Genomic DNA, 144,179 nt, shown 5'->3' with positions numbered 1-144,179 from the left:
ATAGGGGGGGGGGATGTGGGAGGGAGGGGGTGGGCAGGATGGAGTGGAGTGAAGGGTGGGAAATGGGACAACTGTAATAGTATAATCAATAAATATATTTTAAAAAAGAGACATTAAGCCAATAAAAAGAGAAATGTGAAAATGAAGCACATATTTCCATATCATAATTCTGATGGACGAAAGTGTTAATTATACATCAAGAACATTATATGACATGTGAGAAAGCCCAGCACCCTCTCACCATTGTGCCCATTTCCAGAAGCAGGATTGAGAGAGGCTGGGAGTGGGCGTTTACTATAAGGGTTGAAGATCACTTTTCCATGAGCAAATCTATACTAGGAATTCTCCTCATTTCCATCCTTCTAAACCCCAACCTCACTGACGATACTAGACAGAGAAAACAGCTCAGTTAGTCCACATCAATAGTCACTTCTACATAGGAAGAATTCTGAGTTGTGCACACACATAATCACTATTCTCAATTTTAGTCTTTTCTGCATGTAAAAACGTGATTATTTCCGATGTGATTAGTTTCAAGTCTCAAATGTGCCCCAGGCTCCCATAAGGATGGAGGCTGCACAGGGAGATGTAGCCACACTCACAAAACTTCCAACATCCAGAATCAAGAATAGTCAGACTACCTGTGTTTTGGAGGAAGTTTCTCAGATCCAAATAGCGTGAAATATGTTGGAACCATGATATTGAAAACAACTCTGCATTTTTACTTTTCATGTCAAAATAATTCTTAATTGTATTTATAATATAAAAACTTGAAAATTGTGATTATAGTAGAATTTGGGATTCAGAAACTGACTGAAAATGGTAATAAAACTTTTTAAAGGTTTGGTTTCTTTTTTGAATCAACCAAAACAGGATCCATTAAAGAAAATATTTATAAATTTGACTTCACTGAAAGTAAATCCATTCCTCCCACCAAAGTGTCCACTAAGGGGATTAAAAGACAACTGCGGACATGATGGATACTTTTCCAAGTGATAAGTCTGATGGAAGAGAGGGCTTACTCCACATTAAGAAGCTTGTGTGTTGTGTGGGAGACCAGAACACCACCTGACCACAGTGAACATCCCCCAGACAGATCACAGGGAGGCTGGGAGAGAGTGTTTCATGTCAGGGTTGAAGTCCTTTTCCTGTGAGCAAATCTTTGCTGAAATTATCTTCCCTTTCTTCCCTCTGCACCTCAACATCATTGACTACTCTAGACTGAGAAAAAAGGTCAGTTAAGCCACTGCAACAAACATTCTAAAGTATAAAAATTATCTGTGATCCCCATGCATAATTACGATTATTATTTCTAATCATTTTCCATGTAAACACGTGCTTATTTCTCATGTCATTAGTGTAGGGTCTCTGTAATATGCCATGGGCATGCAAGAGGAAACACACTGCAAAGGGAAATGTGGACACAATCAAAATCTTCCAAAAAAAGTCACTTTCTCTTGCCTGTGATTGTGTTGAAGTGTCTCAGGTAAACATAGTGTCAAAGATAAAGAAAACTATTAAAAATTGGTTGCTTTCCTCTAAATTTATACACCAAGGTAGACATTATATGCATTTCAAATTACAAGTATAAAAATTTTGTGTCTTGGCTGGTGTGTCTAAGTGAATTGAGTATCAGATGTGAACCAAAGGATCACTGGTTCAGTTCCAAGACAGGACACACACATGGGGTGCAGGCCAGGACTCAGTGGAGGATGCTTCAGAGGCAATCACACATTGATTTCTCTCCTTTCTTTCTTCCTCACTTCCCCTCTCCAAAAAATAGACAAATAAAACCATGAAAATAAAAAAAGGTCGTTATACACATCTATAAGTGTTGGGTTACAGAAATTATCTGAACAAATGGTAATGCCACTTGAATCTGTTTGAAAAGTGTATCAGAATCTAAAAGTGTCTCCTGCTCAACTAGCCCACCATTTGCTCTTACTCTCAGCAAGGTGAGGCTGGTTTTGATCATATTCCACTATGTCACATGAAAGAGGGATCCCTTGTCCCTGACATACATGATGAGTGAGTTCAGTGGAAGAGCTGTTCCCATACAGATCCCAGAATGACCATGGTACCTGACCTCTGTCTCATCACAGTTATATCTGAAAGGCTGCTCCATATGGACAGTTCTCTTCCAGCACCAGGGTAAATCCCTTGAGCTGGCACCTTCGGCTGTGGGAGCTCCAGGCATCTACTCACACGGGTTTGCAGTCCCTGGGGAAGGGAGAGCTGTGCTCTAGAAGAAGATGTGACTACTGGGTCTTCTGTGCCTGGTGACAGCCACCCAGGTTGAGTGTCTCAGATGACAGACACAGGTCTATGAGATGGTGATGATTGAATGTTACTGACAGAGACTGATGCCCCTTGTCTCCCAATGTCTTGTCCCAGATGCAGCTGCAGATGTTGGGGCAGGAATGGTGAAGTTCTCATTGACACTATCCCTCACCTGAGTTGTCTCCGGATTCTCCTTATTGAGCTATTACACGCACTACCACCACCAAGCTCCAGGAAAGGGGCTGCAGTGGGTCCATGGCAATGGAAGCTTGGAAGCACAGTCAAGAACTCAATGATGAAATTGCAACTCAGCATCACCAGAGATGCCTTGAAAAGCTAAAGTTATTAAACACAGAGCAGCCTGAGAGCCAAGGATGCAGCTGTGTGTTACTGTGTGAGACACACAGTGAGGGGAAGTCACTGTGAGCCCAGACACAGACTGCTGTGCAGTTGGGACTGTGGCCACCATGGGAGCTCAGAGTCCCTCAACATAAGGATAACCCCAGTTCATTACATTGAAAATCATCATGGTGTTGGTGTGTTTCTGTGCATGTGTCAGATATTGAGCAGTGGAGAGGCAGTAGGATGTGCGTCACATGCAGAGATCCGCAGATGGACCTTCAAACACAGGAACCCGAGCACATCTGAGGCCCCTAAACCCCCAGAGAATTTCTGGACTCAGTATTATCTGCTGCATCAGTGCATCTGGCAGCTCCAGTGAAGGGCCCAATGGTGACTCACAGAGCCGTGGTTTGGTGCTTCCTGCAGAGCCATGGGTGTTTAATAAGCCAGTTCTCTGTGCCTAGAGATGTGGAAAGTTACAGTTTCCCTGAGGGACCACCTGGAAGTCAGGGTGGAGCCTTTCAGTGTGAACTGAAAATTGTGAAAAAGTCTTTGCTTTGTGAGTACAGAGAGGACCCCCCACTGCAGGGAGTGGGCTGGGCAGCACTGGCCACGCGGGACTCACATGTAAAGAGGAGACCCAGTCTTTATTATCAGGTTTGCCATGTGGCACAGATGGAGAAGTGGAGGGAATGAGCCAACAGTTGTTAGCAGTATAACAAAATAAAATAGTGCCTGACTACCTGTTCCCCGTACCAGACATAAAAAAAAAGAGGGAAAGTGAAACAAAGAGTTATTATGTGTGGACAAGCACCATGTCTACAGAACATGAGAATGATACAATGATGATGATCATAGTTACAGTTATGGTGATGGTGATGTGATGATGATGATGGTGGTGATGGTAATGATGAAGATGGACTGAAACAGGACACTTGAAACAACGGTGTCTCATACAGAGACACTGTCACCCAGGTTCCTCCATTCAGGGGCATCCTCCCTCCTCTGTAGTGTTCAGAGATTTCATAAATAGAGCCCCAATGAAATGTGAAGCTTCGGTGACTGTGTGTCACCAAATGGACAATAACCTTCAATGTGTCCAAAAACTTATGCCCTGGGCTTGTGACCTTGTTATCAGATATAACAGAGACGCTGTGAAAATGTGAATGTGAATCACAAGGAATCCCCTTCTCACCCACTTGCAATAACCCTTTCTAAATTTATTCGATCTCCACCTATAGTATCTTAAACTTTTCCATAGTAACATCACCTGTCCATAAACACTTGTTTGTATTCCAAGTTGATACAAGCTGTCTCTATCATGCCCTGTAGTTCCTACTGTTTCTTCATTTATAATGTCTTCAAACTCATATTTCTAGTAACCCAATTTCTCTCTTTGAGAAAATCAGGAATATCTCTGTCTTGTGGCTAAAACACCCCAGCACCCTCCTCTAACCCAGTGCCAAAGCAATTCCACAGTTGCGGGTATTTTTCCAGCAGCCCTCCACTACTGGTACCAGAGGCTGTGCTAGGTACCAGCTAGCACAGGCTCTATGGCTGCCTTAACCAGTGAAATTGGACAATGAAGCCTGGTCATTCACTGAGGAGGTTTTATGTAAAAGTACACAATAAGAACACATTACCTCAACCAGTGATGAATTTTAATTTATTAAAATTAATAATATTGGTCTCACCAAACCACCAAAATTCCACTGAGAAAATTAAAAGACAAGCCTAGTCAAAGAATGTATTTCATTTTTTTAAAGATTTTATTTACTTATTTTTAGAGAGAGGGGAAGGATAGGAGAGAGGGAGAGAAATATCAGTGTGTGATTGCCTCTCACATGTCCCCCTCCTGGAGACATGGCCTGAAACCCAGGCATGTGCTATAGAGTGGAAATTGAATGAGCAACCCTTTGGTTCTCAGACCTGCCCTCTATCCACTGAGCTATGCCAGCCAGAATATATTTCAAAATCATACATCTGAAGGAAGAAAGTTTACATTATACACTAAGAATGTTATATGTCCTGTGGAAGAGTCCAGCAGCCTCTGACCATGGTGACCATCCCCAGAAATAGGGTTGATGAGTGAGGCTGGGAGTGAGGGTTTCCCATCAAGGTAGGAGTTCCCTTTTTGTGAGCAAATCTAAGCTGGGGATTACCATTTCCCTCCCTCTCAATCCCAACCTCACTGACAACACTAGACTGCAAAAAAGTCAGTTACAGTGCTTCCGCAATCATTTCAACATATGAAGAATTCTGAGTTGTATGCATACCTAATCAATATGTTTGTGACGGAGTCTCTCAAATAAAAATGATATCATATACCCTTTGCAATGGCATGGATGGAACTGGAGAGCATTATGCTAAGTGAAATAAGCCAGGCAGTGAGGGACAAATACCATATGATCTCACCTTTAACTGGAACAAAAGAAAAAAGCAAACAAAATATAACCAGAGGCATTGAAATTAAGAACATTGTAACAATAGCCAGAGGGGAGTGGGGAGGGGAGTGGGGAGAGGGGTCTATAGGAGCTACTATAAAGGACACAAGGACAAAATCAAGGGGGAGGGTAAAGGAGGGGGAGGGAGGTGGGACTGGCTGGGGTGGGGTGGAGGGATGGGGAGAAAATGCAGACAATTGTAACTGAATAAAAATAAATAAATAAATTTAAAAAAAAGAAAAAATCATGAAAAAATGATATCATAAATTTAAAATACTGAGAATGACTGTCCTTTATTTTGTGATCTTTAGACAAAGATACATATTAAATATAATATTAAACACATTATTAAATATATTAAATTCCATGTTACATATACTAAGTGTGTGTGTATATATATGTAATTTTGGCAGTTGTAGGTTAATAGAAAGCTAGGATTTAGACACCAAGTTAACAAATTCAAATTTCATTTAAATTTATTTGAGGAAACAAGGGAATTTTAAATATAACTCACTCATGAAGTCCATGACTTCTTCTTATGATACGAAAGTGAGGCCATCCATTAACCTGTCTCCAATATGCTCATAAACTAGGTGAACACCCATCCTTGTCACACATGATGGGAAAATTCAGGAAAAGAGATTCCCCCACACAGGTCCAAAAAAACCCAAGGGTCTGACTCAGTCCCTCCCCACTTACTTTATATATAATACACTGTAAGTATATATACACAGATGCCCTCCACAAATACCCTTGGCACATCAAGAGCTCCCAGTCCCTATCCCAGGACATCAGCCTCCAGATCCATGTTCAGCCAGTTCTCAGGTGCACACAGGGATTGCAAGTTCTGAATTGACCCTGTATGAGCAGGAAGCAGGTTCCATAGTCACCCACATCTCAGAACACCTGCTGGCCCAGAGTCAGTGCCCGTGTCTCTCCGGGAGGAGGGGACTCCAGGATTTCAGCATCACATGTTTGTCTAGGAACCTGGTAGGCCTCCTGAGTGCCTCACCTGGAGGAAGGGGCTGCACTGCCCTGGGGGTAGTGAGGTGAAAGGAAGGACGTAGCATATCTAACACCTGTGTCAGCTGCAGTGCAGTGGATGAATTCTGGGTGGCAGGTCCCAGACACTGTGGCCATTCCCTGGAGTGGGACTGAAGCAGAAACGGCACCTGCACTGTCACCTGCAGGACCAGGGGTCTCAGCCAGGTCAATGAAAAGACTGTTCTTTACACATCAAAATTTACATATTGTTTTATATGAAATATGATTATCCAATCTGGCAACCATGAGTCTACATAAAGTGTTCCTTTGTACTTGTGAAGATGTTGTATATAGTGTTAATCCACTTAATTTACAGATTGAATGATGCATGAGATTAAAACAGTCTGAACCACTCACCTAGTCCACCTTCTATATTAAACATAGAAAGAGGGCTGTCCAATGACATGATTGAAAGGTGTCTCAATACCCATGCGGTCTCCTGCTTCAGAACAGCACCACTGAGTCCAAGACAAGAAATGTGCTCAGGACCCAGAAGGACATGGGGCAGTGACTTCAGCCTCTCCCCCCATATAAGAACAGAGGGCACCACATGCAAATTTTCTCCCAGCTCCTGGGTAAATTCTCCCCTGGACTGTGGGGCTCACATAGGACAGAGGTCTCTGGGGAAGGCAGAGCTGTGGTCTAGAACAAGAGACTGCTGGGTCTTCTCCTGTGCCTGGTGACAGCCCCCCCCCCACCAGTGTGAGTGTCTCAATGTCAGAAATAGGTCTATAGACTGGTGCTGACTGCACGTTACTGACAGGGACTGGTTCTCCTTGCCCTCAGGTGGCTTGTCCCAGGTGCAGCTGCAGGAGTCAGGCCCAGGACTGGTGAATCCTTTGCTGACTCTCCCTCATGTGCACATTCTCCAGTTATTCCATCAGCACTGATTACTGATATGATTGGATCCGCCAGCCACCAGGGAAGGGACTGGAGTATATGAGGTACATATGTAATGATGGAAGCACTTACTAGAGCCCATCCCTCAAGAGCCGTGCCTCTATCTTCAGAGACACATCCAAGAACCACTTCCCCCTGCAGTTGTGCCCCATGACCACTGAAGACTCAGCTCTGTATTACTGTGCACCAGAGGCACAGTGAAAGGAAGTCAACATGAGCCCAAACACACACCTCCTGTCAGGAGACAGGAGGGCTGCCTATATGGCGTGCTCAGGACACCAGGGGGCTCTGAAGACAACAGAAGGGACAGTGGGAAACTACACTGAGACTGCTCCACAGACCCTGACAACCCAGGACCACCTTTTCTTTCTACGTTGTTCCTGCATGAGCAGCTGCCTCTGCTCCTGGGGCGACACCCATCCAGTGTCCCCCATGGTACTGCCATTGGTGTTCCCGGCTGTGTGCTGTATGAATGAGGACCTGTGGCTGTAGGTCAGAGAACCCCCACACGGCAAGTCAGTGTTGGCTACACTGACTGGAAAAGGTAACCTGACTCTGACCCTTTCCAAGACAACCTGGACCTTCTCACCAGAGTCTCTGAAGGTTCCAGGTGCTGGGAGAAAACGAAACCACAAGGGTGGGCACTCGGAAGTCTTCATGTCAACTGTGTTTGCTTTTGTTCTGTTCTCACAGTCGCTAAATCGCTTGGTTCCGGACAGTGTGCGGATCCTGCCCATGTGCTAGGAACAGGGGAGAAGGGAGACCTGAGGTCATTACCATGAAAAGCACCACTGTGTGCATGCTGGTGTGTGTGTGATTCATTGAGCAGTAGAAGTACATGTGACATTAGGGCCACATGCAGGGATACGCAAATGGGACCTGCGAATAGAAGAACCTGAGGACATCGGATTTCCCCAAGCCCCTGAGAACGTCTAAGCACAGGGATGTAGGCTGAATTAGGGCATCTGGTAATTCCAGCAAAGGGGCTCCCTGGGAGCTGGCCAATGCCCTGTCCTGGGGCTCCATGCAGAGTCACTTGGGTTCAGTAAGGGTCATTCTCTTTACCCTGAGATGTCTAAAACATGCTGTTCCTGAGGGAGTGTCCTGAAGTCAAGAGTCAGCCTTTAGTTCTGCACTAGAGCCTGTGAGAAGTCCATGCCCTGTGATGACTACTCACCCCTGCAAGGCTTTGGTTGGGCAGCAGGGGGTGTAAGGAACCCATCTTCTCAGGCTGCTGCTTCAGGTGCAGATGGTGAGGGAGCTGGGGAGATATTTCTTCTGAGGAACTGGGTCTTCCTCTTTTCACAAAAACATCTCATATAAGGATTGGAAATGAGATGCCTGTAAACTTCCAATTCCATCACAGCATTTACCAAACACGCTAAGACAAGAGAACTACAGCCAGTGAGGGTATTTCTCAGCTTCTTTATATCTGAATGTTAACGAGCTGGAGAAAGGAATGGTTTCTTTGTTTGTTTGTTTGTTTTATTTTTTACAATATATTCTGTCCTGAAGACACGCTCATCCGAGGAATAAAACCTACAGGTGTTAAAACCCAGACCTGGTCCAGGTGACCTCTGAGTCACACAAAGGTGGGTTTTCAATGAGTAACATGACCTGTGGGGGCTTGTTCCCCAGTGGGAGGAGCTATGTCTACACAGACCTCAGGAACCTGGCAGGGGACTTACACCAGATAACACTGATTAGGACTTGGACCCCAAGTCTCCTTTGAGTATTATCTCTCTGTCTTCTACCCTCTGCCAGGTGGAGTCATATAATCAGTTATCAAGTGATCTGCCTCATGATTATACAAATGAGAAGAGGTAGACTAGTTAAATGTGGGTCTGTCTGTGCCCTGAGAGCACCTCCCACAGCCACACCCTCCCCTGCAGACGTCCTGATGACACAGACCTAACCACAGACTGGGAATGGAAAGCCCTCTTCCTGGTGACAGTGGCTAATGGTAAGAGGCTCCCATGTCCTTGTGTTGATGAGGGGACCAAGGACAGTCGAGGAACATTTCCACAAACTCATGTCTCCTCTCCACAGGTGTCCACTCCCAGGTGCAGCTGGTACAGTCTGGGGCTGAGGTGAGACAGCCTGGGGCCTCAGTGAACGTCTCCTGCAAGGCTTCTGGATACACCTTCCCAGGCTACTGGATGCACTGGGTGCAAAATCCCCAGGACAAGGCCTTGAGTGGCTGCAGTACATTTATCGTAACCCTGGTAACAGAACCTACGCACTGAAATTCCAGGGCAGAGTCAGCATGACTGCATACAAATCTGTGATCACAGTCTACATGGAGCTGAGAAGCCTGAGAGCTGAGAACACGGCCGTGTATTACTGTGTGAGACACAGTGAGGGGAAGTCAGTGTGACCCCAGACACAAACCTCTTTCAGGGAGATAAGGTGCTGGGCTGCAGGGGGCGCTCAAGAAACCATGGGCGCTCCAGAGATATGAGAACAGAGACCAGCCCCTGAGGGGCAGGTGCTGGCCTGTGTGGGGAAGGAAGGGGCTTCCTTTTGGGAGCAGGGCTTTCTTCTCAAAGCCGTCAGCCTCACCCAGGGACACTTCTTCCTTATTTGTGGCTCTGGTTTCCCACATTCTCTCTGCAGACAGCAAGGGAAGAAGTGAAACTGTCTGTTTGGAGATGAGATTCCCCCTGTGCCTGGGCACTTTTCCTTCACCATCCTCTTCTGCCTCCTTGTTCTTCCTTGACAATGAACCATCCTGAACGCTCTTGTCTTCCCCATGATTTGAAACGTTTCCCACAAAGAGGGATCCAGCGTTGTCCAGGCCCCTGTGTGCTGAGCTCAGTCTCTCTGCCCCTCCCCCAACATGTACACAATGTCCTAACACGTCTCCTTCTTTCTGAAAGGCACACCTCACCCACCAGTGGTTGTGATGGTACCCCAGGACCTCCACCCCTCAGGTCTTTGTTCTTCCTTCCACATATTATCCTCTTGCTCCTCCTTTACTGGGTGGATGGGGAAACCCACCCTAACATCAGCTTTCATCGCCATAGTATTTTTACTCTGATCTTCTTAAATTTCTTTCAGAAAAGGACACATGATTCCATTTACATCCCAACCAAAGCATTCAGAATAATCTCCCCATGTCAACACATTTTACTGAGTCATCCCTAACTTAATGACGTCTGCAGAGTCCTGTCACTCAAAAGGACACTCACCAGTCTCAGCAGCAGGAATCTGGATGTTTCTGAGCATCCACGTTCATCCGTCCTGGGGCCCTGAGGATCATGGCCTCAGCTGCACCTCAGGAGCCTGGAAAAGGGTTCCTTCCTGGGGTGCTGGAAGTTATGTGGGAGTGCACACAAGTTAATGTGTGTGCACACTTGTTACCTTGTTTGCACATGAGTTTGTGACTGTGTGTGTTGCGTGCTGTGTGTGCACATGCATGGATTAATCTCTGTTCTGAGTCTCCCACAGGTCACAGAACAAGGTCTTTCACACATGTCAGTGAGAACCGGTCCCCATGGAGAGACTAGGATGCCTGTGTTTCCCTCTCTGTTGGCTGGGTGTGACATTAGGTCAAGAGTGTGTCATGGACAGAACATGCTTGGGGATCTTCTCTGTGATAGAAACTGACTTCTGAGTATCTTAGGAAATGCATGTAAGGCAGTTGAGAGGTGAGCCATTCCTTACCCAAAGTGTCCTCCTTATGTCTGGGTGTCCTATGCCAGATGAGCTGCATGAGTCAAGCTAAGGAGTAGTGAACCTCTGAGAGGGGCTATGGGGATGGAGTGCTTGGGATCCAGAGGTAGTGCACACCCCAACTTTCCTCTCAGAGCAGAATCTTGACCCCAGAGGCATGTCCCAGCTCCAGCTTTTCTGGCAGCTGAGCTCTGCGACCACTGAGGACACAGCTGTGGGTTACTGTACCACACACAGCTGGCAAGGCAGTGCCAGGCCAGACACCAAAGTCCCTCCTGAGGGATTCGGGGTAGGGCTGAACTGTAGGGGGCACTCAGGACACGTGGATGCCAAGGGCTCTTCTGGTGAGCAGGTGAAGACGGAGGCTGGGAACAGGATTCTTGTTAATGTGTGCATCTGTGTGTGGGTGAGTGTCACTCTGTGCTTTCCCTGCATGGGTAATTTTATGTGTTAGTGTGTGTGTACTTTGTACATTCATGTATGCTTGTACATGTAAGTTTATGTGTGTTTCTAAGTGTTTTTATAGTCCTAAAACTGGTAAGAGTGTTTGGAAGGCAGGAGCTTAATGTTTCTTTACAGCATTTCCTAATTTTCAACAAAATGCTCAAATGCTGAAAAATGTGCCTGGTGACACATCTTAGTATACATGCCTTTCTTGGTGGTTCTTTTGTTTGTTTGTTTGTTTTTTCTTTTTTTTATTGTCGTTATTTTTCTTTTTTTTATTTTTTTATTTTTTATTTTTATTGTTATTCAATAACAGTTGTATGCCTTTTCTCCCCATCCCTCCACCCCACCCCAGCTGAACCCACCTCCCTCCCCCACCTCCACCCTCCCCTTGGTTTTGTCCATGTGTCCTTTTTACCTTTTGCCCATGAGTCTAAGCTCTGCAGGCATCTTGGTGCTGATTTTTTGTGTGTCCAGTTCTGTGCCCATCTTTCAGGCTCCACCTTTCCATGGCTGCACCAGTGTCTGACTCTCTGCCCACCCTCCTTGTCCTCATCCCAGATCCTACAGGCCCTCCACCTGCTGACAGGCCTAATCAGGTAAAGGGCTGGTGGACCTCACCAGTCATCTAGGGAACCCTGGAAAGACCTGCCAGCTCAGTGCTCCAAACATGGGCTTCCCTACTTCCATCCTTAGGAGGAGCCCCTCTACCCTTCAGGTGGCAGTCCTAACACCACAGTGGGGGCATGGGACTCTGAGGACTGGGGTGTGCCTCATCGAACTCCTTCAAGATTTCTTCCTGATGCAAGGACTTCAAGCTTCTCTGTACATAGGATTTGCATTGGGAGTGTGCTGGATCCTAGGAGCATACCAAGGGACCCTGACTCACTGGCCCTTATGTCCAGTAGATCCTGTCCATGATCTGGATGGTCATACGGGGGACATGTTTAATCAAAACCTCTTCTAGGGAGGCATGGATGTTTGTGTTACAATTTTAAATAAAGTTAATGTTGACCTCTTCAGTCCATAACAAAATATGCAGAGAGTGAACATATCTGCTAGCATAGGTGGACCAGTGTCCCTCCTCTTCTCTTAGTAGGCACACATAGTCAAAACCGTCACACCACAGTCAGGCACACACAGTCAGTCACCCACAGACACACACAGTAGCATGCACAGCCACAGAGTCACAGAGTCACACACAGTCTCACACAACACATTATCACACAAAGTCGTACACAACCACAGTTGCCCACAGACACACACAGCCACACACATTTACACAGTGCAACACACAGTCACACACACTGTCACACACTTGTTCTTAAAAAAGACATGCATTCACACTTGAGCTGTGAGGCAAAACTGTTCATGTCATTGCACACCATTTTCTGTAAAATGTGTCAGGTTTTTTTTCTGCACGTTAATGCCCTTGCCAAAAAATGTGCAGGGCAGAAAATACCCTGTACAATTGCTCTGATATGTATGTAATAAATGACTTTAACTAGAGTTTGCTTTATATTTACCTCCTACAGTAGCAATCATTACAAATAAAATTACGTGATTGGAATTCATGCAATTCTGAGAATTAATAAGTAAATCTATAACTGCAAAGGTATAATTATGAGCAAATTTACAATTACTGCCCAAATACTTTCAGGAGCCTATTCAAAAAATTTATCCCAACTCACTTTTAATCACCATGTAACTGCAGAGCAAACCCCACCACCAACTCCTGTGTCAAGATACAAAGGTATTATTGCTTTATTTCCATAACCACATTTGAACATGCTAAATTTGCACTTTAATCTGTAACTTTTGTGTTTCCTAATCATCTTTATAATGTCAGAAAAGTGCACCATTAATACATAGTCACATGAATGGGGAGAAAAACTGGGAAGAAATGTCCAGGTTGAGTTTACATGTGGGTAAAGTGTGAGACAACCCCGTGCTCTGCCTGGTGTCCCCATGCACCTCTCCCTCTCTGCTTCATTTTCTCCTTCTCTTAGCAAAGGAGCAAAGGAAAATGAGGACAGAAACAGAAACCTCACCACAGTGCAGAGTAAACGCAGTGTGCTGGTGGTGTCTGAGGTGGGGCTAACCTGTTACAGAGTGTCGTCAGGCCTCACAAATCAGGTGTAGTGGGAACAACATAAAATTGTGACATCTAGTTTTACATATTTTAAAATTGTTCATTGTTGTCAAAAATACAAAAGTGCCATCTTAGCTACCTGAACTATACACTTCAATAATGTCAAGTACTCTCACACATAGAACAGATTACAGAGCACTTTCGTCTTGTAAAATCTGACACTTTATACACACATCACCTTCCCCTCCTCCCAGCTCGGGCACTCACCATTCTGCTTCCTGTTTCCATACACTTGCCTACTCTAGATAGACACCATGCATAAGTGGAATCACACAGGGGTATCTGTTTGTGACTGTCTTATTTCTTTCACCATAAAGTCCTCAAGGTCCATCCATGCTGAATCAGCTGACAAGATTTCCCTTTTTTAACGTTGCCCATTACATCACCAGGACTTGCTTATCCTGCAAGTGGAAGTTTGTCACTTCAGCTCATCATCATCCAATTCCCCCACTGCCCCTCCCCCACCTCAGAAAACCACAAATACGAGCTTCTTAATAATGTTTTAAGATTCCACATACAAGTAAGATCGTGTACTCTTTGTCTTTCTGTTTCTCACTTACTTAATCTGTCATGTTGCCCTCGAGGTCCATTTATCTTGTCACTAATGACAGGCTTTTCTTCTTTTCATAGTGAACAATAGTCCATCATATATACTTACTTTACCCATGGCTTGGCTGTTGTATATAATGCTTAAATCAACATGGAACTATAGACAACTCTTTGATATACTGATTTTGTTGGCTTTGGAAACACCAAGACATAGAATATCTGAGTCATAAGTCAGCTCTGTTTAAATTTTTGGAAGAACTTCAATATTGTTTCCCTTAGCAGCTACACCAATTCACATCACCACTAATAGTGCAGAAGTTTCCATTGCCAGAATATCCTCCAGCCCAGGCTCACCCCTCTGCATCAGCCCAGCCTGCTAGGCCCACACCTCTAGGACAGGATGCACAGGGCAAGGGCCTGGATGAGCACCTAGTAGAGGATGCTGTTTGCTAGATGGGAGCTCACAGCCTCTTCCCCCATAGCACAGAGGTCTTCTGAGGGCTTTGTGCCCTGAGGGCCCTGGTCCTGAATGGCAGTGTCCCCAGGACAAGCAGAGGTGGAGCCCACAGCTCAGGTCTCACTGCTCCTCCAGCACAGACTCGCTCCCCTACTGCAGAGCCCTGAGTCCCTGAGGGGTCAAGACCATGGGATTGAATGCAAATCTCACCCAGCCCCTCCCTCGCTGGGTTGAAAAGCTGGGAACTGGCCCTGTGGCAGTGACTCCTGTGCCCACCATGGACACGCTGTGGTCAACTCTCCTGCTGCTGACCATCCTTTCCTGTGAGTGCTCCAGTCAGGGACATCCTCAGGGATGAAAAGACTCCTGTTCTCCTCCTCAAGTGCCTTCACCTCTTCCTGTCTTTTCTCCACAGGGGTTCTGTCTCAGGTCACCCTGCAGGAGTCTGGCCCTGGGCTGGTGAGACCCTCCCAGACCCTCACTCTGACCTGTTCCTTCTCTGGGTTCTCACTGAGCACTAGTGATATGGGTGTTGGCTGGGTCCGTCAGCCTCCCGGGAAGGCACTAGAGTGGCTCACAAATATTTGGTGGGATGATGATAAGTATTACAACCCAACTCTAAGGAGCAGGCTCACCATCTCCAAGGACACCTCCAAAAACCAGGTGGTTCTCACAATGACCAGCATGGGCCCTGAAGACACAGCCATGTATTACTGTGCACGGAGGACACAGAGACACATCCCAGGGGCCTCCTGTACAAGAACCTGGGTGGGTGTCAGCTGAACCCCACCTCTGCAAAACAGGAAAGCATGGGGAGATGATGTTTCCTGCCAGACTCAGGTGTTTCCTTTTGCCTCCTACAGGCTCAGAGCCCTGCAGTCCTTTCTCTTCCCTCCTTAGAACAGGGGTGTCCAACTCATTTTCACCAGGGACCATGTCAGCCTCGAGGTTGCCTTCAAAGTGCCGAATGTAATGTTAGTGCTATATAATGTAACTACTCTTTAAGTAGGGGTAAGGAGCTCAGCACTGATGCTGGGTAGAAACAAGGTGACAGGCCTGATAAAATAAGGTGGAGGGCCAGACTCAGCTTGGGGGCCTTGTATTTTCCACCTGTGCCTAACAAGACCCACAAGCTTGATTGTTGTGCAGGCAGGCAGATGCAAATTCTGTTTTATGAAAATTTGACACAACAAGGTCAGGTACATATGACAGAAATGTAATCTACTGGATGTCATTGTTTCATAGGTTCTTGTCCTTCCAAGTGGCAGAATACAAATAAATACAACATCTGCCTTTGTTAAAATGTTTGGATTTAATGTTAGAGAAGCATTAACTGACTAGAAAGCTTGAAGCTCCATCACATGCTCACACCAGAGCAATCAACCTGATAAACCAGTTGAAGTGTAGGTGGTCTGAAACTTTATAAACAGGAGCAGGGAAAAGATGGGAGGAGAGAAGGAGAGGGAAAGCCCCCTCCTGCAGGCGCAGTGACAGGGGAGTCCAATGGATGTTGCATCCTGGAGCTCCCTATCCCTGGGAGTGTGGGGCCTCAGCCATTGCAAGAGTCCTCAATCCATAGCAACAGAGATAGGAATGGGAGCCCACATAGCCTCTGCTGTTGGGCATTTGCGAGGATTAGGTCCACTTGGGAGACTCTGAGCACAGCATCCCAGGGAGGGACTGACCCCATTGTTACAAGATCAGGATCTGTGACTGCTGGAGAGTCCTTGAAGCAGTTCCAGACTAGAAGAAGGGTCTGCGTGGTTCACCCAGTAGTGCCCTTCAGGGACCCTTCTGGAAGGCCTTTGGGCAGAGAACCACTGGGAGTTAGGACTGTGTGGCTTGAGGAAGAGGACCCGTGCTGCACACCTTGTGTGGATGGGCAGCACCCCACCCCCACCTGATGAGTTGCTAGGTTCATCCAGTTCTAGTCCTGCAGTGTTCCAAAGCAATGGGGCCTGGGCTGGATATTTGGCCCCACCATCCTGGTTAGGCAGCACAGGTGTGAGGGGATCTTTTGTGCCTTTGGAGCTTGGGGGGCCTGGGGAGATTGGAGTGCCAAATGGCCCTGATTCTTTTGTGATCCCCTTCAGCTTACTTATGGATATGAATGTGCCAGTAATACACAGAGAGTTGGGTTTTGGGATTCTGTCTCATAGGTGGGCTTCTGTCCTGGAGTCAGATGGGCATGTTCTGGGCTCTGGGGCTGCATTACAGGGAAGCATACCTGGAGTCCCCAATGAGTTTAGCCCCTGCAGCAATGGGAAAGAGAGGAAGAGCCCCTAATAACAGATAGGACAGAACAGGGACCATGTGCATCTACAATAGTGGTCCTGGGCCCAAAATAGACTCTAGCAGCCTTTGTCTGTGACAGTTCTAGGTGAACCTGACTCACGTCAGCTGATTGAGGACTGTCACAGGACATATACAAGCTTCTCCACTCGGGTGACGACTCTGAGTCCACAGGTGTGCACAGCTCTGGAGGTTAGGTAACACTATATACGGACACCTATTCATGCTCTCATTATAGGAAAGGGGTCCTCCAACCTCACTGACCATGCCCCACACTACCCTGTATTAGGGTCATAGGAGCAGTGGGGGTCATTGGAAAGGGCAGAGGTCCAGATGCTCACTGGTACCAGCTGTGGCCACGTGGACATAACCAAGACTGTGACCACTGGGGGTGCTCAGTGTTCCTGAACACAAGGGCCATCAAAGGAGCAGGTGCACTTGGACGTTTCTGCTGGTTTCCTGTCTGGTTTCCTCCTCCTGTAACTGTTTCCTCTAGGGAACCTCTCTGGATTCCTCCTTAAGCACTCACCTCTGAAATCTCTGCGTGAGAAAAGTCAGTTGTAAAGGAAGAAAGTATGCCCATGTGGACTGAAGGCAGAGTCTCTTTAAGACACTCGTGCCCAATTCTAATGAATCATGAAACCTTCTGACACAGGCTGGCTGAATCTAACCAGAGGCTGTGCTGTACATAAGAGCCAGCCCAGTACACACAACTCTGTCCAAGCTGGTCAGCAGCAGGACATATACATACTGGTCAGTGTGCCCAAGGGATGCATGAACCCAATTCCCATGGACAAATATACCCAGAGGTGATGGTCATTGACTTGGCATGCTCACAACACCAAGCATAGGTGACACCACACAGAGGCAGAGGGACCCATGACAGACGGTGTGCATGTCCAGGCTGACAGCAAACACACAAACCAAGGGGACATGGAACGTTTATCATGCTCAGCATCGAGATCTCTGAGAGTGACAGGAAAGGCCCTTGAGCAAGTCAGGTTATTATAGTAAGTCCTGGTTAGCATCCCTCAGTTTGTTTACTGAGGAATGATCCAACAGCAAAAAATACTAGGCTGTGGTTCTCAATGGGAGTCTCTAACAAAATGAGAGGCTTACTGAATTTTCCCAATAAAGATGACATGTGTAAGCACAGTCCTGAACTCAGCCACTTCTCCTGCCTGTCACATTCTGACCCACACCCTTGCCTTAGCTTCACTGCAATTTGGGATAATTTTCTCTTCCTTCTCTTCAATTCCTATTGAAATTTTACATGTTATTTTATATGAATTTCTGGCCTACAAAAGAGTGGTCAGACATTTGTAGAATTTGTGATGTTATAACCCTAGAGATACAGTACCTCCTGGCACCACACATAGTATTTACAATATCATTCACTGTGCAGTACTTTACATCCCGTGTTTAATCCGTAACTGCTGATTTGTACTTCTTAATCCCTTTACCTTTTTCACCCAGGCTCCCGAATTCCTCCCCCCTAGAAATCCCTAGTCTGTTACAAGAGTCTATGTGTCCATTTCTACTCTGCTTATTTGTTTTGCTCTTTAGATTCCACATATAAGTGAGATCATGTTGTACTTCTGTGTATCTGTCACACTAATTTCACTCACAGTAATACTCCCTACATCCATCCACATTGTAACAAATGGAAATATATCATTTTTTATGGCTGAATAAATACAATGGGTTAATTTTCAAATCAGTGTGTTGGCCAAAAAGTCATTTTTTTTCATTTTTACTAATAATTTTATCACCTGTGTGGTGTAACACTGATTGTTCTCATTTAATGTGTCAGTTTGATTACTATCAATTCAAATTGTCTACCCTACCATGGGGCATCATTCAGAGAGAAATTTCCATGATGAAACTTCAAAAACCACTTTTGACACATTTGATCTGTCACAGAATCTTCCTCATACACTGCACAAATTTTTATTTGGCATTAGAGACACACTTCCTGTTCAGGGCGGGTGCTGGGCAGTGGATGGCACATGAGACCAATGAATTCAGGACTGCTGACTCAGGAGCAGGTGCAGAGGCATCTTGGAGGGATTTCTTCTGAGGTCCTGGGTCTTCCCATTCATAGAAAAATATAAAGTAAGAGTTAGGCAAGAGGCAACTTTAAATATCCTATTTACCAAACTTGATAAGAATAGAGAACCACAGGCAATGGAGGCATTTCTAAGCCATGTGAATTTTATATGTGAATTTTAAGGAACTAGATGCAGTGGTGGACTTATTAACACACTAAATGCAGCATTTTGAAGATATATTAACCCAGGAATAATACATTCAGGCATTAAAGCCCAGACCAAGTCCAGGATTTCTCTCTGTCACTTAAAGGTGGGATCTCAATGAGGATCTTGTCCTGTGTGTGCTTATACCTCAGTGGGCGGGGCTGTGTGTGCACAGAGCTCAGGGACTTGAGAGGAGACACGTACCCTGCAGCACGGATTAGGACTTAGACTCTCTGATTCCCTGTGAGCATGGTCCCTGTGTCCTGTATCTTCTCTCAGGCAGGGTCAAGTCTGCCACTATGAAACACTCTGCCTCATATGTGTGCAAATGAGAAGAGTTAGACCAGGTTAAATGTGGGTCGGTTCCTGAGAGCATCTCCCACAGCCCCATCCTCCCCTACAGAAGTCTTGACTGCATAGCCCCTCACCATGGACTGGAGGTGGAGAGCCTGCTTCCAGGTGGAAGTTGCCAGAGGTAAGGGGTTTCCCAGTTCCTGTGTTTAGGAGGGAACCAGGGACAGTGAAGGGAGATTTCAACCCACTCCTGAATGCTCTTTGTGGCAAAGAATAGAAATACAGTGCTCCCCAGACCTCTGTTTGTTTCCTCTTCTCGTCCTGATTGAAGAGACCTAGCATCTGCAGTGCCCTCTGAAGTCTGGTCTGATTTTACATCAGGTCGAGGAATTAATGCTAAGGCTTTGCTATTGTACTAGTCCTGGACACCAACCTCCAGGTTTAATATTGATACACAATATATCAACTAATACTGTGAGGTTCAGGTTCTACATGAGAATCTCCACTAAAGTGATGGTTTGCACTTAATTTCCTCTGATTGAGACTAAACAATTGTGAGCCCAATCTTGGAATTTAGTCACACCTGTCTGTCTGGGATGCAACACACAGGTGTGTGTGCCTCACCTGGAACCTGGAACACGGGTAAATATTCAAGGCAGTGCTTTCTTATCTGAGTGAGTCCAGATATTATGTGTGATTTCAGAAAAAGGGTGAGAAGCTGAACTGATTAAACAATGAGGAAAAATCACAGCACAGATAATTGGCAGTCCCGCAGGTGTGTAGGTTCAGATGAACTTCATTCACCGTCCATGTTAATGTATCGCCATGGAGGGGCTTCCTTTCCCATTCACACATTGATACACACAGTGCATCGGGTTCAAGTTCAGTGGACGCCCACCATGTACAGCCATAGAGGCAGCACAACAAAAGGTCCCATGCAGACATGATTAGGGACTATGAGAGACAGGAGATCGTTCTTCTGAAATTAACTATTGACACAACAGGGACCCCAACTTACTCCCTCTCCAGCTCCCTGATGACAGCTCTGTCACATGTGCACACACACAGATGCTGGCGGCGAACCTAAGTCTGAACCACCAAGGATGAGCAGTTTATATAAACATTGACTTTTCATCCTTTAATCAATGAATAAAGAAAATCATATTCTTCATATCAATAACATTTTATTTGTTTGTTATTTTGTATAAATGACTTGCATCAAGGTTTTCCACAATGATATTTCTGTAATTTAAGCATCGTTACCCCCAATCTCTCCCTACATCTTCACCTGAGCAGATCTAGTCATGGCTGAGTTTCCTCTGTGTCCCCAATGTTTGTAGGTGATTTTACCTCAGAGTCTAGGAAACAAACGACGCAGTTAAGCTGCTGCACATTCAGCACCGAAGTGCACTGAAGGAACATGACCCTGGAGCACTGTCTGCTTCTCTGTAGATTCACGCTACTGTCTCCTAAAGATGCACACAGGCGCTCCACCTCCTAAAACACTGGGTCCACGTGCTGCAGGGACACTCTCTGTTCTTCTTCATACTCTGATAACTTTGTAGAGGAAATAGTGTCAGATGGAACTTTCTGTCTCCTGAACACAAACCTCCTGCATCTTAAATGTATATTATTCCTAATTATTGAACATCTCTAAAACTATCATTTGACTTTTTTCTGCACTTAAAGCTGAACCACAAAATTTACAAATACCAAATCAACCAGAGATGGTCCCACAGGTCTCATAATAAGGACACTGCAAATGATGCAAATTGACCTCACTGTGTGTGTCCTCCTGTTCCTCTCCAGTTCAGAGAGTAAAATCCTGATTTTAAAATGAGCTCTTCCTGCTCCATGTCTTGGGTGGCTGGGTAGGCATCTTGTTAAGTCTGAGGGTCTTGCAGGCTTGTGCCTCAGGGTGCCCACCAGGAGACAGTGTCACCCCTGCCACACTGTTCCCAGACAGCCCCTGAGCTGTAGGATATATGAGTCTCTGCACAGGAGAACAAGGTCAAAAACCCCACCGTCCTCCTCCCAGACACACTGAGAGTGCAGTCATCTCTAGGACTTCACACTCACCAGGTCCCTTCTCTCTCCCTTGTTCCAACGTTAGTTCTGCACACGCACCTCTACCAAGGGCTCTCACTGTGCTGGCTGTTCACATGCCAAGGTGTCAGTTCCAGTCCATCTCTTTACATCTCTCTCAGTGTCTCTGCAGCCTTGGCCCTGCCCGGCCACATTCACCCTCATGAAGGAAGCCCTCAGACCCTGTCCTTGTCATCTCTGCTTAGCGTTCCCATCCCAGCTTGGGATGTCCCTCCTACGTCTGCCTGAACATTACACCATAGTTTCTCAGGGGATAGTCTAGTTAGCTCTGCTGCATACTGTAGGGAGATTCACAGTGTAAAGTCCCTTCAAGTGAATCAGTCCTAGACGTGAGTCAGGATTTCAGGCCGTGAAATGTTGGTCTCCTGGTCACACTGACACAGGAACCAGCTCTCAGTAACATGAAGCATTGCAACCACCATTGCTCTACCAGTTTCATGATCATTCTATCCATACCAGGGTTTTTTAGTCCATGGACAGGAGGGGGACCGTATTCTGTCAAGATTTTAAATAAAACACCAAAACAGGCCCCCTTTAAAAAAGTGGATAAATAGAACTTTGTTAAAATGGAAAACTTTTCTCCCACCAGAGACACTGTTATGGAAATTAAAGACAAGCCTACACAGGAAGAATATATTTGTAAATCACATGTCTGAGAGGATAAAGTGTTTGTTATACCTTAAGAAGGTTACATGTTGTGTGAGGGAGCCCAGCAGACTCTGACCACACTGACCATCCCCAGAAACGGAGCAGGTGAGGGAGGGAGTGACATGTCCTAGCAGAACAGAAGTTCCCTTTCCTGTGAGCAAGTCTGTGCCAGGAACTCTTCTCATTTCTGACCCTCAGACGCCAACTTCAATGACAACACTAGACTGAGCAAACCGGTCAGTTAAACTGCTTTCATTGTCATTTCAAGATAAGAAAATTGTCCGTGGAACGCATGAGTAATTACTATAGTTATTTCTAACTGTTTCTCCATGTAAAAAAGTTTTTTTTTTCTCATGTAATTAGCTTAGGGACTCTGCAATTTGCTGTGGGCATGCATAAGGGTAGAGTTGGCACAGGAAGTTGTAGACACAATCCGAATCTTCCAAAAATGAATTCATAAGTCTTTCTTGCGTGTGGTTGGGATGAAGTTACTCACATAAAAATGTCATAAAGAAAATACAATATTGAAACCAGCCTGTTTTATTTTTTAAGTTTTTACAGCAAGGTGAACATCATTTGCATATAAATTTACATTGATAAATATTTGGTAAGTGTTGAGTTACAGAAACTATCTAAACAAATGGAAATCCCTTCCTAATCAGTTTGAAAGGTGCATGAGAATCCCAATGTATCACCTACTCATTTAGTCCAACATTTCTTCTCCTGCTCAGGAAGGTGATGTCATTCATTTGATCTAATTCCAATGTGTCTCATAAAACAGGTGACCCCTGTCCGGGATGCACATGGTGAGTGAGTTCAAGAGAGGAGGTGTCCCCACAGACATTCCATAAAGACCAGGGTGTCAGACCTCCATCCCTCCCCACATAAAGGAGAATGGTGTCCCCACATGCAAGTTTCACTTCCACATCAAGGGCAAACCCTGTCCTGGGCTGTGGGGTCCCCAGCTCTCTCCTGACAGGGGGCTGAGGTCTTGGGGAAGGCAAAACTGTGCTCTAGAATAAGATGAGACTCCTGGGTCTCTTCCTCTACCTTGTGAAAGACATCCTGGATGAGTGTCTCAGATGTCAGACTCTGGTCTATGGGATGAGGGTGACTCCATGTGACTGACAGCATCTGTTGCTCCTCATCCCCAGGTGTGCTGTCCCAGGTGCAGCTGCATGAGTTGAGCGCAGAACTCGTGAAGCCCTTGCAGACCCTCTGCCTCACCTGAATTCTCTCTGTATTCTCTTCAATGAGGTATGGTGTGCACTGGACCCGAAGGCTCCTGGGAATTGTCAGGAATGGGCCAGTACTTTATGGGGTGGTGGAGGTAGAGACTACATGCCAGCACTGAAATCCTGTCTCACCATCACCATGGACACCTGTGAGAGCTGAGTTTATTTAACACTGAATAGTCTCACAGCTGAGGACCCGGGGACATACACAGTGAGGGGAATCAGTGTGAGCCCAGACACAATCCTCCCTGTAGGAAACAAGAGAGCTGGGATGCAGGGGCCACTCAAGGACCACAGATTGTAGGTACAGGGAACATGGAGGTTAAGGCTTAGTCTCATCTCTGACCAGGAGCTTCCTCTCCATCCGACATTCCACATGCAGATACCTAAGAAAGAGATCACCATGATGTGTCTACAGTGGTTGCTTCTCCTCCATTTAAATACACTGGGCAGATGCATATTTTCTATGACTTGGAACTCTTCTGCTACATAGCTTTGTTGTGACAGTTGGTTTTTGTTTTAGTTTGACTAGATCATAAGGTGCCCAAAGATGTGGCTGAAAGTCATTCCTGGGTTTCTCCAAGTGTATTTACAGGTAAACTTACCTTTGTATTGGTGTCTCAGAAAAACAGATTTTTGTCCACAATAAAGGTGGGCACCCTCCACTACACTGAGGGTCAGACTGGAACAAATAGTGACGGGGGGGTGGGTGGGCAGTTAAGACCTTCCTGCCCTAATGATGAATTCTGCAGCTGGGACAGAGATCTTCTCCTGCTTTGGGCTCCCTGTTCATCTGTCATCACACCAGGCTGAGTTCTGACAGCAGCTCTCCTGGGTCTGTTACCTGCAACCCACACCTCATAGGATCATGGGACATCTCGTTGTCCATAATATGAGCACCGATTTCATATAAATGTAAATGTAAAAATCATTTTTGGGTCACATTCTCTGAAGGAACATGACCTATACTACCATAAAGCAGAGGGCATGCTGGCCTGCCCACATTTGCCCATCAGAATCCACAGATGTGTTTCCTTGAAACAGTAATCGACACTCAGTGAACAAAGCAATTACCCCATTAATGTCACCTTACAATTTGCAAAACTGTTAGCTAATATTCCGTGTGTCCTCGACTTTTGAAGCCCATTGAAAATACCGGAGCCTTATGAAGATGCAGAGGAAATTACTGAGGGTGGAAAAAAGCAGTACTGCGTGGCATCAGAACTCACAAAGTTGACGTCAGCAGACTAAGCTGATGACAAGCCACAGTGTTACAGAGCAAGAGGGTGGGGGTGGTTCACGATAAATTATTACAGAAAGGATTCCGCCTTTCTGTCTCTGGAGGTTCCTTCCCCCCACGCCCAACTGCTAGGTTCGCAATGCCCGCCGCCAGAGGAAAGACGTCTCTCAATGCCAGAGACTGGTGAAAAGGAAAGGAATTGTTTATTCAAAAGTTACACAAACTTAGAATAATGACCTAATGTCTTCAGTAAGATACTAAAGTCCTCTAGAATACCCACAGATGCACAGTCCTTCCCTCTCCCTGTGCCCAGTCCGGGGTACCGTGTCTCAGGAAAAGAAGTAGAAGTCCGTGATTCAGGCTCCCAGCACCATCAGCTGTGTGGCTGCTGCGATCTCCAGTTGATCCAAAGCCATGTGGCACCTTCTCATGGCCCAGCAGCAAGAGTCCTTTCTCCCCTTTCTCTATGGCTGCAAAGTCTCTCCTGCTGCCTAAGCCGCGTGGCAAGAAGAAGCACTCCAAAACCTCGTGGTCCTCTTTACTCTCCTTCAGAACCGCGTGGTCCTTTTCCCCACTTCAGAACCACATGGACCTCTATCTATCTACTTGCTTCAGAGCCTCGTGGTTCACTCCTTCCTTCAGAGCTGCATGGTCTCTTCTTTCTCCCCCATAACCTTGTGGTCCTCCCTACTCTTTGAAGCCGCGTGGTCTCTCTCCTTTCTATGGCTGCCGGGCCTAGGTTTAAATCCCAGTGCCCATCTTCCTTTGCAGCCCCATTTCTGACTCCTCCTACAGTCAGCTACACCTGCCAGCATCCCCGTATTCTTCCAGCTTTTCTGGGCTGCCATAGTAAGTCTGGGCAGGTGTGGCCCCATGGCATGGAGCCAATCATCTCCACGCTCTCACGCAGGCCCTGTAACCAGGGGGAGTTGCTTCCCAGTCCCATCCTGGGTGGAATTTGGTCCCATCCCCCTGGCTCAAAGCATGGCCACAGCTACTTAACACATCCATGAAACCAGTTAAAGGTTATAGATATGTTAAATGACTGTGCCAGGGGTTAGCTGCAAAGCTCTTGCTACCCAAAACAGCTCTGAATGGCCCTGTTCCATGTGTCCCATCCCCCTTGGCTCAGGCCTGTGGGGGTGAAGACATCCTACATACATTTTTCTAATATTTCCTGGACACCCTGAGTCCTGGACCCCATTACAAATCCCTTCTTGGGGCCCTCCTCTTGGCTGCACCCTGCTTCAACAGCACACCAGTCCTCAGTCATTGACTTGCAAATGATTTTTCTCCAGTGTCATCTTGGACAGTAACCAAGTGTAACTTGCATTTTGTTTGGGAACGTTCCTGACAAACATTTACTGAAACAAAAAGGATTTATTTGACTCATCCGGTTACTGTGGACATTTGCTAAGGAGTATGTCTGCTTGATGCAGGTTCCAAGTGTGATAACACATGATAATGACAATTTCAACATAGAGGATAAAGATGCAGTGACTGAAATGAAATGGGGGCACACATAACTGACAACTGTTTGTTAATCCAGCACAGGTCCCTGGTCCTGTGGAAATGGCAGCTGTCGGAGTATTCTAGGTAGGAACTACCTGCCACATTCCCCAGACAGTGCAAACCGAAACAGATGCTCTTGCCTTTCTCTGGATCTAAGCGAGAACTCAGTGTCTGCCTGGCTGCTGGGTGCAGAGGGCACGGAGTCCACCTGGGGAGCATCACCACAGCTCCTCCATGACTGGCCCTAGAGAAGACCACCTTTGCTTGACAGACATCCTGAGTAATGACCAGTAGTGTCAGAGTTCTCACCTATGATGCCTTGGTCAGTCTGGGAATGTCCATGAGGTTGAAACTGAGACTCAGGTGCATGGGGAGACAGTAGTTCCTCCAACAACTGAAAGGTGCTGCTGGGAGTCTCTGAGCAGTAAGTCTGTCTCCATGTAGGATGCTGGGGTCTGAGGTCCCTAAGGCAGCTGGTAGAAAGAAGCATAATCATCAGGATGGAACATCCAGAAACGATGAAAAGATGGTGTGTCCCACAGTGAGCAACCCAACACTAAGTCATTTACAAAGTCACACTCAGGTCTGAAATCCACGGGGTTGGGCCCTGCCCATATGGTGGGAAAAGGGAATAAGGGGCACCTGGAGTTAATTACCATGAAAATCATCACTGTGTGTATGTGTGTGGTTTATTGAGCAGTAGATGTGCAGTGGGATTAGGGCCACATGCAGGGATATCAAGATAGGACCTGCAAGCAGAGGAATTACAGGACATCAGAGGCCACTGAAGCTTGCAGGAGCTTCTGGACTCAGAGGTGTTGGCTGTGTCAGTGCATCAGACAGCCTGAGGGAAAAGACTCTTTAGTGATTCATAGAGATTTGGGTATGGAGCTCACTACAAAGTCACTGGGGTTTAGTAGGACCAGTTCCCAGTGTGCAGAGGTGTTGAAGCACATGGTGTTCCTCAGGGAGCACCCTGAAGTCAGCGTCCAGCCATGAGAAGACCATGCCCTGTGAGACCAGACGGGACCCTCCCCTGCAGGTCGTGAGCTGGTTAGCAGGGGGCATGTGGGACACATGACCTCAGGGCTGTTGACCCAGGAGCAGGTGCACAGGGAGCTAGGGAGGAATTTCCTCTGAGGGCCTGGGGCTTCCTCTTCTCCAAAAAGATCTATAACTAAATTGGACACGAGGTGAACTGTAAACACCCTATTCCATCGGAGCATTTACATCCCAATGCATGTCCCTTAGCTCTGTGCAGACATAGCTCCTCCCATTGAGGGACAAGTCCCCACAGGACATGCTCCTACTTCAGAATACACCTTTGAGTGACTCAGAGACCACCTGGACTATTAATGGCCTTGATACTTGAATGCCTTATTGCTGGGCCAGTGTGTCTCCCAAATTGTGCCCCTAGTAAGTTAATAAACCATCCATATCCCCAGCTCCTTATGATTCAGATTTAAAAAGGCCCTAGATATACCCATATTGACTGTGGTTCTCATGTCTTATTGAGTCCTGTGTGCTGGATCTTGCACCCACTGGCTTTTCTGAGTGGGAGCTGGGCTACAGTTCCCACGTGTGGAACGGTTCCCTATAGGAGAGTGTCAGTGTGTGCATGTGGGTGCATGCACATGTTATCTTGTTGGATGTATGTTTGTGACTGTGTGTTGTGTGCACTCCCTGTGCACACATGTGGGGAACCATTCCAAGCATGGGAGATGTGGCTCAGCCCCCACTCGGAAAAGCCAGTGGGGAGTGAGGTTGGTGGGCAGGACCCACGTCCATGGATAAGTTCTCCAGTGGGAAATCAGGACTGCATGTACTTAGACTGCTATGAGACTTGCTCTTGCTAAAAAACTCCCTCACCCTGAGTTGAGGAAGCAAATGTTTATTGAGTATCTTTATCTTCCCAGAATCTGGGCTAGACACTCCAGGTATGGGACATAGCCCTTTCAACCTTTTCTCCTTTTACATTGCAAATGCCCTCCTTTGATGTATTCAGTGACACCCTCTCCTGTGTCTGCAAAGATAACCACCCAAAACAAACCATTGCACAGTAAAAGAGGACCTTCTTTGATATTAAGGGCCTGAAAAACCTATAAAGGCTGGTCAAGGCAAGGGTAGTGGTGCTCCCCCCTTGAGGAAGTAGGCCAGGCCATGAGAGGCACTCTCCTCTTGAGAGAGTGGCTGCGTCATCCCTTTTCCCCCCCAGGACCTCTGTAGTCCGTGTGTATGTGTATTGGAATACTGCAACCACAACAGCAGATCTTGTGGGCCAAGATCTGCATCACACACATATGATTTAATCTCTGTTCTGAGTCTCCCATAGCTCACAGAACAAGGATCTTGCACACATCAATGAAAATCAGGCTGCAGGGAGAGCGCAGCCCACTAGAAAGCCTGTGTTTCCCTCTCTGTCAGGTGGGTGTGACCCCAAGAACAAGGGCGTGTCATGGACACAATATGCTTGAGGATCATCTCCTTGACAGATACTGACATCTGAGGGCGTCAGATCACACATGTAAAGAGGCTGAAAGGTGAGGTGTCCCTTAGTCAAAGTCCTACTTGTTCCCAAGTGTCCTGTCCCAGGTGAGCTGCACGAGTTAGGCTCAGCACTGGTGAAGCCCAGAGAGGAGCTGCAGAGGTGGGGTACATGGGAGCCCGTGGGAGTGCATACCCCAACATTCCTTACAGGGCAGAATCTTGACCGAGGGACACGTCCCGGACCCAGATCTCCCTGCAGGTAAGCTCTGTGCCCAACTTGTGTGGAGAAGCTGACAGCATTCCGAATGGTCATGTGCAGACACGAAACAGATGAAAAAGAGGGAGGAGGCAAACCTTATGAAATTTACTTATGATGAACGACAGATGAACCTGCTTCTTGCATTCCTGATGAGAACTACGACACAATCCCCAGAGACACAGACCCTGATGTTGAAAATAAGGCTGAGCCACTGTGTCTGAACAGTTGCATAGAAAGTCAGACCCACCAGCTACAGGAAGAGGAGGTTCTTTTCGATATTTGTTCAGTCTGTAATCCATGGATGAATAAAAATTCTGCTCTTCATATCAATTATAATTTTATTTATTTTCTATTTTATATCTGTGATTGGCATCAAGGTTTCCCATAACAAAATACGTATAATTTTAACATACTTACTCGACAATCTCTACCTCCATCTTCACCTAAGAAGATCTAATCATAACTGAGTTTGTTCTGTATCCCCAATGTTTGAACCTTGTGGGGAACCGTTCCAAGCATAGGAAATGTGGCTCAGCCCCCACTCAGAAAAGCCAGTGGGGAGCGAGGTTGGCGGGCAGGACCCACATCCATGGATAGGTTCTCCAGTGGGAAATCAGGCCTGCATTGTACCTAGACTGCTGTGAGACTTGCTCTTGCTAAAACTCCCTGACCCTGAATTGAGGCAGCACATGTTTACTGAGTATCTTCATCTTCCTAAAATCTGTGCTAAACCACCCAAGTATGGAGTGTGAGCAGTTTCCCCCTTCAGCTGTAACTTCATTCTTTTTGAAGTGTTCTGACCTTTGTCGTCCTTAAAAGGTAATCACCTGTGGTGAACCTGTGCATGGTAAATGAGGATCACCCTGGATGTAATGTGCCTAGAAAAACAATAAAAGCCCGGCAAGGCAAGGGTCGCGGTGCTCTCCTCTTGAGGGAGTGGCCACGCCATCCCTTTTCTTCCACAGGATTTCTGTAGTCCGTGTGTATTTGCATATTGCAACAACAACAGCAGATCCTGCAGATCCTGCGGGCTGGGATCTGCGTCAGAACCTGATTTTACCACAGAGTCTAGGAAATAAAAACAAAAATGAGACAGTGAGTCAGCTGGACATTCCACACCAAACTCCACTGAAGGCACATGACTCAGGACCACTGCCTGCTTCTCTGTAGAGTTCACACTTCTCTCTCCCAGTGATCCACACAGACGCTCCACCTCCTCCAGCACTGGGTCCATGTGCTCTAAGGTCACACTCTGTACTTAGTTCATACTCTGATCACTTTGGAAGGGAAAGGGTCAGATGGAACTCCTTGTATCCTGAACACAAACCTTCTCTGGCCGTGAGGGTGGGAATCTCTTGGTGAGTTCAACATTGGTGGTTCTCTAAGGCATGTCTCACTTTAAATCCATTTCCACTTATGACCATTTACTCTCCTAGGTTGTGTACTCATCTCCTGGAGCAGTTGGTTCCCTGGGGAGGGCACAGGACCAAATGTAGGAAGTAATTCTTTTATGTTTCATATTTTTATTTTTTGTCTTCACCACAGGGTAATTTTTCATTTCTTTCAGAGAGGAAGGTAGGGAGAAACACAAGGAGACAGACAGAGAGAGAAAGAGAGAGAGAGAGAGAGAGAGAGAGAGAGAGAGAATGCTTCCTGTACAAACCCAGACAGGGGATTAGACACAGCTGGGATCGAGGCTCCAGCATTCAGTTGCAGTGTGATGAAGCAACTGAGCCAAACTGTGCAAGTGTTGGGAGTAATTGTTAAAAGACATGCGCCCTTGGAGAAATCACACAATGGGAACATGTTCCTCATGTCAGCATTCAAACCCAGAGCTCCCTACACAGTAGTGGGACATGCAGATAAGGCCCCTCTGCTCATGAAAAGCAGCCCAGCCCAAACCTGCAACTATGGGACAGAAGCCCAGCTCAGGATTCCCAGGTGTTCCTAGTTTTGCTCAGTACAGAACAAAAGCCTCTCACCATATGGAATTTGGGCTAAGCTGGGTTTTCCTTGTTGCAATATTAACAGGTAATTTATGGAGAACAAGAGACAGTGAGTATGTGAGTGGATATGACTGAGAGAAACAATGAATGTGTGACAGATTCCTGACCTGACATCTTTGTGTTTAAAGGTGTCCAGTGCGAAGTGCAGCTGGTGGAGTCAGGGAGAGGCTTGGTGAAGCCTGGGGGGTCTCTGAGACTCTCCTACGCAGCCTCTGGATTCACCTTCAGAATCTACGATATGAAGTGGGTCTGCCAGGCTCCAGGGAAGGGGATGGAGTGGATCTCAGACATTAATAGTGGTGGTGGTAGCACAAACTACGCCAACTCTGTGAAGGGCAGATTCACCATTTCCAGAGACAACACCATGAACAAGCTCTACCTACAAATGAACAACCTGAGGTCTGATGACACAGCCATTTATTACTGTAGGAGAGACACAGTGAGGGGGAAGTCAGTGTGAGTCAGGACACAAACCTCCCTGCAGACAAGAGGGCTGGGCTGTGGGGGACGCTCAGGACAGCAGGGGGCACACAGGTCACACTGAGCACAGGCATCAGCGTGGGAGCAGCTGCAGCAGCAGTTTAAGGGCTGGTTTCCTGGTAGGAGTTGGGTGGACCCCCCACACAGAAGTTTCCCTCTGGGATCCTCCCTCCCTTCATGCTTCTGTGCTGACCTCTCCAGTGTCTGAAATATAGAGGCTTGTTGTCATCAGAGGAAAACATCCTCAGGTGTTCAAAGTCAGAGAGTCGCCTGCATTCGCTTACTCCTATCCTAATGAATCACCAAACCTCTTGAACTACAGCAGCTGAATCCAACCAGAGGCTTTGTGGGAACCATGATACGGCAACCCCAAGTAGCTCAGAGTCCAAGCTAGTGAGCGGCAGGACATGTGCATGCTGGCAATGGGCGCCAGAGTAGTATGAACCCAACACCAAGGACAAAAACTTTCTGGTGGTGGTCATTGATTTGACTCCATGTCCATGACACCAATAGCAGTTGACATCACGCAGAGGTAGGAGGGCCCCACTATTCCTTGCTATGGATGTCTAGGATGTCATACACACAGAGGGACTATGAAAACATTTGTCACTTCATTGAGTCTGTTAAGAGCAGGGTGGACTTTTCAGTAAGTCAGGAATGATTGGAGCATGTCAGGTAAGAAGTGGCTCAGGTTTTATTGTTCATCTCTGACAAGGTTGAGGAGGGTCGTGCTCACAGGGGGGTTTTGTGTGGTTTCAATCTCCTACCTGCAGCAAACTAGGGAGAATCCCCACTTTCTCTACCACGTGTTTGCAGGAAGGGAGAGGTGGGTGAATCTCAACATGTCAGCATCATACCTCAAACACTATAGCCTGACTTGTTTTCTACCAAAAACCTAGGAAACATGAGTGAGAACACGGAGCTACCGAACATTATGGGTAGAAAACAAATTTAGTTCATAGAAAATGAGAATAATGGTTATATGTAAGCACTAAGGGGAAATAATAAATTATATGGATGTGTTAGTTCAAATTCTAGGGTGGTACCTGTCTACCCTGCAGGGCCTTCAGCTTGTTCTGAAGGACATGCTTCATATCTCTGCCTCCAAAGATGAAAGGCTTCTACAGGATAATGGAGATCCTTGGTTTGCAGAGATCTGCTGGAGAAGGTTTGCAACTGGGTGGGATCATGATTAGATTCATTTGTTGTTGCTATGGTTGCTTGTGTTGCTCACATGCTCCCATATTAAAACCTGTGGCCTACGTGATGATGTTAGGAGGTGGGGCCTTGGGACAACTATCAGTCCTTGGGTGGAGCTCTCTTGAATGGGATTAGGGCCTTTATAACAGAGGATTGAGGAAGCTCCCTTGTCCCATCCACCCTCTGAGATTACAGTGAAAAGCCACTAGAAAGGTGTTCTTACCAGTCATCAAAAATGCCAGCAACTATTCTTGGATTTTTCACATCCAGACCTGTGAGAAATACATTTCTGTTGTTGGTACTTTGTTACAGCACCCAGAACAGATTAGTGTTGTACTGTAACATGACCACAAGAGCTGACTCCCTGGGGTTTCACTGCCATGTTTGTTTTGAAAAGTAGAGCATGAGTGTCTTTCCAGTGAGGTTCAAGGGTAATTTCCCTCAGTTGTTTTCTTCCACAGGCAAAACGTACTGGTTGAAGGTCATGGGAGGCTCCTAAACAGATGCACCAGGAAGGCAGCATTGGAAGTGGGTATAATCCATGAACAATTTTATTATTTACCACATCAGTATGGAGCCAGATCCAGGTTCCAATGGAGGTAAAATCCACAAATGCATGGTCCTCCCAGTCACCGTGTCAAAGGGACATGGCTGATGTGCTCTTGAAGGCATCAGATTAACCTCACTCAGAAGGAACTTTGGCCAAATGGTTTCAGTGTTCACTTAGGTTTTACCTAAGTTCGGTTAAACGAATTGTGTCTAGTTTTCAGTCTTCCAAGAGACAGTATATAATAATGGCATGTGGCATTTGGGTCATAGCAGCACCTTTCAGGATAATGATTGGTGTGCTGTGTGCTCATTGGTCATTCGATGTGACAGTCAGAAAGCCTTTGAGGGAGGATTGGGGGAAGAAGCTGAGCCCAGAGGGTGTGGACGGCAGTTAAAATGCTCCACACAGTTTGTCCCTTCTTCCTGCTCTCTTTCCCGATGCCTATGGACCCAGTGCACAGATGTAGAAATTAGCAACACCACCAACAACTCTGCAGCTCGCAGACTCACCAGCCCCTTATGAAATTCCCACTGTCACAGCGAGGATGCTTGTCCCTCGAAGTAGAGTGGGGACCCTCACCTATGGGCCTCGCTTCTCTGTCCCTAGGGAGGATCACATGCACATGCGGTGCTCCACGTGCTGATAAACCCAGCCCGGCCACTGTCCCTGCAAGGCTGGGAGGGCAGCTGCCCCCCTGGGTGTCTGCTGTTTGCAGTCACAGCAGCAGTTAACCCAGAGGAAGCACCATGAAGTTAGAGCTGAGCTGGGCACTTGCTCTGAATCTTTTACATGGTGACGTTATGAAGAAAGTGGGGCTTTAGTGTGTGTCCACTCCTAACGAGAGTCTGTTTTCTGCAGGTTTGTGATGTGAGGTGCAGCTGATGGAGTTGGGGATTGCTGAGAAAGCCTGGATGTCTCTGAGTCTCTCCTGTAAATATACTGGATTCACTTTCAGTGACTATTAAATCACCTGGATCCACCAGCTTCCAGGAAACAGAGTGGAGTGGGTAGGTTTAATTAGAAACAAAGCTAACAGTCACATAAGAGAATATGCTGCATCTGTGAAAGGCAGATTCATCATCTCAAGAGATGATTCCAAATGCACTGCCTATCTGCCAATGCACAGCCTGAGAGCTGAGTACATGGTGGTGCATTACTGGAAGGGAGACATTGTGAGGGGAACTCACTGTGAGCCCAGACCAAACCTCCCTGCAGGAGGGGCTGTGGCCATCAGGGGGCGCTGAGTGTCCTTGAAAACAGGGACAACCCCTGCATCAGTTGCAGGAGGAGGTTTTGGCTGGTTTCCTGTTTGATTTCTTCTCCCTGTAACAGTTTCCCTCAGGAAACCTCTCTGGATTCCTATTCTGTGCTCACCTCTGAATTCTCTGATTTAGAAATATCTGTTGTAAAGAGAGACAACCTTCCCTCATGAGCAAAAGACAGTCCCCAAAAGACAGTCACACATACTTGTGCCCAATTCCCATGAATAACCAAACCTCCTGGTTCTCATCAGCTTAATCTAACCAGAGACTGCTGGACACAACAGTTTGGGACAACGCCACACAGCTCACTGTGCAAGCCAGCCAGCAGCAGGGCACAGGCATGCTGGGCAGGGGTAATCAGGGCGTATGTCTGCAATGCCAGGGAACAAAGATGTCTGGTGTTGGCAGTCACTGACTTGGCATCATGCCCACAGCACCAGGCATAGGTGACAGCACTCAGAGACAGAGGGACACCCACAGCTTGGTGTGGATGTCCAGGCTGTTGAGAAACACACACAAAAGTGACACGGAATGTGTATCACACACATATCTGACATGTCCAAGAAGAACAGGAAAAGACCCTCAGCAAGGGAAACGTGATTTGATAGAGTCAGGAATGGAGATGGACTCAGGGACTTTATTTTCTTGAGGTAATGGGGCAGGGGAACCAGCTTACAAGGGTTCATGCATTTCAATTCTCCCAGTGACGTGTAAAGAGGTGACACAGACTCTATAATCCAATTTCCTGTGTGGGGCAGAAGAAGAGGCAGGAATGAGACTTCATGTAGCATCAGTCAAACATAAAATAATATAAAGTCTGCTACCCATTTCACTTAACAAACATAAAAAATGAGCAAAATCTGAGATAAAGTTCATTTTGTGTGAAAAACATCCATGCCTACAGAAAATGAAAAGAAGAATAATTACAGGAAAGCAATTGATGTTAATGATGTTTGTGTTGGTGATGATGATGATGATGATGGTGATGATGATGATACTGCAGCCAGGGGTGTCCTCTCTTTCCTGTATGTGTTGAGAGATTTTATAAATGGAGTCCCACAGATTACACAGCTTGCGTGAGTCATGAATAATGATCTGAGAGCTGTCTAACTCCTCATTCCCTGGCCCTGTGACATTGTGACCACACATAACTGTGACACTGTAAAATGTGAATGTGGGTAACAAGAAATTCCCTTTCCACTAGTTTAAAATGACATGTTCCTTGTTTCTCTTGATCTCTAACTGCAGAAGCTTTAACATCTGTATTTATAACAAACTCCTCTTTTCTAAGAAGATATAATCTATCTCTTCATGCCTTGTTCTTCCTTCTGGATCTTTACTAAAAAGACTTTAAACACATGCATCTAGTAAACTCATGAAAATAAGCTTATTTCCATACGTGACTCAAACTATGTCCAGCACAATCCCCTTACACAGTTCAAAAGAGTTTGCTCTAGTCCCTATGTCTGCTGTAACCAATGAACATGAACAATGGAGGCTGACTATTTTCTCAAGAGTTCTTTGTAAAAACAACAACAACAACAACAAAAAACAATAGAAGGTCCATTAAAATATGAATATGTTAGACTTTGTTAAAATTAAATAAATTATAAGTCATAACACCATAAAAGTCCTAGAGGAAAACATTGGCAGGAAAATCTCAGACATTCCACGCAGCAACATCCTCACAGACATGTCCCTGAAAACAAGGGAAAAAAGAAAAGAATAGACAAGCGGAACATCATCAAAATAAAAAGCTTCTGCATGGCTAAAGAAAACAGCATTAAAATAAAAAGAGAACAAACAGTATGGGGAAACATATTTGCCAATGATACCTCAGACAAGGGCCTGATCTCCAAAATACATAAAAAATTCACATGACTGCATTCCAGGAAGACAAACAACCCAATTAAAAAATGGGCAAAGGACTTGAACAGACACTTCTCCAAGAAAGACATACAGAGGGCCCGGAAACATATGAAAAGATGCTCAGCATCAATAGCCATCAGAGAGATGCAAATTAAAACCACAATGAGGTACCATCTCACAATGGTTAGAGTGGCCAACATAAACAAATCAACAAACTGATGTTGGAGAGGATGCAGAGAAAAGGGAACCCTAGTGCACTGTTGGTGGGAATGCAGACTGGTGTGGCCACTGTGGAAAACAGTATGGAATTTCCTCAGAAAACTAAAAATGGAACTGCCCTTTGACCCAGCAATTCCGCTGCTGGGATTATACCCTAAGAACCCTGAAACACCAATCCGAAAGAACCTATGCACCCCAATGTTCATAGCAGCACAATTTACAATAGCCAAGAATTTTCATTCTTTTTACTTTTTTCTCCCATGCTCCCAACTCTACTCCCACCTACAAATCCCCAGTCTGTTCTTGGTGTCTGTGTGCCTCTTTTTATTTTGCTGGTTTATTTATTTTGTTATTTAGATTCCACTTCTAATTGAGACACATTGTATTTGTGTATATTTCTCTGACTCACCTCACTCAGCATAATACTCTCTAGGTTCATCCATGTTGTCACAGAGGAAAGATTTCACTTTGTGTGGCTGAGTAGAAGTGATGGATTAATTTTCAAATCAGTGTGCTGGCCAGAAACTCATTTTACATTTTCACCAATGCCTTTATGGATTTCTATATGTTGAGTATGCTGGTTATCGCCCATAATATAACTTGATTGTTATCATGTGTTGTGTCAATTTCATCACCATCAACTTCAACGCTGTGACCTGACCATGGAGCATATTTCAGGGAGAAATCTCTACCATGAAACTTCGTAAACCACTTTTGATATGTTTTATTACTCACAGGACCACCTCCATACACTAAAAGAATTTTTTTAGTGTTTAACTTGTGATTTTATCTTTCTTGATACAATGAAGAAAAATGCCAAAATGTTGTGTGTTTTCCATGTTCAATATAAAAATGGCTGCATAAAAATTCACCAATTCTGATAACTTCTTTAAGCACATGCTGAATATGACAGCAGTCACAAAAAATCAAACAAAATTATATTAAATGAAGATAAAGCCAGCTAAGCACTACTAGAAATAACTTACAGGAAAGAAAAACAAATTAATTTTTGGCCAACCCATTGTGTTAGTGACTATGTGAGGCTATTTCTAAGGAAAGTGACCTAAGACAACATGAACTTGCTACACGAACTTGCTGAAAATCACAAGAACAAGAACAAGAACAAATAAAGGACAAGAACACTGGGAAGTGTTGGTGCCAGGCTTGCTTAATCCCACCACCCATGTTCCTGAGAGTATCTCCTCCCAGTTCTGCACAATGATCCCCACAACTTGTGACCTCATGCCCAGGTGACACCCATCTCATGTGGATGAGGTGACAGCATTCTCTCAGGTCAAGGTCAGCCATGAGAATGGATGAAACACGGTGCAAAGGAGGATTCTGAAATTTACCTCTGATGCACCCGTCTCTTGCATTCCTGAGTAGAACTATGTCATGTGTCCATAGAACCACAGACGCTGAGGGTGAACATAAAGCTGAACCACTCTGCCTGGCCAGGTTTATATAAAGTTTGATCCAACAGTCCCAGGGAGGGAAGGCTCTTTGAATGATATTTTGACTCTGTAATCAATTGACAAGAGTGGGTGGCTGGCCTTTCTGTCCCTTCATCCCTGTTCCCGAGTGAGAATCTGTACTTCGTGCACACTGATGGTTCTCTCTCTCTCATCGGGGCCCTGAGGGATGGATGGCTCCACACACAGACACAAACACCTCCAGGCTCCTGTGAATGCGCAGCATCCATCACCAGTTCTGACATTGTCCTAACAGCTGCTGTCTCCTCTAGGAACCTCCGTCTTTGGTTCTCCCACTGGTGCAGGACTCCAGGGCAGCAGACAGTCCACTGATTCCCCATCTCCTGCATTACCTTTCACAACACCTAGGTATCGAGTGCCTTCAGATGCTGCTGGAAATTAAATTCATAGTATAAGTGGAATGATACAACATGTGCCTTTCCATTATGGCTTTATTTCACAGAGCATGACATTGCCTAGTTTCAACCACATTGTGGTTTGTGGCAGGGTTTTCTGTTTTAAGGCTGAGTAATACTCAGCCATGATTACATAGCACATGTTCATCCACTCTCCCACTGATGGACACTGGGGTGGTGTTTACATATTGACTGACGTGAATCATGCTGCAATGAACAGGGCAGTGCAAGTACCTCTCCCAAGTCCTGGTTTATATTATTGAATGTGCATCTAGAAGCTGCATGGCTTGATCCTGCAGGATTTCAAAAAAAAAATTAGAAAAACAAACATGCTCTTTACTATATGACTGATTTAATCATGAACTATTGCAATCTAGGAAAAGAGACCTTAACAAAGAACTGGGCTCAGTTTGAACACAACAATGAAAGTGGTTATTTGCAAGCAAGGGGAAGGCTGCAGGGGTCGGTGGATGGAAATTACTAAAAGGAGACTTCAAGGGGAAGGGGATCCTTGCTGAAACATTTTGACAGGATTCCTGCTAAAGACAAGCCAAGCTGATCACATAACAAGAAGGGACAATTCTCTCTAGACAGGATGCTTGCGGAAAGTGGGCAATGCAGGTGTAACAAGAATGGACACAGAAGCCCAAGGTCAAAGCATGGTTGAGAAGAGGGCCTAGGGGAGGCTGACTGAGGATTGGCCAAGGAGACAGTCCTTGTCAACACCACCTGAGTTAGTATCTTTAGGTTCTCTATGAGGATCTATCATAAAGTTTTGGGGCCAGAATGAGGCATTCAGTGAGTACTTACTGATTTGGTCCTTCATCACATGTTCTAGCACTCCATGTCTTCACTTGAAAGTAAATGGGTTCTGATTATAACTCATTAATGACATAAAAACTAGAACACAAGTTCTTATTGACTGTGTCACTGATTGTAGAAAGCAATATTGTAACTCTATGTCTATTGCTTTAAATATGGAAAAATTAAACACGATTATTTTGGCTTTTTTTCTAATTGTAAAAGAAACTTTGTATATAATATAGTACATGAGGAATGTACTACATAATGGAAATATTGCACAATTATAAATGGAAATTGTAATTTCCTTCTTATTTCCTTCTCATCCAGAGAGTGGGAGGGCTCCATTTCTCCACACTCTCAGCAGCACTTGATTTCCTTCACTTTTGTTCTGTCATTGTGCAAAAGCCATCCTGCCAGGGTGAGGCGGTGTCTTACAGGGACATTTATCCTGAGTTCCTGACACCTAGGGGTCTGCTTGTGAGCCTGTTCATTGTTTTGTTCATTTCAGAGGTAGTGTTGTCTTTTTCTCATTTCAATCATTCCCTTTAGTTTCCATCACTCACCTGGAGTTACCTTCACGATCCTCATATCTGCCTACCCCTTCCAAACAGCTTCTATCAAGTAATTGGAGTCATTTTAAAGTCACTGTTTGGCAACCCTGATACCTGAGTGCCATAGAAATGCCATTTGACTGTGTGCCTATTTGGACTCTGGTGTGGCTCTTTGTCATTCCTGTAGTCTCTGGTGCACCCAACCTGCCAGAAATGACAGTAGCTACAGGGGTCCTCCTGTGCTGTGTTAGGTGCTATCACTTTGTGCTCATAATTAATTACCTCAACCGGGGCACCAGCTCTCTCTTCCTCCCATTACACCATCACTGTGCAGGTCTCAGTGAATAGGTGAAGGCCTCTTCTGGAGGCTTTGGTTGCCATGGAGACCACTGTTTTTTGTATATTATATTTTATGCATTCTGATATTAGAGTTTTCCCAATTTCCTCCTTTCCCCTCTATACACAGTACCCCCACTCCCTCAAGCAATCCCTGCACCATTGTGCATTTGAATGGATCGTGTTTATGAGTTGTGAGGCTAATTAATTTCCTGGACCACACTTTACATCCACGTGGGTACCTGTAACTACCTATTTGTAGTTACACCCCTCACCTCTTCAACCATCTTCCACACACCCTGCCATCTGGAAATTTTTTCTTAAATAAGTCCCTTAATATTTCATACAATAATGGTTTGGTGATTACAAACTTCTTTAATTTGGGGGGGTTCTGGGAACTGCTTTATTTTTGTGGGAGTACATTGAACATTAGTCACCTTAAATTCTTTTTTTTCCCATTTTTTTTAGATTTTATTGTTGTTAAAGTACAGTTGTCTGCATTTACCCCTCACCACTTGCCCCCAACCCCAGACATACTCACCTCACTCCCTTGCTTCCACCCACCTTGGTTTTCTCCATGTGTCCTTTATAGTAGTTCCTGAAAACTCCCCTCATTATTCCCTCTCCCCTCATTATCGCCTCCCACCTCCTCTCTTGTTACTGTCACTATGTTCTTAATTTCAATGTCTCTGGTTATATTTTGTTTGCTTTTTTTTCTATTCTTGATTAGGTTCCACTTAAAGGTTACATCATATGGTATTTGTCCCTCGCCACCTGGCTTATTTCACTTAGCACAATGCTCTCCATTGTGGCCCATGCTGTTGCAAAGGGTAGGAGCTCCTTCTCTCTATCTGCTGCTTAGAATTCCATTCTGTAAACGTACCATAGTGTTTGGATCCATTCTTTTATTGATGGGCACTTACATTTCTTCCAGCACTTGACTATTGTAAATTGTGCTTCTTTGAACATTGGGGTGCATATGTTCTTTTGGATTGGTGTTTCAGTGTTCTTAGGATATAATCCCATCAGTGGACTTATTGGGTCAAAAGGCAGATCCATTTTTAGCTTCCTGAGGAAATCCCATACTGTTTTCCACAGTGGCTGCACGAGTCAGCATTTGCACCAAGAATGTACCAGGATTCCCTCTTCTCCACATCCTCTCCAACACTTGCTGTTTATTGTTTTGCTTATGGTGACCATTCTCCCTGCTGTGTAGTGGTATTTCAATGGGGTTTTAATTTGCATCTCTCTGATGGGCAGTGGTGCTGAGAATCTTTTCATATGTATTTGAGCCCTGTGTATGTCCTCCTTGGAGAAGTGCCTGTTCAAGTCTTTTACCCATTCTTTAATTGGGTTGTTTCTCTTCCTGGAGTGGAGTCATATGAGTTCTTTATATGTTTTGGAGATCAGACCCTTGTCTGAGGAATATTTTCCCTTATGGTGGGTTCTCTTTTCATCTTAATGCTGTTTTGTTTAGACATGCAGAAACTTCTTAATTTGATGAGGTCCCATTCATTCATCTTTCCTTTATGCCCTTTGCTCTAGGGGGCACATCAGTGAAAATATTGCTGCGTGGAATGTCTGAGGTATGCCTGTCTATGTGTTCTTCTAGGACTTTTATGGTGCCACAACCTATATTTAGGTCTTTTATTCACCTTGAATTTACTTTTGTGTATGTTGTAAGGCAGCAATCGAGTTTCATTTTTTTCAACTAGCTGTCCAGCTCTCCCTACTCCATTTGTTGAAGAGGCTATTTTTACTCCATTTTATGCTGCTTTCCCCTTGTGAAATATTAATTGACCTTTGAGACTTGGGTTTATTTCTGGGCTCTCTGTTCTGTTCCATTGGTCTATGTGCCTGTTTTAATGTCAATACCAGGATGTTTTGATTACAGTGGCCTTGTAATAGTTTGATGTAAGGTATTGTGATCCCTCCTGCTTTGTTCTTCTTTCTGAAAATTGCTGCAGCTATTCAGGGTCATTTATGGTTCCATATACATTTTTGAAATCTTTGTTCTTTATCTGTTAAATATGTAATTGGTACTACAACAGGGATTGTGTTGAATATATAAATTGCTTTTGGTGGTATGAACATTTTGATGGTGTTAATTCTTCCAATGCATGCACATGGTACATGATTGAGAAGAACTTTATCTGCCCTTTGATGCTAAATGATAGTTTAGCTGGGTAGAGCAATCATGTTCCCTGCTTTTCATTACTTTGAATATTACTTTCCAATCCCGTCTGATCTTTCGAGTTTCTTTTGAGGTGATCATTTTATTGGTATTCCCCTAAAGGTAACTTATTGCTTTTTCTCTTGTTGTTTTCAATATTCTCTCTTTATCATTAACCTTTGGCATTTTAATTATGATGTGTCTTGGCATGGGCCCCTTTGTATTCATCTTATGTGGGAATCTCTGTGCTTCCTCGACTTGCATGTCTATTTCCTTCACCACGTTAGGGGAGTTTTCTTTCTTTTTTTCAAAGAGATTTCCAGTTTCTTGCTTTCTCTTCTTCTGTGGCACCCCTATGATGCAAATGTTGGAATGCTTGAGATTGTCCTAGAGGCTGCTTACACTATCCTCTTTTTATTGGGTTTTTCTTTCTTTGTGTCATTCTTGTTGGCTGTTTTTTCCTTTCCTTATATTCCAAATCATTGATTTGATTATGGGCCATGCACTTTACTGTTGTTTTCCTGTACGTTGTTCTTTGTTTTATTTTTTTTAATTTACATTAGTGTATTTTTTATTTTCTGACTTGATTATTTTTTCCTGCTGTTGCGATCCTCACTAAATTCCTTGAACATCCTTGTAACCAGTGTTTTGAACTGAGCATCTGACAGATTGTTTATCTCCATTTATGTTAGTACTTTTTATGGAGATTTGATTTGCACTTTCATTTCTTTGTGTCCTAATTTTGGGAGCCTCTCTGTGTTTGTTTCTATGTAGTTGGGAGAGGTGCTTTGACTCTCTGTTTTGGTAGTGTGTCCTAATGTAGTAAGCATTATGTAGGGGCCAGGTGCACATCCTCCACTATCACCCAAGATGGGCACTTGAGGTGCACCCATTGAGTGGACTTAGTAAATCCTCCTCATGTAGTTGAGCCTTGATTGTTTTGGCAGGTCAATGGGAAGTATTTACCTACACCAGTAAGCTGCAAGGACTGGGTGTGATCAGGGACCATCTACTTTTGCCATCTGTAGGGGATCATCTGTGCAGCAGCAAGGCATTCATGCTCTTACATAGTCTGAAGCTTTCCACTGGGTGCACAGTCTCTAAGATTTCGTTGGTAGTGCAGGCCAAAGTCAGGCCCCAACTGTGTTCTGCCTGGGGAATACCCTGGATTCACTATAAAACATTCTGCAGATGGCTGCTATTGTGCTGGGCTTGGAGTGTCCCAGGTGAAGCCAAACTGTGAACTTACACTGGCAGCTGCTAGTACCACACCTCTAGGCACTTAGCAAGTGGTAGGGTTTTAGGAAATTATGAAACATGAACCGACACTAGCCTTATATGTAAAAACCACTATTAACACCTTCGTTGAACCTATACGTTGGATGGTATGATGCTATAGGGGAATCACGGAACAGGACACACAGCTTTATTATGGTTGATGGAATCTCTTATATGGCACTCACACGCTGGCTCTATGGGTCTGTGTGTAGGGGGGGATGGGAAGAGGGACAACAGTCTCTATTCTATTTTCTGTCTGGGAGAAAGATTTCCCCCAGCACTTGACTTGATGCCAGACACCTCATTTCTTCCCTTTATGCCACTGGTGCCTTTCAAACTGCTACCCTGGTGCTGTCGTTCAGAGAAATTGAGTATGAGTGAGTGTGTGTGTAGTTTCTTAGAGAAAAAAAATGACTGGGACTCTAGAGTTTCTTCTACTGAATTCCTCACCATTCAACTTTGCAGCCAGAAATAATGGGAACTTATCTTCCCTGTGATGGAAACTTGGGTTGCAGGACCCAGTGGTCAGGTGTGAATCCTTGTCCCAAAATATTCCTTGCAAAAATTTTCCACCAAGGTGAATATGGGACTTGTCTATCCCATGCCTTCACCCCTCTTTCCAGTCAGGATGGATGTGGATGTCCATATGCCGACTGACAGCTCCTAGTATTACTGTGTGAGAGACTTAGAGAAACAAAAGCAGTGCGATCCCAGATACAAATGTTTCTCTGGAGAGACAAAAGGGTTGAAGTGCAGGGTGTGATCAAGATACCAGGGGACACTCAAGTCACAAGGGTGCGTAGTGTAAAAAGCCTGTCACTGTATGAAAGGGACTTCAATTAGACAGGGCCGATTTTCTGGTTTCCCTGTTCCTGCATTACCACCTGATTCTGCTCCTGCGGAGACACCTGTCCCCCATGGGTCTCCTCTCAGGACTCCTGGGGCTCAGGAGTTCTCAGAGTAGGGACCTGTGGGCTCTACACAGTGTGATCCTCCCAAATATCAAGTCAGTGTTGACTACACTGACTGGAAAACTGTCCTCTGGTCCTGTCCCTCCTGAAGACAAGCCAGGACCCTTCTCACCACAGAGACTTCAGATTCCAGGCACTCAGAGAACAGGAAAAAAACAAAGATTGGACATTTGCCATTCTGTATGTCAATCATGTTTGCTTTTCTTCTGTTGTCAAATCAGGGCACTTGCTAGGTTAGGGTTAGTGCAGGGGCCCTGCCCATGTGGTAAGAACAGGGGACAAGGGAGACCTGTAGATCATGACCATGAGAATCATCACTGTGCATGTGTGACTTACTGAGTACTAGAAGTGCAGTGGCATCAGGGCCACATGCAGGGCTACTCCAGTGGAACCTGCAGGCAGAGGAACCTGGGGACATCAGAGGCCTCAAAGCTCCTGAGGGCTTCAGGGTTCATGAGTGTTGGATGAGTCAGTGCATCTTGCAGCTCCAGGGATAGGACCCCCTGGATGCTTAACAGAACCCTGGGCTGGGGGCTCCCTGAAGACTCACTGGAGTTTAGTAAGGCCAATTCTCTGTGTTCTGAGGTATCTAATAGCAATATGTCCCTGAGGGAGAAGCCTGAAGTCATGGTGCAGCATATAATATTGGACTGGAGATGCCGAGAAGTCCACATCTTGTCAGTGCAGAGAGGACCCTCCCCTGTAGGGTACATGCTGAGCTTCAGGGGGTGCATGGGACATACAAGCTCAAGGATGATTCCCAGAGGTAGGTGCAAAGGGACCTGGAGAGTAACTCCCTTGAGGTCCTGTGTCTTTCTCTTTTCATGAAAACAGCTCACATAAGATTAGACATTGTTGGTATACAGGAATGTCTTTGATTTCTTAGTATTGACTTTGTATCCAACTGTTTTGCCAAATTCATTTATTAGGTCAAGTAGTTTTTTGGTGGAGTCTATAGGATTTTCCATGTACACTATCATGTCATCTGCAAACAGTGACAGTTTCATTTCCTCCTTTCCAATTTGGATGCCTTTTATTTCATTTCCTTGTCTGATTGCTGTGGCTAGGACTTCCAGTACTATTTTGAATAGGAGTGGTGAGAGAGGGCATCCTTGTCTAGAACCTATGCACCCCAATGTTCATAGCAGCACAATTTACAATAGCCAAGCACTGGAAGCAACCTAAGTGCCCATCAGCAAATGAGTGGATCAAAAAATTATGATACATTTACACAGTGGAATTCTACACAGCAGAGAGAAAGAAGGAGCTCCTACCCTTTGCAACAGCATGGATTTGCAACACCTTCAATTGGAACCTAATCAACAAAAGAAAAAAACAAACAAAATGTCACGAGAGACATTGAAATTAAGAACATTGTAACAATAGCCAGAGGGGAGTGGGGAGGGCATAGTGGGGAGAGGTGTCTATAGCAGCTACTGTAAAGGACACAAGGACAAAATCAAGGGGGAGGGTAGAGGTGGAGGAGGCAGGTGGGATTGGCTGGGGTGGGGTGGACGGATGGGGAGAAAATGCAGACAATTGTAACTGAATAAAAATAAATAAATAATTTTTTTAAAAAAAGATTAGACATGAGGTGACTGTAAATATACTATACTATCTGAACATTTACCCAACTCAATAATAGATGAGAACCACAGTCAGTGAGCATATTTCTGTAGCTTATTTATATCTGAACTCTGAGGAACTAGATGCAAGGATGATTTTGTTAACTCACTAGGTGCAGCATTTTGGAGTGACTCTGATCTAGGAATGAGACCATCAGGCATTAAAGCCCAAAAGTGGTCTGTGTGTCACTCAAAGGTGGTTTCACAATAAGGAGCATGTCCTATGGGGGCTTGTTCCTCGGGGGGAGGAATTATGTCTGCAGAGAGCTCAGGGACCTGGTAGGTGACACATGTCCTACAACATAGATTAAGATATTCATCCTTAGTGTCCCACTGAGCATGGCCCCTATGTCCTTTGTCTTCTCTCACATTGCTAATGGCTTCCACTATGAAACACTCTTCCTCCTGAATATGCAAATGAGAACAGGTGGTCTAGGTTAAATGTGGGTCTGTCTGTGCCCTAAGAGCATCACCTAGCACTTAGCATCATGCTCACAGCACCAAGCATAGGTAACAACACACAGAGGCAGAGGGACACACAATAGTTTTGTGTGGATGTCCAGACTGATAAAAAACACACACCACAAGGGGGCGTGTAACCTTAACCACCCACAGAGTTGAAATCTCTGGGAGGATCAGGTAAGGCCCTTCACAAGTCAGATTAATATACTACATCCTGGTTAGCATCCCCCAGTGTGTCACTGAGGTAGGACCACCAGCAAATAACACTAGGCCGAGGTTCTCAGTGGAAGTCTCTAATAAACCTAAAGATATTCAGAATTTTCACAGTAAAGGTGAAACCTGTGAGTACATCCCTGGAATTCAGGCATGTCTCTTGCCTGTTGTATCCTGAAATTTGTGCTAAATCTCTTTTTTTCTTTTAGAATTCCAATTGCCATTCCACATTATATTATATCAGCTTCTAGCCTACAGCAGAGTGGTCAGGCACTTAAACAGTTTGTGATGTGATGGGCCAGTATCTCTGGTACCCACCCTGCACCACACACAGTTATTACACTATTATTGACTTTATTATGAGTGCTGTGATTTACCTCCCTGTGTTTAACCTCTAACTGCCAAGGTGTGCTTCTTTATCACCTTTACCTTTTCATCGAGGCTCCCAAATCCATGTCTATGAGTCTTTCTTTTCTGCTTTTTTTTTTCTTCATTAGATTCCACATACAAGTGAGATCACATGGCATTGCTGTGACTTCATCTGGATATTTTTATGCAGCATTATACTCTCTAGATCTGTCCCGGTCCCCAATAGTAAGATTTAGTTCTCTGATGGCTGAGGATATCATGTTTTATGGCTGAGTAAAAATGATGGGTTCATTTCCAAATCAGTTCTTTTTGGTATTACTGACAAGCGGACCATGTGAATCTATTTCTGATAAATATGACATAAGACAACTTGAACTTGCTTGCTTGCTACATGAGGAGGACAAATCACAACACAAAGAATAAGAACCCTGGAAGAACTGGCTCCAGGCTTGCTTCATCCCCCATCCATGTACCTGGGAGGATCCCCTTCATCTTTGCACACTGATCCCCAGAGCATGTGACTTCATGCAGAGATGACACCTGATTCGTGTGGAAAAGGGGACAGCATTCTCAAGGGTCATGTGCAGACATGAAAATGGATGAAAGTGGAGGAGACCAAACTTCTGAAATTTACTTCTGATGAGCCAGGGATGGATCTGTTTCTGACATTACTGACTAGAAATAAGTCACAGTTCCACAGAGCCAGAGACACCAAAGATGAAAATAAGACTGGTGACTTTCAAAGGCATCTCTCATTTTAAATACTGATCTTTTATGAACATCTACTCTCTTAGGTCATGTGCCCATCTCATGGAGCATTTGCATCAGTGGGAATGGGAGAGATTCAAATGCACAAAGTAATTCTTAACAGACATGCACCCATAGACATATCACACACTAGGGCATTGTCATTTATATCACCGTTCAAACTGAGAGCTCAATATATAGGAGGAGGACATGCAAATAGGGCCCCTCTGCTCATGAAAAGCTGCCCAGCCCTGACCCTGCAGCTCTGGGAAAGGAGCCCAACCCGGGATTCCCAGGTGTTCACAGTGCCTGCTCAGAACAGAACACAGACCACTCACCATGGTGTCTGAGCTCAGCTGGGTTTTCCTTGTTGCAATTTTAAGAGGTAATTTATGGAGAATGAGACACTGGGTATGTGAGTTGATATGACTGAGAGAAACACTGTAGGGTGACAGTTTCCTGACCTGATGTCTTTGTGTTTGCAGGTGTCCAGTGTGAGGTGCAGCTGGTGGAGTCTGGGGGAGGCTTGGTGAAGCCTGGGGGTTCTCTGAGACTCTCCTGTGTGGGCTCTGGATTCACCTTCAGTAGCCATGCAATGCACTGGGTCCGCCAGGCTCCAGAGAAGGGGCTGGAGTGGGTCTCAGCAATTACTAGTAGTGGTGGTAGCACATACTACGCCAACTCCGTGAAGGGCCGATTCACCACCTCCAGAGACAATGGCAAGAACACGCTCTATCTGCAAATGAACAACCTGAGAGTCGAGGACACGGCCATGTATTACTGTGCGAGAGACACAGTGACGGGAAGTTAATGTGAGCCCAGACATAAACCTCCCTGAAGGAGACAAGAGGGCTGGGCTGTAGGGGAAGCTCAGGACACCAGGGGGCGCTCAGGGAGAATTGAGGACAGGGAGCAGCTGGGGAGCACCTGCAGATACAGTCTAAGGGATTGTTTCCTGGCAGGTGTGGGGTTAACTCTTCACACAGCAGTTTCCCTCTGGGAGCCTCCCTCCCTTTATGGTTCTGTGCTGGCCTCTCAGCTTCTAGTCACAGAGGCTTGTTTTCATCAGAGGAAGACATTCTCACATGCTTCAATGGCAGTCTCATATATTTGTTTTCCCTTATTCTAATGAAATATCAATGAATCACCAAATCTCCTGACATAAATCTGCTGAATCCACCCAGAGTCTCTGGTAGACCCAACAGTGCAGCCCATCCCCACACAGTTCAGAGCCCAAGTTGACCAGCAGCAGGACACATGCATGCTGAACAGTGGGCACCAGCATTGTAGAAACCCAGTCCCAGGAGTCATGGTCATTGACTTAATTCCACATCCATGACATCAATAGACGTTGACATCATGTGGAGGTTGAGGGACCCCCTCCATACAATTGTATGGATGTTCAGGGTGATGATGTCACACACACAGAGGGGCTGTGGAAAAGTTTGTCCCTTCATTGAAGAGCCTATTGAGAACAGGGAGGTCTTTTCAGCAAGTCAGGAATGGCTGCATCACATCAGATAAGGAATCTGGTCCAGGTTTCATTGTTCATCCCTGAGGAGGGTCCTGCTCATGAAAGGGGTTTGTGTGGTTTCCATCTCCCACTTGCATCAAACTGGGGAGAATTCATATGTCCACATCAGATTTCCCACATGTGTGCAGGAGGAGAGAGGGGGTGAACCTCAACATGTCAGCATCAGACATCAAACACTAGAGCCTGGCTCCTAATTTCACTGAACGCCTAGGGAACATGAGTGAGAATACAAAGCTACCTATAATTATGGACAGAAAGTAATTTTAGTCCATAGAAAATGAGAATGATGGTTATATATATACAGTAAGTGGGAAAATAAGATATTATATGGACATCTTTGTTCAAAGTGTAGGGTGCAACCTGTCCACTCTACAAGGTCGTCAGCTTATACAGAAGGGCTTGGGTCCACTTTCTGCTTACAAAGATGAGAAGTGCCCACAGACTTATGGGGATCCTCAGTTTGGGGATCTCTACTGAAGCAGCCTTCCAATCGGGTAGAGTCATGACTTGATTCATTTGTTGTTGCCATGGGCTGGTGTTGGTGTCACTCAGAAACTCCCAGGTTATTAAAAACTGAAGCTCATGTGATGGTTTTAGCAGGTGGGGCCTTGGGAAAAGTGATGGTCCTGGGGTGAGTTTGTCATGAATGGGATCATGTCCTTTATAAAAGAGGACAGAGGATGCTCCCTTTCCCCATCTACCCTCTGAGATTACAGTGAGCAAACAGTTGTATAGGAATCTGCTCTGTTACTGACATCAATCTGCTGGCAGTTGTTATTGCATTCCCCACCTCCAGTATACTGATAGATAAAGTTCTGTTATGAGCCAATGACCCAGTTCATAGTAGATTGTTACAGCTCCAAGAATCGATTAGGATTGCAGTGTAACATGACCACAGGGGCTGCCTCCTTGGAAATTTGCAGCCACATGTGTTGTTAAAACTACAGCATCAGTGTCCTTCCAGGAATGTTCAAGGGCAGTTTTTCTCTAGTGTTTTTTTTTTAGGCAAAATTCCCTGGGCAAGTCATAAGAGGCTGTTAAACAGAGGCAGTGAGAAGGCAGCACTAAAAGTGGGTGCAATGCCTGAACACTTTCAGTATTGACAATGTCAGCATGGAGGCAGGTCCACGTTTCACTGGAGATAAAATCCACAAATGCATGTTTCTTCCAGTCACCAGGTCACAGGGACAAGGCTGATGTGCTCTTGAAGGTGTGGGCATGAATGGCACTTGGGTGCAGTATTGACCAAGTGGGACTGCAGGTTTACATAGGTTTTATGAATTTAACTAAGTATGACATTTATTTTTTATTTTTATTATTATTCAATTACAGTTGTCTGCATTTTCTCCCCATCCCTCCATCCCAACCCAGCCAATCCCACCTCCCTCTCCCGCATCCACCCTCCCCCTTGAGTTTGTCCATGTGTCCTTTATAGTAGTTCCTGCAAACCCCTCTCCCCAGCATCCCCTCCCCACTTCCCTATGGCTATTGTTACATTGTTCTTAACTTCAATGTCTCTGGTTATATTTTGTTTGCTTTTTTCTTCTGTTGGTTATGTTCCAGTTAAAGGTGAGATCATATGGTATTTGTCCCTCACCGCCTGGCTTATTTCACTTAGCATAATGCTCTCCAGTTCCATCCATGCTGTTGCAAAGGGTTTGAAACTTTCCAGAGATTGTATGTAATAATGACAGTGTGATATTTGATTATAGTATCACCTCACTGAACAATTATTAATGTGCTGTGTGCACCTCAGTCACTTGATGTGACAGTTTTGAGAGATTGGGGGAGGGTGGGTGAAGGGGCTGGGTAGAGAGGGTGTCCAGGGCAGTTTAAATGCTCTACATGTGTTTGTACCTTCTTCCCACTCCCTTTCTCCACAAAGATGGACTCTGGGTGCACAGACGTACAATGGATGGAGATTGTGACTTGAAAGCACAAGAGAGCAAACCTTGCAGTGCCCACTGCCCTCAGCCAGGGAGACTGATGATGGGGATGAACTCCACTCTGAGTGTTGACACATGGACAAGGTAACACAGGGAATTTATTCTGAGCTGAGTAGCATGAAACACTGTGCATGTGGAATATCACTGTAAGTTACATTGTATTAACTTGCCAGATCATAGAGTTTAAGAACAACAATAATACCTCTACAGCACACAGACTTACCAGCCTCTCAGAAAACTCTCCCTGTCAGAATGAGTGTGCTGTTCCCTCTAGTCAAGTGGGGACCGTCACTCAGGGCCTTGACTTCTCTGTCACTAAGCAGAGCATCACATGCAAATGGGTATCAATACGTTCAGATAAACCCAGACTTGTGGCTGTCCATGCACATCAGGAACACAAGTTCCAATGCCCAGGTTTCTGCAGTTTGCATCACTGCAGCAGTTAACCTAGAGGAAGCACCATGAAGTTTGAGCTGAGCTGGGCACTTGCTGTGATGCTTTTACATGGTAACATTACAGAGAGACTGGGGGATTCTATGTCCGTGTGGGTGTGTCTGCTGCTAATGAAAAGCTCTTGTCCACAGGTGTCTGATGTGAGCTGCAGTTGGTGGAATCTGGTGGGGACCTGCAGCAGCCTGGAGGGTCTCTCAGACTCCCCTGCAAAGGTTCTGGATTCACGTTCACTGACTACTATATAAACTGGATCTGCCAGTCTCCAGGAAAAGGACTGGGGTGGGTAGGTTTTAATAGAAATAAAGCCAACAGCCAACACAACAAAATATGTTCCATCTTTGAAAGGCAGATTCACCATCTCAAGAATTTATTCCAAAAGCACTGCCTATCTGCAAATGAACAGCCTGAAAGCCGAGGACTCCGCCCTCTATTACTGGGCTAGAGACACAGAGAGGGGAAATCAGTGTTAACTCAGACACAAACCTCCCTGCAGGTGGGTCACCAAACAAAAGGGGGTGCTCAGGGCCCTCAGGTTCTGCAGGCACAAGGCACATGGAGATTATTTAAGGTTTTGCTTCCTCTCTGGCAGGAAGCTTCCTCTTCACCTGGCATTCAACCTGTAGGTACTTAAGAAAGCATCCTCCACAATGAGTCTAAAGTGGTTGGTTCACCTCTATCTACATGCATTGGGCAGATGCATATTATCTCGGCCTTGGGACTCTTCCCCGGAAAAGCTCTGTTGAGACCGTTGGTTTTGTGTTAGTTTGGCTAGATCACAAGGTGCCTAAATGTTTGGCTGACAGTTATTCATGGGTTTGTCCCAGTGTATTTACAGTTGTAGTTACCTTTGAGATGGTGGCTCAGAAAAGCAGAGTGTTTTTCCCAGTGCAGAAGGGCACCCTTCACTCCACCAAGGTCCTGACTGAAACAAACTGAAGAGGGGAATTAACCCCTTCCCACCTGTGTGCTGGATTCTAGAGCTGGGACAGAGTTTTGCTCCTGCTCTGGGCACCCTGGTCATCAGCCTTCAAACAGGTTGAGTGACAGCTAAAGCTCTCTTCTGTCTGCTGACTGAAACCAGAGCTCAGGGACTTTGGGACATCTCCGAGGCTGTACTATGAGCATTAATTCCATATAATTGTAAATTTCAATATGCATTCAGGGAACAAACAGGAGGATCATGTTAATTAATGTCACATTAATTTGCAAAGGTGTAATGTAACACATTCCCTGTTCCCCAGACCTCTGAGGCACATCAAAACCTCTGGAACCTCATGACGACTCAGGAAAGATCACTGAGGATGGACAGAGCAGGGCTGCATGGCATCAGAGCTCACTGAGACAGCTCAGGAGACAAAGCTGGCAACAAGGCACAGGGTTCGGGTTCTCAGTGATTGATCTTGAAAATGATCGGGTTCTCCATGTTGATCTTGCACAATAACCAACTGCAAATTACCTTCTTGTGGAAAAGCTCATGATGAACATTTACTGAAATGATAGAGATTTATTCAATTCATAAGATTACTGTGAACATTTTCTTACCAAGAAAGCTTGCTTGATGCAGGTTCCAATTGATACTATACTATGATAACAAGACTGACATAGGGGAGAAATGTGCAGTGATGTAAAAGATGTGTTGTCACACATAACTGACCCATGCTTGTTAAATCCAGCACTGACCCATGGTCCTAAAACAATGGGGACTCTCTCAGGGTTCCCACCATAGGAACCACCTGTGACATTCCCCAGACAGTGAACACTGAAGCAGATGCTGTTCCCTGTCCCCAGAACTAAGTGAGAACTCAGTGCCTGCTGGGCTGCTGGATTTGGAGGACATGGAGCCCACATGGGGAAAATCAGAAAGGTTCCTCAATAACCAGCCCAGGAGAATGTCTCCTTTGAAAGGGAGTCTGAGCAATGACGAGTGGTGTCTGATTTACCATCCCTGAAGCCTTGACCAGTGTGAGCAAGTCCATGAGGGTTGAACAAGAATCCCAGGTGCAGGAGGAGATGGTGATTCCTGCAGGGACTGACAGGTGCCACTGTGGGTCACTGAGCAGTGAGTCTGTCTCTACGTGGGGCACGGAATCTCAGGACCATGGAGTATATGGTCAGAAGGGAAGATGACCATATGGATGGAGCACCAAGAATGGACAAAAAACTTGAGTGTCACATACAGAGATGACCTCACCTAGAAAGACACACCGTGACCTTGAATCTACTGGGGATACTGCCCAAGTGATACGTACAGCAGAGAGGGGAGACCTGGAGTGCATTACTGTAAAAATCATCACAGTGTGTTTTTGTCATTCACTGAGCAGTAGAACTGCAGGGGGGTTTGAAACACATGCAGGGACCCTCAGATGGAACCTACCCCAACAGGAACCTGAGGACAGCAGAGGCCCTCAGAGCCCTCATGAGTTTCAGGGCTCAGGGGTGTTGGCCGTGTCATGCATCTAGCAGGTCCTGGGAAGAAGCCTCCTAGTGGCTTCACAGAGCCCTGGCTTTGAGGTTCCCTACTGAGTCACTGTGGTTTAGTGAGGTCATTTCTCCCTGTCCAGAGAATTAAAACCCAGTGTCTCTGAGGGAGTTTCTCAAAGTCAGGTCACAGCAGTTAATTCTGGACTAGACACATTCAGAAGTTCATACTCTGTGAGTCCTGACAGGAACCTCCCCAGCATGATGCAGAGCTGGCATCAGGGTGTGAGTAACTGTTCCAAGCATGGGAAATGTGGCTCAGCCCCTACTTGGAAAACCAGTGGGGAGCGAGGTTGGCGGGCAGGACCCACGTCCATGGATAAGTTCTCCAGTGGGAAATCAGGCCTGCATTGTACCCAGACTGCTATGAGACTTGCTCTTGCTAAAAAACTCCCTGACCCTGAATTGAGGAAGCAAATGTTTACTGAGTATCTTTATCTTCCCAGAATCTGGGCTAGACCCTCCAGGTATGGGACATAGCCCTTTCAACCATTTACATTGCAAATGTACTCCTTTGATGTATTCAGTGACTTCCTCTCCTGTGTCTGCAAAGATAACCACCCAAAACAAACCTTTGTATAGTAAAGAGGACCTTTGATGTTAAGGTCCTCAAAAACCCATAAAGGCTGGTCACTCCAAGGCTCTTGGCCCTCCCCCCTTGAGGGAGTGGCCAAGGCACTGAGAGGTGCTCTCCTCTTCAGAGAGTGGCTGAGCTGTCCCTTTTCCCCCACAGGACATCTGTAGTCCATGTGTATGTGTATTGGAATACTGAAACCTCAACAGCAGATCTTGCGGGCAGAGATCTGCGTCATCAGGTGGTGGGCAGGTCTCAGGGGCTCACAGCAGCTGCCTCAGGAGGAGGTGCAGGGCGAGCTGGAAAGGGATTTCCTGTTTCCTGTGAGGACCTATATCTTTTTCTTTTCATGAAAACCTCTAACGGGAGAGTTGATCATGTGGTGACTGTAAATATCCTATCAGGGCATTCACCAAGCTCCATGATACATGAGAGACAGAGTCAATGGTATTTGTAGGGCTTCTTAATATCTGAAGTGTAAGGAAGTGTGAACAGAGTTGGTTTTATTAACTCACTAGATGGAGAATTTTGGAGACACACTGATCTAGGATTAAGACATTCAGGCATTAAAGCCCAGAAGTCGTCCAGAAGGTCTCCATGTCTCTCAAAGGTGGGTTCACAATGATGAGCATGTCCTGTGGGAGCTTGTTCTTCAGTGGTAGGAGCTAGGTCTTCACAGGTCTCAGACATCTGCCAGGGGACCCTTATCCTACAACACTGTGTAGGACTTGGACCCACAGGCTCCCTCGAAGCATTTTCCCTGTGTCCTTTACCTTCACTCAGGTGGAGTCAAGTCTTCAATTACAAAACAATCTGCTCCATTCATATGCAAATAAGAAGAGGTAGACTAGGTAAAATGTGGGTCTGTCTGTGCCCTGAGCATCACTCACAAACACAGTCCCTTACCGAAGTCCTGACGGCACAGCCATTCACACTGGCCTGGAAATGGAAAACCCTCTTCCTGGTGGCAGTGGCCAGAGTTAAGGAGACTCTCAGCTCTTGGGTTGAGGAGGGGACCAGGGACAGAGAAAGGAGATTTCCAGCCACTCCTGAACGCTCTCCACAGGTATGCACTCTCAGGTGGAGCAGGTTCAGAAGTTGCTGAAGTGAGGACACCTGTGGCTTTGGTGAAGGTCTACTGCAAGGCATCTGGATACTCCCTCACCAGCTGTGCTTGCACTGGGTGCAACAGGTCCAAGGAAAAGAGATGGATGATAGTGTCTTACTTCCCTTGATTTCTACCTGCAGAATCTTTAAAGCTTGCATTTTTAAAAAGCACCTGTCCATAAATATTTAGGTATTTTTAGATGCCATAACCTTCCTCTATATGTCCTGTACTTACTTCTGTGCCCTCATTTAAAAAGACTTTAAACCTGCATTTCCAGTAACACTCTGTTAATGAAAATCAGTCATATCTGTGTCATGTGACACAACATTAGCATCCACTCTTTACCCAGTTCCAAAGTCACTTCCAGGTTTATGGATTATTTTCCCAGCAGTACTCCACTCCTGGCTCCAGAGCTTATTCTAGTCCCTACGGCTGCTATAACCAGTCAGCTTGGACAACAGAGGTTGGCCATGTTGGGGGGATTTTTTATTGTAAGACACTCTACAGAGACCCATTACAATATTGATAACTTAGATTTTGTTAAAATTAAATAAATTTGTCCCAGTGAAGATCCATTAAGCCATTGAAAAGACTTCCAAATCAGAAGTTTGATGGAAAAAATGTTTATTATACACTGGGAGTGTTATATGCTTTTTGGGAGAGCCCAGCACACCCTGCCCAGAGTTATGATCACCAGAAACAGGGCCAAGGGAGGCTAGTAATGAGGATTTCATGCCAGGGTGGAAGTTCCCTTTCCTGTAAGCAAACCTGTCCTCGGAATCCTCTTCATTTCCTTCCCTCTGGACCCCAACATCACTGACAAGAGTAGACTGAGAAAAGAAATCACTTAATCAGCTGCCATGATGTTTTGACATGTGGAGAATTCTGTGTTCGGATGAGTGACACACACATATTCATGATTATCATTTCTAGTTTTTCTGCATGGAGAAATGGGATTATTTCTGATGTGACTAGTTTGGAGTCTCTGCAGTGTGTCCTGGGCTTGCAGAAGGGAAGAGACTGAACAGGGAGCTGTAGCCACAATCACACTTGAACCTCAAGAATCAACAAAGGCCCACCTGTCTGTGCTTGGGAGGAGGTTTATTAGATCAACAAGCAGTCATGATGAAGAGAAATGTGACTTTGAAAATGACTCTGCATTATTTTTTACTTTAAATGGCAAAATAGTCATTATGTGCATTTATTTTATGATACAAATATTTGGACATTGTGGATATATAAGAGTTTTCATATTTAGGAAGTGTCTGAAAATGCTAATAAAACATTCCATATCGGTTTGAAAGGTGTATGAGAACTTGAGTTTCACCTACTCATCTGGTCCACCATTGCTTCTTATGCTCAGAAAGTGAGGCTGTCCTTTAATCTCATTCCAATGTGTCTCATAATCCAGGGAATCCCGTGTCCTTGATGCTCATGGTGAGTGAGTATTCACGAGGAGAGATGTCCCTACAGAGGTTCCAGAATGATGAAGATGCCTGACCCAAGCCCTCCCCACTTTAGAGGAAAGGCTGCCCCACATGCAAATTTCTCTCCCAGCTCCAGGGTAAATCCTCCCCTGGGCTGTGGGGTCTCACAGCTCTCTCCTCACAGGGGGATGAGGTTTCTGGGGAAGACAGAGTTTTGCTGTAGAAGATGAGACTGCTGAGTCTCCTCCTGTGGCTGGTGACAGTCCCCCTGGGTGAGTGTCTCAGATGTCAGACATGGGTCTATGGGATGGTGGTGACTGTACCTGACTGACAAGGGCTCATGTTCCTTGTCCACAGGTGTCCTCTCCCATGTGCAGCTGCAGGAGTCAGGACCAGGATTGATGAATCCCTCGCAGACCCTCTCCCTCTCCTGCACTGTGTCTGGATTCTCTGTTATGAGCTATCACAATCAATGCACCCACCAGGCTCCAAGGAAGGTGCTGGAGTGGGTTTATGTTGTATGGAGTGGTGGACGTAGAGTAGAACCCAGCACTGAAATCCTGGCTCAGCATCACCAGGGACACGTCCGAGAGGCAAGTTTATTTAACGCTGAACAGACTCACACCTGAGGACACAGCTGTGCATTACTGTGTGAGAAACAGAGTGAGGAAAATTCAGTGTGAGCCCAGGCACAAACCTCCCTGGGGAGATGGGAAAGTTTGCTTTCAGGGACAGGTCAGGACAACAGGGGGCCCTCTCCTCTCACCAACCACAGAGAACAGCCCCAGGGGCAGGTGTGGGCCTGGTTGGGAAGGAAAGGGGCTTCCTCTTGGGAGCAGGGATTTCCTCTCAGAGCTCTCAGAGGCATCCAGGGACACAGCCTTCTTCTCTGTGAATCTAATTTCTGAAGTTTTCACTGCAGACAATAAACAAGGGGAAATATCCTGAGGGACAATGGACCTCTTCTTCACGAAGTGCAGATGTTTTTCCCCTTTTTAACAAATTGCATCACGTTTTCTTAAGAAATTATACTTAAAATGTCACCGAGGAGTGTTTGATCCAGAAGAAATTCTATGTTTGTAGTAAAACATAAGCACATATTTATGGCTCCTTTATCTGTGTTAGTAGAAGCTAAAACATCCCAAAAGTCCTTCTAATTTTACAATTTCCAAACTAGGGAATATCCATGAAAGGATTTCTACTCATCAGTGAAAATAATGATCAGCCTGTGTAGGCAGAATAAAGGTCGCTGTCAGTGATCACTCACCCTGGAAAGTGCCAGGCTCAGAGAACACAGGGGTGTGTCCCGGTGCTCACAGGGCCATCCTAGAGAGGACACAGGGAGGCTGGGATTTCTATCCCTTTCTCACCATTACCAGGTGGGAAGGTACACCCTGTGTACTGAGGGTTCCCTCATTCTCAGCAGGGCGCTGAGGGATGGACAGCTCCACACAGGGAAACAAACACCTCCAGGATCCAGTGAATGCACAGTGCCCACCACCAGGTCTGATGTTGTCCTGACAGCAGCTGTCTCCTCCAGATGCCTCTGTCTTTGGTTCTCCCACAAGCACAAGATCCCAGGGCAGCAGACACTCCACTGACCACCCATCCCCTGCAATGGACCTTCACCTCACCCAGTGACCATGGGAATATCCGTGGGAATAGATATACATGGAAGTAGATCTAGAACTCTATCTGATGGCTGATCTCTAGCCCTTTTCCAGGCAAAACTTAGAGGCAGGTTATTCACCTGCCAGTGGGGACAAAGATGGCTGTGCTCCACACTCAGAAATACCTGAGTGCTCAGATCTGAATACATGGCAGCTTCTGTTTCCATGACCCACCTGTTCTAGTTGGTGAACCCTGCCACGCAAGTCAGGGTGGGAGTGTCAGAAACCCAGTGTCCCAGGGAGCTTTGTCCAGGACCCGGACTCCATCCCAGGAGTGGGGTCAATTGGACAGAGTGAGTCATGTAGTTTGGTGGTAGCTGCATGGATCTCAGCCTTAGTGGTCAGCAGCTTGGGGAGGAATGCAGCACACTGACATCTTCTCTTCTGGAAAAGGAACCCTGTGACCAGGGGCTGGCAGCACGGAGTCTGTGCTCTTGAGTGCACCTGTCTTGGATGCACTTGCTGCACTGGGATGTGGAAGGGAGAGTGTGTACCTTCACCTACGTTGTCTACCTGTTCCCACTGTTGGCATAACCTCTGGAGTAAGTTCTTCTTCACCATCCGTGTTCCGGTAGGACCATCTCCAGTCATGGTAGCAAATTTAAAAACACCTTCTGCATTTTCACTAAGACTGAAATCCTTGCAGCTCATTGTGAGTGTGGGTGGGGGGCTGGGGCATCAGCATTCCTGGAACTTGGACTGAGCCTTACTTTTATGCAGGGTTGTGCCCAGGTGTGGGCTGTGTCCTTGCAGCTTTTCCTGTCCCTCAGTGTCACTGAGATTTTTCTATAAATGTAATTTACCATATTTTGCTGGGTATATTGTGCACCTATGCTTTTAGCCGACATTTTCAGGAATAAACTTTCCTTTCAATGTTTTACTTCAATTTTTGTTTAAGTATATTTAGAAAAATAATTGATTATCATGTGTATGAGTATCATTTTGCATATAGATATTGTTATTGATTTCTAGAATTATACTTTTAATGCATAAGTATAAAAATGAATTAAAATATTTATATAGATAAGGAAGTTCCACGACCCATGTATAATGCACAGCTCTCTTGTTTCCTCAAAAATCTGAATAAAAAAGAGTGCATTACACATGGCAAATTACGGTACATTAACTGGCTTTATACTAAATCCATGTTACAGGCTCAACAAAATAGGGCTGGAGGAGGTAGGTCTTTTTGGATAGAATCGAAAGTTAGGGGACACATTATGCTGCATCTGTGACAGGCAGATGCTCCATCTAAAGGGATGATTCAGAACATTGTCAATGTGCAGACAGACACCTCCCTGTATGACACTGTGAGAGACTCAGAGAAATAAAGTCACTGTGAGCTCAGATACACACCCCTGTGCAAAGACAAAAGGGTTGAACTGCAGGGGGCGCTCAAGCCTCGGGTCAAAGTCAAAAACAAACTGGTCCTTGCACCACAGGGACTCTCACCAGCCAGGCCCAATTTTGGGGGTCCTCTTTTTCTTAATTACCTCCCGATTCTGCTCCTGAGAAGATGCCCACCCGTTGTCACCCATGGTCCTGCCTTCCTGTCTCCTGGCTGTGCCCTTTCAAAATGGGAACCTGTGGGCTATAGGTCAGTGATAGCCCCCCATGTTGGGTCCGTGTTGGGTACACTGCCCGGACAAGGTCCCGTGGATCTGACCATCTGCAGCACAAGCCAGGACCCTTCTCACTACAGACTCTGCAGGTTCCAGGTGCAGGGAGAACAGGAAGCCTCAAAAGCGGGCAATCTCCAGTCTTCATATCAAATGGGTTTTCTTGTAGTCTGTTGTCAAACTAGGTCACTCACAGGATTCAGCTCAGTGTGAGGGCTTGTACATATGCTAGGAAGTGTGGAGAAGGGCATCTGGGTGGGGTTCAGTGCCATGAACATCATCACTGTGTGTGTGTGATTTATTGAGCAGTATATTGCAGTGGGATTAAGGCCACGTGCAGGTATCCTCACATGGGACCTGGAAGCTTAGGAAACTGAGGACATCAAACTTCCCCAAGTCTCTGTGATGTTCAGGGCTCAGGGCAGTTGGCTGAGTCAGGGCATCATGTTGCTCCAAGGAAGAAGCTCCCTGGTGGCATCAAAGAGCCCTGGCTATGGGGTCCCCTGCAGAGTCTCTGGGGTTTAGTACAGCCAATTCAGTGGCCAGAGATGTCAAAGCACATGGTGTCCCTGAGGGAGCAGCCTGAAGTGAGATTCAGTCTTTAACTCTGGACTAGAGATGATGAGAATTCCATGTCCTGTGAGCCCACACAGGACCCTCCCTTTGAGAGTGCAGTCTGGGCAGCAGGGGACACAGCAGACCCATGAGCTGTGGGCTGGTCTCCAGGGGCAGGTGCAGAGAGAGCTGGGGCAAGACTTCCAGTGAGGTTTGTGTCTTCCTCTTTTCAGGAAAACTTGTACAGTATTTCAGAAATGAGTTGACTGTAAACATCAGATTCCACCAGAGATTTTACCCAACTAAATAAAACATGAGGAACACACTCAATAGGGGCATTTCTATAGTTTCTTTATATCTGATTGGAAGGAGCTGGTGACAGGGGTGGTTTTATTCACTCGCTTGATGCAGAATTTGGGAGACACACTGTTCAAGAAGGACATTCAGACACTGATGTCCAGAACTGGTCCAGGTGGTCTCTGTGTGTCAAAGGTGGGTTCCTAATGAGGATCATGTGCTGTGGGGGCTTGTTCCTCAGTGGGAGAAGTTCTGTCTCCCCAGAGATCAGCGACCTGACAGGGTACACATATTTTACTACAGTGATTGGGACGTGGACCCTGAGTCTTCCACTGAGGATGGGCCCTCTGTCCTCTAGTTCTCTCAGGTGGGGTCAAGTCTTCAGCTGTGAAATACTCTGCCTCATTAATATGCAAATGAGAGGAGGTAGACTAGGTTAAATGTGGGTCTGTCTGTGCCCTGAGAGCATCACCCACAGCCACACCCTCACCTACAGAAGTCCTGACGGCACAGCCCCTCACCATGGACTGGAGCTGGAGAGCCCTCTTCCTGGTGGCAGTGGCTACAGGTAAGGGGCTCTTTTGCTCCTGGTTTGAGGAGGGGACCAGGGATAGTCAAGAGATGTTATCACCTCTTCCTGTCTCCTCTCCACAGGTGTCCACTCCCAGGTGCAGCTGGTTCAATCTGGGGCTGAGTTGAGGAAGCCTGGGGCCTCAGTGAAGATCTCCTGCAAGGCTTCTGGATACACCTTCACCAGCTACTGGATGCACTGGGTGCAACAGGCCCCAGGACAAGGCCTTGAGTGGGTAGGAGCAGTTAATCCTAACAATGGTAATACAATCTATGCACAGAAGTTCCAGGGCCGAGCCACCATGACTGCAGACAAGTCCACGAGCACAGCCTACATGGAGCTGAGCAGCCTGAGAGCCGAGGACACGGCTGTGTATTACTGTGCAAGAGACACAGTGAGGGGAAGTCAGTGTGAGCCCAGACACAAACCTCTTTGGTGGAGACAGGAGGGTTGGGCTGCAGGGGGCGCTCAGACCATACCAACCACAGAGAACAAATGCAGGGGCAGGTGTGGATCTAGGCAGGAAGGAAGGGGCTTTGGCTTGGGAGCAGGAATTTCCTCTCAAAGCTCTCAGCTGCATCCAGGGACACTTATTCTTTCTTTGTGGCTGTCATTTCCCACACTGTCACTGCAGACAGCAAAGGAGGAAGTTATACTGTCTCCAGATGAGATTCCACCTGTACCAGGGCACTTTTCCTTCACCACACTGCTGTGTGTCCTTTTTCCTCCTTGTCAGTGAACGACCCTGAGGCCTCTCATCTGCTCCATGGTTGGAACTATTTCCCACAAACTGGAGTCCAGCTCTGCCCTGGCCCCTGTGGGCTGAGCTCAGTCTCTCTGTCCCCCAACATGCACACCATGTCCTCACATGACTACTTCCTTCTGGCAGGCACACCTCACAATGCAGGGGTTGTGATCCTTCCCCAGAGCCTGCACCCCTTAGGTCCCTGTCCTCCCTACCACACGTTACCCTCTTGCCCCTCATTGGCTGGGTGGACATGGAAATGTACCCCAATATCTGTTTCAATAATTACAGTATTGTTACTTTGATGTTTTTTGTTTTCTGTTTGAAAAGGACACATGATTCCATTTATGCCCCAACTGGAGAACTCCTGATAATCCCCAGGTCAAAAGCTCTAACCCAGTAACCCCAGTCCTTCCTGTTCTCTTAATATTTGACCCATACACATGCATCCACACACTGTCCCACACAGTAACACACACAATCACAGCCCAGTCACACACAGTCACAAACAATAACACAGAGCATTACACTCGTTTTGGAAAACGACATGCATTCACACAGAAGCTATGAAACAAAACTGTTCATGTTGTTCTACGCCCTTTCCTTTAAAACATGTTGGGTTTTTTTCCACTCAATAATGCCCAGTCACATAATGCCTAAGGCCAATGGTTCTCCTGCTTCAATTGCTACAATGTGTACTTAATAGATGACCTTAAATAGCATTTATTTTATATTTACCTCCAATAGCAGTGATTATTACTAATAAAAGGACGTGTTTGGAAATGATGCAGTTCTGAGGATGCAATCGTAGATCTATAACTGAAAAGTATAATTATGAGAAACTTTGTACTTTTGTGCCAAGGATTTCAGTAGCCAATTCAGAAACATTGTCCCACCTCAACTTCAGTCACCAGGAAATAGCACAGAAAACACAAAACTGACTCCTATGTCATGACACAAAAGTATAACTTCTTTATATCCATAACCACAGTTCAGCAGGTTAACTTGCATTTGAACCTATTTAAAAAGTTAGGAAAGTGCACTATTCAATAATGGTCACATGAATGGGGAGAAAAGTTGTGAACAAATGTCCAGGAGAGTGTACTGTGGGGTAAAAGGTGGAAGAAACCTGTTCTCTCTCTGGATGCCCAGCATGTCCCTCCCTCTCTGCTCCAGTCTCTGCTTCTCTTAGTGAAGGAGAGAAGGTAAATTAGGACCGAAATGGAAACCTCACCACAGTGTAGTGTAAATGCAGCCTGTTGGTGGTGTCTGAGATGGGACTAACCTGTTACAGAGTGTGGTCAGGTCTCACAGATTAGGTGTAACAGGAACAACATAACAATTGTGAAATCCAGTTTTATATATATTAAAATTCTTAGCTGTGGTAGAAAATACAAAAGCTACCATCTTCTTATGTGAAGTATACACTGAGTTAATATGAAGTGCATTCCCGTTGACATAGAACAGTTGAAGAACTCTTTCATCTTGCAGATCTGACACTTTATACACATAAATCCACTTAACCCTTCCCACCTCTGGCACTCACCGTCCTACTCTGCTTTTCAATTCACCTGAGTACTCTAGATAGACAACTTGCATAACTGGAATCATGCAGGACAGTCTTCTTGTGACTGTCTCATTTCTCTCATCATAATCCTCAAGGTCCATCCACGCTGAAGCATCTGACAGGGTTTCTCTTTCTCAGTGTTGTGTAACACTCCAGTGTATGTGTGCACCACATTCTGTGCATCCCTTCGTCCATCAAGGGACATTGAGGTCGCTTCCACCTGTTGCCTGTTCTGAATTTGCTGCTATAATTATGGCCGTGTAACCACCTATTGGACATTACTTTAGATACACACCCGGGAGTCCAATTGCTGCACCATTTTCAGTCTTTGCAGCGCCTTTGTCCTGTTTTTCCTACTGGGTGCAGAAAAGCTCCTGTTTTCCATATTCTTGCCAACACTTGTGATTTTGTTTGGTGTCTTTTCATTACGAGCTTTCTAATGGATGTGAGGCGACATCCATTGTGGTTTTGACGCGCATTTCTCTAGTTATCACTAGTGTTGACCGTCTTTTCAGATGTGTGTTGCCCATTTGAATGTCAGTTTTGAAATATATCTATTTCATTTCACCCCCCTTTTCTTTCAGTGGTATGGAAATATGATCATTCCATACTATATATGTGTAAGGTGTACAGCATAGTGACTGGAATTACATAACTTGTGAAATGATTAACACAGAACTAGAGTTGACATCTGTCATTTCTTATAGACACGGGAAAATACACAGGGAGGTAAGAAAATAAAATAGAAAAAAGAGAAGGAAAATGGGGGTTCCTTTGTATGCAAAACTTTTAAGATCTATTTTCTTTAGCAGCATTCACTCGTACCACACAGCGGTGTAGAATCTAGTCACCGTCCTGCCCATTCCATCCCCAGGACTCACTTATCCTGTGACAGGAAGTTTATACATTCAGATCATTCACATCCGAGTCTCCCACTGTCCCAACCCCACCGCTGGCGACCACAAATATGACCTTTGTGATGCTGTCTTTTAGAATCCACATGCCAGAGAGATCGCACAGGGTGGTCTTCCTGTGTTGCACTTACTTCGTGGACCTTTGTTCCCACAAGGTCCGTTATGCCGTCACTAATGGCAGGGCTTTCTTCCGTGTCCAGCGAATGAGAGCCCGTTATACATACTTTCTGTACCCATGATTTGACAGTTGTATATAATGCTAAAGTAAACATGAAGCTATAGATGACATGTTGATATAGTGATTTTGCTTCTTTGGATGCCTACCCACAAGTGGAATTTCTGTGTCATGAGGCACCCCTGTTTTTAATTTTTTAAGGAAATTCCATATTATTTTCCTTTAACTACACCAATTCACATTCCCACGCGTAGTGCACATGGTTCCATTGACAGCATGTCCACACAATCCTTTCTAATCTCTGGTTTATGCTCATTTTTTGTTGTTTCATTTGGATTTTTTAAGTTCAGTTGTAGAGTTACATTTTATACTCTGGACATTAACACATGATTAGATAGATAACTTGCAAATACTTTCCCCATTGCACAGGTTGCCTTTTCTCTTGTTGATGATATTATTTTCATGCACATATGAGATTGAGATTAATGTAAGTAAATTTGTCCCTATTTATTCTTGTTTATTGTGTTTTATGTCCTATTCAGTAAATTAGTGTCCAATCCAAATCCATCAAGTATTTTTCTATATTTTGTGCTTTATGTGTATCATCAATCCAACTTTGCATAATATCAAAAGATGTATTTGTGAAGCAACACATTCCCTTTGATTAAATCTTTATAATGAAAGCAATTCCATTCTCTCATTTTATTCCGTTCATATTCCTGAAAGACAAAAGAAAAATAAGTAAGTCTGATGGCATTTGACATTTAAGAGCTTTCATGTAGAAAACAAAAACAAGCAAAAAAATTTTTCTTTTGAGCTGGTTAATTTCTAAAGAAACTAAAGCACTGCTGTGAGGCAAATAATTGTTGAAGGTGAGCGAGAGAATGGAAGGAGGAAAAGAGGCTTCAGCTCATTGTAACTGCTGCAGAAAGCCGAGAAACAGAATTCTTTCTGTGTGGTGCTTGTATTATCTCATTGTTTGTGGTCCAATCCTCTACTGTTTAATTTGAGGAGCACTCCAAGGAGTATCCTTAGCTTCCCTGACAGGAGCCCAGGACTGGGGCATGAGGGCTCTGAGGGACTCCTTTAAAAAAAAAAAAAAAAGATAGAAAGCTATTCCCTTTTCACATAAATTGAGTGAGTAAGCAAATGTAGGCACATCTTACTCTTTCCAAGATTCTGAAACATGATGTTAGCCTAGAACATACAGGTTTTGTTGCTGGGCCACTCTGCGAGAGGGCAGTGGGTTGTGTCCATCGTTGGTGGGTCACTATGAGCCCCTTTGCAGGCCTCCCTCAGTCTCCCCTCTGACCCTGAGAGCACAGATGCTCCACTTCCTCCAACACTGAATCCACGTGCCCAACACACACACTCTGTTCTTAGTTCATGCTCTGGACACTTTGTATAGGGTGTGGTGTGTGATGGCTATTCCTGTCTCCCGAACACGAATCTCCTCCGTTTTACTTCTCCCTCTCATTGTGAGGGTTGGTCTATCTTGATGTGTTCATTACTGGTGACTTTCAAACCTTTCATTATAACTCCCTCTCTTTTATGACTATTTACTCTATTTCACTGTTCTAGGTCATATGCCAGGTTACTGGATTTAGTTGGGTCCCTGGGGAGCACACAGGACCAAATGAGGGGAGTCATTCTTTTATTTTTCATATTACTCTTATTATATTCACAAAAGGACATTATTTTCAATGAGGACAGAGGGGGAGAGAGAGAGAGAGAGAGATTCCTGTACACAACCAGACCTGGGATTTAACCTGCATCCTGTCAGTTATAGGCGGTCACTGTAACCAAATGAGAAAAAATGGCCAGGGCTCGGCAATAATTCTTAGCAGACATATTCCTTGGACAAGTCACACTCTGAACCCATGTCCTTTATGTCACCGTCTGACCACACAACACCCTATATAGTAGAATGCCATGCAAATAAGGCCAGTCTGCACGAGAAAAACCGTCCAGCCCAAACCCTACAACTCTGGGACCCACGCCCAGCCCGGGATTTCCAGGTGTTCTTGGTCCCTCCTCAGGACAGAACATAGACCTCTCAACGTGGAGTTAGGATAAGCTGGTTTTTCCTTGTTGTTAATTTAAGACGTAATTTATGGGTAATGAAAGACAGAGTATGTGAGTGGATATGTCTGAGAGGAACTGTGGTTGGGTGAAGTTTTTCTAACAAGGACATGCACTGAGAGGTGCAGCTTATATTTGCAGGTATCCAATGGGAGGTGCAGCTGGTAGAGTCTGGGGGAGGCTTGGTGCAGCCTGGGGGGGTGGTGTTCTGAGACCCTCCTGTGTGGCCTGTATACACATTCAGTAGCTCCTGGATGAGCTGAGTCTGCCAGGCTCTTGGAAAGGGCCTGGAGTGGGTCTCAGACATTAATGTGAATGGAAATACCATGTATTATGCCGAATCTCTTAAGGCCCTATTCATCATCTCCAGAGACAATGGCAAGAACACGCTGTATGTGTGAGGGAACAGCCCGTGGGCTAAGAGAAAGGTGTGCATTACTGTGCAAAAAAGAGTGAGGGGAAGTCAGGCTGAGCCCAGACATAAACCTCCCAGCAGTAGGAGCTACAGCCAACAGGGGGTGCACAGGGTCCAGAACAACAGGACCATCCAAGGAGCAGGTGCAGTTGGAGGTTTGGGCTGGTTTACTGTGCAGTTTCCACTGCCTGTAAGCATTTCCCTCAGGTTGCACATCTGTATTCCTGATTCTGTGCTCCCCTATGGAGTCTGTGAGTTAGAAAATTCTGTTGTAACAAAAGAATATATCCCCAGGTGTACAAAAGACACACTATTTTCCAGACATTATTGTGTCCAACTCCAATGAATCATTAAAACCCTGTGACCCATGTCCACTGAATCTAACCAGAGGCTCTCATGGACCCAACAATGCAGCCCAGCCCCACACGGCTCAGTGTCCAAGCCGGCCATCAGCAGGACATGCACGTGCCCTACTTCTGCATGCTGGGCACGAGCACCAGAGGCACATGAACCCAACGCCAGAGGAGAAAGACCACTGTGGTGACAGTCACTGACTGGGCATCGTGCTCACAGCACCAAGAGTAGGTGACATCACACAGAGGCACAGGGACACGTGGCAGCTTGGTGTGGAAACCCAGGATGTTGAAGACAAACCCACACCCCCAGGGGATATGGAGCGATTATCACATGCACAGAGTTTAAATCTCTGGGTGAACAGGAGAAACCCCTCATCCAGTCAGACACAATCTGACAGTCAGGAACTAAGATTGCCTCAGGGTTTTTCTTTTGTCGAAGTTGTGTGGGGGAGGTGAATCGGGTAACAGGGGCTTGGGTGGGGGTTTCATCATCCCAGTGACAGTGGAAGAGGAGAACCAGGCTTTCTTATCAGGTTTCCTGTGTGGGGCAGATGGAGAAGAGGCAGGAGTGCCCCATCAGTGGTCAGCAGTCCAACACAACATAAAATAAAGTCTGACTATCTATTCCACTTACCAACCAAACTATGAGCAAAAATCTGAGGTAAAGAATCATTATGCGTGGATAACAACCATCCTGGAGTAAATAAGAAAGGTTATAACTAAGCGAGTAAAGATGGAAATGATAGTGATTGTGATGATGAGTATGGTTGCAGTGCTGATGACCATGCTGAAGATGAGGATGATGAGGATGGACAGAGAGAAAAGTCTTGGTGCAATGAGACTATGGTTCCTCATACAGACACACCATGGCTCCTGCAGTGAGGGGTGTCCTCACTTCCCTGCAGAGTTGAGAGATTTCATTAAAAAAGCCCTAATGAATTAGTCAGCTTCAATAAATCACAGTGTTACAAGAGGAATGATGACCATAATGGTGGCCACCTCCGAATCCCCTGGACCTGTGACAGTGTTGCCAAATGTAACAGAAACACTGTGAAAATGTGAGTGTGGCAAATGAGGAATCGCCTTCCCACCCATTCCCAACAGCATGTTCCTTATTTCCCTTAATTTCTACCTGCAGATACTTAAACATTTCTATTGCCAACAAATGCCTCTCCATAAATATTTAGGTACAGTCTAAGGTAATATAATCTGTCTCTGCCATGCCCTGTAGTTCCTTTAGGCCCTCACTTAAAGTGTCTCCTGTTCCATATTTGTGGTAACACCTGTTCATGAATAGCAGGTGTATTTCTGTCATGTGACACAAAAGAAGTCCAGCATCCTCCCTTAACCAGTTTCAAAGTCGCTCCCAGAATTGTGGGTATCTTTCCAGGAGCCCCCAACTCCCAATACCAGAGCCTCTTGTAGTCCCAATGGCTTTTGTAACCAATCAGCATGGACAATGGAAGCTGGCCACTTTCTGGGGAGTTTTTAGGAAAAAAATCGCATAATAAATGATCTACTAAGGTATTAACACATTAGAGTTTGATAAAGTTAAATAAATATTTACTAACAAAGATCAATGAAGCCAATAAAAGGCAAATGGGAACATGAAGGAAGTATTTCCAAATCATAAGTCTAAAGGAAGCAAATGTTGTTACTCATTAAGGAAGCTGTATGGTGTCTGGGAGAGCCCAGCACCCTCTGACCACAGTGACCTTCTCCAGAAACAGGGCTGAGGGAGGCCGGGAGTGAGGGGTTACTGTTAGGCTTGAGGTTCCCTTTCCAGTGAGCAAATCTGAGAAGGTTCCTTCCTTCTCAACAGGGCGCTGAGGGATGGACGGCTCCACACAGAGAAACAAACACCTCCAGTGAATGCACAGGACCCACCACCAGGTCTTATGTTGTCCTGACAGCAGCTGTCTCCTCCAGGTGCCTCTGTCTTTGGTTCTCCCACAAGCACAAGATCCCAGGGCAGCAGACACTCCACTGAACGCCCATCCCCTGCAATGGACCTTCACCTCACCCAGTGACCATGGGAATATCCGTGGGAATAGATATCCATGGGAGTAGATCTAGAACTCTGCCTGATGACTTACCTCTAGCCATTTCCCAGAAAAAAATTAGATTCAGGTTATTCACCTGTCTGCAAGGACAAAGATGGCTGTGCTCCACACTCAGAAATACCTGAGTGCTCAGATCTGAATACATGGAAGCTCCTGTCTCCATGATTCAACTGTTCTGGTGGGTGAACCCTGCCAGGCAAGTCAGGGTGAGGCAGTCAGAGAACCAGGGTCCCAAGGGTACTGTGCCCAGGACAAGGACTCCATACCTGGAATGACATCAATTGGACATGTGAGTCCTGTCTTCTCGTGGCAGCTGCCTGGATCTCAACCTTAGTAGCTAGCAGATTGGGGAGGAGTGCAGGACATTGACATCTCTTCTGGAAAAAGGAACTTGTGACCAGGGGTTGGCAGCATGGAATTTGTGCTTGTGAATGCACTTGTCTTGAATTTACTTGCTGCACTGGGATGTGGAAGGGAGAGTGTGTACCTTCACCTATGTTGTCTAGCTATTCCCACTTTTGGCATAATCTCTGGAGTCAATCCTTCTTCACCATCCGTGTTGCAGCAGGACCACCTCCATTCATGGTAGCAATTTTTAAAACAACTTCTGCATTTTCACTAGGACTGAAATCCTTGCAGCTCATTGTGAGTGTGGGTGGGGGGCTGGGGCATCAGCATTCCTGGACCTTTGACTGAGCCCTATTTTAAGGTAGGGTTGTTCCCAGGTGTGGACTGTGTCTTTGCAGCTTTTCCTGTCCCTCAGTGTCACTGAGATTTTTCTGTAGATGTTGTAATTTACAATATTTTGCTGGGTATACTGTGCATCTATGTTTTTGGCCAAATTTTTCAGGAATAAAATTTTCATTTTAATGTTTTACTTCAATTTTTATTTAGGTATATTTAGAAACAACTGATTATCATATTACTGAGTATTATTGTGCATATAGTTATTTTATTGATTTCTAGAATTGCACTTTTAATGCATCAACATAAATAAAAGAATTAAAATATTTACATAGATAAGGAAGTTCTACTACCCAGGTGTAATGTACAGCCCTCCTTTTTCCTCAAAAATTTGTAAAAAAGTGTGCATTATACAGGGCAAATTATGGTACATTATGACTTTGTACTAAATCCATGTTACCGTCTCAACAAAATAGGGTTGGAGGGAGTAGGTCTTATTGGAAAGAATCTAAAGTCAGGGGACACATGATGCTGCATCTGTGACAGGCAGATGCTACATCTAAAGGGATGATTCAGAACATTGTCAATGTGCAGACAGACACCTCCCTGTATTACACTGTGAGAGACTCTGCGAAATAAAGTCACTGTGAGCTCAGATACACTCCTCCCTGTGCAAAGACAAAAGGATTGAACTGCAGGGCGCGCTCAAGACTCGGGTCAAAGTCAAAAACAAACTGGTCCTTGCACCACAGGGACTCAGACAGCCAGGCTCAAGTTTCTCGGTCCCCTCTTCCTTAATCACCTCCTGACTGTGCTCCTGAGTAGATGCCCATTTATTGTCCCCCATGGTCCTGCCTTCGTGTCTCCTGGCTGTGCCCTTTCAGAATGGGGACCTGTGGGCCATAGGTCAGTGATAGACCCCCATGTTGGGTCTGTGTTGGGTACACTGCCTGGGCAAGGTCCCCTGGATCTGACCATCCTCATGACAAGACAGGACACTTCTCGACATACAGTCTGCAGGTTCCTGGTGCAGGGACAACAGGAAGACACAAGGACAGGTAATCTCAAGTCTTCACATCCAATGTGTTTCCTTTTGGTCTGTTGTCAAGCCAGGTTACTCACCAGAATCACATCAGTGTGGGGGCCTGTGCATGTGCTAGAAACCGTGGAGAATGGAGATCTGGGGTTCAGTATCTTGAAAATTACCATAATATGTGTGTGTTTATTGAGCAGGAGATGTGCAGTGGGATGAGGGCCACACACAGGGATCCTCTCATTGGACCTGCAAGCTCAGGAACCTGAGGACATCACATGCCTCCAAGTCCCCGTGATGTTCAGGGCTCAGGGCAGGTGGTTGAGTCAGGGCATCATGTAGCTCCAAGGAAGAAGCTCCCTGGTGGCATCAAAGGGCCCTGGCTATGGGGTTCCCTGCAGAGCCTCTGGGGTTTAGCACAGACAATTCAGTGGCCAGAGATGTCAAAGCACATTGTGTGCCTGAGGGAGCAGCCTGAAGTGAGATTCAGTCTTTAACTCTGGACTAGAGATGATGAGAATGCCATGTCCTGTGAGCCCACACAGGACCCTCCCTTGAGAGTGCAGTCTGGGCAGCAGGGGACACAGCAGACCCACGAGCTCAGGGCTGCTGTCCAGGAGCAGGTGCAGAGAGAGCTGGGGCAAGACTTCCAGTGAGGGCCCGTGTCTTCCTCTTTTTAGGAAAATATGTACAGTATTTCAGACATGAGGTGACTATAAACATCAGATTCCACCAGAGAATTTACCCAACTAAGTACAACATGAACCACACTCATTAGAGGTATTTCTATAGTGTCTTTATATCTCATTGAAAGGAGCTTGTGACAGGGGTGGTTTTATTCACTCGCTTGGTTCAGAATTTGGGAGACACACTGTGCAAGGAAGGACATTCAGGCATTGAAGTCCAGAACTAGTCCAGGTGGTCTCTGTGTGTCAAAGGTGGGTTCCTAATGAGGATCATGTGCTGTGGGGGCTTGTTCCTCAGTGGGAGAAGTTCTGTCTCCCCAGAGATCAGCGACCTGACAGGGGACACATATTTTACAACAGTGCTAGGGACTTGGATTCTGAGTCTTCCACTGAGCATGGGCCCTGTGTCCTCTAGTTCTCTCAGGTGGGGTCAAGTCTTCAGCTGTGAAATACTCTACCTCATTAATATGCAAATGAGAAGAGGTAGACTAGGTTAAATGTGGGTCTGTCTGTGCCCTGAGAGCATCACCCACAGCCACACCCTCCCCTGCAGAAGTCCTGACTGCACAGCCCCTCACCATGGACTGGAGCTGGAGAGCCCTCTTCCTGGTGGCAGTGGCTACAGGTAAGGGGCTCTTTTGCTCCTGGGTTGAGGAGGGGACCAGGGATAGTCAAGAGATGTTATTACTCCTTCCTGCCTCCTCTCCACAGGTGTCCATTCAGAGGTGCAGCTCCTGCAGTCTGGGGCTGAGGTGAGGAAGCCTGGGGCCTCAGTGAAGATCTCCTGCAAGGCTTCTGGATACACCTTCACAAGCTACAATATGCACTGGGTGCGACAGGCCCCAGGACAAGGCCTTGAGTGGATTGGGCAAATTTACCCTGGAAATAGTAACACAAACTACGCACAGAAGTTCCAGGGCAGAGTCACCATAACTGCAGACAAGTCCACGAGCACAGCCTACGTGGAGCTGAACAGCCTGAGAGCCGAGGACACGGCTGTGTATTACTGTGCAAGAGACACAGTGAGGGGAAGTCAGTGTGTGCCCAGACACAAACCTCTTTGGTGGAGACAGGAGGGCTGGGCTACAGGGGGCGCTCAGATCATACCAAGCACAGAGAACAAAAGCACGGGCAGGTGTGGGTCTAGGCAGGAAGGAAGGGGCTTTGGCTTGGGAGCAGGGATTTCCTCTCAAAACTCTCAGCTGCATCCAGGGACACTTCTTCCTTCTTTGTGGCTCTCATTTCTCACACTGTCACTGCAGACAGCAAAGGAGGAAGTTATACTGTCTCCAGATGGGATTCCACCCTGTGCCTGGGACCTTTACTTCACCACACTCCAGTGTATCCTTTTTCCTCCTTGTCAGTGAACGACCCTGAGGGTTCTCATCTTCTCCATGGTTGGAAGAATTTCCCACAAACTGGAGTCCAGCTCTGCCCTGGCCCCTGTGTGCTGAGCTCAGGCTCTCTGTCCCCCAACATGCACACCATGTCCTCACGTGACTGCTTCCTTCTGACAGGCACACCTCACAATGCAGGGGTTGTGATCCTTCCCCAGAGCCTGCACCCCTTAGGTCCCTGTCCTCCCTACCACACGTTACCCTCTTGCCCCTCATTGGCTGGGTGGACATGGAAATGCACCCCAACATCTGTTTCAACAATTACAGTATTGTTACTTTGATGTTTTTTGTTTTCTGTTTGAAAAGGACAGGATTCCATTTGTGCCCCAACTGGAGAACTCCTGATAATCCCCAGGTCAAAAGCTGTAACTCAGTAACAGCAGTCCTTCCTGTTCTCTTAATATTTGACCCATACACATGCATCCACACACTGTCACACACAGTAACACACACAATCACAGCCCAGTAACACACAGTCACAAACAATAACACAGAGCATTACACTCGTTTTGGAAAACGACATGCATTCACACATAAGCTATGAAACAAAGCTGTTCATGTCGTTCTACACCCTTTCCTTTAAAACGTGTCAGGGGTTTTTTTCCACTCAATAATGCCCAGTCACATAATGCCTAGGGCCAATGGTTCTCCTGCTTCAATTGCTACAATGTGTACTTAATAGATGACCTTAAATAGCATTTATTTTATATTTACCTCCAATAGCAGCGATTATTATTAATAAAGGACGCATTTGGAAGTGATGCAGTTCTGAGAAGGCATACGTGGATCTATAACTGAAAAGTATAATTATGAGAAACTTTGTACTTTTGTGCCAAGGATTTCAGTAGCCAATTCAGAAATGTTGTCCCACCTCAACTTCAGTCACCAGGAAATAGCACAGAAAACACAAAACTGACTCCTATGTCATCACACAAAAGTATAACTTCTTTGTATCCATAACCATAGTTCAGCAGGGTAACTTGCAATTTAAACTCTTTAAAAAGTTAGGAAAGTGCACAATTCAATAACGGTCACATGAATGGGGAGAAAAGTTGTGAACAAATGTCCAGGAGAGTTTACTGTGGGGTAAAATGTGGAAGAAACCTGTCCTCTCTCTGGAGGCCCAGCATGTCCCTCCCTCTCTGCTCCAGTCTCTGCTTCTCTTAGTGAAGGAGAGAAGGTAAATTAGGACCGAAATGGAAACCTCACCACAGTGCAGTGTAAATGCAGCCTGTTGGTGGAGTCTGAGATGGGACTATCCTGTTACAGAGTGTGGTCAGGTCTCACAGATTAGGTGTAACAGGAACAACATAACAATTGTGAAATCCTGTTTTGTATATTTTTAAATTCTTAGTTGTGGTAGAAAATACAAAAGCTACCATCTTCTTATGTGAAGGTTACACTTAGTTAATATGAAGTGCATTCCCGTTGACAGAGAACAGTTGAAGAACTCTTTCATCTTGCAGATCTGACACTTTATACACATAAATCCACTTAACCCTTCCCACCTCTGGCACTCACCGTCCTACTCTGCTTTTCAATTCACCTGAGTACTCTAGATAGTCAACTTGCATAACTGGAATCATGCAGGACAGTCTTCTTGTGACTGTCTCATTTCTCTCATCATAATCCTCAAGGTCCATCCACGCTGAAGCATCTGACAGGGTTTCTCTTTCTCAGTGTTGTGTAACACTCCAGTGTATGTGTGCACCACATTCTGTGCATCCCTTCGTCCATCAAGGGACATTGAGGTCGCTTCCACCTGTTGCCTGTTCTGAATTTGCTGCTATAATTATGGCCGTGTAACCACCTATTTGACATTACTTTAGATATACACCCGGGAGTCCAATTGCTGCACCATATGCCATTTCTATTTTCAGTCTTTAGAGAGCCTCTGTCCTGTTTTTCCTAGTGGGTGCAGAAGAGCTCCTGTTTTCCATATTCTTGCCAACACTTGTGATTTTGTTTGGTTTCTTTTCATTATAAGCTTTCTAGTGGATGTGAGGCGACATCCATTGTGGTTTTGACGTGCATTTCTCTAGTTATCACTAGTGTTGACCGTCTTTTCAGATGTGTGTTGCCCATTTGTGTGTCAGTTTTGAAATATATCTATTTCATTCTCACCTCCCTTTTCTTTCAGTGGTATGGAAATGTGGTCATTCCATACTATATATGTGTCAGGTGTACAGCATAGGGACTGGAATTACATAACTTGTGAAATGATTAACACAGAACTAGAGTTGACATCTATCATTTTTTATAGACACGGGAAAATACACAGGGAGGTAAGAAAATAAAATAGAAAAAAGAGAAGGAAAATGGGGTCTCTTTGTATGGGAAACTTTTAAGATCTATTTTCTTTAGCAGCATTCACTCGTACCACACAGCGGTGTAGAATCTAGTCACCGTCCTGCCCATTCCATCCCCAGGACTCACTTATCCTGTGACTGGAAGTTTATACGTTCACATCATTCACATCCGAGTCTCCCACTGTCCAAACCCCACCGCTGGCGACAACAAAAATGACCTTTGTGATGCTGTCTTTTAGAATCCACATGCCAGAGAGATCGCACAGGGTGGTCTTTCTGTGTTGCACTTACTTCGTGGACCTTTGTTCCCACAAGGTCCGTTATGCCGTCACTAATGGCAGAGTTTTCTTCCGTGTCCAGCGAATGAGAGCCCGTTATACACACTTTCTGTACCCATGATTTGACAGTTGTATGTAATGGTAAAGTAAACATGGAGCTATAGATGACATGTTGATATAGTGATTTTGCTTCTTTGGATGCCTACCCACAAGTGGAATTTCTATGTCATGAGGCACCCCTGTTTTTAATTTTTTAAGGAAATTCCATATTATTTTCCTTTAACTACACCAATTCACATTCCCACGCTTAGTGCATATGGTTCCATTGACAGCATGTCCACACCATCCTTTCTAATCTCTTGTTTATGCTCATTTTTTGTTGTTTCATTTGGATTTTTTAAGTTCAGTTGTAGAGTTACATTTTATACTCTGGACATTAACACATGATTAGATAGATAACTTGCAAATACTTTCCCCATTGCACAGGTTGCCTTTTCTCTTGTTGATGATATTATTTTCATGCACATATGAGATTGAGATTAAAGTAAGTAAATTTGTCCCCTTTTATTCTTGTTTATTGTGTTTTATGTCCTATTCAGTAAATTAGTGTCAAATCCAAATCCATCAAGTTTTTTTTCTATATTTTGTGCTTTATGTGTATCATCAGTCCAACTTGCTAAGTTAGTCTTTAGCTGCCCCTGGGGCTGCAAACGTGAGATGTCTGCAATTGTCAGTCCAGTAGTCAGGACACCCCTTCCCTGTCAGCTGTGCAAACAGTTGTGTAAAATGCAGTGCGGAGTGCCAGTGCAAAGGTGACTGTGATGAGTCCACACCCTGCACAGGCTGGAGAAGGAACACCTGCCAGGTGGTTTCACTGGAATGTCTGCTCCAACTGTGTTTTAACACAGCCCCTCCATTGTTAATTCACAGTGAGAACCCTTCACATATGATGTGTCCACCACAAATCCTGAGTGGACAAGACAGTGTGACTCATTCTAGGCTTGAGTTCTATGGCAGACCCCCAGCCCTGACTCTGCCTCACAATGGAAACTTCCAGCCAGGGAACACCTGCTTCCCAAGTTCCTGCTCCAGCGCTGCAAGCACCATCCTGCTGCCTGTGTCCATGAGCTGTGCTGACTCAGAGACCTCACCTCCGTGGGGTCACACAGTGCTGGTCCTTCCTGATGGCTTAGTGCACATATGAGTGACATACATTTGCTGAAATGATAGAAATTTATGTGATTTGTCAGATTACTGTGAAGATTCCTCAGAAAGGGTGTTCACTTGATGCAGTTCCCAAGTGTGCTAACACATGATGACAGCATCCACACAGAGGGTGAACATGCAGCGTCTTAACTGACTTGGTAGCACACATACCTGAAACATGCTTGAGAATCCAGCACAGGTCCAAGGTCCTGTGAAAATGCAGGTTTTCTCAGTACTCTCCTAGGTACGACTCACCTGTGATATTCCCCAAACAGTGAAATCCAAAAAAGGTGCTCATGTCTCTCCCTGGAACTAAGTGAGAACTCAGTGCCTGCTGGGCTGCTGGACTTGGAGGACATGGAGTCCAAATGTGGAACATCACACAGCTCCTCCATGACCAACCCTAGAGAAGATCAGCTTGGAAAGGGAGCCTGAGTAACGACCAGCAGGCCTGGGTTCTCACCTGTGATGCCTTGATCAGAGGAGGAGTGTCAAGGAGGGTCGAACCAGAAACCCAGAGGCAGGAGGAGATGCTGGTTCCTGCAGCCCCTGACAGGTGCAGCTGTGGTTCACTGAGCAGTGGGTCTGTCTCCACGTGGGATGCTGGGGACTGAGGTCCTCAAAGCAGGTGGTAGAAGGGAAGACAACCAGCAGGATGGAGAATCAAGAAAGGGTGAAAATGCAGCGTGTCCTCACTCACCTAACAAGTCACACTCAGGCCTAGAACCCATGTGGTAGGAATAGGGGGAAAAGGAGACTTCAGCATCACCATGAAAATCATCTGTGTGTGTGTGTGTGTGTGTGTGTGTGTGTGTGTGTGTGTGTGTGTGTGTGTGAGAATTACTGAGCAGTAGAAATGTGGTGGGTTTTGGGCCTCATGCAGGGTCCTCAGTTGGGACCTTCAAACAGAGGATTCTGAGGACGCCAGAGGCTCCAAAGGCCCCAAGAACTTCCAGACTCAGAAGTGCTGGCTGCATCAGTGTATCCGGCAACTCCAGGAAAGGGGATCCCTGGTGGGTGTGAGAGCCCTTGTTTGGAGGCTCCCTCCAGAGTCACCGGGGTTTAGTAAGGTCAGTTCTCTGTCCGTAGAGATGTCACAATACATACTGTCCCTGAGGGAGCACCCTGAAATCAGCATCCAGCCAGGAGAGGATCATGCCCCCTGAACCCAGAAAGAACCCTCCACTGCAGGGTGCATTCTGGGCAGCAGGGGCCACGTGGGACTCAGGAGCTCAGGGCTGCTGCCTCAGGAGCAAGTACAGAGGAAGCTGGGGAAGTAGATTCTCTGAGGACCTGTATCTTCCTCTTCTGAAAAATCATCTAAACTAAAATTGGACGTGAGATGACTCTGAATACCCTATTCCCTCAGAGCGTTTAGCAAACTCAATAAGACATGAAAACCACAGCCAATGAGAGTATTATATGGCTACTTTGTATCCAAATTGTAAGGAGCTGGGACAGGGATGGTTTGATTAACTCACTAGGCGCAGCATTTTTGGGACACACTGATCCAAGAATAACACATGCAGGTATCAAGGCCAGATTAGTACCACTGGTCCCTGTGTCACTCAAAGCTGGGCTCACAGTGAGGAGCATGTCCTGTGGTGGCTTCTTTCTCAGTGGGAGGATCTATGTCAGCACATAGCTCAGGGACCTGTCAGGGGACACATGTCCTACAACGTGGATTAGGACTTAGTCCACCAGACTCCCCTTGAGCATAGTCCCTGTGTCCTCTAATTCTCTCAGGTGGGGTGAGCACTTCAACCATTAAACACCCTGCCTCCAGACTCGGCAAATAAAAATAGGTAGAAAAGGTCAAATGAGGGTCAACCTGTGCCCTGACTGCATCACCCACAGTCACACCCTCCCCTACAGAAGACCTGATCACACAGCCCCCACCATGGACTGGAGCTGACAACCCTCTTTCTGGTGGCAGTGGCTACAGGGAAAGGGTTCCTCAGTCCCTGGGTTGAAGAGAGGACCAGGGACAGTCAAGGGAGATTTCCATCCACTCCTGTCTCCTCTCCACAGGTGTCCACTCCCAGGTACAGCAGGTGCAGTCTGGGGCTGAAGTGAGGAAGTGTGGGCCTCAGTGAAGGCCTCTGTCAAGGCTTTTGGATGTACCGTCACCAGCTACGATATGCACTGGGTGCAACAGGCCCTGGTACAAGGACATGAGTAAATAGGGGTGGTTAACCCTAATGATGGTGGCACAATCTATGGCCAGAAGTTCCAGGGCAGAGTCACCATGACAGCAGAAAATCCTGTGAACACAGCCTACATGGAGCTGAGCATCCTGAGAGCCGAGGACACGGCCGTGTATTACTGTGTGAGACACACAGAGAGTAGAAATCAATGTGAGCCCAGCCTCAAACTACTTTGGGGGAGACAGGAGGGCTGGGCTGCAGGGGGTACTCAGGATACTAGGCTCTGCTCAGGTCCCACTCACCACAGAGAACAAACCCAGGAGCAGGTGTGGATCTGGTGGGGAAGGAGGGGCCTTTATCTTGGGAGCAGAGAATTCCTCTCAAATCTCTCAGCTGTATCTAGGGATACTTCTTCCTTCTCTGTGGCTCTGATTTCCCTCATTCTCACTGCAGACAGCAGAGGAAGAAGTGATACTGTCTCTTTGCACATGAGATTCCACCCTGTGCCTGGGACCTTTCCCTCACCAAGCTCCTGTGTGTCCTTTTTCCTCCTTGACAATGAACCACCCTGAGTGCTCTCATCTTCCCCGTGGTTGGAAACATTTCCCAAATGAGGGGTCCAGCCCAATCCAGGTCCCTGAGTGCTGAGCTCAGTCTCTCTGTCCCCCAACATGCACACAATGTCCTCAAACATCTCTTTCCTTCTGACAGACACCCCTCTCCCTACAGGGGTTGTGATGGTCCCCCAGCTTCTCCAGCCTTCAGGCCTCTGTCCTGCCACACATTACCCTCTTGCCCCTCATTTACTGGGTGGATGTGGAAACATACCCCAACATCAGTTTCAACAATCACTGTATTGTTACTCTGATTTAGTTTCCTTTTGAAAAGGATTCATGATTCCATTTATGTCCCAACTGGGAAATGCAGGATGTCAATCCCTTGTCTACACCTTTAATTCAGTCACCCCATCTTAATCGTGCCTGCTGAGTCCTGTCATGTAAGGGAACAGTCACCAGTCTCAGCAGCAGCAATCTGGATGTTCCTGACTCTTTGGGTTCACCCATCCTGGTTCCCTGAGGGTCAGGGTCTCAGCTTCACCTCAGGAATCTTGAGACAGGCTTCCTTCCTGAGTCCTTGAAGTTGTGTGGGAGGGAATAAGTGTGTGCATGTGAGTGCACACACATGTTATCTTGTCGGCACCTGTGTTTGTGACTGTTTGTTGCATGCTGTGTGTGCACATATAGGATTTAATCTCTGTTCTGAGCCTCCCACAGCTCACAGAAAAAGGATTTTCCTGAGTGACCAGGAGAACCAGGCTCCAGGGGGAGTGAAGCCCACTAGGAAGCCTGTGTTTCCTGCCCAGTCAGGTGGGTGTGACTCTAAGGACAAGAGATTGTTATGGACACAAGTTTCTTTGGGATCTTGTCCTTGACACAGACTGACTTCAGAGAGTCTGAGATAATACCTGTAATGAGGTTTAAAGGTGAGGTGTCCCTTACTCAAAGTCCTCCTTGTCTCCAGGTGTCCTGACCCAGGTGAGCTGCATTAGTCAGGCTCAGGACTGGTGAACCCCACAGAGGAGCCGCAAGGATGGGGTGCACGAGGGCCAGGAGTAGTGCACACCCAAACATTCCTTACAAAGCAGAATCATGACCCATGGGTATGGCCCTAATCCAGCTCTCCCTGCAGCTGAGCTCTGTGACCACCAAGGACATGGCCTGGCACAACACAGTCTAACAAATTTCTTTCAAGTGAAGTAAAGACAACTAACCACTACTAGAGCCATCTTATAGAAAAAAAAATGAACTTTTTGGCCAACCTAATCTCTTAAACTAGATGGCTATCTGAGGCTTTTTTTGAGAAAATTGACATAACACAACATTCACTGGATACATGAGGATGAAAATGACCACAGAAAGAACAAGAGCCCTGGAAATACTGGCTCCTGGCTTCCTTAATCCCATCACCCACCTATCTGGGAGGATCTGGTCCCAGTTCAGCACACTGATCCGTGCAGCATGTGACTTCATGCCCAGGTGATGCCCAGCTTGGGTGGAGAAGCTGACAGCATTCTCATGGGTCACGTGCTACATTAAACAGGTGAAAAAGAGGGAGGAAACAAACCTTATGAAATTTACTTATGATCAATGACAGATGAACCTGTCTCTTGCATTCCTGATTACAACTACAACACAATCCCCAGAGACACAGACCCTGATGGTGAAAATAAGGCTGAACCCGTGTCTGAACAGTTTCATAGAAAGTCAGATCCACCAGCTGCAAGAAGAAGGGGTTATTTAAATGATTTATTCACTCTGTACTCCATGGATGAAGAAAAATGATGCTCTTTACATCCATTATAGTTTTGTTTATTTTATATTTTCTATTAGTGGTTGGCATCAAGGTTTTCCACAACAAAATATGTGTAATTTTAACATACTCACTCAACCATCTCTACCTACATCTTCACCTAAGAAGATCTAGTCATGACTGAGTTTGTGCTGTGACCTCAATATTTGAGCCTGGTTTTACCATAGAGTCTATGAAATAAAATCAAAAATGAGGCAGGGAGGCTGCTGCACATTGAGCACCAAACTGCACTGGAGGATCATGACCTGGGAGCTCTGTTTGCTTTTCTGTAGAGTTCACACTTCTGTCTCCCAGTGATGCACACAGACGCTCCACCTCCTCCAGCACTGGGTCCATGTGCTCTAGGGTCACACTCTGTTCTTAGTTCATACTCTGATCACTTTGGAGGGGGAAAGGGTCAGATGGAATTCCCTGTATCCTGAACACAAACCTTCTCTGGCCATGAGGGTTGAATTCTCTTGGTGTGTTCAAAATTGGTAATTCTCTAAGGCATCTCTCATTCTAAATCCCTCTCTACTTATGACGATTTACTCTCCAAGGCCATGTGCCCATATCTTGGTGCCGATCATACACTGGGGAGGGCACAGGACCAAGTGAATGAAGATAGTATTTTATTTTCAAATTATTATCTTTTCTCTTCACCACAGGACAATTTTTAATTTCTTTTAGAGACCAAGGAAAGGGGTGGGTGGGGGCGGGGGGGAGAGAAAGAGAGAGAGAGAGAGAGAGAGAGAGATTGGTCACTGTACACAACCAGATAGGGGATTATACACACACACACCTGGCATCAAAGCTCACACTTTCAGTCACAATACAATGCTTAAATCAACAGAACCAAACAGTCCAATACTTGGGAGTAATTGTCAACAGACATGTGACCTTGCAGAAGTCACATTATGGGAACATGTTCCTCGTGTCAGTGTCCAACCCCAGAGCTCCCTATATAGTAGGAGGACATGCAAATAGGGCCTCTCTGCTCATGAAAAGCAGCCCAGCCCTGACCCTGCAGCTCTGGGACAGGAGCCCAGCCTAAGATTCCCAGGTGTTCCAGTCACACTGCTCAGGACAGAACGCAGACCACTCACCATGGACTTTGGGCTCAGCTGGGTTTTCCTTGTTACTATTTTAACAGGTAACTTATGGAGAATAAGAGACACTGAGTGTGAGAATGTGTATAACTGGGAGAAACAATGAATGTGACAGTTTCCTGATTTGACATCTTTGTGTTTGCAGGTGTCCAGTGTGATGTGCAGCTGGTGGAGTCAGGGGGAGGCTTGGTGAAGCCTGGGGGGTCTCTGAGACTCTCCTGTGTGGGCTCTGGATTTACCTTCAGTAGCTACTACATGAACTGGGTCCGCCAGGCTCCAGGGAAGGGGCTGGAGTGGGTCTCATACATTAATAGTGATGGTAGTAGCACAAACTATGCCAACTCTGTGAAGGGCCGATTCACCATCTCCAGAGACAACTCCAAGAGCGAGCTCTACCTGCAAATGAACAACCTGAGAGCCGAAGACTCAGCTGTGTACTACTGTGTGAGAGACACAGTGAGGGGAAGTCAGTGGGAGCCCAGACACAAACCTCCCTGTGGGAGGCAGTAGGGCTGGGATGCAGAAAATGCCCGGAACACCAGGGGGCACTCAGGTCACACTGAGCACAAAGATCAGCTTGGGAGCAGCTGCAGTAGCAATTTAAGGGCTGGTTTCCTGGCAGGTGTGCAGTTAACTCTCCACACTGCAGTTTCCCTTTGGAAGCCTGCCTCCCTTCATGCTTCTGTGCTGACCTCTCCAGTATCTGAGTTACAAAGGCTTATTGGCATCAGAGGAAAACATTCTCACATGCTCCATGTCAGAGAGGCACCTTCATTTTCTTATTCTTATCCTAATGAATCACCAAACCTTCTGAACTACATCAGCTGCATCCAACCAGAGACTGTAGGACCCAAGAGCGCAGCAACCCCACATAGCTGAGAGTCCAAGCTGGTCAGCAGAGGAACACATGCATGCTGGACAGCGGGCAGCACAGGTGTATGAACCCAACACCAAGGACAAAATCTTTGGTGGGGGCAGTCATTGATTGACGCCATGTCCGTGTCACCAATAGCAGTTGACATCATGCGGAGGTAGGGGACCCCCCACTCTTCCTTGGTATGGATGCCTCGGCTGTCTCTGGCACAGAGGGACTATGAAAAAGTCTGTTGCTTCATTGAGGAGTCTGTTGAGATTAGGGCAGACTTTTCAGCAATTCAGGAATGGTTGGATCATACCAAGTAAAGAGTCTGGTTCAGGATCTTATTGTTTGATTGTGACAAGGTCGAAAAGGGTCCTGCTCACAGGAGGGGTTTGTGAGGTTTCAGTCACCCACCTGCACCAAACTATGAAGAATTCCAACTTTCACTTCAGATTTCCCAGGTGTGTGCACAGGAGGGGAGAGAGGGGTGAATGTTATCATGTCAGCATCAAACATCAAACCCTAGAGCCTGGCTCCTTATTTCACTGAACACCTAGGAAACATGAGTGTGAACACAGAGCTACCAACCATATCAGCAGAAAATGATTTCAGTCCCTACAAAATGAGGATAATTGTTGTATGTAAGAAATAAAGGAAAATGATAATCAGTTAGTGACATCTTAGTTCAAAGTCTAGGGTGATACTTGTCCACTCTACAAGGTCTTCAGCTAGTTCTAAAGGACTTGGGTGTCTGTTCTTCTCCCAAAGCTGAGAAAGAAACTTCTACAGGATTTTGGGATCCTCAGTTGGGGAGCTCTACTGGTGTAGATTTCCATCTGGGTGGAATCATGATTTGATTCATTTGTTGTTGCTGTGAGCTTATGTGTTTGTCACTCAAAAACTCACATTTTAACGCCAGAGGCCCATGGGGTGGTATTAGGGGGTGGGTCCTTGGGGCAAGTGACAGCTCTGTGGTCACTCGTGAATAGTGTTAGGGCATTTACAAGAGAAGGCAGAGGAAGCTTCTGTGCCCTGTCCACCTTCTGACATAACAGCAAACAAACAGCCAACTAGTAAGCAGGTTCTTACTAGACATCAAATCTGCCTGCATCTATTCTTGGATTTCCCAACAGGTCTGTGAGAAATGAATGTCGGTTTTTGGCAATGACCCAGTCCTCAGTAATTTGTTACCACACACTGGGTGGAATAGCATTGTAGTGTAACATGACCACAAGGGCTGACTCCCTGGGGGTTGGCTGCCATATTTTCTGTAAGAGTCACAGCGTAAGTGGCCTTCCAGTGATGTTCATGGACAGATTTTCTCTGGTGTGTTCTTTCACAGACAAATTATCCTGGTTGGAAGTTATGTGAAGCTCCTAAACACATGTATCAGGAAGGCAGCATTAGAAGTGGGTACAATCCATGAACCATTTCAGTATTTACCACGTCAGCATGGAGACAGGTCCAGGTTTCACTGGAGGTAAAATCCATAAATGCTTGGTCCTCCCAGTAACCACGTCACAAGACATGGTTGATGTGTGCTTGAAGGTGTGAACATTAACACAACTCAGGAGGAGCATTCGGCTAGGGAGTTTGGGAGTTCAGTTAGGTTTGAATATTTTACCTAGGCATGCCATTTTTTTCAAACTTCCAGGACAATGTATATAATAATGACAGGGTGGCATTTGGATCAGAGTTACCCCTTACTGAAAACTCATTATTATGCTTTGTGGACCTGAGTCACTTGATGTCACAGTCAGCAAGCCATTGGGTGATGAGGGGGAAGAGCCTGAGCACAGTGGGTGTACAGGGAAGTTAAAATATTCTACATCTGTTCATACCTTTTTTCCACCTCTCTTGATGTTGATGGACTCTCAGTGTACAGATGAACATTGGGCAGTGATTCTGTCTGGAAAGAACAAAAGATCAGCCCTTGCAGTGCCCACTGCCCTCAGCCCTGGGAGGCTGATGATGGGGATGAACCTGTGTCTGTGTGTCAACACATGGGCAAGGCTGCACAGGGCATGTATTCTGAGCTGAAGAGCATGAAGCACTGTGCAGGCAGATTATCACTGCGAATTATATTGTGTTAAACTGACCAATGCTAGAAATTAGCAACAACAATAACTCTACAGCAGGCAGATTCACCAGCACCTTATAAAGGTCTCCACAATCATAATGAGGGTCCTTGTCCTTCTGAGTCAAGTGGGAACCCTCACCCGTGACTTCACTTCTCTGTCCATAAGGGGAGGAGTGCATGCAAGTGGGGTGCTTCATGTGCTGATAAACCCAGCCCTGCCACGGTCACTGAACCTCTGGGAGAGCTGCCCCAGCCACCCGGATCCCTACAGTTTGTACCCATTGCTGCAGTTAACACATGGGAAGCACCATGAACTTTGGGCTTAGATGGGCATTTGATCTGATGATTTTACGTGTACAATTATGAAGAATCTGGGGGTCGTATTTGTGTGTGTGCTGCTGCCTACGAGAATATCTTGTCTGCAGGTGTCCACTATAAGTTGCAGCTGTAGGATTCTTGGGCTACCTGAGACAGCCTGGGAGTCTCTGGGACTGTCCTTCAAAGGGTCTGGATTTGCATTCAGTCACAAGTACATAACCTGCATCTGCCAGCCTCCAGGAAAGAGATTGCAGTAGATAGGTGTTATTAGATATGAAGCTAGCATGCAACAGCATAAGCTGCATCAGTGAAAGAGAGTTTCACCATCTCAAGAGATGATTCCAAAAGATGTGCCTATCTGCAAACAAGAGCAAAGAACACAGCCCTATATTACTGCATGAGACACAAAGAGAGTGGAAGCCAGTGTGAGCCCAGACACAATCTTTTTGGCTGGGGGAGCTGCAACCAACAGGGGGCTGCAGAGGGCCCATGTGTTCTGCAGGAGCAGGGAACATGGAGGATAAGGCTAGGTTTTGTCTCTCCCCAGAAGTTTCCTGTCCATCTGTCACTGAACATGTAGATCCTAAGAAAGTGGCCACCACATTGAATCTAAAGTGGATGCTACTCCTCTATCCGAATACACTTGGCAGACACATGTCATCTCTGACTTGGAATTCTTCCCTTAAATAGCTTTATTGTGACAGTTCATTTTTGTTTTAGGTTGACTGAATCACAAGCTGTCCAAAGATCTGGAGAAATGATTTCTTGATTTGTACATAGTGGGTTTGCAGGTGAACTTAGCCTGTGAACTGGTGACTCAGAAAGGCTGATTTCAACAATGTGGATGGGCACCCTCCACTCCACTGAGGGACTTTCACAAAGAGTGAAAGGGAGAAAATTAAGCCCTTCCCACCTGTGTACTGGACTCTGGAGCTGGGATACAGGTCTTTTCCTGACCTGGGCACCTCGGTCCTCAGCACACAGAACAGGCTTAGTGATGAAAGCAGCTATCCTGTGTCTGTTGCCTGTGTCCCCAGCTCATGGGAGTTCGAGATGCCTCACAGACATAATGTGAGCATGAACTCTTCATAAATGTAAATACACATATCGGGGGTCAGCTTCTCTGGAGAACCAGGGCTACTGGTATTATAATGCAGACTGTGTAAAAGTTTCCCATCAGAGCCCATAGAATTATTCACATGAAACTATACCAAGCACATGGTGAGCAAAGGGGGGGAATGGGGACCCCTGTGCCAAGCCGGACATGCTTTGACAGAGACAGGGAAGGAAACTGGCCCAGGGCTTTATTTTTTCAATGGTGGGAGTGCAGACTTCTGCATAGACTGGCTTGTGTGGTTTCAATCTCCCAGTGACATCTAAGGGGAGACCACACTTTCTTATCAGATGGAAAAGGGGCAGGAATGACCCTTCAGTTATCAGCAGTGAAACATGAAATGAAATAGAGTCTCACTACCTAGTCCACCTAAGAACTGTAAACAAGGAACAGGTGTGAGATAAGGAGCCATTATGTGTGGACAACAGCCACGTGCATAGAAAATGAAAAGTATGTTTGTAAGTAAGCAAATGATGATGAAGATGGAAAAGATGATGGTGATGATGATGATACTGATGATGATGGGTGAGACAGGGATGTAGGTCCTATGAAATTACAGCTTCTCATACAGACACATCATCCCCGTGGCTCCTCTAGGCAGTGGTGTCCAGCCTTCCCTGTAACTGGTGAGAATTTTCATAAATGGAGCCCAGTGAGTTATGAAGCTTGTGTGACCCAGGCTGTAACCAGGTGAGTAAAAATACCCAAAGTGTCCACGTCTGATTACCTGGAACCTGTGACACTGTTACCTTATTTAATAGACACACTGTGAAACTGTGTATGTGTGTTACAAGGAATCTCCTTTCCACCCCTGGGCAATGACATGTTCCTTATTTCTGTTGATCTGTTCCTGCAGATTTCTAAGTTTCTCTTTCTAACGCTCTTGTGTTTCTAATTATTTAGGTATCCTCTGTACTTCCTTTTAGGTTTTCACTTCAAAAGTCTTTACACCCACATGTGTAGTAACACTCAGTTCATGAAAATGGGGCATATTCCTGTATGTGTCTCAAAGACAGTAAAGCATCCTCCCCTTACGCAGCTCCAAAGACACTCCCAGATTGTGGGTAATTTTTCCCACAGCGATCCGACCCTGTTACAAAAGTCTGTTCTAGTCCCTATGGCTGCTGTACCAAACAGACATGGACAATGGAGGCTGACAAATTTCTGGGGATTGATTTGAAAAACACACAATAGAGAACCAGATAAAATACTGATAACTTAAACATTGTTAAATTAAATAGATCTGACCCAAACAAAGAGACATTAAGCCACTTCCGGCCAAGATGCAGGCATAGGTAGATACATTGTCCCTCCTTGCACAACCAAAAGAAGGACAGCAACAATTTAAAAACAAAAAACAACCAGAACTGACAGAAAATCAAACTATATGGAAGTCCAACAACCAAGGAGAAAAACAAGGAACATTCATCTAGACCGGTATGGAAGGAAGGACTCGCAGGAAGGCAGCGACTAGCAGACCCCACAAGGAGGTGGCTGGCAGACCCTTCAGTCCCACATTTGCACATAGATAAACCAGGAGGAGCGGTGGGGGAGCAAAGCAGACTGCACAACCCAGTGCTCCAGCGCGGGGAAATAAAGCTTCAAATCTCTGATTGAAAACACCTGTGGGTGTTGAGGCGCCAGAAGGAGAAACTCCCAGCCTCACAGGAGAGGTAGTTGAAGAGACCCACAGGGGCCCAGAGCATGCACAAGCCCACCCACTCGGGAATCAGCACCAGAGGGGCCCAATTGGATTGTGGGTAGCAGAAGGAGTGACTGAAATCCAGCAGAGAGTGGAGCAAGCACCATTGCTCCCTCTGGACCCCTCCCCCATGTACAGCAGCATCACACCGCCCTGGTGAACACCTAAGGCTCTGCCCCTTTATGTAACAGGTGCGCCAAGACACAAAAAAAAGGCCCAAGTGAAAGAACAGATCAAAGCTCCAGAAAAAATACAACTAAGCAACGAAGAGATAGCCAACCTATCAGATGCACACTTCAAAACACTGGTAATCAGGATGCTCACAGAATTGGTTGAATTCAGTTGCAAACTAGACGAAAAAATGAAGGCTCTGCTAAGAGAAACAAAGGAAAATGTACTGGGAACCAATAGTGATGTGAAGGAAACTGGAACTCAAATCAATGGCGTGGACCAAAAGGAAGAAAGAATCATCCAACCAGAAAAGAATGAAGGAACAAGAATTCAAAAAAATGAAGAGAGGCTTAGGAACCTCCAGGACATCTTTAAACGTTCCAAAATCTGAATTATAGGGGTACCAGAAGGAGAAAGGAAGAACAAAAAATTGAAAATTTATTTGAACACATAACGAAGGAGAACTTCCCTAATCTGCCAAAGGAAATAGACTTCCAGGAAGTCCAGGAAGCTACCAAAGAAGTTGGACCCAAGGAGGGACACACCAAGGAACATCATAATGACATTACCGAAGATTAAAGAGAAGGAGAGAATCTTAGAAGCAGCAAGAGAAAAGGACACAGTTATCTACAAAGGAGTTCCCATAAGACTGTCAGCTGATTTCTCAACAGAGATCTTACAGGCAAGAAGGGGCTGGAAAGAACTATTTGAAGTCATGAAAGGCAAGGACCTACATCCAAGATTACTGTATCCAGCAAAGCTATCATTTAGAATGGAAGGGAAGATAAAGTGCTTCTCAGATAAGGTCAAGTTAAACAAGTTCATCATCACCAAGCCCTTATTATATGAAATGTTAAAGGGAGTTACCTAAGAAAAAGAAGATAAAAAATATGAACAGTAAAAATGACAGCAAACTCACAGTTATTAACGACCACACCTAAAACAAAAACAAGAGCAAACTAGGCAAACAACTAGAACAGGAAGAGAACCATAGAGATGGAGATCACATGGAGGGTTCAATAGGGGAGTGGGAGGGGGAGATGGGGGAAAGGTACAAAGAATAAGTAGCATAGATGAAAGGTAGAAAATAGACAGGGGGAGGGTAAGAATAGTGTAGGAAGTGTAGAAGCCAAAGAACTTATAAGTATGACCCATGGACATGAACTATAGGGGGGGAATGTGGAAGGGAGGGGGTGGGCAGGATGGAGTGGAGTGAGGGGGGCGAGAAATGGGACAACTGTAATAGCATAATCAATAAATATATTTTTAAAAAAAAAGAAAATGTAAGAAAGTGGAGGAGAACAAGCTTCTGAAATTTACTTCTGATGAGCCAGGGACGGATCTGTTTCTGACATTACTGACTAGAAATACGCCACAGTTCCACAGAGCCAGAGACACCAAAGATGAAAATAAGACTGGCAACTTTCAAAGGCATCTCTCATTTTAAATACTGATTGGTAAAATTAATTTATTTATTTTTATTCAGTTACAATTGTCTGCATTTTCTCCCCATCCCTCCACCCCACCCCAGCCAGTCCCACCTCCCTCCCCCACCTCTACCCTCCCCCTTGATTTTGTCCTTGTGTCCTTTATAGTAGCTCCTATAGACCCCTCTCCCCACTAACCCCTCCCCACACCCCTCTGGCTATTGTTACAATGTTCTTAATTTCAATGTCTCTGGTTATATTTTGTTTGCTTTTTTCTTTTGTTGATTATATTCCAGTTAAAGGTGTGATCATATGGTATTTCATGAACATTTACTCTCCTAGGTCATTGCCCATATCCTGGATCATCTGGGCCAGTAGGGATGGCAGAGGTTCATATGTGCAAAGTAATTCTTAACAGACACGCATCCTTAGACATGTCACATGCTAGGGCATTGTCCTTTATGTAACTGTTCAAACTGAGCGATCAATATACAGGAGGAAGACATGCAAATAGGGCCCCTCTTCTCATTAAATGTCGCCCAGCCCTGACCCTGCAGCTCTGGGACAGCAGCCAGCCCAGGATTCCCAGGTGTTCACAGTGCCTGCTCAGAAGAGGACACAGACCACTCACCATGGTGTTTGGGCTCAGCTGGGTTTTCCTTGTTGCAATTTTAAGAGGTAATTTATGGAGAATGAGACACTGGGCATGTGAGTTGATATGACTGAGAGAGACTCTGTAGGGTGACAGTTTCCTAACCTGATGTCTTTGTGTTTGCAGGTGTCCAGTGTGAGGTGCAGCTGCTGGAGTCTGGGGGAGGCTTGGTGAAGCCTGGGGCATCTCTGAGACTCTCCTGTGTGGGCTCTGGATTCACCTTCCGTAGCTATGTAATGCACTGGGTCCGCAAGGCTCCAGGGAAGGGACCGGAGTGGGTCTCATACATTAGTAGTACTGGTAGTATCACAAACTACGCCAACTCTGTGAAGGGCCGATTCACCATCTCCAAAGACAATGGAAAGAACACACTCTACCTGCAAATGAACAGCCTGAGATCTGAGGACACGGCCATGTATTACTGTGTGAGTGGCACAGTGAGGGGAAGTCAGTGTGAGCCCAGATACAAACCTCCCTGAGGGAGACAAGAAGGCTAGGCTGTAGGTGACGATCAGGATACCAGGGGGTGCGCAGGGCACACTGAGTACAGGGAGCAGCAGGGAAGCAGCTGCGGATACAGTTTAAGGGATTGTTTCCTGGCAGGTGTGGGGTTAACTCTTCACACAGCAGTTTCCCTCTGGGAGCCTCCCTCCCTTTATGGTTCTGTGCTGACCTCTCAGCTTCTGAGTCACAGAGGCTTGTTTTCATCAGAGGAAGACATTCTCACACGCTTCAACGGCAGTCTCATACATCTGTTTTCCCTCATTCTAATGAAACATCAATGAATCACCAAACCTCCTGACCCAAATCTGCTGAATCCACCCAGAGGCTCTGGTAGACCCAACAGTGCAGCCCATCCCCACACAGTTCAGAGTCCAAGTTTACCTGCAGCAGGACACATGGAAGCTGAACAGTAGGCACCAGAGTTGTAGGAACCCAGTCCATGGAGGGAAAAAACCCAGGGGTCATGATCATTGACTTAATTCCATATCTATGACATCAATAGCAGTTGACATCATGTGGAGGTTGAGGGACCCCCTCCATACAATTGTATGGATGTTCAGGGTGATGATGTCACACACACAGAGGGACTATGGAAAAAATCTGTCCCTTCATTGAAGAGCCTGTTGAGAGCAGGGAGGTCTTTTCAGCAGTCAGGAATGGCTGCATCACCTCAGATAAGGAGTCTGGTCTAGGTTTCATTGTTCATCCCTGAGGAGGGTCCTTCTCATGAAAGGGGTTTGTGTGGTTTCCATCTCCCACCTGCATGAAACTGGGGAGAATTCACGGGTCCACATCAGATTTCCCAGGTGTGTGCAGGAAGAGAGAGAGGGGTGAACCTCAAACGTCAGCATCAGACATCAGACCCTACAGCCTGGCTCCTCATTTCACTGAGCACCTAGGAAACATGAGTGAGAACACAGAGCCATCTGTAATTATGGATAGAAAAACAAGTTCAGTCCATAGAAAATGAGAATAATGGTTATATGTATGCAGCAAGTGGGGAAATAAGATATTATATGGATGTCTTTGTTCAAAGTGTAGGGCGGAACCTGTCCACTCTACAAGGTCATCAGCTTATACTGAAGAGCTTGGGTCCACTTTCTGCATATGAAGATGAGAAGCATCCACAGACTCATGGGGATCCTCAGTTTGGGTATCTCTACTGAAGCAGCCTTCCAATCAGGGGGAGTCATGACTTGATTCTTTTGTTGTTGCCATGGGCTGGTGTTGGTGTCACTCAGAAACTCCCAGGTTACTAACACCTGAAGCTCATGTGATGGTGTTAGCAGGTGGGGCCTTGGGACAAGTGATGGTCCTAGGTTGGAGCACTAATGAACTGGATCAAGTCCTTTATAACAGAGGACAGAGGACGCTCCCTTGCCCCATCCACCCACTGAGATTACAGTGAGCAAACAGTTGTATAGGAATCTGTTCTGTAACTGACATCAATCTGCCGGCAGTTGTTATTGCACTTCCCACCTCCAGTATACTGATAAATAAAGTTCTGTTGTGAGCCAATGACCCAGTTCATAGTAGATTGTTACAGCACCAAGAATCGATTAGGATTGCAGTGTAACAGGACCACAGGGGCTGCCTCCTTGGAAATTTGCAGCCACATGTTCTGTTAAAAGTACAGCATCAGTGTCCTTCCGGAAATGTTCAAGAGTGGTTTTTCTCTAGTGTTTTTATTTTTTTTATTTTTTTTTAATTTTTTAAAAAATTTTATTGTTATTCAATTACAGTTGTGTGCCTTTTCTCCCCATCCCTCCACCCCACCCCAGCCAAACCCCCTCCCTCCCTCACCTTCACCCTCCCCCTTGATTTTGTCCATGTGTCCTTTATAGTAGTTCCTGTAATCCCCTCTCCTCACTGCCCCCTCCCCACTCCCCCCTGGCTATTGTTAGATTGTTCTGTAGTGTTTTTTCAGGCAAAATTCCCTGGGCCAATCATAGGAGGCTGTTAAATAGATGCAGTGAGAAGGCAGCACAAGAAGTGGGTGTAATGCATGAACATTTTCACTATTGACAACTTCAGCATGGAGGCAGGTCCACGTTTCACTGGAGGGAAAATCCACAAATGCATGTTTCTTCCAGTCACCAGGTCACAGGGACAAGGCTGATGTGCTCTTGAAGTCATGGTCATGAATGCCACTTGGGTGTAGCATTGACCAAGTGTTTATGTGGGTTTTATGAATTTAACTAAGCATGCCGTTTTTGAAACTTTTCAGAGATTGTGTGTAGTAATGACAGAGTGACATATGATTATAGTATCACCTCACTGAAAAACGATTAATGTGCTGTGCGCACCTCAGTCCCTTGATGTGACAGTTGTTGAGAGATTGGGGGAGGGCTGAAGAGTCTGGGCAGAGAGTGTGTCCAGGGCAGTTTAAATACTCTACTTGTGTTTGTTCCTTCTTCCCAGTCCCTTTCTCCACAAAGATGGACTCTGGGTGCACAGACGTACAAAGGATGGACATTGTGACTTGAAAGCACAAGAGAGCAAACTCTCCCTGTCAGAGTGAGTGTGCTGTTCCCTCTAGTCAAGTGGGGACCGTCACTCAGGGCCTTGACTTCTCTGTCACTAAGCAGAGCATCACATGTAAATGGGTATCAATACATGCAGAAAAACACAGAATTGTGGCTGTCCAAGCACATCAGGGACACAAGTTCCAATGCCCAGGTTTCTGCAGTTTGCATCACTGCAGCAGTTAACCTAGAGGAAGCACCATGAAGTTTGAGCTGAGCTGGGCACTTGCTGTGATGCTTTTACATGGTAACATTACAGAGAGACTGGGGGATTCTATGTCTGTGTGTGTGTGTGCTGCTAACGAAAAGCTCTTGTCCACAGGTGTCTGATGTGAGCTGCAGGTGGTGGAGTCTGGTGGGGACCTGCAGCAGCCTGGAGGGTCTCTCAGACTCCCCTGCAAAGGTTCTGGATTCACGTTCACTGACTACTATATAAACTGGATCCACCAGTCTCCAGGAAAGGGACTGGAGTGGGTAGGTTTTAATAGAAATAAAGTTAACAGCCAACACAACAAAATATGTTTCATCTTTGAAAGGCAGATTCACCATCTCAAGAGATGATTTGAAAAGCACTGCCTATCTGCAAATGATCAGCTTGAGAACTGAGGACTCCACATTGTATTACTGTGCTAGAGACACAGAGAGGGGAAGTCAGTGTTAACTCAGACACAAGCCTCCCTGCAAGGTGGGTCACCAAACAAAAGGGGGTGCTCAGGGCCCTCAGGTTCTGCAGGCAGTGGGCACATGGAGATTATTTAAGGTTTTGCTTCCTCTCTGGCAGGGAGCTTCCTCTTCACCTGACATTCCACATGTAGGTACCTAAGAAAGCATCCACCACAATGAGTTTAAGGTGGTCGGTTCACCTCTATCTACATGCATTGGGCAGATGCATATTATCTCGGCCTTGGGACTCTTCCCATAAATAGCTCTGTTGTGACTGATGGTTTTGTGTTAGTTTGACTAATCACAAGGTGCCCAAACATTTGGCTGACAGTTATTCATGGGTTTATCCAAATGTGTTTACAGGTGAAATTACCTTTGAGATGGTGACTCAGAAAAGCAGACTGTTTTACCCAATGCAGATGGGAACCCTTCATGTCACCAAGGTACTGACTGAAACAAACTGAAGAGGGGAATTAACCCCTTCCTGCCTGTGTGCTGGATTCTAGGACAGGGACAGAGTTTTCCTCCTTCTCTAGGGACCCACGTCCTCAGCCTTCAACCAGGTTGTGTGACAGCAACAGCTCTCCTCTGTCTGCTGACTGAAACCAGAGCTCAGGGACTTTGGGACATCTCAGAGGCTGTACTATAAGCATTAATTCCATATAATTGTAAATTTCAATATGCATTCAGTGAACAAACAGGGGGGTCGTGTTAATTAATGTCACATTAGTTTGCAAAAGTGTAATGTAACACATTCCCTGTTCCCTAGACCTCTGAGGCACATCAAAAATTCTTGAACCTCATGAAGACTCAGGAAAGATCACTGAGGATGGACAAAGCAGAGCTGCATGGCATCAGAGCTCACTGAGACAGCTCAGGAGACAAAGCTGGTGACAAGGCACAGGGTTTGGGTTCTCGGTGATTGATCTTGAAAATGATCGGGTTCTCCATGTTGATCTTGCACAATAACCAACTGCAAATTGCCTTCTTGTGGAAAAGCTCATAATGAACATTTCTTGAAATGATAGCAATTTATTCAATTCATAAAGTTACTCTGAACATTTTCTTAGCAAGAATGCTTGCTTGATACAGATTCTGATACTATACTGTGATAACAAGACTGACATAGGGGAGAAATGTGCAGTGATGTAAAAGATGTGTTGTCACACATAACTGACCCATGCTTGGTAAATCCAGCACTGACCCATGGTCCTAAGACAATGGGGACACTCTCAGGGTACCCTCCATAGGAGCCACCTGTGACATTGCCCAGACAGTGAACACTGAAGCAGATGCTGTTGCCTGTCCCCAGAACTAAGTGAGAACTCAGTGCCTGCTGGGCTGCTGGATTTGGAGGACATGGAGCCCACATGGGGAAAATCAGAAAGGTTCCTCAATAACCAGCCCAAGAGAATGTCTGCTTTGAAAGGGAGTCTGAGAAATGACGAATGGTGTCTGATTTATCATCCCTGAAGCCGTGACCAGTGTGGGCAAGTCCATGAGGGTTGAACAAGAATCCCAGGTGAATGATGAGATGGTGATTCCTGCAAGGACTGACAGTCGCAACTTTCGGTCACTGAGCAGTAAGTCTGTCTCCACGTGGGATGTGGAATCTCAGGTCTTTGGGGTGTATGGTCAGAAGGGAAGATGACCACATGGATAGAGCACCACGAATAGACAAAAAACTTGAGTGTCACATACAGAGATGACCTCACCTGGAAAGACACACCATGACCTAGAATCCACTGGGGACACTCTCCAAGTGATAGGTACAGTGGAGAAGGGAGACTTGGAGTGCATTACTATAAAAATCATCACAGTGTGTTTTTGTCATTCATTGAGCAGTAGAAGTGCAGTGGGGTTTGGAACACATGCAGGGACCCTCAGATGGGTCCTACCCCAACTGGAACCTGAGGACTGCAGAGGCCCTCAGAGCCCTCATGAGTTTCAGGGCTCAGGGGTGTTGGTCTTGTCATGCATCTAGCAAGTCCTGCGAAGAAGCCTCCTAGTGGCTTCACAGAGCCCTGGCTATGAGGTTCCCTATAGAGTCACTGTGGTTTAGTGAGGTCAGTTCTCCCTGTCCAGAGAATTAAAACACAGTGTCTCTGAGGGAGTTTCTGAAAGTCAGGGCACAACACAACAGTTAATTCTGGACTAGAGATGCTGAGAAGTTCATAGTCTGTGAGCTCGGACAGGAACCTGATGCGGAGCTGGCATCAGGGGGTGGGCAGGTCTCAGGGATTCACAGCAGCTGCCCCAGGAGCAGGTACAGAGGGAGCTGGAAAAGGGTTTCTTGTGAGGGCCTGTGTCTTTTTCTTTTCATGAAAACCTCTAATGGGAGAGTTGATCATGTGGTGACTGTAAATATCCAATGAGGGCATTCACCAAGCTCCATGATACTGAAGAGCCCGAGTCAATGGCGTTCCTAGGGCTTCTTTATATCTGAAGTGTAAGAAACTGTGAATAGAGTTGGTTTTATTAACTCACTAGGTGGAGAATTTTGGAGACACACTGATCTAGGACTAACACATTCAGACATTATAACCCAGAAGTCGTCCAGAAGGTCTCCATGTCTCTCAAAGGTGGGTTCACAATGACGAGCATGTCCTGTGGGAGCTTGTTCTTCACTGATAGGAGCTAGGTCTTCACAGGGCTCAGAGATCTGCCAGGGGACCCATGTCTTACAACACTGTGTAGGACTTGGACCCACAGGCTCCCTCGAAGCATTTTCCCTGTGTCCTTTACCTTCACTCAGGTGGAGTCAAGTCCTCAATTACAAAACAATCTGCCCCATCCATATGCAAAAGTGAAGAGGTAGACTAGGTAAAATGCGGGTCTGTCTGCGCCCTGAGCATCACTCACAAACACAGTCCCTTACCGAAGTCCTGACGGCACAGCCCTTCATGCTGGCCTGCAAATGGAAAACCCTCTTCCTGGTGGCAGTTGCCAGAGTTAAGGAGCCTCTCAGTTCTTGGGTTGAGGAGGGGACCAGGGACAGAGAAAGGAGATTTCCAGCCACTCCTGAACGCTCTCCACAGGTGTGCACTCTCAGGTGGAGCAGGTTCAGACAGTTGCTAAAGTGAGGACACCTGTGGCTTTGGTGAAGGTCTACTGCAAGGCATCTGGATACTCCCTCACCAGCTGTGCTTGCACTGGGTGCAACAGGCCCAAGGAAAAGAGATGGGTGATAGTGTCTTATTTCCCTTGATTTCTACCTGCAGAATCTTTAAACTTTGCATTTTTAAATAACACCTGTCCATAAATATTTAGGTATTTTTAGATGTCATAATCTTCCTTTATATGTCCTGTATTTACTCCTGTGTCCTCATTCAAAAAGACTTTAAACCTGCATTTCCAGTAACACGCTGTTAATGAAAATCAGTCATGTCTTTGTCTTGTAACACAACATTAGCATCCACTCTTTACCCAGTTCCAAAGTCACTTCCAGATTTATGAATTATTTTCCCAGCAGTACTCCACTCCTGGCTCTAGAGCTTATTCTAGTCCCTATGGCTGCTATAACCAGTCAGGATGGACAACAGAGGTTGGCCACTTTGGGGGATTATTTTTGTAAGATATGCAGCAGAGAGAAAGAAGGAGCTCAAACCCTTTGCAACAACATGGATGGAACTGGAGAACATTATGCTAAGTGAAATAAGCCAGGCAGTGAGGGACAAATACCATATGATCTCACCTTTCACTGGAATATAACCAACAAAAGAAAAAAGCAAACAAAATATAACCAGATACATTGAAATTAAGAACAGTGTAACAATAGCCAGAGGGGAGTGGGGAGGGGATATTGGGGAGAGGGGTCTATAGGAGCTACTATAAAGGACACAAGGACAAAATCAAGAGAGAGGGTAGAGGTGGGGGAGGGAGGCGGTACTGACTGGGGTGGGGTGGAGGGATGGGGAGAAAATGCAGACAATTGTAACAGAAAAAAATTAAAGAATAAAAACTAAATTAAAAAAAGACAATCTACAGAGAACCCATTAAAATATCGATAACGTAGACTTTGTTAAAATTAAATGAATTTGTCCCAACGAAGATCCATTAAGTCATTGAAAAGACTTCCAAATCACGTGTTTGATGGGAAAAAAATGTTTATTATACATTGGGAGTGTTATATGCTTTTTGGGAGAGCCCAGCACACCCTGCCCAGAGTTATGATCACCAGAAACAGGGCCACGGGAGGATAGTAATGAGGATTTCATGCCAGGGTGGAAGTTCCCTTTCCTGTGAGCAAATCTGTCTTCGGAATCCTCCTCATTTCCTTCCCTCTGGACCCCAACATCACTGACAAGAGTAGACTGAGAAAACAAGTCACTTAATCAGCTGCCATAATGTTTTGACATGTGAAGAATTCTGAGTTCTGATGAGTGACACACACATATTCATGATTCTCATTTCTAGTTTTTCTGCATGGAGAAATGTGATTATTTCTGATGTGACTAGTTTGGAGTCTCTGCAGTGTGCCCTGGGCTTGCAGAAGGGAAGAGATTGAACAGGGAGCTGTAGCCACAATCACACTTGAGCCTCAAGAATCAATAAAGGCCCACCCATCTGTGCTTGGGAGGAGGTTTCTCAGATCAACAAGCAGTCATGATGAAGAGAAATGTGACTTTGAAAATGACTCTGCCTTATTTTTTAGTTTATATGGCAGATAGACACTATTTGTATTTATTTTATGATATAAATATTTGGGCATTATGGATATATATGAGTTTTCATATTTAGGAAGTGTCTGGAAATGCTAATAAAACATTCCACACCAGTTGGAAAGGTGTATGAGAACTTGAGTGTCACCTACTCATCTGGTCCACCATTGCTTCTTATGCTCAGGAATTGAGGCCGTCCTTTAATCTCATTCCAATGTGTCTCATAAACCAGGGGATCCTGTGTCCTTGGTGCACATGTTCAGTGAGTTCGCGAGAAGAGATGTCCCTACAGAGGTTCCAGAATGATGAAGATGCCTGATCCAAGCCATCCCCACTTTACAGGAAAGGCTGCCCCACATGCAAACTTCTCTCCCAGCTCCAGGGTAAATCCTCCCCTGGGCTGTGGGGTCTCACAGCTCTCTCCTCACAGGGGGATGAGGTTTCTGGGGAAGACAGAGTTTTGCTGTAGAAGATGAGACTGCTGAGTCTCCTCCTGTGCCTGGTGACAGTCCCCCTGGGTGAGTGTCTCAGATGTCAGGCATGAGTCTATGGGATGGTGGTGACTGTACCTGACTGACAAGGGCTGATGTTCCTTGTCCACAGGTGTCCTCTCCCATGTGCAGCTGCAGGAGTCAGGACCAGGATTGATGAATCCCTCGCAGACCCTCTCCCTCTCCTGCACTGTCTCTGGATTCTCTTTTTGAGTTATCACAATCAATGGACCCACCAGGCTCCAAGGAAGGTGCTGGAGTGGGTTTATGTTATATGGAGTGGTGGATGTAGAGCACAACCCAGCACTGAAATCCTGGCTCAGCATCACCAGGAACACGTCTGAGAGGCAAGTTTATTTAACGCTGAACAGTCTCACACCTGAGGACACAGCTGTGCATTACTGTGTGAGGAACACAGTGAGGAAAACTCAGTGTGAGCCCAGGCACAAACCTCCCTGGGGAGATGGGAAAGTTTGGTTTCAGGGACAGGTCAGGACAACAGGGGGCCCTCTCCTCTCCCCAACCACAGAGAACAGCCCCAGGGGCTGGTGTGGGCCTGGTTGGGAAGGAAGGGGCTTCCTCTTGGGAGCAGGGATTTCCTCTCAGAGCTCTCAGAGGCATCCAGGGACACAACCTTATTCTCTGTGAATCTAATTTCTGAAGTATTCACTGCAGACAATAAACAAGGGGAAATATCATGAGGGACCATGGACCTTTTCTTCATGAAGTTGAGATATTTTTTCCCTTTTTTAACAAATTGCATCACATTTTCTTAAGAAATTATAATTAAAATGTCACCAAGGAGTCTTTGATCCAGAAGAAATTCTATGTTTGTAGTAAAACATAAGCACATATTTATGTCTCCTTTATCTGTGTTAGTAGGAGCTAAAACATCCCAAAAGTCCTTCTAATTTTACAATTAGCAAACTATGGGATATTCATGAAAGGATTTCTACTCAGCAGTGAAAATAATGATCAGCCTGTGTAGGCAGAATAAAGGTCGCTGTCAGTGATCACTCACCCTGGAAAGTGCCAGGCTCAGAGAACACAGGGGTGTGTCCCGGTGCTCACAGGGCCATCCTAGAGAGGACACAGGGAGGCTGGGATTTCTGTCCCTTTCTTACCCTTACCAGGTGGGAAGGTGCACCCTGTGTACTGAGGGTTCCCTCATTCTCAGCAGGGCGCTGAGGGATGGACAACTCCACACAGGGAAACAAACACCTCCAGGATCCAGTGAATGCACAGCGCCCACCACCAGGTCTGATGTTGTCCTGACAGCACATGTCTCCTCCAGGTGCCTCTGTCTTTGGTTCTCCCACAAGCACAAGATCCCAGGGCAGCAGACACTCCACTGACCACCCATCCCCTGCAATGGACCTTCACCTCCCCCAGTGACCACGGGAATATCTGTGGGAATAGATATCCATGGAACTAGATCTAGAACTCTATCTGATGGCTGATCTCTAGCCCTTTTCCAGGCAAAACTTAGAGGCAGATTATTCACCTGCCAGTGGGGACAGAGATGGCTGTGCTCCACACTCAGAAATACCTGAGTGCTCAGATCTGAATACATGGCAGCTCCTGCCTCCATGACCTACCTGTTCCAGTGGGTTAACCCTGCCAGGCAAGTCAGGGTGGGAGTGTCAGAAACCCAGTGTCCCAGGGAGTTTTGTCCAGGACCCGGACTCCATCCCAGGAGTGGGGTCAATTGGACAGAGTGAGTCATGTAGTTTGGTGGTAGCTGCATGGATCTCAGCCTTAGTGGTCAGCAGCTTGGGGAGGAATGCAGCACACTGACATCTTCTCATCTGGAAAAGGGACCCTGTGACCAGGGGCTGGCAACACAGAGTCTGTGCTCTTGAGTGCACCTGTCTTGGATGCACTTGCTGCTCTGGGATGTGGAAGGGAGCATGTGTACCTTCACCTATGTTGTCTAGCTGTTCCCACTGTTGGCATAACCTCTGGAGTAAATTCTTCTTCACCATCCGTGTTCCAGTAAGATCATCTCCAGTCATGGTAGCAAATTTAAAAACAACTTCTGCATTTTCACTAAGACTGAAATCCTTGCAGATCATTGTGAGTGTGGGTGTGGGGCTGGGGCTGCAGCATTCCTGGAACTTGGACTGAGCCTTACTTTTAGGCAGAGTTGTGCCCAAGTGTGGGCTGTGTCCTTGCAGCTTTTCCTGTCCCTCAGTGTCACTGAGATTTTTCTGTAAATGTTGTAATTTACCATATTTTGCTGTGTATACTGTTCACCTATGCTTTTAGCCGACATTTTCAGGAATAAAACTTTCATTTTAATAGTTTACTTCATTTTTTGTTTAAGTATATTTAGAAACATAAATGATTATCATTTTATGAGTATCATTTTGCATATAGATATTGTTATTGATTTCTAGAATTATACTTTTAAAGCATACGAATAAAAATGAATTAAAATATTTATATAGATAAGGAAGTTTTAGGACCCATGTATAATGCACAGCTCTCTTGTTTCCTCAAAAATCTGAGTGAAAAAGAGTGCATTACACATGGCAAATTATGGTACATTAACTGGCTTTATACTAAATCCATGTTTCAGTCTCAAAAAAATAGGGCTGGAGGGAGTAGGTCTTTTTGGATAGAACCTGAAGTCAGGGGACACATGACGCTGCATCTGTGACAGGCAGATGCTCCATCTAAAGGGATGATTCAGAACATTGTAAATGCGCAAACAGACACCTCCCTGTAAGACACTGTGAGAGACTCAGAGAAATAGTCAGCGTGAGCTCAGATACACACCCCTGTGCAAAGACAAAAGGGTTGAACTGCAGGGGGCGCTCAAGACTCAGGTCAAAGTCAAAAACAAACTGGTCCTTGCACCACAGGGAATCCAAGAGCCAGGCCCAATTTTCTGGGTCCTCTTTTCCTTAATGCCTCCCGATTCTGCTCCTGAGAAGATGCCCATCCATTGTCCCCCATGGTCCTGCCTTCCTGTCTCCTGAATGTGCCCTTTCAAAATGGGGACCTGTGGGCTATAGGTCAGTGATAGCCCCCCATGTTGGGTCCGTGTTGGGTACACTGCCTGGACAAGGTCCCTTGGATCTGACAATCTGCAGCACAAGCCAGGACCCTTCTCACTACAGACTCTGCAGGTTCCAGGTGTAGAGAGTAAAGGAAGCCTCAATAGCGGGCAATCTCCAGTCTTCATATCAAATGGGTTTTCTTGTAGTCTGTTGTCAAACTAGGTCACTCACAGGATTCAGCTCAGTGTGAGGGCTTGTGCATATGCTAGGAAGTGTGGAGAAGGGCATCTGGGTGGGGTTCAGTGCCATGAACATCATCACTGTGTGTGTGTGATTTATTGAGCAGTACATTGCAGTGGGATTAAGGCCACGTGCAGGGATCCTCACATGGGACCTGCAAGCTCAGGAAACTGAGGACATCACACTCCCCCCAAGTCTCTGTGATATTCAGGGCTCAGGGCAGTTGGCTGAGTCAGGGCATCATGTAGCTCCAAGGAAGAAGCTCCCTGATGGCATCAAAGAGCCCTGGCTATGGGCTCTTTGCAGAGTCTCTGGGGTTTAGTACAGCCAATTCAGTGGCCAGAGATGTCAAAGCACATTGTGTCCCTGAGGGAACAGCCTGAAGTCAGATTCAGTCTTTAACTCTGGACTAGAGATGATGAGAATGCCATGTCCTGTGAGCCCAAACAAGACCCTCCCTTTGAGAGTGCAGTCTGGGAAGCAGGGGACACAGCAGACCCACAAGCTCAGGCCTCTGTCCAGGAGCAGGTGCAGAGAGAGCTGGGGCAAGACTTCCAGTGAGGGTCCGTGTCTTCCTCTTTTCAGGAAAACATGTACAGTATTTCAGACATGAGGTGACTGTAAACATCAGATTCCACCAGAGAATTTACCAACTAAATGAAACATGAGAAACACACTCAATAGGGGCATTTCTATACTTTCTTTATATCTGCTTGGAAGGAGCTGGGGTCATGGGTGGTTTTATTCACTCACTTGGTGCAGCATTTGGGAGACACACTGTGCAAGGAAGGACATTCAGGCATTGAAGTCCAGAACTGGTCCAGGTGGTCTCTGTGTGTCAAAGGTGGGTTCCTAATGAGGATCATGTGCTGTGGGGGCTTGTTCCTCAGTGGGAGAAGTTCTGTCTCCCCAGAGATCAGTGACCTGACAGGGGACACATATTTTACTACAGTGATTGGGACGTGGACCCTGAGTCTTCCACTGAGCATGGGCCCTGTGTCCTCTAGTTCTCTCAGGTGGGGTCAAGTCTTCAGGTGTGAAATACTCTGCCTCATTAATATGCAAATGAGAAGAGGTGGACTAGGTTAAATGTGGGTCTGTCTGTGCCCTGAGAGCATCACCCACAGCCACACCCTCCCCTACAGAAGTCCTGACGGCAAAGGCCCTCACCATGGACTGGAGCTGGAGAACCCTCTTCCTGGTGGCAGTGGCTACAGGTAAGGGGCTCTTTTGCTCCTGGGTTGTGGAGGGGACCATGGATAATCAAGAGATGTTATTACCCCTTCCTGCCTCCTCTCCACAGGTGTCCACTCCCAGGTGCAGCTGGTTCAATCTGGGGCTGAGTTGAGGAAGCCTGGGGCCTCAGTGAAGATCTCCTGCAAGGCTTCTGGATACACCTTCACAGACTACTATATGCACTGGGTGCGACAGGCCCCAGGACAAGGCCTTGAGTGGATGGGGTATATTTACCCTGGAAATAGTAACACAAACTACGCACAGAATTTCCAGGGCAGAGTCACCATGACTGCGGACAAGTCCTCAAGCACAGCCTACATGGAGCTGAGCAGCCTGAGAGCCGAGGACACGGCCATGTATTACTGTGCAAGCCACACAGTGAGGAGAAGTCAGTGTGAGCCCAGACACAAACCTCTTTGGTGGAGACAGGAGGGCTGGGCTGCAGGGGGCTCTCAGATCATACCAAGCACAGAGAACAAATACAGGGGCAGGTGTGGATCTAGGCAGGAAGGAAGGGGCTTTGGCTTGGGAGCAGGGATTTCCTCTCAAAGCTCTCAGCTGCATCCAGGGACACTTCTTCCTTCTTTGTGGCTGTCATTTCCCACACTGTCACTGCAGACAGCAAAGGAGGAAGTTATACTGTCTCCAGATGGGATTCCACCCTGTGCCTGGGATCTTTACTTCACCACACTCCAGTGTGTCCTTTTTCCTCCTTGTCAGTGAACGACCCTGAGGGTTCTCATCTTCTCCATGGTTGGAAGAATTTCCCACAAACTGGAGTCCAGCTCTGCCCTGGCCCCTGTGTGCTGAGCTCAGGCTCTCTGTCCCCCAACATGCACACCATGTCCTCACGTGACTGCTTCCTTCTGACAGGCATACCTCACAATGCAGGGGTTTTGATCCTTCCCCAGCGCCTGCACCCCTTAGGTCCCTGTCCTCCCTACCACACATTACCCTCTTGCCCCTCATTGGCTGGTTGGACATGGAAATGCACCCCAACATCTGTTTCAACAATTACAGTATTGTTACTTTGATGTTGTTTGCTTTCTGTTTGAAAAGGACATGATTCCATTTATGCCCCAACTGGAGAACTCCTGATAATCCCCAGGTCAAAAGCTCTAACCCAGTAACCACAGTCCTTCCTGTTCTCTTAATATTTGACCCGTACACATGCATCCACACACTGTCACACGCACTAACACACACAATCACAGCCCCGTTACACACAGTCACAAACAATAACACACAGCGTTACACTCATTTGTGAAAACGACATGCATTCAAACATAAGCTATGAAACAAAACTGTTCATGTTGTACTACGCCCTTTCCTCTAAAACGTGTTGGGTTTTTTTCCACTCAATAATGCCCAGTCACATAATGCCTAGGGCCAATGGTTCTCCTGCTTCAATTGCTACAATGTGTACTTAATAGATGACCTTAAATAGCATTTATTTTATATTTACCTCCAATAGCAGCGATTATTATTAATAAAAGGACGTGTTTGGAAATGATGCAGTTCTGAGAAGGCATACGTGGATCTATAACTGAAAAGTATAATTATGAGAAACTTCGTACTTTTGTGCCAAGGATTTCAGTAGCCAATTCAGAAATGTTGTCCCACCTCAACTTCAGTCACCAGGAAATAGCACAGAAAACACAAAACTGACTCCTATGTCATGACACGAAAGTATAACTTCTTTATATCTGTAACTGCAGTTTAGCGGGGTAACTTGCATTTGAACCTCTTTAAAAAGATAGGAAAGTGCACAATTCAATAACGGTCACATGAATGGGGAGAAAAGTTGTGAGCAAATGTCCAGGGGAGTTTACTGTGGAGTAAAATGTGGAAGAAACCTGTTCTCTCTCTGGAGGCCCAGCATGTCCCTCCCTCTCTGCTCCAGTCTCTGCTTCTCTTAGTGAAGGAGAGAAAGTAAATTAGTACTGAAAGGGAAACCTCACCACAGTGTAGTGTACATGCAGCGTGCTGGTGGTGGCTGAGATGGGACTAACCTGTGACAGAGTGTGGTCAGGTCTCACAGACTAGGTGTAACAGGAACAACATAACAATTGTGAAATCCTGTTTTATATATTTTAAAATTCTTAGTTGTGGTAGAAAATACAAAAGCTACCATCTTCTTATGTGAAGTATACACTGAGTTAATATGAAGTGCATTCCCATTGACATAGAACAGGTTGAAGAACTCTTTCATCTTGCAGATCTGACACTTTATACACATAAATCCACTTAACCCTTCCCACCTCTGGCTCTCACCATCCTACTCTCCTTTTCAATTCACCTGACTACTCTAGATAGACAACTTGCATAACTGGAATCATGCAGGACAGTCTTCTTGTGACTGTCTCATTTCTCTCATCATAATCCTCAAGGTCCATCCATGCTGAAGCATCTGACAGGGTTTCTCTTTCTCAGTGTTGTGTAACACTGCAGTGTATGTGTGCACCACATTCTGTTTGTCCCTTCGTCCTTCAAGGGACATTGAGGTCGCTTCCACCTGTTGCCTGTTCTGAATTTGCTGCTATAATTATGGCCGTGTAACCACCTATTTGACATTACTTTAGATACACACCCTGGAATATTGAAATATTTGAAATATGGTCAAATTTGTATTTGACAATAGAAAAATGCCATTTCTATTTTCAATCTTTGGAGCGCCTCTGTCCTGTTTTTCCTAGTGGGTGCAGAAGAGTTCCTGTTTTCCATATTCTTGCCAACACTTGTGATTTTGTTTGGTTTCTTTTCATTATAAGCTTTCTAATGGATGTGAGGCGACATCCATTGTGGTTTTGACGTGCATTTCTCTACATATCTCTAATGTTGACCGTCTTTTCAGATGTGTGTTGCCCATTTGTATGTCAGTTTTGAAATGTATCTATTGCATTCTCACCCCCCTTTTCTTTCAGTGGTATGGAAATGTGATCATTCCATACTATATATGTGTCAGGTGTACAGCATAGGGACTGGAATTACATAACTTGTGAAATGATTAACACAGATCTAGAGTTGACATCTATCATTTCTTATAGACACTGGAAAACACAAAGGAAGGTAAGAAAATAAAATAGAAAAAAGAGAAGGAAAATGGGGGTCTCTTTGTATGGAAAACTTTTAAGATCTATTTTCTTTGGCAGCATTCACACGTACCACACAGCGGTGTAGAATCTAGTCACCGTCCTGCCCATTCCATCCCCAGGACTCACTTATCCTGTGACTGGAAGTTTATACATTCAGATCATTCACATCCGAGTCTCCCACTGTCCAAACCCCACCGCTGGCGACCACAGATATGACCTGTGTGATGCTGTCTTTTAGAATCCACATGCCGGAGAGATCGCACAGGGTGGTCTTTCTGTGTTGCACTTACTTCGTGGACCTTTGTTCCCACAAGGTCCGTTATGCCGTCACTAATGGCAGGGTTTTCTTCCGTGTCCAGCGAATGAGAGCCCGTTATACACACTTTCTGTACCCATGATTTGACAGTTGTATATAATGCTAAAGTAAACATGGAGCTATAGATGACATGTTGATATAGTGATTTTGCTTGTTTTGGTGCCTACCCACAAGTGGAATTTCTATGTCATGAGGCACCCCTGTTTTTAATTTTTTAAGGAAATTCCATATTACTTTCCTTTATCTACATCTATTCACATTCCCACGGGTAGTGCACATGGTTCCATTGACAGCATGTCCACACCATCCTTTCTAATCCCTGGTTTATGCTCATTTTTTGTTGTTTCATTTGGATTTTTTAAGTTCAGTTGTAGAGTTACATTTTATACTCTGGACGTTAACACATGATTAGATAGATAACTTGCAAACACTTTCCCCATTGCACAGGTTGCCTTTTCTCTTGTTGATGATATTATTTTCATGCACATATGAGATTGAGATTAATGTAAGTAAATTTGTCCCTATTTATTCTTGTTTATTGTGTTTTATGTCCTATTCAGTAAATTAGTGTCCAATCCAAATCCATTAAGTTTTTTTTCTATATTTTGTGCTTTATGTGTATCAATCCAACTTGCTAAGTTAGTCTTTAGCTGCCCCTGGGGCTGCAAACTTGAAGATGTCTGCAATTGTCAGTCCAGTAGTCAGGACACCCCTTCCATGTCAGCTGTGCAAATAGTTGTGTAAAATGCAGTGCAGAGCCCCAGTGCAAAGGTGACTGTGATGAGTCCACACCCTGCACAGGCTGGAGAAGGAACACCTGCCAGGTGGTTTCACTGGAATGTCTGCTCCAACTGTATTTTAACACAGCCCCTCCCTGGTTAATTCACAGTGAGAACCCTTCACACATGATGCGTCCACCACAAATCCTGAGTGGACAAGACAGTGTGACTCATTCTAGGCTTGAGTTCTATGGCAGACCCCAGCCCTGACTCTGCCTCACAATGGAAACTTCCAGCCAGGGAACACCTGCTTCCCAAGTTCCTGCTCCAGCGCTGCAAGCACCATCCTGCTGCCTGTGTCCATGAGCTGCGCTGACTCAGAGACCTCACCTCCGTGGGGTCACACAGTGCTGGTCCTTCCTGATGGCTTAGTGCACACATGTGTGACATACATTTACTGAAATGATAGAAATTTATGTGATTTGTCAGATTACTGTGAAGATTCCTCAGAAAGGGTGTTCACTTGATGCAGTTCCCAAGTGTGCTAACACATGATGACAGCATCCACACAGAGGGTGAACATGCAGTGTCTGAACTGACTTGGTGGCACACATACCTGAAACATGCTTGAGAATCCAGCACAGGTCCAAGGTCCTGTGAAAATGCAGGTTTTCTCAGTACTCTCCTAGGTACGACTCACCTGTGACATTCCCCAGACAGTGAAACCCAAGAAAGATGTTCATGTCTGTCCCTGGGACTAAGAGAGAACTCAGTGCCTGCTGGGCTGCTGGACTTGGAGGACACGGAGTCCACATGTGGAACATCACACAGCTCCTCCATGACCAACCCTAGAGAAGATCAGCTTGGAAAGGGAGCCTGCCTAACGACCAGCAGGCTTGAGTTCTCACCTGTGACTCCTTGATCAGAGGAGGAGTGTCAAGGAGGGTCGAACCAGAAACCCAGAGGCAGGAGGAGATGCTGGTTCCTGCAGCCCCTGACTGGTGCAGCTGTGGTTCACTGAGCAGTGGGTCTGTCTCCCCGTGGGATGCTGGGGACTGAGGTCCTCAAAGCAGGTGGTAGAAGGGAAGACAACCAGCAGGATGGAGAATCAAGAAAGGGTGAAAATGCAGGGTGTCCTCACTCACCTAACAAGTCACACTCAGGCCTAGAACCCATGTGGTAGGAATAGGGGGAAAAGGAGACTTCAGCATCACCATGAAAATCATCTGTGTGTGTGTGTGTGTGTGTGTGTGAATTACTGAGCAGTAGAAATGTGGTGGGTTTTGGGCCTCATGCAGGGTCCTCAGATGGGACCTTCAAACAGAGGAATCTGAGGACGCAGAGGCTCCAAAGGCCCCAAGAACTTCCAGACTCAGAAGTGCTGGCTGCGTCAGTGTATCAGGCAGCTCCAGGAAAGGGGATCCCTGGTGGCTGTCAGAGCCCTTGTTTGGAGGCTACCTGCGGAATCACCGGGGTTTAGTAAGGTCAGTTCTCTGTCCCTAGAGATGTCACAGCACATACTGTCCCTGAGGGAGCACCCTGAAATCAGCATCCAGCCATGAGAGGATCATGCCCCCTGAACTCAGAAAGAACCCTCCACTGCAGGGTGCATTCTGGGCAGCAGGGGCCACATGGGACTCAGGAGCTCAGGGCTGCTGCCTCAGGAGCAAGTACAGAGGAAGCTGGGGAAGTAGTTTCTCTGAGGACCTGTATCTTCCTCTTCTGAAAAACCATCTAAACTAAAATTGGACGTGAGATGACTCTGAATACCCTATTCCCTCAGAGCATTTAGCAAACTCAATAAGACATGAAAACCACAGCCAATGAGAGTATTTATATGGGTACTTTGTATCCAAATTGTAAGGAGCTGGGACAGGGATGGTTTGATTAACTCACTAGGTGCAGCATTTTTGGGACACACTGATCCAAGAATAACACATGCAGGTATCAAGGCAGGATTAGTACCGCTGGTCCCTGAGTCACTCAAAGCTGGGCTCACAGTGAGGAGCATGTCCTGTGGTGGCTTCTTTCTCAGTGGGAGGATCTATGTCAGCACATAGCTCAGGGACCTGTCAGGGGACACATGTCCTTCAACGTGGATTAGGACTTAGTCCACCAGACTCCCCTTGAGCATAGTCCCTGTGTCCTCTAATTCTCTCAGGTGGGGTGAGCACTTCAACCATTAAACACCCTGCCTCCAGACTCGGCAAATAAAAATAGGTAGAAAAGGTCAAATGAGGGTCAACCTGTGCCCTGACTGCAGCACCCACAGTCACACCCTCCCCTGCAGAAGACCTGATCACACAGCCCCCACCATGGACTGGAGCTGAGAACCCTCTTTCTGGTGGCAGTGGCTACAGGGAAAGGGTTCCTCAGTCCCTGGGTTGAAGAGAGGACCAGGGACAGTCAAGGGAGATTTCCAACCACTCCTGTCTCCTCTCCACAGGTGTCCACTCCCATATGCAGCAGGTGCAGTCTGGGGCTGAAGTGAGGAAGTGTGGGCCTCAGTGAAGGCCTCCGGCAAGACTTCTTGATGTACCTTCACCAGCTACGATGTGCACTGGGTGCAAACAGGCCCTGGTACAAGAGCTTGAGTGAATGGGGGTGGTTAACCCTAATGATGGTGGCACAATCTATGGCCTGAAGTTCCAGGGAAGAGTCACCATGACAGCAGACAATCCTGTGAACACAGCCTACATGCAGCTGAGCACCCTGAGAGTCGAGGACACGGCCATGTATTACTGTGTGAGACACAGAGAGAGTGGAAGTCAATGTGAGTCCAGACACAAACTACTCTGGAGGATACAGGAGGGCTGGGCTGCAGGGGGTACTCAGGATACTAGGCTCTGCTCAGGTCCCACTCACCACAGAGAACAAACCCAGGAGCAGGTGTGGATCTGGTGGGAAGGAGGGGCCTTTCTCTTGGGAGCAGAGAATTCCTCCCAAAACTCTCAGCTGTATCTAGGGATACTTCTTCCTTCTCTGTGGCTCTGATTTCCCTCGTTCTCACTGCAGACAGCAGAGGAAGAAGTGATACTGTCTCTTTGCACATGAGATTCCACCCTGTGCCTGGGACCTTTCCCTCACCAAGCTCCTGTATGTCCTTTTTCCTCCTTGACAATGAACCACCCTGAGTGTTCTCATCTTCCCCGTGGTTGGAAACATTTCCCAAATGAGGGGTCCAGCCCAATCCAGGTCCCTGAGTGCTGACCTCAGTCTCTCTGTCCCCCAACATGCACACAATGTCCTCACATCTCCTTCCTTCTGACAGGCACCTCTCACCCTACAGGGGTTGTGATGATCCCCCAGCTTCTCCAGCCACACATTACCCTCTTGCCCCTCATTTACTGGGTGGATGTGGAAACATACCCCAACATCAGTTCAACAATCACTGTATTGTTACTCTGATTTAGTTTCCTTTTGAAAAGGATGCATGATTCCTTTTATGTCCCAACTGGGAAATGCAGGTTGTCAACCCCTTGTCAACACCTTTAACTCAATCACCCCATCTTAATCGTGCCTGCTGAGTCCTGTCATGTAAGGGAACTGTCACCAGTCCCAGCAGCAGCAATCTGGATGTTCCTGACTCTTTGGGTTCCCCCATCCTGGTTCCCTGAGGGTCAGGGTCTCAGCTTCACCTCAGGAATCTTGGGACAGGCTTCCTTCCTGAGTCCTTGAAGTTGTGTGGGAGGGAATAAGTGTGTGCATGTGAGTGTACACACATGTTATCTTGTCGGCACCTGTGTTTGTGACTGTTTGTTGCATGCTGTGTGTGCACATATAGGATTTAATTTCTGTTCTGAGCCCCCCACAGCTCACAGAAAAAGGATTTTCCTAAGTGACAAGGAGAACCAGGCTCCAGGGGGAGTGAAGCCCACTAGGAAGCCAGTGTCACCTGCCCAGTCAGGTGGGTGTGACTCTAAGGACAAGAGATTGTTATGGACACAAGTTTCTTTGGGATCTTGTCCTTGACAGAGACTGACTTCAGAGAGTCTGAGATAATACCTGTAATGAGGTTTAAAGGTGAGGTGTCCCTTACTCAAGGTCCTCCTTGTCTCCAGGTGTCCTGACCCAGGTGAGCTGCATTAGTCAGGCTCAGGACTGGTGAACCCCACAGAGGAGCCGCAAGGATGGGGTGCAGGAGGGCCAGAAGTAGTGCACACCCAAACATTCCTTACAAAGCAGAATCATGACCCATGGGTATGGCCCTAATCCAGCTCTCCCTGCAGCTGAGCTCTGTGACCACCAAGGACATGGCCTGGCACAACACAGTCTAACAAATTTCTTTCAAGTGAAGTAAAGACAACTAACCACTACTAGAGCCATCTTATAGAAAAAAAAAAATGAACTTTTTGGCCAACCTAATCTCTTAAACTAGATGGTATCTGAGGCTTTTTTTGAGGAAATTGACATAACACAACATTCACTGGATACATGAGGATGAAAATGACCATAGAAAGAACAAGAGCCCTGGAAATATTGGCTCCTGGCTTCCTTAATCCCATCACCCACATATCTGGGAGGTTCTGGTCCCAGTTGTGCACACTGATCCGTGCAGCATGTGACTTCATGCCCAGGTGATGCCCAGCTTGGGTGGAGAAGCTGACAGCATTCCGATGGGTCACGTGCAACATTAAACAGGTGAAAAAGAGGGAGGAAACAAACCTTATGAAATTTACTTATGATCAATGACAGATGAACCTGTCTCTTGCATTCCTGACTACAACTACGACACAATCCCCAGAGACACAGACCCTGATGGTGAAAGTAAGGCTCAACTCGTGTCTGAAGAGTTTCATAGAAAGTCAGATCCACCAGCTGCAAGAAGAAGGGGTTATTTAAATGATTTATTCACTCTGTACTCCATGGATGAAGAAAAATGATGCTCTTTATATCCATTATAGTTTTGCTTATTTTATATTTTCTATTAGTGGTTGGCATCAAGGTTTTCCACAACAAAATATGTGTAATTTTAACATTCTCACTCGACAACCTCTACCTACATCTTCACCTAAGAAGATCTAGTCATGACTGAGTTTGTGCTGTGACCTCAATATTTGAACCTGCTTTTACCACAGAGTCTATGAAATAAAAACAAAAATGAGGCAGGGAGGCTGCTGCACATTGAGCACCAAACTGCACTGGAGGATCATGACCTGGGAGCTCTGTTTGCTTTTCTGTAGAGTTCACACTTCCGTCTCCCAGTGATCCACACAGACACTCCACCTCCTCCAGCACTGGGTCCATTTGCTCTAGGGTCACACTCTGTTCTTAGTTCATACTCTGATCACTTTGGAGGGGAAAAGTGTCAGATGGAATTCCCTGTATCCTGAACACAAACCTTCTCTGGCCATGAGGGTTGAATTCTCTTGGTGTGTTCAAAATTGGTAATTCTCTAAGGCATCTCTCATTCTAAATCCCTCTCCACTTATGACGATTTACTCTCCAAGGCCATGTGCCCATATCCTGGTGCAGATCATACACTGGGGAGGGCACAGGACCAAGTGAATGAAGAATGCATTTTATTTTTCATATTATTATTTTTTCTCTTCACCACAGGACAATTTTTAATTTCTTTTAGAGACCAAGGAAAGGGGTGGGTGGGGGCGGGGGGGGGGAGAGAAAGAGAGAGAGAGAGAGAGAGAGAGAGATTGGTCACTGTACACAACCAGATAGGGGATTATACACACACACACCTGGCATCAAAGCTCCCACTTTCAGTCACAATACAATGCTTCAATCAACAGAACCAAACAGTCCAATACTTGGGAGTAATTGTCAACAGACATGTGACCTTGCAGAAGTGACATTATGGGAACGTGTTCCTCGTGTCAGTGTCCAACCCTGGAGCTCCCTATATAGTAGGAGGACATGCAAATAGGGCCTCTCTGCTCATGAAAAGCAGCCCAGCCCTGACCCTGCAGCTCTGGGACAGGAGCCCAGCCCAGGATTCCCAGGTGTTCCAGTCACACTGCTCAGGACAGAACACAGACCACTCACCATGGACTTTGGGCTCAGCTGGGTTTTCCTTGTTGCTATTTTAACAGGTAACTTATGGAGAATAAGAGACACTGAGTGTGAGAATGTATATAACTGGGAGAAACAATGAATGTGACAGTTTCCTGATTTGACATCTTTGTGTTTGCAGGTGTCCAGTGTGAGGTGCAGCTGGTGGAGTCAGGGGGAGGCTTGGTGAAGCCTGGGGGGTCTCTGAGACTCTCCTGTGTGGGCTCTGGATTTACCTTCAGTAGCTACTGGATGTACTGGGTCCGCCAGGCTCCAGGGAAGGGGTTGGAGTGGGTCTCATACATTAATAGTGATGGTAGTAGCACATACTACGCCAACTCTGTGAAGGGCCGATTCACCATCTCCAGAGACAACTCCAAGAGTGAGCTCTACCTGCAAATGAACAACCTGAGAGCCGAAGACTCAGCTGTGTATTACTGTGCGAGTGACACAGTGAGGGGAAGTCAGTGGGAGCCCAGACACAAACCTCCCTGTGGGAGGCAGTAGGGCTGGGATGCAGAAAATGCCCAGAACAACAGGGGGCGCTCAGGTCACACTGAGCACAAAGATCAGCTTGGGAGCACCTCTAGCAGCAATTTAAGGGCTGGTTTCCTGGCAGGTGTGCAGTTAACTCTCCACACTGCAGTTTCCCTTTGGGAGCCTGCCTCCCTTCATGCTTCTGTGCTGACCTCTCCAGTATCTGAGTTACAAAGGCTTATTGGCATCAGAGGAAAACATTCTCACATGCTCCATGTCAGAGAGTCACCTGCATTTACTCATTCTTATCCTAATGAATCACCAAACCTTCTGAACTACATCAGCTGCATCCCACCAGAGACTGTAGGACCCAAGAGCGCAGCAACCCCACATAGCTCAGAGTCCAAGCTGGTCAGCAGAGGAACACATGCATGCTGGACAGCGGGCACCAGAGGTGTATGAACCCAACACCAAGGACAAAATCTTTGGTGGGGGCAGTCATTGATTGACGCCATGTCCATGTCACCAATAGCAGTTGACATCATGCGGAGGTAGGGGACCCCCCACTCTTCCTTGGTATGGATGCCTCGGCTGTCTCTGGCACAGAGGGACTATGAAAAAGTCTGTTGCTTCATTGAGGAGTCTGTTGAGATTAGGGCAGGCTTTTCAGCAATTCAGGAATGGTTGGATCATACCAGCTAAAGAGTCTGGTTCAGGATCTTATTGTTTGATTGTGACAAGGTCGAAGAGGGTCCTGCTCACAGGAGGGGTTTGTGAGGTTTCAGTCACCCACCTGCACCAAACTATGAAGAATTCCAACTTTCACTTCAGATTTATCAGGTGTGTGCACAGGAGGGGAGAGAGGGGTGAACCTTATCATGTCAGCATCAAATATCAAACCCTAGAGCCTGACTCCTTATTTCACTGAACACCTAGGAAACATGAGTGTGAACACAGAGCTACCAACCATATCAGCAGAAAATGATTTCAGTCCCTACAAAATGAGGATAATTGTTATATGTAAGAAATAAGGGAAAATGATAATCAGTTAGTGACATCTTAGTTCAAAGTCTAGGGTTATGCTTATCCACTCTACGAGGTCTTCAGCTAGTTCTAAATGACTTGGGTGTCTGTTCTTCTCCCAAAGCTGAGAAAGAAACTTCTACAGGATTTTGGGATCCTCAGTTGGGGAGCTCTACTGGTGTAGATTTCCATCTGGGTGGAATCATGATTTGATTCATTTGTTGTTGCTGTGAGCTTGTGTGTTTGTCATTCAAAAACTCACATTTTAACGCCAGAGGCCCATGGGGTGGTATTAGGGGGTGGGTCCTTGGGGCAAGTGATAGCTCTGTGGTCACTCGTGAATAGTGTTAGGGCATTTACAAGAGAAGGCAGAGGAAGCTTCTGTGCCCTGTCCACCTTCTGACATAACAGCAAACAAACAGCCAACTAGTAAGCAGGTTCTTACTAGACATCAAATCTGCCTGCATCTATTCTTGGATTTCCCAACAGGTCTGTGAGAAATGAATGTCGGTTTTTGGCAATGACCCAGTCCTCAGTAGTTTGTTACCACACACTGGGTGGATTAGCATTGTAGTGTAAAATGACCACAAGGCCTGACTCCCTGGGGGTTTGCCGCCATATTTTCTGTAAGAGGCACAGCATAAGTGGCCTTCCAGTGATGTTCATGGACAGATTTTCTCTGGTGTGTTTTTTCACAGACAAATTATCCTGGTTGGAAGTTATGTGAAGCTCCTAAACACATGTATCAGGAAGGCAGCATTAGAAGTGGGTACAATCCATGAACCATTTCAGTATTTACCACATCAGCATGGAGACAGGTCCAGGTTTCACTGGAGATAAAATCCATAATGCATGGTCCTCCCAGTAACCACGTCACAAGACATGGTTGATGTGTGCTTGAAGGTGTGAACATTAACACACTCAGGAGGAGCATTCGGCTAGGGAGTTTGGGGGTTCAATTAGGTTTGAATATTTTAACTAAGCATGCCATTTTTTTTCAAACTTCCCAGACAATGTATATAATAATGACAGTGTGGCATTTGGATCAGAGTTACCCCTTACTGAAAACCCATTATTATGCTTTGTGGACCTCAGTCACTTGATGTCACAGTCAGCAAGCCATTGGGTGATGAGGGGGAAGAGCCTGAGCACAGTGGGTGTACAGGGGAGTTAAAATATTCTATATCTGTTCATACCTTTTTCCACCTCTCTTGATGGTGATGGACTCTCAGTGTACAGATGAGCATTGGGCAGTGATTCTATCTTGAAAGAACAAAAGATCAGCCCTTGCAGTGCCCACTGCCCTCAGCCCTGGGAGGCTGATGATGGGGATGAACCTGTCTCTCTGTGTCAACACATGGGCAAGGCTGCACAGGGCATGTATTCTGAGCTGAAGAGCATGAAGCACTGTGCAGGTGGATTATCACTGTGAATTAAATTGTGTTAAACTGACCAATGCTAGAAATTAGCAACAACAATAACTCTACAGCAGGCAGATTCACCAGCACCTTATAAAGGTCTCCACTATCATAATGAAGGTCCTTGTCCTTCTGACTCAAGTGGGAACCCTCACCCGTGACTTCACTTCTCTGTCCATAAGGGGAGGAGTGCCTGCAAGTGGAGTGCTTCATGTGCTGATAAACCCAGCCCTGCCACGGTCCCTGAACCTCTGGGAGAGCTGCCCCAGCCACCCAGGTCCCTACACTTTGCACCCATTGCTGCAGTTAACACACGGAAAGCACCATGAACTTTGGGCTTAGATGGGCATTTGATCTGATGATTTTACGTGTACAATTATGAAGAATCTGGGGGTCGTATTTGTGTGTGTGCTGCTGCCTACGAGAATATCTTGTCTGCAGGTGTCCACTATAAGTTGCAGCTGTAGGATTCTTGGGCTACCTGAGACAGCCTGGGAGTCTCTGGGACTGTCCTTCAAAGGGTCTGTATTCACAGTCAGTCACAAGTATATAACCTGCATCTGCCACCCTCCAGGAAAGAGATTGGAGTAGATAGGTGTTATTAGATATGAAGCTAGCATGCAACAGCATAAGCTGCATCAGTGAAAGAGAGTTTCACCATCTCAAGAGATGATTCCAAAAGATGTGCCTATCTGCAAACAAGAGCAAAGAACACAGCCCTATATTACTGCATGAGACACAAAGAGAGTGGAAGCCAGTGTGAGCCCAGACACAATCTTTTTGGCTGGGGGAGCTGCAACCAACAGGGGGCTGCAGAGGGCCCATGTGTTCTGCAGGAGCAGGGAACATGGAGGATAAGGCTAGGTTTTGTCTCTGGCAGAGAAGTTTCCTGTCCATCTATCACTGAACATGGAGATCCTGAGAAAGTTGCCACCGCATTGAATCTAAAGTGGATGCTACTCCTCTATCCGAATACACTTGGCAGACACATGTCATCTCTGACTTGAAATTCTTCCATTAAATAGCTTTATTGTGACAGTTCATTTTTGTTTTAGGTTGACTGAATCACAAGCTGTCCAAAGATCTGGAGAAATGATTTCTTGATTTGTGCATAGTGGGTTTGCAGGTGAACTTAGCCTGTGAACTGGTGACTCAGAAAGGCTGATTTCAACAATGTGGATGGGTACCCTCCACTCCACTGAGGGACTTTCACAAAGAGTGAAAGGGAGAAAATTAAGCCCTTCCCACCTGTGTGCTGGATTCTGGAGATGGGATACAGGTCTTCTCCTGACCTGGGCACCTTGGTCCTCAGCACACAGAACAGGCTTAGTGATGAAAGCAGCTATCCTGTGTCTGTTGCCTGTGACCCCAGCTCATGGGAGATCGGGATGCCTCACAGCCATAATGTGAGCGTGAACTCTTCATAAATGTAAATACACATATCGGGGGTCAGCTTCTCTGGACAACCAGGGTCACTGGTATCACAATGCAGACTGTTTAAAAGTTTCCCATCAGAGCCTATAGAATTATTCACATGAAACTATACCAAGCACATGGTGAGCAAAGTGGGGGAATGGGGACCCCTGTGCCAAGCCGGACATGCTTTGACAGAGACAGGGAAGGAACTGGCCCAGGGCTTTATTTTTTCAATGTGGTGCGAGTGCAGACTTCTGCTTAGAGTGGCTTGTGTGGTTTCACTCTCCCAGTGACATCTAAGGGGAGACCACACTTTCTTATCAGATCGAAAAGAGGCAGGAATGACCCTTCAGTTGTCAGCAGTGAAACATGAAATGAAATAGAGTCTCACTACCTAGTCCACCTAACAACTGTAAACAAGGAACAGGTGTGAGATAAGGAGCCATTATGTGTGGACAACAGCCACGTGCATAGAAAATGAAAAGTATGTTTGTAAGTAAGCAAATGATGATGAAGATGGAAAAGATGATGGTGATGATGAGGATACTGATGATGATGATGGGTGAGACAGGGATGTAGGTCCTATGAAATTACAGCTTCTCATACAGACACATCATCACCATGGCTCCTCTAGGCAGTGGTATCCAGCCTTCCCTGTAACTGGTGAGAATTTTCATAAATGGAGCCCAGTGAATTATGAAGCTTGTGTGACCCAGGCTGTAACCAGGTGAGTAAAAATACCCAAAGTGTCCACGTCTGATTACCTGGAACCTGTGACACTGTTACCTTATTTAATAGACACACTGTGAAACTGTGTATGTGTGTTACAAGGAATCTCCTTTCCACCCCTGGGCAATGACATGTTCCTTATTTCTGTTGATCTGTACCTGTAGATTTCTAAGGTTCTCTTTCTAACCCTCTTATGTTTCTAATTATTTAGGTATCCTCTGTACTTCCTTTTAGGTTTTCACTTCAAAAGTCTTTACACCCACATGTGTAGTAACACTCAGTTCATGAAAATGGGGCATATTCCTGTATGTGACTCAAAGACAGTAAAGCATCCTCCCCTTACCCAGCTCCAAAGTCACTCCCAGATTGTGGGTAATTTTTCCCACAGCGATCCGACCCTGTTACAAAAGTCTATTCTAGTCCCTATGGCTGCTGTACCAAACAGACATGGACAATGGAGGCTGACAAATTTCTGGGGATTGATTTGAAAAACACACAATAGAGAACCAGATAAAATACTGATAACTTAAACATTGTTAAATTAAATAGATCTGACCCAAACAAAGAGACATTAAGCCACTTCCGGCCAAGATGCAGGCATAGGTAGATACATTGTCCCTCCTTGCACAACCAAAAGAAGGACAGCAACAATCTAAAAACAAAAAACAACCAGAACTGACAGAAAATCAAACTGTATGGAAGTCCAACAACCAAGGAGAAAAAGAAGAAACATTCTTCCAGACCGGTAGGAGGGGCGGAGACAGGCAGCCCAGGCAGGAAGGACTCGCGGCAAGGCAGCGGCTAGCAGACCCCACAAGGAGGTGGCTGGCAGACCCTTCAGCCCCACATTTGCGCATAGATAAACCGGGAGGAACGGTGGGGGAGCAAAGCAGACTGCACAACCCAGTGCTCCAGCGCGGGGAAATAAAGCTTCAAATCTCTGATTGAAAACACCTGTGGGGGTTGAGGCGCCAGAAGGAGAAACTCCCAGCCTCACAGGAGAGGTAGTTGAAGAGACCCACAGGGGCCTAGAGCATGCACAGGCCCACCCACTCGGGAATCAGCACCAGAGGGGCCCAATTGGATTGTGGGTAGCAGAGGGAGTGACTGAAATCCAGCAGAGACTGCAGCAAGCACCATGGCTCCCTCTGGACCCCTCCCCCATGTACAGCAGCATCACACTGCCCTGGTGAACACCTAAGGGTCTGCCCCTTTATGTAACAGGTGCGCCAAGACAAAAAAAAAAAAAAGGGCCAAGTGAAAGAACAGATCAAAGTTCCAGAAAAAATACAACTAAGCAACGAAGAGATAGCCAACCTATCAGATGCACACTTCAAAACACTGGTAATCAGGATGCTCACAGAATTGGTTGAATTCAGTTGCAAACTAGATGAAAAAATGAAGGCTCTGCTAAGAGAAACAAAGGAAAATGTACTGGGAACCAATAGTGATGCGAAGGAAACTGGAACTCAAATCAATGGCGTGGACCAAAAGGAAGAAAGAATCATCCAACCAGAAAAGAATGAAGGAACAAGAATTCAAAAAAATGAAGAGAGGCTTAGGAACCTCCAGGACATCTTTAAACGTTTCAAAATCTGAATTATAGGGGTACCAGAAGGAGAAAGGAAGAACAAAAAATTGAAAATTTATTTGAACAAATAATGAAGGAGAACTTCCCTAATCTGCCAAAGGAAATAGACTTCCAGGAAGTCCAGGAAGCTCCCAAAGAAGTTGGACCCAAGGAGGGACACGCTAAGGCACATCATAATTACATTACCCAAGATTAAAGAGAAGGAGAGAATCTTACAAGAGGCAAGAGAAAAGGACACAGTTACCTACGAAGGAGTTGCATAAGACTGTAAGCTGACTTCTCAAAAGAGATCTTACAGGCAAGAAGGGGCTGGAAAGAACTATTTGAAGTCATGAAAGGCAAGGACCTACATCCAAGATTACTGTATCCAGCAAAGCTATCATTTAGAATGGAAGGGAAGATAAAGTGCTTCTCAAATAAGGTCAAGTTAAACAAGTTCATCATCACCAAGCCCTTATTATATGAAATGTTAAAGGGAGTTACCTAAGAAAAAGAAGATAAAAAATATGAACAGTAAAAACGACAGCAAACTCACAGTTATTAACGACCACACCTAAAACAAAAACAAGAGCAAACTAGGCAAACAACTAGAACAGGAAGAGAACCATAGAGATGGAGATCACATGGAGGGTTCAATAGGGGAGTGGGAGGGGGAGATGGGGGAAAGGTACAGAGAATAAGTAGCATAGATGAAAGGTAGAAAATAGACAGGGGGAGGGTAAGAATAGTGTAGGAAATGTAGAAGCCAAAGAACTTATAAGTATGACCCATGGACATGAACTATAGGGGAGGAATCTGGAAGGGAGTGGGTGGGCAGGATGGAGTGGAGTGAGGGGGGCGGGAAATGGGACAACTGTAATAGCATAATCAATAAATATATTTTTTAAAAAAAGAAAATGTAAGAAAGTGGAGGAGAACAAGCTTCTCAAATTTACTTCTGATGAGCCAGGGACGGATCTGTTTCTGACATTACTGACTAGAAATACGCCACAGTTCCACAGAGCCAGAGACACCAATGATGAAAATAAAACTGGCGACTTTCAAAGGCATCTCTCATTTTAAATACTGATTTGTAAAATTAATTAATTAATTTTTATTCAGTTACAATTGTCTGCATTTTCTCCCCATCCCTCCACCCCACCCCAGCCAGTCCCACCTCCCTCCCCCACCTCTACCCTCCCCCTTGATTTTGTCCTTGTGTCCTTTATAGTAGCTCTTATAGACCCCTCTCCCCACTAACCCCTTCCCACACCCCTCTGGCTATTGTTACAATGTTCTTAATTTCAATGTCTCTGGTTATATATTTTGTTTGCTTTTTTCTTTTGTTGATTATATTCCAGTTAAAGGTGTGATCATATGGTATTTCATGAACATTTACCCTCCTAGGTCATTGCCCATATCCTGGATCATCTGGGTCAGTGGGGATAGCAGAGGTTCATATGTGCAAAGTATTTCTTAACAGACACGCATCCTTAGACATGTCACATGCTAGGGCATTGTCCTTTATGTAACTGTTCAAACTGAGCGATCAATATACAGGAGGAAGACATGCAAATAGGGCCCCTCTTCTCATTAAATGTCGCCCAGCCCTGACCCTGCAGCTCTGGGACAGCAGCCAGCGCAGGATTCCCAGGTGTTCACAGTGCCTGCTCAGAAGAGGACACAGACCACTCACCATGGTGTTTGGGCTCAGCTGGGTTTTCCTTGTTGCAATTTTAAGAGGTAATTTATGGAGAATGAGACACTGGGCATGTGAGTTGATATGACTGAGAGAGACGCTGTAGGGTGACAGTTTCCTAACCTGATGTCTTTGTGTTTGCAGGTGTCCAGTGTGAGGTGCAGCTGCTGGAGTCTGGGGGAGGCTTGGTGAAGCCTGGGGCATCTCTGAGACTCTCCTGTGTGGGCTCTGGATTCACCTTCAGTAGCTATGTAATGCACTGGGTCCGCCAGGCTCCAGGGAAGGGACTGGAGTGGGTCTCATACATTAGTAGTACAGGTAGTATCACAAACTACGCCAATTCTGTGAAGGGCCGATTCACCATCTCCAAAGACAATGGAAAGAACACACTCTACCTGCAAATGAACAGCCTGAGATCTGAGGACACGGCCATGTATTACTGTGTGAGTGGCACAGTGAGGGGAAGTCAGTGTGTGCCCAGACACAAACCTCCCTGAGGGAGACAAGAAGGCTAGGCTGTAGGGGACGATCAGGATACCAGGGGGTGCGCAGGGCACACTGAGTACAGGGAGCAGCAGGGAAGCAGCTGCGGATACAGTTTAAGGGATTGTTTCCTGGCAGGTGTGGGGTTAACTCTTCACACAGCAGTTTCCCTCTGGGAGCCTCCCTCCCTTTATGGTTCTGTGCTGACCTCTCAGCTTCTGAGTCACAGAGGCTTGGTTTCATCACAGGAAGACATTCTCACACGCTTCAACGGCAGTCTCATACATTTGTTTTCCCTTATTCTAATGAAACATCAATGAATCACCAAACCTCCTGACCCAAATCTGCTGGATCCACCCAGAGACTCTGGTAGACCCAACAGTGCAGCCCATCCCCACACAGTTCAGAGTCCAAGTTTACCTGCAGCAGGACACATGGAAGCTGAACAGTAGGCACCAGAGTCGTAGGAACCCAGTCCAAGGAGGGAAAACACGCAGGGGTCATGATCATTGACTTAATTCCATATCTATGACATCAATAGCAGTGGACATCATGTGGAGGTTGAGGGACCCCCTCCATACAATTGTATGGATGGTCAGGGTGATGATGTCACACACACAGAGGGACTATGGAAAAAATCTGTCCCTTCATTGAAGAGCCTGTTGAGAGCAGGGAGGTCTTTTCAGCAAGTCAGGAATGGCTGCTGCATCACCTCAGATAAGGAGTCTGGTCTAGGTTTCATTGTTCATCCCTGAGGAGGGTTCTTCTCATGAAAGGGGTTTGTGTGGTTTCTATCTCCCACCTGCATCAAACTGGGGAGAATTCACGGGTCCACATCAGATTTCCAGGTGTGTGCAGGAAGAGAGAGAGGGGTGAACCTCAACACGTCAGCATCAGACATCAGACCCTACAGCCTGGCTCCTCATTTCACTGAGCACCTAGGAAACATGAGTGAGAACACAGAGCCACCTGTAATTATGGATAGAAAAACAAGTTCAGTCCATAGAAAATGAGAATAATGGTTATATGTATGCAGTAAGTGGGGAAATAAGATATTATATGAATGTCTTTGTTCAAAGTGTAGGGCGGAACCTGTCCACTCTACAAGGTCATCAGCTTATACAGAAGGGCTTGGGTCCACTTTCTGCTTACAAAGATGAGAAGTACCCACAGACTTATGGGGATCCTCAGTTTGGAGATCTCTACTGAAGCAGCCTTCCAATTGGGCAGAGTCATGACTTGATTCATTTGTTGTTGCCATGGGCTGGTGTTGGTGTCACTCAGAAACTCCCAGGTTATTAAAAACTGAAGCTCATGTGATGGTTTTAGCAGGTGGGGCCTTGGGAAAAGTGATGGTCCTGGGGTGAGTTTGTCATGAATGGGATCATGTCCTTTATAAAATAGGACAGAGGATGCTCCCTTTCCCCATCCACCCTCTGAGATTACAGTGAGCAAACAGTTGTATAGGAATCTGCTCTGTAACTAATATCAATCTGCTGGCAGTTGTTATTGCATTCCCCACCTCCAGTATACTGATAGATAAAGTTCTGTTATGAGCCAATGACCCAGTTCATAGTAGATTGTTACAGCTCCAAGAATCGATTAGGATTGCAGTGTAACATGACCACAGGGGCTGCCTCCTTGGAAATTTGCAGCCACATGTGTTGTTAAAACTACAGCATCAGTGTCCTTCCAGGAATGTACAAGGGCAGTTTTTCTCTAGTGTTTTTTTTTTTTTTAGGCAAAATTCCCTGGGCAAGTCATAAGAGGATGTTAAACAGAGGCAGTGAGAAGGCAGCACTAAAAGTGGGTGCAATGCCTGAACACTTTCAGTATTGACAATGTCAGCATTTAGGCAGGTCCACGTTTCACTGGAGATAAAATCCACAAATGCATGTTTCTTCCAGTCACCAGGTCACAGGGACAAGGCTGATGTGCTCTTGAAGGTGTGGGCATGAATGGCACTTGGGTGCAGTATTGACCAAGTGGGACTGCAGGTTTACGTAGGTTTTATGAATTTCACTAAGTATGACATTTATTTTTTATTTTTATTATTTTTCAGTTACAGTTGTCTGCATTTTCTCCCCATCCCTCCATCCCAACCCAGCCAATCCCACCTCCCTCTCCCGTATCCACCCTCCCCCTTGAGTTTGTCCATGTGTCCTTTATAGTAAGTAGTTCCTGTAAACCCCTCTCCCCACTATCCCCTCCCCACTCCCCTCTGGCTATTGTTAGATTGTTCTTAACTTCAATGTCTCTGGTTATATTTTGTTTGCTTTTTTCTTCTGTTGGTTATGTTCCAGTTAAAGGTGAGATCATATGGTATTTGTCCCTCACCGCCTGGCTTATTTCACTTAGCATAATGCTCTCCAGTTCCATCCATGCTGTTGCAAAGGGTTTGAAACTTTCCAAAGATTGTTAGTAATAATGACAGTGTGACATTTGATTATAGTATCACCTCACTGAACAATTATTAATGTGCTGTGTGCACCTCAGTCACTTGATGTGACAGTTTTGAGAGATTGGGGGAGGGTGGGTGAAGGGGCTGGGTAGAGAGGGTGTCCAGGGCAGTTTAAATGCTCTACATGTGTTTGTACCTTCTTCCCAATCCCTTTCTCCACAAAGATGGACTCTGGGTGCACAGACGTACAATGGATGGAGATTGTGACTTGAAAGCACAAGAGAGCAAACCTTGCAGTGCCCATTGCCCTCAGCCAGGGAGACTGATGATGGGGATGAACTCCACTCTGAGTGTTGACACATGGACAAGGTAACACAGGGAATTTATTCTGAGCTGAGTAGCATGAAACACTGTGCATGTGGAATATCACTGTAAGTTACATTGTATTAAATTGCCAGATCATAGAGTTTAAGAACAACAATAATACCTCTACAGCACACAGACTTACTAGCCTCTCAGAAAACTCTCCCTGTCAGAATGAGTGTGCTGTTCCCTCTAGTCAAGTGGGGACCGTCACTCAGGGCCTTGACTTCTGTCACTAAGCAGAGCATCACATGCAAATGGGTATCAATACATGCAGATAAACCCAGACTTGTGGCTGTCCATGCACATCAGGGACACAAGTTCCAATGCCCAGGTTTCTGTAGTTTGCATCACTGCAGCAGTTAACCTAGAGGAAGCACCATGAAGTTTGAGCTGAGCTGGGCACTTGCTGTAATGCTTTTACATGGTAACATTACAGAGAGACTGGGGGATTCTATGTCCGTGTGGGTGTGTCTGCTGCTAATGAAAAGTTCTTGTCCACAGGTGCCTGATATGAGCTGCAGTTGGTGGAGTCTGGTGGGCACCTGCAGCAGCCTGGAGGGTCTCTGAGACTCCCCTGCAAAGGTTCTGGATTCACGTTAACTGACTACTATATAAACTGGATCTGCCAGTCTCCAGGAAAGGGACTGGAGTGGGTAGGTTTTAATAGAAATAAAGTTAACAGCCAACACAACAAAATATGTTTCATCTTTGAAAGGCAGATTCACCATCTCAAGAATTTATTCCAAAAGAACTGCCTATCTGCAAATGAACAGCCTGAAAGCCGAGGACTCCGCCCTCTATTACTGGGCTAGAGACACAGTGAGGGGAAATCATTGTTAACTCAGACACAAACCTCCCTGCAGGTGGGTCACCAAACAAAAGGAGGTGCTCAGGGCCCTCAGGTTCTGCAGGCATAAGGCACATGGAGATTATTTAAGGTTTTGCTTCCTCTCTGGCAGGGAGCTTCCTCTTCACCTGGCATTCAACCTGTAGGTACTTAAGAAAGCATCCTCCACAATGAGTCTAAAGTGGTTGGTTCACCTCTATCTACATGCATTGGGCAGATGCATATTATCTCGGCCTTGGGACTCTTCCCCGGAAAAGCTCTGTAGTGACTGTTGGTTTTGTGTTAGTTTGGCTAGATCACAAGGTGCCTAAATGTTTGGCTGACAGTTATTCATGGGTTTGTCCCAGTGTATTTACAGTTGTAGTTACCTTTGAGATGGTGGCTCAGAAAAGCAGAGTGTTTTTCCCAGTGCAGAAGGGCACCCTTCACTCCACCAAGGTCCTGACTGAAACAAACTGAAGAGGGGAATTAACCCCTTCCCACCTGTGTGCTGGATTCTAGAGCTGGGACAGAGTTTTGCTCCTGCTCTGGGCACCCTGGTCATCAGCCTTCAAACAGGTTGAGTGACAGCTAAAGCTCTCTTCTGTCTGCTGACTGAAACCAGAGCTCAGGGACTTTGGGACATCTCAGAGGCTGTACTATGAGCATTCATTCCATATAATTGTAAATTTCAATATGCATTCAGGGAACAAACAGGAGGATCATGTTAATTAATGTTACATTAATTTGCAAAGGTGTAATGTAACACATTCCCTGTTCCCCAGACCTCTGAGGCCCATCAAAACCTCTGGAACCTCATGACGACTCAGGAAAGATCACTGAGGATGGACAGAGCAGAGCTGCATGGCATCAGAGCTCACTGAGACAGATCAGGAGACAAAGCTGGCAACAAGGGACAGGGTTCGGGTTCTCAGTGATTGATCTTGAAAATGATTGGGTTCTCCATGTTGATCTTTCACAATAACCAACTGCAAATTACCTTCTTGTGGAAAAGCTCATGATGAACATTTACTGAAATGATAGAGATTTATTCAATTCATAAGATTACTGTGAACATTTTCTTACCAAGAACGCTTGCTTGATGCAGGTTCCAATTGATACTATACTATGATAACAAGACTGACATAGGGGAGAAATGTGCAGTGATGTTGTCACACATAACTGACCCATGCTTGGTAAATCCAGCACTGACCCATGGTCCTAAAACAATGGGGACTCTCTCAGGGTTCCCACCATAGGAACCACCTGTGACATTGCCCAGACAGTGAACACTGAAGCAGATGCTGTTCCCTGTCCCCAGAACTAAGTGAGAACTCAGTGCCTGCTGGGCTGCTGGATTTGGAGGCCATGGAGCCCACATGGGGAAAATCAGAAAGGTTCCTCAATAACCAGCCCAGGAGAATGTCTCCTTTGAAAGGGAGTCTGAGCAATGACGAGTGGTGTCTGATTTACCATCCCTGAAGCCTTGACCAGTGTGAGCAAGTCCATGAGGGTTGAACAAGAATCCCAGGTGCAGGAGGAGATGGTGATTCCTGCAGGGACTGACAGGTGCCACTGTGGGTCACTGAGCAGTGAGTCTGTCTCCACGTGGGGCACGGAATCTCAGGACCATGGAGTATATGGTCAGAAGAGAAGATGACCATATGGATGGAGCACCAAGAATGGACAAAAAACTTGAGTGTCACATACAGAGATGACCTCACCTAGAAAGACACACCATGACCTAGAATCCACTGGGGATATTGCCCAAGTGATAGGTACAGCAGAGAGGGGAGACCTGGAGTGCATTACTGTAAAAATCATCACAGTGTGTTTTTGTCATTCACTGAGCAGTAGAACTGCAGGGGGGTTTGAAACACATGCAGGGACCCGCAGTTGGGACATACCCCACCAGGAACCTGAGGACAGCAGAGGCCCTCAGAGCCCTCATGAGTTTCAGGGCTCAGGGGTGTTGGCCGTGTCATGCATCTAGCAGGTCCTGGGAAGAAGCCTCCTAGTGGCTTCACAGAGCCCTGGCTATGAGGTTCCCTACAGAGTCACTGTGGTTTAGTGAGGTCAGTTCTCCCTGTCCAGAAAATTAAAACTCAGTGTCTCTGAGGGAGTTTCTGAAAGTCAGGGCACAGCAGTTAATTCTGGACTAGACACATTCAGAAGTTCATACTCTGTGAGTCCTGACAGGAACCTCCCCAGCATGATGCAGAGCTGGCATCAGGGTGTGGGGAACCATTCCAAGCATGGGAAATGTGGCTCAGCCCCCACTTGGAAAACCAGTGGGGAGCGAGGTTGGCGGGCAGGACCCACGTCCATGGATAAGTTCTCCAGTGGGAAATCAGGCCTGCATTGTACCCAGACTGCTATAAGCCTTGCTCTTCCTAAAAAACTCCCTCACCCTGAACTGAGGAAGCAAATGTTTACTGAGTATCTTTATCTTCCCAGAATCTGGGCTAGACCCTCCAGGTATGGGACATAGCCCTTTCAACCATTTACATTGCAAATGTACTCCTTTGATGTATTCAGTGACTTCCTCTCCTATGTCTGCAAAGATAACCACCCAAAACAAACCTTTGTATAGTAAAGAGGACCTTCTTTGATGTTAAGGGCCTCAAAAACCTATAAAGGCTGGTCCCTGCAAGGCTCTTGGCGCTCCCCCCTTGACGGAGTGGCCGAGGCACTGAGAGGTGCTCTTCTCTTAAGAGAGTGGCCGCGCTGTCCCTTTTCCCCCACAGGAAGTCTGTAGTCCATGTGTATGTGTATTGGAATACTGAAACCTCAACAGCAGATCTTGCGGGCAGAGACATGCGTCATCAGGGGGTGGGCAGGTCTCAGGGGCTCACAGCATCTGCCTCAGGAGGAGGTGCAGGGTGAGCTGGAAAGGGATTTCCTGTTTCCTGTGAGGACCTATATCTTTTTCTTTTCATGAAAACCTCTAACGGGAGAGTTGATCATGTGGTGACTGTAAATATCCTATCAGGGCATTCACCAAGCTCCATGATACCTGAGAGCCAGAGTCAATGGTATTTCTAAGGCTTCTTAATATCTGAAGTGTAAGGAAGTGTGAACAGAGTTGGTTTTATTAACTCACTAGATGGAGAATTTTGGAGACATACTGATCTAGGATTAAGACATTCAGGCATTAAAGCCCAGAATTTGTCCAGACCAGAAGTTCTCCATGTCTCTCAAAGGTGGGTTCAAAATGATGAGCATGTCCTGTGGGAGCTTGTTCTTCAGTGGTAGGAGCTAGGTCTTCACAGGTCTCAGACATCTGCCAGGGGACCCATATCCTACAACACTGTGTAGGACTTGGACCCACAGACACCCTTGAAGCATTTTCCCTTTACTTTCACTCAGGTGGAGTCAAGTCTTCAATTATGAAAAAATCTGCTCCATTCATATGCAAAAGTGAAGAGGTAGACTAGGTAAAATGTGGGTCTGTCTGTGCCCTGAGCATCACTCACAAACACAGTCCCTTACCGAAGTCCTGACAGCACAGCCCTTCACGCTGGCCTGGAAATGGAAAACCCTCTTCCTGCTGGCAGTGGCCAGAGTTAAGGAGCCTCTCAGCTCTGGGGTCGAGGAGGGAGGGGACCAGGGACAGAGAAATGAGATTTCCAGCCACTACTGAACGCTCTCCACAGGTTTGCACTCTCAGGTGGAGCAGGTTCAGACAGTTGCTAAAGTGAGGACACCTGTGGCTTTGGTGAAGGTCTACTGCAAGGCATCTGGATACTCCCTCACCAGCTGTGCTTGCACTGGGTGCAACAGGCCCAAGGAAAAGAAGTGGATGGTAGTGTCTTATTTCCCTTGATTTCTACCTGCAGAATCTTTAAAGCTTGTATTTTTAAATAACACCTGTCCATAAATATTTAGGTATTTTTAGATGTCATAACCTTCCTCTATATGTCCTGTACTTACTTCTGTGCCCTCATTTAAAAAGACTTTAAACCTGCATTTCCAGTAGCACGCTGTTAATGAAAATCAGTCATGTCTGTGTCATGTGACACAACATTAGCATCCACTCTTTATTCAGTTCTAAAGTCACTTCCAGATTTATGAATTATTTTCCCAGCAGTACTCCACTCCTGGCTCCAGAGCTTATTCTAGTCCCTATGGCTGCTATAACCAGTCAGCTTGGACAACAGAGGTTGGCCATTTTGGGGGCATTTTTTATTGTAAGACACTCTACAGAGACCCATTACAATATTGATAACTTAGACTTTGTTAAAATTAAATGAATTTGTCCCAACGAAGATCCATTAAGCCATTGAAAAGACTTCCAAATCACGTGTTTGATGGCAAAAAATGTTTATTATACACTGGGAGTGTTATATGCTTTTTGGGAGAGCCCAGCACCCTCTGCCCAGAGTTATGATCACCAGAAACAGGGCCAAGGGAGGCTAGTAATGAGGATTTCATGCCAGGGTGGAAGTTCCCTTTCCTGTGAGCAAACCTGTCCTCGGAATCCTCTTCATTTCCTTCCCTCTGGACCCCAACATCACTGACAAGAGTAGACTGAGAAAACAAGTCACTTATCAGCTGCCATAATGTTTTGACATGTGAAGAATTCTGAGTTCTGATGAGTGACACATACATATTCATGATTCTCATTTCTAGTTTTTCTGCATGGAGAAATGTGATTATTTCTGATGTGACTAGTTTGGAGTCTCTGCAGTGTGCCCTGGGCTTGCAGAAGGGAAGAGATTGAACAGGGAGCTGTAGCCACAATCACACTTGAGCCTCAAGAATCAACAAAGGCCCACCTGTCTGTGCTTGGGAGGAGGTTTCTCAGATCAACAAGCAGTCATGATGAAGAGAAATGTGACTTTGAAAATGACTCTGCCTTATTTTTTACTTTAAATGGCAAAATAGTCATTATATGCATTTATTTTATGACATAAATATTTGGACATTGTGGATATATATGAGTTTTCATATTTAGGAAGTATCTGGAAATGCTAATAAAACATTCCACATCAGTTTGAAAGGTGTATGAGAACTTGAGTGTCACCTACTCATCTGGTCCACCATTGCTTCTTATGCTCAGAAAGTGAGGCCGTCCTTTAATCTCATTCCAATGTGTCTCATAAACCAGGGGATCCCGTGTCCTTGATGCACATGGTGAGTGAGTATTCACGAGGAGAGATGTCCCTACAGAGGTTCCAGAATGATGAAAATGCCTGACCCAAGCCCTCCCCACTTTAGAGGAAAGGCTGCCCCACATGCAAATTTCTCTCCCAGCTCCAGGGTAAATCCTCCCCTGGGCTGTGGGGTCTCACAGCTCTCTCCTCACAGGGGGATGAGGTTTCTGGGGAAGGCAGAGATTTGCTGTAGAAGATGAGACTGCTGAGTCTCCTCCTGTGCCTGGTGACAGTCCCACTGGGTGAGTGTCTGAGATGTCAGGCATGGGTCTATGGGATGGTGGTGACTGTACCTGACTGACAAGGGCTCATGTTCCTTGTCCACAGGTGTCCTCTCCCATGTGCAGCTGCAGGAGTCAGGACCAGGATTGATGAATCCCTTGCAGACCCTCTCCCTCTCCTGCACTGTGTCTGGATTCTCTGTTATGAGCTATCACAATCAATGGACCCACCAGGCTCCAAGGAAGGTGCTGGAGTGGGTTTATGTTGTATGGAGTGGTGGACGTAGAGTAGAACCCAGCACTGAAATCCTGGCTCAGCATCACCAGGGACACGTCCGAGAGGCAAGTTTATTTAATGCTGAACAGTCTCACAGCTGAGGACACAGCTGTGCATTACTGTGTGAGAAACAGAGTGAGGAAAACTCAGTGTGAGCCCAGGCACAAACCTCCCTGGGGAGATGGGAAAGTTTGGTTTCAGGGACAGGTCAGGACAACAGGGGGCGCTCTCCTCTCCCCAACCACAGAGAACAGCCCCAGGGGCTGGTGTGGGCCTGGTTGGGAAGGAAGGGGCTTCCTCTTGGGAGCAGGGATTTCCTGTCAGAGCTCTCACAGGCATCCAGGGACACAGCCTTCTTCTCTGTGAATCTAATTTCTGAAGTTTTCACTGCAGACAATAAACAAGGGGAAATATCCTGAGGGACCATGGACCTCTTCTTCATGAAGTTCAGATTTTTTTTCCCTTTTTTAACAAATTGCATCACATTTTCTTAAGAAATTATACTGAAAATGTCACTGAGGAGTGTTTTATCCAGAAGAAATTCTATGTTTGTAGTAAAACATAAGCACATATTTATGGCTCCTTTATCTGTGTTAGTAGAAGCTAAAACATCCCAAAAGTCCTTCTAATTTTACAATTAGCAAACTATGGAATATCCATGAAAGGATTTCTTCTCATCAGTGAAAATAATGATCAGCCTGTATAGGCAGAATAAAGGTCGCTGTCAGTGATCACTCACCCTGGAAAGTGGCAGGCTCAGAGAACACAGGGGTGTGTCCCGGTGCTCACAGGGCCATCCTAGAGAGGACACAGGGAGGCTGGGATTTCTGTCCCTTTCTCACCATTATCAGGTGGGAAGCTGCACCCTGTGTACTGAGGGTTCCCTCATTCTCAGCAGGGCGCTGAGGGATGGACGGCTCCACAAAGGGAAACAAACACCTCCAGGCTCCAGTGAATGCACAGCGCCCACCACCAGGTCTGATGTTGTCCTGACAGCAGCTGTCTCCTCCAGGTGCCTCTGTCTTTGTTCTCCCACAAGCACAAGAGACCAGGGCAGCAGACACTCCACTGACCACCCATCCCCGGCAATGGACCTTCACCTCACCCAGTGACCATCGTAATATCTCTGGGAATAGATATCCACGGAAGTAGATCTAGAACTCTATCTGATGGCTGATCTCTAGCCCTTTTCCAGACAAAACTTAGAGGCAGGTTATTCACCTGCCAGTGGGGACAAAGATGGCTGTGCTCCACACTCAGAAATACCTGAGTGCTCAGATCTGAATCCATGGCAGCTCCTGCCTCCATGACCCACCTGTTTCAGTGGGTGAACTCTGCCAGGCAAGTCAGGGTGGGAGTGTCAGAAACCCAGTGTCCCAGGGAGCTTTCTTCAGGACCCGGCCTCCATCCCAGGAGTGGGGTCAATTGGACAGAGTGAGTCATGTAGTTTGGTGGCAGCTGCATGGATCTCAGCCTTAGTGGTCAGCAGCTTGGGGAGGAATGCAGCACACTGACATCTTCTCATCTGGAAAAGGGACCCTGTGACCAGGGGCTGGCAGCACGGAGTCTGTGCTCTTGAGTGCACCTGTCTTGGGTGCACTTGCTGCACTGGGATGTGGAAGGGAGCATGTGTACCTTCACCTATGTTGTCTAGCTGTTCCCACTGTTGGCATAACCTCTGGAGTAAATTCTTCTTCACCATCCGTGTTCCGGTAGGATCATCTCCAGTCATGGTAGCAAATTTAAAAACAACTTCTGCATTTTCACTAAGACTGAAATCCTTGCAGCTCATTGTGAGTGTGGGTGGGGGGCTGCAGCATCAGCATTCCTGGAACTTGGACTGAGCCTTACTTTTAGGCAGAGTTGTGCCCAGGTGTAAGCTGTGTCCTTGCAGCTTTTCCTGTCCCTCAGTGTCACTGAGATTTTTCTGTAAATGTTGTAATTTACCATATTTTGCTGGGTATATTGTGCACCTATGCTTTTAGCCAACATTTTCAGGAATAAAACTTTCATTTTAATAGTTTACTTCAATTTTTGTTTAAGTATATTTAGAAACATAAATGATTATCATTTTATGAGTATTATTTTGCATATAGATATTGTTATTGATTTCTAGAATTATACTTTTAATGCATAAGTATAAAAATGAATTAAAATATTTATATAGATAAGGAAGTTCTACGACCCATGTATAATGCACAGCTCTCTTGTTTCCTCAGAAATCTGAGTAAAAAAGTGTGCATTACACATGGCAAATTATGGTACATTAACTGGCTTTATACTAAATCCCTGTTACAGGCTCAACAAAATAGGGCTGGAGGGAGTAGGTCTTTTTGGATAGAATCTGAAGTCAGGAGACACATGATGCTGCATCTGTGACAGGCAGATGCTCCATCTAAAGGGATGATTCAGAACATTGTCAATGTGCAGACAGACACCTCCCTGTATGACACTGTGAGAGACTCAGAGAAATAGTCAGTTTGAGCTCAGATACACACCCCTGTGCAAAGACAAAAGGGTTGAACTGCAGGGGGCACTCAAGACTAAGGTCAAAGTCAAAAACAAACTGGTCCTTGCACCACAGGGAATCCAAGAGCCAGGCCCAATTTTCTGGATCCTCTTTTCCTTAATGCCTCCTGATTCTGCTCCTGAGAAGATGCCCACCCGTTGTCACCCATGGTCCCGCCTTCCTGTCTCCGGGCTGTGCCCTTTCAAAATGGGGACGTGTGGGCTATAGGTCAGTGATAGCCCCCCATGTCGGGTCCGTGTTGGGTACACTTCCTGGACAAGGTCCCCTGGATCTGACCATCTGCAGCACAAGCCAGGACCCTTCTCACTACAGACTCTGCAGGTTCCAGGTGCAGGGAGAACAGGAAGCCTCAAAAGCGGGCAATCTCCAGTCTTCATATCAAATGGGTTTTCTTGTAGTCTGTTGTCAAGCTAGGTCACTCACAGGATTCAGCTTAGTGTGAGGGCTTGTGCATATGCTAGGAAGTGTGGAGAAGGGCATCTGGGTGGGGTTCAGTGCCATGAACATCATCACTGTGTGTGTGTGATTTATTGAGCAGTATATTGCAGTGGGATTAAGGCCACGTGCAGGTATCCTCACATGGGACCTGGAAGCTTAGGAAACTGAGGACATCATACTTCCCCAAGTCTCTGTGATGTTCAGGGCTCAGGGCAGTTGGCTGAGTCAGGGCATCATGTAGCTCCAAGGAAGAAGCTCCCTGGTGGCATCAAAGAGCCCTGGCTATGGGGTCCCCTGCAGAGTCTCTGGGGTTTAGTACAGCCAATTCAGTGGCCAGAGATGTCAAAGCACATGGTGTCCCTGAGGGAGCAGCCTGAAGTCAGATTCAGTCTTTAACTCTGGACTAGAGATGATGAGAATTCCATGTCCTGTGAGCCCACACAGGACCCTCCCTTTGAGAGTGCAGTCTGGGCAGCAGGGGACACAGCAGACCCACAGGCTCAGTGCTGCTGTCCAGTAGCAGGTGCAGAGAAGAGGGGACAAGGCTTCCAGTGAGGGTCCATGTCTTCCTCTTTTCAGGAAAACATCTACAATATTTCAGGCATGAGGTGACCATAAACATCAGATTCCACCAGAGAATTTACAACTAAGTACAACATGAGGACCACACTCATTAGGGGTATTGCTATAGTTTCTTTATATCTGTTTGGAAGGAGCTGGAGTAGGGGGTGGTTTTATTCACTCGCTTGTTGCAGCATTTGGGAACACACTGTGCAAGGAAGGACATTCAGGTATTGAAGTCCAGAACTGGTCCAGGTGGTCTCTGTGTGTCAAAGGTGGGTTCCTAATGAGGATCATGTGCTGTGGGGTCTTGTTCCTCAGTGGGAGAAGTTCGGTCTCACCACAGAGCAGTGACCTCACAGGGGACACATATTTTACAACAGTGCTAGGGACTTGGATTCTGAGTCTTCCACTGAGCATGGACCCTGTGTCCTCTAGTTCTCTCAGGTGGGTTCAAGTCTTCAGCTATGACACACTCTGCCTCATTAATATGCAAATGAGAAGAGGTGGACTAGGTTAAATGTGGGTCTGTCTATGCCCTGAGAGCATCACCCACAGCCACACCCTCCCCTGCAGAAGTCCTGACAGCACAGCCCCTCACCATGGACTGGAGCTGGAGAGCCCTCTTCTTGGTGGCAGTGGCTACAGGTAAGGGGCTCCTTTGCTCCTGGGTTGAGGAGGGGACCAGGGATAGTCAAGAGACATTATCACTTCTTCCTTCCTTCTTTCTACAGGTGTCCATTCAGAGGTGCAGCTCATCCAGTCTGGGGCTGAGGTGAGGAAGCCTGGAGCTTCAGTGAAGGTCTCCTGCAAGGCTTCTGGATATACCTTCACCAGCTACTATATGCACTGGGTGCGACAGGCCCCAGGGCAAGGCCTTGAGTGGATGGGGAGAATTTACACTGGAAATAGTGACACAAACTATGCACAGAAGTTCCAGGGCAGAGTTACCATGACTGCAGACAAGTCCACGAGCACAGCCTACATGGAGCTGAGCAGCCTGAGAGCCGAGGACACAGCCGTGTATTACTGTGGAAGTGACACAGTGAGGGGAAGTCAGTGTGAGCCCAGACACAAACCTCTTTGGTGGAGACAGGAGGACTGGGCAGCAGGGGGTGCTCAGATCATAAGAACCACAGAGAACAAATGCAGGGGCAGGGGTGGGTCTGGCCAGGAAGGAAGGGGCTTCACTTGGAGCAGAGGTTTCCTCTCAAAGCTCTCAGCTGCATGCAGAGACACTTTTTCATTCTTTGTGGCTCTTATTTCCCATGTTGTCACTGCAAACGGCAAAGGAGGAAATTATACTGTCTCCAGATGAGATTCCACCCTGTGCCTGGGACCTTTACTTCACCACGCTCCTGTGTGTCCTTTTTCTTCCTTGAAAATGAACCACCCTGAGGGCTCTCATCTGCCCCGTGGTTGGAACTATTTCCCACAAACTGGAGTCCAGCTCTGTCCAGGCCCCTGTGTGCTGAGCTCAGGCTCTCTGTCCCCCAACATGCACACAATATCGTCATGCTCCTTCTGACAGGCTCCCCTCAGTTTACAGTGGTCATGATCATCCCCCTGCACCTCCACCCCTGAAGTCTCTGTCCCCCCTGCTGGACATTACCTTCTTGCCCCTCATTTACCGTGTGGACATGGAAATGCAGCCCAACATCTGTTTGAACAATCACAGTACTGTTTCTCTGATGTTCTTTGGTTTCCTTTTGAAAAGGACACACAATCCCATTTATGTCCCAACTGGAGAATTCATGATAATCCCCAGGTCAAAAGCTCTAACTCAGCCATCCCCAACGTATTCCCATCTGCAGAGGCCTGTCATATGAGGGTACACTCACCAGTCCCAGCAGCAGGAATCTGGATGTTTTCTAGGGTCCACGTTCAGCCATCCTGGTGCCCCGAGGATCATGGCCTCACCCACACCTCAGGAGCCTGGGGAGAGGCTTCCCTCCTGAGGTGCTTGTAGTTGCATTGAAGAGTTTGTTGTGTATGTGTGTGCACACTTGCTAAAGTGTTGACACAGGTGTTTGTGACTGTGTGTGGTGTGTGCTCTGTGTGTGTTCACATATGATTTAATCTATGCTGTGAGATTGCCACAGATTATAGAACAAGGACCTTCCCACACTACAGTGAGGGCCAGGCCCCAGGGAGAGCACAACGCACTAGAAAGATTGTGTTTCCCTTTCTGTGAGCTTGGTGTCAGTGCAAGGAAAAAGGTGTGTCATGAACACAACAGGCTTATGGATCTTCTTCACAGGAACTGACTGTTCAGTGTTTTAGGCAATGTGTGCAAAAAGCCTGAAAGGTCAGGTGGCCCTTTCTCAAAATGTCCCTTTTTCCCAGGTGTCCTGTCAGAAGTGCTGCACAAGTCAGGCTCAGGACTGGTGAAGCCCAGAGCATGGGTGCCAGAATGGGGTGCATGGGAGCCAGGGGTAGCGCACACCCCAACTTTCCTCATACTGCAGAATTTTGACCCAGGGACACGACCTAGATCCAGCTCTCCCTGAGCTGAGCTCCATGATCACCCAGAACATGTCTGTAGGTTACTGTACCACGTACATGGAGCGAGACAGTGCCATCCTAGACACCAAAGTCCATCTATAGAGGCAGGGGTGGGGTTGGGCTCCAGGGGTTGCCCAGGACAGTGGATGCCTGGGGCCCATCTGGTGAGCAGGTGCAGAGAGAGGCCAGGAAAAGGAATGTTCAATCAGATTGCAATTTCTCCCCATGTTCAGAAAGTGCCTTCACATAGACCTTCCCTCCTATCCTTCTATTCATGTGTGCATCCGTTTCTAGGTGTGTGAGTGTGTTAGTTAACATGTGCATCTGTGCGTGGGTGAGAGTTACTGTTTGATTTACCTGCATGTGCAATTTTATGTGTTCTTGAGTGTGTGTGAGGAGAACCTTCTTGTATGCGTAGTTTCATGTCTGTTTCTAAGTGTTTTATGCTCTTAGTGCTGGCATGGCTTTTATGGAAAAGTAAAGGCTTAATGTTTCTCTGCAGCATTTCCTAATTTTCAACTGACTGCTCAGCTGCTGAATAATATGCATGATGAGATATCTTGGTATCCATGCTGTTCCTTGGTATCTTCTTACCTTTTCACTCCTGAGCCTGAGCTCTGAAGGCATCCTGCTGGTGATTGGTCTGTGTGTGCAGCTCTGCACCCATGTCTCAGGTGGACATGGCTGCACTTGGTGTCTGACTCCCCGTGTGCCCTCCCTGTCCTGGCTCCAGATCCCATGGTCCCTCCATCTGCTGACAGGCCTGATCAGGTTGAGGGCTCACGGGCCTCAGCCGTCATCTTGGGATCCACGTGGATTCCAGGTAAGGTTGTCAGCTCAGTGCGCCAAACTCAGGACCTCCCACATCCATCCTTAAAGGGGGCCCCTCTCTCCTGCAGGAAGCAGTGCTAACAACTCACTGGGGACCTGGGACTCTGAGGCCTGAGATGCACCTTATCAAAGGATTTTTCATGTGGGATCCAAGGGTTTCAGGTCCATTGTGGGGGGGGTTTCCATTGGGAGCATGTTGGATTCTAGGAGCAGTCCCTGGAAACCCACCTCACTGGCTCTGAAGTTCAACAGGCCCCATCCATGATCATGATGGTCAGACAGGGCACATGTTTAGTCAAAAGATCTTCTAGACAGAAACAGATGATTTTCCCATTATAAATTATAATTATAAATAAATTATAATTTTAATTATAAATTAAAATTAATAGATTTCCAATTATAAATAAATTTCATGTAGAATTTGTCAGTAGGTAAAAGTGTGCGCAGAGTGACTATATCTGTGAGCATAGAGTGGCAAGCATCCATCCTGTTTGCTTAGTAGTAACCCAGCACACACAGTCACACACAGTCACACTACAACCCTGCACACCATCACACACACATAGGCACACACTGTGACACACAGAATCACAACACAGTTGGTCACACACTCACACATAGTCACACAGCAATGCATTGTCACAGTCACACATGCAGAGTCACACATGGTTGTTACACACACTCACACACACTGTTTGCACTCACATATAAACACAATTACACAAAACCACACACTCAGTTTTTGAAAATAACATGCATTCGCACATGGGATGTGATACAAAATTACTCATGTCATTGCACACTGTTTCCTCTAAGATGTGGCAGGGTGCTTTCTGCACATTCACGCCCAGGACAGACAGTTCTCCTGCTACAACTGCTACGACGTGCACTTAACAGATGACCTTAACTAGCATTTATATGTACCTCCTACAATAGCAATTACTATATATAAAATTATGTGTTTGGAATTGATGTGATACTGAGAGTTAATAAGTAGATTTATAACAGAAAAATATAATTATGAGCAACTTTGTAGTTTTGCCCCAATGATTTCTGGAGCCCATTCAAAAAAGTTGTCCCAACTCACCTTTAATCACCAGGTAATAGCAGAGCAAACTCACTACCAACTCCTATGTCACAATACAAAAGTATAACTTCTTTATTTCCATAACCACAGTTTAGCATGGCAAACTTGCATTTTAATCTATGACTACGTTTCCTGATAATCTTTATAAAGTTAGGAAAGTCCACAACTAAAACATAGTCACACAAATGGGGAAGAGATTGGGAAGAAATGTCCGGGACAACTTTATGGGGGGTTAAAATAAGAGAGAACCCCATGTTCTGCCTACTGGCCCCATGTCTCCCTCCTGCTCTGCTGCATTCTCTGCTTCTTTTAGCAGAGGAGCGAAGTTAAATGAGGACAGAAACAGAAACCTCACCAGAGTGCAGTGTAAATGCAGCGTGTCTTACTTCTCCCATCATGAAGTTCTCAAGGACCATGCACGCTGAAGTACCTGAAAGGGTTTCAATACTGTGTAGTACTCCAGTGTACACATGTACCACAGTCTGTTCATCCCTTCATCCGTCCAGGGACATTTAGGTTGTTTCCACCTAGTGTCAGTTCTGAATTGCTGCTGCGATCATGGTTGTCTGACCATGACTTTGAAACAACTTTAGATGTACACCAAGGAGTCCAGTCGCTGTACTGTATGAGACTTCTATTTTGGAAAAACCTCCATACTGATTTTCATTGTGGGTTCACAAGCATTCCTATTTTCTATATTCTTGCAAACCTTTGTTATTTTTCTTAGTTTTCTTTTCATAATCAGCCCCCTAATGGATCTGAGGTGACATTGCATTATGGTTTTGACTTGCATGTCTATAATTTCTCTGCTGTTGACCATCTTTTCAGATGCATGTTGCCCATTTGCATGTCAGCTTTGGGAAATGTCTTTCAATTTCCATTCCACTTTCCTTTCAGTCATATAGAAATAGGATCTTTCAGCATTGTATACGGGTAAGCTGCACAGCATAAGGGCAGGGCTTACATAACTTGTGAAATTATTACCATAGAAATGGAGTTAACATCCATCATTTCATACAGACACTGGAAAATACAAAGGAAGAGAAGAGAAGAAAACAGAAGAAAAATAAAGGAAATGTGCGTTTTTTTGTGCTGAAATCTTTTAGGATCTAATCTCTAACAAATTTCACACATACCACACAGCAGTGTTAAATCTTTTTGTCGTACTGTCCATTACATCTCCTCCACTTACTTATCCTGCAATAGATCATCAATGTACGATTCTCCCACTGACTGACCCCCACCTCTGGTAACCAGAAATACGACCTTTTTATTTATTTTTCAGAATCCCCATACAAGTGAGATCACTCAGTGTTTGTCTTTCTGTGTCTCACATATTTGTCTACCCTAATGCCCTCTAGGTGCTTTTATGTTGTCACTAGTGCCAGGACTTTCTTCTTTTCATGAGGAATGACAGTCCATTATGTATAATTCTTTATCTATGTTTAAGCTGTGGTATATCACACTTTAATAAAAATGGAACTACAGATAACTCTCCCTACAGTGATCTTGTTTCCTTTGGTGCATACCCAGAGGTGGGATGTCAAGGTCATAAAACAACTATGTTTTTAATTTTTGAGGAAATTGCTTATTGTTCCTCAGCAGCTGCATCAGTTCACATTCCCACTAGGTGTGCACAGGGTTGCATTAACTGCATGCCCTTGCCATCCTGTCTGATCTCCTGTGTATGGCTGACAGTTGCTTTTTGTCGTTTCACTTGGATTTTTGATATTGTGTTGTAGAAGTTCTTTTTATACCCTGGATGTTAATGCATCAACAGGTATAAGCCATGCAAATATTTTGCCCATTACATAGGTTGCCTTTCACTTTGTTTATGGTAACCTTTTCAAGCATGTGTGATGTTGGGTTTAAGTCAATTTGTCTCTATTTCTTCCTGTTGGTTGTGTGTTATATCATATAGACTAAAGTATTGGCAAATCCAGACTTCCAGCCAAGATGGATGCATAGGTAGATACATTTTGTCTCCTTGCACAATCAAAGGTAGGACAACAAATTTAAAAACAAAAAATACCAGAACTGCCAGAAAATTGAACTGTATGGAAGTCTGACAACCAAGGAGTTAAAGAAGAAACTTTCATTCAGTCTGGTGTTAGGGGCAGAGACAGGTGGCTGGGGCAGAAAGCATGCACTGCCAGGAAGCAGCCAGTGGACTGGGCAGTCCCACATTTGCATGAGGATAAACCAGGGGGAACAACTGGGGAGTGAGACAGACCTCACAATCCAGGCTTCCAGCACTGGGAAACAAAACACTAAAACCATCTGATTGTAAAAACCTTTGGGTATTAAGGCAACAGAAGAAAATCCCAGCCTCACAGGGGAGTTCAATATAGAGACCCATAAGGCCCTAGGATATACACAAACCCATATACCTGGGAATCAGCACCAGAGGGGCCCAATTTGCTTGTGGGTAGTGATGGAAGGCTGGCTGAGAGTAGAACAAGCGACATTGTTCCCTCTATGACTCCTCCCCCCCATACAGTGCCACATAATAGTAAAGTGGGTTGCCATGCCATGGGGAATACCTAAGACTCTACCCCTTAATATGTCAAAAGCATGCTGAGACAAAACCAATATGGCCCTAATGAAGGAAAAGATCAAAGCTCCAAAAATAGAACTCAGTGATGAAGAGATAGCAAACTTATCACATGCAGAGTTCATAATACCAGTAATCAGGATACTCACAAAAATTGTTGATTATGGTTGCAAAATAGAGGAAAAAATGAAGGCTATGCAAAGTGAAATAAAGAAAAATGTATAGGGAACCTACAGTAAAGAGAAGGAAACTGGGACTCAAATCAATGATTTGGAGCAGAAGGAAGAAATAAACGTTCAACCAGAATGAAGAAACAATAATTCCAAAATATGAGGACAGGTTTAGGAACCTCCAGGACAACTTTAAATGTTCCGATATCTGAGTCATGGTTGTGCCAGAAGGAGATGCGAAAGAGCAAGATATTGAAAATTATTTTATTTTTTTATTGTTATCCACTTACAA

Source organism: Desmodus rotundus, chromosome 10, assembly GCF_022682495.2.
Source record: "Desmodus rotundus isolate HL8 chromosome 10, HLdesRot8A.1, whole genome shotgun sequence".
Taxonomy (NCBI): Eukaryota; Metazoa; Chordata; class Mammalia; order Chiroptera; family Phyllostomidae; genus Desmodus; species Desmodus rotundus.
The sequence above is the reverse complement of the archived record's forward strand: the minus strand, read 5'-3'. Positions refer to the sequence as shown.